Below are 144,179 nucleotides of genomic sequence, written 5' to 3' on the forward strand. Positions count from 1 at the left end.
AAAATTAATTTAATAATTTGAATTAGAATTATCCAAATCAAAATTTGATAAAAAATAATCAGTATTTTACACCTTTAAATTAATCGAATTAAAATTGAAAGTATCAACTGATGCTTAAATATTGCTATTATTTTATCTCAAAGAGAGGAAAATAGTTTTCTTTTAAACGATTCTTCTCTTTTAAAAAGTATTAATAAATTTTCGTAGCAAACATGAATATAATAAAGTTTTAGATACGGAGCACAAACTACAATGTTATATTAATCGTATTTTGAACGCAGTGTGTGTGTGTGTGTGTGTGTATATATATATATATATATATATATATATATATATATATATATTATCACTATCTAAACACAACTACATATACATACATACACTATAATCCGAAGTATTGGGCCCGTGCACAGCACGGGCATAGGCCATCTAGTATATAATACAAACACGAGTTAACTTTCTTTTCCAATTTAGTTGGTTGTTACCTCCGGCTGTCAACCTTTGGTACTAATTGGCCAGAAATTTCGCTTAGGGCATTCAAGATTTTATATTTATGTGTAAAAAGTTTTGATCTATATATTAGTATAATATTTTATATACTTAGTATAATTGTCTAACAAAGGGTGTTTAACTAACCACCCTTCACTGTGTGTGGCTCGGCCACTATAGGGAGCATTTTACCCCCTTAATGGGCTATTCAATGCAAATTCGGATTAGTCAAGTAAGTGAACTCAATATTTTTGATTCCGGACATGAGAATATATATAAAATATTACTTAAGTTTAAAAATTATTATATTCTGAGTGCATTATTTAAAAAATAGTTAGGGTGTGTTTTTGACCCTTATCTCATTACAATAAGTCCAGTTCTAAAAATTTTAAATGTTGAACCAATCAAGTTTAAATTATGGTTGCATTTATGATCTATCTCTAATGATGTTTTTTTAAAATAATTCTTGCTCCGTGTCTGGTTTCTACTATGTAGCATGATTAACCAGGGTTCTCGTTAGAAAGTCCCACTTTGGAGTAAAGTACTCCCTATCAATTGCCAAAGACGACTCCATTCTCAAAGTTCCAATTTAAAACCTTGAAGAGTACTTACCACCCTACCATAACCTTTAATGAAATCAATAATGATGTTTGGATATATAAGATAACAGACATTTTCAAGAAAGTTAAAATCTGGATCTAATAGCTGTGATTTTGATATTCCTGCTGTGAGACTATTACACCCTTATGATATTTTTCTAACGACTATGATATTTTCGTAGATACATTTGATTTTGTCTCTGTACCAACCATATTGGCCCCATGCTTTGTGTTTTTGGATTTTTCAGTCCTTCAAAAGGATTTTGTAAGTTGCACTTTATAAGGCAATATATCTTAAAGGGAAATTCTATCATCCGCTAGATCTGACGTGCAAACTGCTAAATCCAGTTAAATTAACATGTTTCCAGTAAAAAAACAAAACCCATAGGGGAAAAATATTTTAATTTGGTTTGTTTCGTCTTATTTTAAGACAGAAGGGAAAATTTTACTTTCTTTTTTCTCCCCAATATTTGGTATTCGTTTCGAAGCCCAACTTCTTTGGATTTGCGCCGGATATCTTATGTAGTTTTTTTTTTTTAATCTTATGTTAGGTTATTGGAGAAAATAGTTAAATGAAAGGTTAAGCAGCCACCTCAATTTTAACATGAGAATTCAATAAGTACAAACTCGCACAACGAGTAAACACTTAGCTGTCAAAGGATTTTAGACAATTCACATATATATGAAAAGTTTATTTAACTCTATTTGTACAGTATAATTTTCCGACGAAGAGAATTCAATTGAACTCCCTTCAACACACTTAATCTCCCCTTCAGTTCTTAAATTTACATAGGTTTCGCTCAACATTAGTTTTAAGTATCCAAACTTCTTTTTACCTAGCAAACATGTCAGTTGAATATATAGTAATGCTACTTTAAAACCAAGAAAATCAAAACAACAAATATTCTTTTATTTTATCTCCTGAAAATTACCATGATATAACATAGAAGGAAAATTTGAAAATGTCTTTTTTTTTTAAAAAAAACATAACATAACTTGAGTGATGAAAGAATTCTGATGAATCTTTATCTAAAATTTGTTATTATTAGTCAAATGAGGAATTGTTCGTTCATGTAAAAAGTAAGGCTAATTAATCAAAATTCATACGAAAAAGCCGAAAGATGTCTAAATCTACAAGTGAGGTGAGTATTATTATATAAAGAGACCTATTCGAATGGTCTCTATCATAAACTCTTACTTGAAAGTCTTTTTTAAGTAACTCTCACTTCAAAAAGTGGTTACTGTGATTTGAGAGGGGTGTATGTCCCTTAATAAGGAGCAAAAAAGCTGGTATAGTGTTGAAGGCAAGTCAGTTGCTTTAACCCTTAGTTCATCTTTTTGTCCATATTACCTCCGAGAATTTTGATGGGATAAATAAGATTTTTTCATCGTTAGTTAAAGGTTTCTAGGGATGGCAAAATTAGCCCAAACTTATTTGACCCGCCCAACCCGCCCAAGCTTTAATGAATTTGGGCTAGAATGATTTTGAAGATGGCTGATTTGGGCTTAGCCCAAGTTGACCCATCACAAATTATCAGTCCAAACTGGCCCATCAAATGAGTCCAAACTGACCCATCAATTGTCCTCCATTCATAAGAATAAAAGCTACAAACATGATTAACTTCTTTTTTAATTATTATTTAAATTTATTTTTGTAATTATTTTTATTTTTTAAAATGTTTATTTTTAATTTTTTTTAGAAAAGATTTTTTTTAATTTTTAATTTTTTATTTCCTTATTTAAAATTTTTTATTGATTTATTTTCGGAATAATTTCAAATATAATTTATGTATTGGGATAACTTATGAGGAAATACTTACAGTGAATATCTTTATTAGTTTGAGTAAAAGCGTACGTTTGAGTATTTTATACCTAAAATGTATTTAAATTTGATTTTCAAAAAACTGTTTATTTAGAAAACATGAGCGATAGAATATTTACAATCAAAGAATATCAATATTTTTAGTTTCTCAAAATGTTGAAAAGGTGAGTTAAGTTGGGCAGGTTGAGTTATGATCCTTCATTTAGCCCATCTTGACCCAGCCCATCTTAGCCCAAACAAACTTTGGGCAGGGTTGGGCTTTGACCCATCTATAGGTTCAGCCCATTTTGACCCACCCAACTTTAGCCCAAATGGCCCATTTGCCACCCCTAAAGGTTTCGAGTTCAAATTTTAAGAATGAAAAAAAATCCTAAAAAGAAGTATTTTCTCCTTTTGATCTTATGCTACACAAATTCGAATTAATTGAGGCCTCAAAATAAATATTGAAAATCTAGTGGAAATTTTTTTTTTTTTTAAATGATCTTTTTGTTTATTATTCTGGGAAAAGCTAAGGAAAAGTTCCATATATAGCTGGGCGGCAAAAAATAATTACATTCGCTATTCAAATATAATGTGTGTGTGTGTGTGTGTATTTTAAATATAAAAGCATATATTTATCGGCTACTCCCTCCGGATCAAAAAGAGTGTGCACTTAGCCTTTTTTATTGAGTCAAAAAGAGTGTCCACTTATCAAATCAAGAAAGAATCAACCTTATCTTTCCAGATTTACTCCTATTAAGTACTATGCGATCAAATCCCAATACCTATTTAATTAGGGGCAGTTTAATCAAATTATTTATTTTTGTCTAGGAGTTAGTATTTTCTTCAGGGGTATGCAAATGGCTAAGTGTACACTCTTTTTGATCCAGAGGGAGTATTATTTTAATAGGCGACTATACAATGTAAAAATCTCAAAAACTAATGTGCGCAAGTGCATTAGGGATGTTTTTGGGGATCGGAAGTCCCAGGACATTTTTTTGCGCGGATTTCCCTTCTTTTGGGGTGGTCTTTAATTTTTGTCCTTCGCTAAAAATTCCTTGATTTCGGGTTTGCATCATAAAAGTGTTAAAACGAAGCCAACTTATATTTTTAAAAAGTGTTAAAGGACCCAAGATTTGGTTGGAAAAAAATAGTTTGTTTATATTTGGATATGAAAAAAAAAAGTTGAAATTTTGTAAGTAAAAGCTTTAAATATTTCTAAAATTCATTTTCAAACTTCAAATTTTTTTTTCCAACCTTAGGTAAACTCTTAAATGTGGAGGGGACAGGAATATTATGGTGGGTGATTTAGAACACTCCGAGAATCGTTGAAATTTTGAATATTGTAGGTGTATAAAGTTTGAGGAGGCCAAGGGGGCAATTTGTAAGATAAGAGAGGGAAGAGAGATCAGGCTAGACGAGATACCTGCGGATTTTTGAAAAAGCGCAGGAAAGGTAGGTATTGAGTGGCCAACTGGCTTGTTTAATGTCATTTTTAGGAAGACTAAAATGTCCGAAGAATAGAGGTGGAGTGTTATGTTCTTGTTGTACAAGACCAAGGTTGATATTCAACATTGCAACAACTATTGGTCATTAAACTACTAAACCACACTATGAAATTTTGGGAGAGGGTGGTAAAGATGAGAATAAGGAGAGATATGTTTATTCTCGAGAACCAATTCAACTTCATGTTGGCTGATCAACTACGGAAGTCATTCATCTTCTAAGGAGATTGTTGTAGTATAGAGATAGAAAGAGAGACTTACATATGTTGTTCAGTTACATAAAAAAAGGCATACGACAAGCGAGATTTTACAGAAGATGCTTGGATTCTGGAAGTGTACTTGTGGCATACGTTAAAGCGATTAAGGATATGTACGATGGAGCCAAGACTTGAGTGAAAACAATGAGAGAAGACTAGGAACACTTCTCATTAGAGATGTGGTTGGACCAAGGATAAGTTATTAGCCCGTTTTTATTAATCTTGTTGATGGATGAATTAACATGACATATTCAAGGGGAGGTACCATGGTGTATGTTATTTGCAGATGACATAGTATTAATTGATGAGACATTCAGCGAATAGTATTGATTGACGGGACATTACTGCGAAGTTAACAATAGACTAGAGGTTTGCAAGCAGACCTTAGAGTATAAAGATTTCAGATTGAGTAGGACTAAGACAGAGCACATGGGGTGCAAGTTCAGTGACACATAATATGAGGTGGATGTAGAAGTGAGGCTTGATACACATGCCATCCCCAAGAAAGGATGCTTTAAGTATCATGGGTCAATAATCCAAGAAAATTGGGAGATCGATGAGAATGTCACTGATCGTATTGGAGCGGGTGAATGAAATGGTAGTTCGCATCTAATGTACTATGTGATAGGAAGGTTCCACCGAGATTTAAAAGTAAGTTTCATAGAGTGGTTGTTAAACCAAGTATGTTTTATGGGGCAAAGTGTTAACCAGTTAAGAATTCACAAGTTCAGAAGATAAATGCAGCGATGAGGATGCTTACATGGATGTGTGGGCACACTAAGGGAGATAAGATTAAGAACAAAGATATACATGGTAAGGTGGGAGCAGCCTCAGTGGTGGACAAGATGTAGGAGCGAGATTGAGATAATTTGGGCATGTAAAAAGGAGGAGCACAAACGCCCTAGTGAGAAGGTGCGAGAGGTTAACAATGATAGGTCAAATGAGAGGTAGAGGTAGACCGAGGAAGAATTGAGGAGAGGTAATTAGACATGACATGCCTCATCTTCAGCTTACCAAGGACATGACCCTAGATAGGAAAGCATGGAGGTCGAGGATTAGAGTTGAGGGTTAGTAGATAGGCGAACAATTTCCTTCTTTATTGCGGGAGAGCATGGTTCTAGCTTAGAGCACCTTTGTCTGCTTCCTCTTTTACTTATCATTACCATTATTAGTATTTTAGTAATATCTTATGCTTCAAATTGTATTACTACTGTTGTTTTTTCACTTGGATTTTTTACTTCTTTTTTTTTCGGTACTTTTTGTTTTCACCGTGTTTTCACCATAGCTTTTGCTTTTGTATTTGTCAAACATGTTTTTGAAAACGCTTTTCTTGAGCCGAGGTCTAATCGAAAATGTAACCCAGGGAGAATCACACCCCAAAAGCTAGTTATTGAGGTGTGAGAGCTCAAGGCTATATACGCCCACACCAAACACATACCACTACCGATGTGGGACATAACAAACCACCACGCTCCGCTTCCGTTGTCCTCGACAGCTGTGCGCCAGACATTAGTAGCCCCGGGCGAACACTGTCATATTGCGTCACCATCCAAGGCACGACGACATGAAAGGGCTGGCTTTGATACCAATTATTATAACCTCACTCCAAAAGCTAGCTCTTAAGGTGGCAGGGCCCAAGGCTACATAAGCCCACACCAAACACATACTAGTACCGGTGGAGACATAATAGAAAACAACCTCTATAGGTAAGATCTGTGTACATCTCACCCTCCTTAGACCCCATTTGTAGGATCATACTAATATGTTGTTGTAAATTTTCTGCTTTTAAGTTTAAAGTTGGAAAAATGGACCAAATTAGTAAACAAACACTAATTTAAAATAATTTTTAAATATTATTTCAAATATAAGTAGAATCTACGGCCAAAGGTAAGCCCCACTGCCAGTGGCGGAGCCACATAGAGCTGAGGGTGTTCATCCGAACCCCCTCGGCGGAAAAAAACACTATTTTTCATGTTTATATAGTAGATGTTGAACCCCTTAGGCTTCTTCGTTACTTTTTAATATTTTGAACCCTCTTAGCGAAAATCCTGGCTCCGCCACTGCCCACTGCTATTCATAGCATCAACTTCCATTACTTATTTCCTCGAATCAACATGTAAACCTAACAAGAGAATTAATCACTTTAGTTAATTAATTTCCATGAGTTCAGATATTTTATATTCATAATAAATGTTAGTTTAAAATTATTTAAATTTCAATTAATTGCGTGTAAATGTGTGGCAATGATTTAGAGGGGTCTATGGTAAACTAGTTAAGAAAAATACATATACTTTCATATGATGGCATTTCTGAACAGATGATTTAAATTGCAATTCGTTCTATTTGTTTTCCTTTAAGGTTATTTAAGCAAAACTGAGAATCCTCTAATTGCAGTATAGTTTTAATTTTAATCATATATTACATTTTCTGAGCTCTAACCTTTTAAAATAGTAAATCACAGAATCTCGCTGAAAAAAATGACACAATACCTGATTATTTAGTTGGTGGATTGATTTAATTAAAAATAATTTTGGTGAATTAAGATGTAGAGATTCTTCGTTTTCTTTTCTTTCAAAGATTCATTCATATGATGAAGAAAAAGGAGTTAGGCGCGACTCCACTCTCTATACATATTAAAAATTATAATTATACGGAGTAGGGATTTTACTATTGTATTTGCACTTTGTATAATGCATTGCAGGGTCAATAGTAATTAATTGATTAAAGTTTGGTAAGGATTCAATCATTATGGATTAAAGTTAGATAGTGATGCTTGACACTTGTAGGTTAAAGAAATAATCATCCTCCTAGATTAATATTACTCCATATGATACTTTGTAATCTAATCGTTATCTCTGCTTTTCAATGGTAAGTCAACGACGTTTATCTAAGATAATCTTATTGGTATAAATTAATTAAAATGTCATTAGCTGGATTGATTATCCAGTAGTTGAGTTACAACCTCTACCAAAATATGACATGTTGCTCTATTATTGGAGTAACTTACCTTCTCTATTTTCAAACATTAGTCGCTTCGATAATTTAAATTTATTCAGAATGTTTAACATTTTTTCAAAAAATAAGCATTTATTACCTCTTTTCAAAATTCAGCCTTATTTCCAATTAGTGGAATATCAAGTAAGTCATTATGAATTTGAAATTAGAGATACTGGGTAATTTATATAAAGACTTAAATACTTAAGATTATTGAATGTTTATGTTCAAGTGTGCAAAAATCTTATAAGACAGATTATGAGCCCGTTTGGATTGGCTTATAAGTTGCTTATAAGTTGTTTTCAATTTTTTTGAGTGTTTAGCTGACCAGCTTATAAGTAATTTTGTGCTAAAATAAGTCCAAAAAAATAATTTGGCTCGTTTGGCTTAGCTTATCTAAAGCAGCTTACAAGCTGAAAACGGCTTATAAGCTAAAAAAAATAAGTTGGGCTACACCAACTTATTTTTTTCTGACTTATAAGCTATTTTCAGCTTATAAACAGTTTTTTTAAGCCCATCCAAACAGGCTCTATATAGACAAGATTTAATATATATAACGAAGTGGTTTTTGAACACATATTATGTCTTCAAGAAGTTCCAAAACATATTATTGTAGACATACTTTCAAACATTTGTCTAAAAGTCACTAATTATTTTCAAAGAACTTTTTATTATTATTATTGGTTTACTAAAACAATAGATTGCATATGGTACGAAAATGCCTGAAAATGCTCTTTCTGATCCTCCTACTTCCAAGAAGGGAAAAGGGGGGACCATATCACATTCCCAAAATGACCAAACAGTCCCAAAAAATTACATAGTCCTTTCATTTAATTTGGATATGGAATGTAATGATCAGATCAATTAATTACCGTACTCAGCAATACTAACATAATAAATGCAATCCATAGAAGGTACATATTCCATGATGCTTTTGTTGTAATCTTAGTACAATATATTTCTTGTTTATCTAGACATGGAAAAAAAAATAGGAGTATACTATAATATACTGATAGTATTTACATCATCCACATAAGAAATTGTAAAACTTGAAATTATTTAAAAAGTTTTCTAAATAATAAAATTAAGAAACATATAACTTTTAATTTATCTCACAATTTAACTTGTTTTTCTACTATTTTTGCAAATAAGAAACAGAGGATGAGATTGATATTTAGCTGTTTAATAACTAAAAAAGAACAGAGGAAAAAAAAATGTAGGATGGAGGGGTAAAACATAGTAAATAAAAGGAAAGGCTGAGGGCAAAGAAAAAAGTGGGTGATCGGTAGCCATCATAAGTGCGTGGAGGGAAAGCAACCGAAAGGTAGAGGGAAAGGCGGCACATAAAACAAAACAAATATAAAGAGACGCGGAAAATGGGCAAGGGAATCTTTAACATTTTTAGTTAGGCACCTAAAAACCTTTTTTTTTTTTTTTTTTTTTGGGGGTTTTCACTCGGTATTTGATATCTGCATTAGGCTTCAATTAAATTTCGATTCACGTTGAAAAGTTTCACATTAAGGGATAAAACGCTCTCTAATAAAGGTGATTCCATACTTAGGAGGACTCGAACTTGGGACCTCTCTGATTAAGGACGAAGAAATACTTATACTCCAACACAACTTATTAGTTGCACCTAAAAACTTTCACTCGCCTTGTCGTAATAATTTGAAATTATAATTTGTATATATTTAACGTATATAAGTATAATAAATTTGTACATAATAAAAATTATAGTTATCTTTTATTATTGATTTTATTACAGGGCGGAGTTAGAGTGTCGACTATGAATTTGATTGAGCTCAATAACTTTAGTTCGAATATTATATTTGTCTAAAGAACATTTAAGTTATATATATATTATTTATTTAGAATCCAATAACTTTAACAAATTAAAACTCAAAACCCATAAGAGTCAAATTTGGCTTTTGCCTTTGATTCAACTCAATTGTTTTGACCTGAACTCGAATTGGCTACCACAATCAAAAGGATTTCGCAAGGGATTTTGAGTTGGTGAGCCAATTCGAGTTTCCCAAAGAAGGAGGAGTACTTGGTTACCTTTCGTGGTTCGGTGGCTACGACGCAGATAGACTTTTGCTCCTTAGGAAAGATGATAAACGTCTGTGTAAGGACTGCAAGGCTATTCCGAGTGAGAACCTTACGACGCAACATTGGCTCTTGGTGATGGATTTGGATATCAAAAGAAAGAGGAAGACGAGGGTCGTGAATGATCAACCAAGGATCAAATAAGGTAATTTGACTATGATCAGTGCCCAGGAGATAGAGAAGAAGTTGGTAGCTATGGGGGCTTGGAAGAGTAGCGGATGCGTGGGGTAGGGGGATAGCTGCATTAGATAAGCAACTAGGGCGGTGCGGGAGGAGAGTAGCCGTGGTAGGGAAATATATAAGATGGCGAGGAAAGAGGCAAAGCTAGCGGTTACGGCGGCGAAAACGGTAGCGTTAAATGCTTGTATGCAGAACTAGAGGACAAAGGCGGGGATAAGAAGTTGTAAAGGATAGCCAAGGCAAGAGAGAGGAGGGCACATAATCTAGATCAAGTAAAGTTCATCACGAACGAGGACGACAAATTATTGGTGGAGAATGCTCTCATTAGAAGAGGATGGCAATCGTACTTCCATAAACTCTTGAACGAAGAAGGGGACAGAGACATTGTGTTGGGAGATTTGGAGCACTTCGATAGGTGTTGTGACGTTGGGTATTGTAAGAGGATAAAGGTTGAGGAGATTAAGGGTGCTATTTACAGAATGCGCAGGGGAAAAGCGATTGGGCCAGACGAGATCTAGGTGGAATTTTGGAAGACCGCAGGCAGAGCAGGTTTGGAGTGGCTATCAACGTTGTTTAATGACGGCAAAAATGCCCGAAGAATGGTAGTGGAGCACAATAATTTCTTTGTACAAGAACAAGGAGGATATTTAGAGTTGTAACAACTATTTGGGTATCAAGTTGCTAAGCCACATTATGAAAGTTTGGGAGAGGGTGGTGGAGATGAGGATGAGGAGAGGTGTGTCTATCTCCGAGAATCAATTTGGATTCTTGCTGGAGCGCTCGATGACAAACGTTATTCATCTTGTAAGGAGACTTGTGTATTAGTCTAGTGAGAGGAATAATGACCTACATATGGTATTTATCGACTTAGAAAAGGCATACGACAAAGCCCCAAGAAATGTTCTATGGAGGTGTTTGGAGGCTAGAGGTATACTTATGGCGTACACTAGGGCGATTAAGGACATGTACAAGGGAACCAAGACTAGGGTAAGGACGGCGGGAGGAGACTCGGAGCACTTTCCAGTGACAATGGGGTGGGTTGCACCAAGGATTAACTCTTAGCCTATTTTGTTTGCCTTAATGATGGATGGACTGACATGGCAAATCCAAGGTGAGTTTCCATAGTGTATGCTATTCGTGATGACATGGTTTTGATTGAAGAGTCTCGCAGCGGAGTTAACGATAAGTTGGAGGTTTGGAGACAGACCATGGAGTCTAATGGGTTCAGGTTGAGTAAGACCAAGACAGAATACTTAAAGTGCAAGTTCAGTAGCGTAACACATAAAGTTGACATGAAAGTGAGGCTTGGTACTCAGGCCATTCAAAAGAAAGAAAGTTTCAAGTATCTTGGGTCTATTATTCAAGGAAATGGAGAGTTAACAATGATGTCAGGCATTGTATTGGTACGGGGTGGAAGAAATGGAGGATTGCATCCGGAGTTTTGTGTGATAAGAAGGTATCACCAAAACTTAAAGGCAAATTCTACAGAGTAGTGGTTAGACCAACTATGTTGTATGGGGCGGAGTGTTGGCCAGTCAAGAACTCTCACGTCGAGAAGATGAAATTTACGGAGATGGGGATGCTGCGATGGCTGTGTGGGCATACTAGAAGAGATATGATAAGAAATGAAGATATCCGGGGTAAGGTGGGAGTGGCCTCTGTGGAGGATAAGATGTAGAAAGCAAGATTGAGATGTTTCAGGCATGTACAGAGGAGATGTGCGGATGCCCCAGTAAGGAGGTGTGAGAGGCTAGCTATGGACTGTTTTAGGAGAGGTAGAGATATGTCGAAGAAGTGTTGGGGGGAGGTGATTAGACAAAACATGGCGCATGTCCGACTTACCAAGGGCAAGGACCTTAGATAGGAGATTATAGAGGACACAAATTAGGGTAGAGGGTTAGTACGTATTTGAGTATTGTCTTACTTATCCTTGCATACTAGTAGTCGTAGTATTACTCTTGTAGGTCCTTTGTCTTTTGATAGTATTTTGCCATGCCTTTTTATACTGCTTTAAATTGCTTGTTCTTACCTGTAGCACTTTCTGATTGTTTCTTTTACTACGTCGTGCTATTATCTTGCTGCTATTACTGCTTATTATTACTGTTTATTATTACTGATGCTATTTCATCTCTCGTTGAGCGAGAGGTCTATCGCAAAAAGCCTCCCTAGCCGTCAAAAGGTAGGGGTAAGGTCTGAGCACAGTCTACCCTTTCAGCTACACCTGGTGAGATTATACTGAGTATGTTATTGTTGTTGTCTATATATGTTATAAAAAATCACTAAATAAGTATAAATATAAGTATTCAAACAAACTAAATCAAATCGATTGTGATAGATTTTCAAATTTAAACCCATAAAAATGTTCAAATGCTAGATTCGCCACGATTATTGAATTGTTATGTAATATAAATTTTTTAAAAAGAATGAAAAAGCGAGAGAGAAAGCGTTACTTTAATAAGAGACTCAAACTCCGTATGTACACATCTATTAATTTACTAGACAACTGGCCAATTCATAAGCGTGAGTTAACATTGCAATCTCATTTATCAACTTTTAAAGCTATAGTTACACCAATTGTTGCATCTAAAATTTGAATTTGAAATCTCTAAACCGTCATTAGTCTTATACCTCAATAATACGCTTACATTGGCGATGATCTAATAAACATCAATTCAGGTGTATGTTAATCAATTATCACCCTTGATATAAAAATTATACGACCATTTTGAATAAACTAAAATCAATTATATTTGTTCGATATCTCAGATTTCATAATAGTAGTTAGATTATTTTATTTCTACTAATAATTAGCACGACTTTTAAAACTTACGAAAGCCATTCAAGCCAAATCTTCTTCTACTAAAAGAAAAGTTTGAAATTAAGCACAAAGTACTTTTTAGCTTTTGATAAAAGAAATTAGGCATATCCAATCTCTTTGTTTGTGGCACCATATCTTGTTTACACCTAAAAGTGGGGTTTTAAAGCATATCACTTCAATATAGCAAATTCTTATCGAATTTTAAAGCGTGATTATCCTTTTGAAAATTCGAAAGTGCATATTTTTTTTTAAAAAAATTCCTTATGTTATAGAGTTAAAGTGGTTGAAAAAAATTAAGAATAAATAAATAAATTTTGAATAGTAGAAGAAACTATTTTAAGGACCTCCAAACATTGAAAAAACCAATTTTCAAATTGATAAGTCTAATACAAGATACGACATTCCAAAATTACTATTTCGAAAAGCACTTCTGGCAAAATATATTTTTCGAAATAAACGAATTTTGAAAGATTGGCCAAACATGATATCACCCTTCGTCCCAAAATAACTGTTTTTTTAGCTCTTTTCACATCTATTAAAAAATAATAAATACAAGGTATATTTTACAAAATTAAAAATTACCCCTATTTATTATATGTTTTTTTTAGAATTGTGCAATATTAAATATGATTACTTCTTTAATGTTAACGACATAGTTGAAAAGACTTATCAGGTTTTGAATTCTTAAAGTGACACTTATTTTAAGACAATTTTTTTAAAATAAAACAACACTTAATTTGGGACTGAGCGAGTAATTAGTATCAAACATTTTTATATATACTATAAATATAAATTTAAAATCCATGAGGTTTATAAATTCAATTCCCATTTTACCCTGAAAACATTGTTCTAAATTACTTCTCAATCCATTCGTCATTCGTGTGTATCATAAATAAGTTCTACACTACACCACGTGTCCCATTGATAACAACAACTCCTCCCATTTTCTTTTTCTCCCTTCCATATTAAAGTACACAAAAACATAGAACTCTTACAGCAAAGTTCATCACTCATCATAAATTTGAAAAGAAAAAAAAAAACTCTCAAGATTTTCTTTATCAGTAATAGTGATGATGATTGTTTGGTTCTGAAAAATAAAAGTTATTTTGGGCTGTTTGGTGTTTGAAGGGGAAAATTGAGGGGGTAGATATGTATACTGCAGGATTAGGAGGACCAATGCGAAAATCATTTAAAGATTCTCTTAAAGTTCTTGAAGCTGATATTCAACATGCCAATACACTGTAAGTCCACTTTTTTTTTTTTTTTTTTTTTTGGCGTATTGTTTTTCTTCAAAAAAAAGTGAAATAGTATGATATTTTAGAATTTACTATGATTTTTTTAAATTTTTTTACTAATATGGGTGTTTGTTTTATCAATTTTTGAAGTTCTAATCTTGTTATTGATATTTTTACCCTTTGGTCTGTTGCTAATGATAAAGTCAGGATCTTTAAAAAAAAAAAAAGTGGTTTATTTCTTCTTTTGATATTTTGGTTCAGATTTTTTTTTTTTTTTTGGGTTTTTGTTTCTATAAATAATTTGAAGCTTTGATCCTTTTTTTTTATTTGGTTATTCTACTTTTTGATATTTTTACACTTTGGTCTGTTAATTTATTACTCCTCGGTCGCATTTTATGTGATATAGTTTGAATGGACACGGAGGTTGAGAAAGAATGGGACACTTTTGAAAATTATGGTCTAAAACAAACCATAAGTTAAATTATTTCTAAATATAGAAATTTATCATTTTTTTCGGGACGGACTAAAAAAGAAAGGGTAGGAGTTAGGACGGAGCGACTAGTGAGTAGTAATAACGCTTGAGAAACTGTTTTTCTTTACCAAAATGGAATATTTGCAGTACAGTCACTAAGTAATTGGTGGCAGAGAGTAGATATTTTGTCCCTTTCCTTTTCACATTTTCACTGTGTTTGTAAGTGGCACATTTGATTAAGGGAGGTAGTTATCAGTGTTAGTTTGAAGTTCACTTTTTTTGGATTGCTTCAACTAGAGATAAAGGTATCATTTTCAATGCTAATTGATGCTTAGCTTGTAAAGTGTCTTGCACTGCTAATATTCTTATTATGGAACTTTTTTTTCTTTCTGATTGGTCTTATTACAACAACAACATACCCAGTGAAATCCCACAATGTGGGGTCTGGGGAGGGTAAAGTGTACGTAGAGCATACCCCTATCTCGGAAGATAGGGAAGCTGTTTCCGAAAGACCCTCGACTCAAGAGAAATCACAACGAGAAAGGTTAGATAAGCACAAGTAGTTCAAAGCAAAATGCAAATGAAACTAAAGAAAGCGAATGAGTCAAAATAGAGCAGTCTGAAAAAAGGGAGCAGTAGCTACCACAGATAAGTAAGATAATCGAAGTACAAGAAACCACATATAGTAGCAAGAAACAAAGGATAATAGACTATAGATCGAAACAGCGACTACCTACTAGCTTTCTATCCTAATTTGAGTCTTCCAAAACCTCCTATCTAAGGTCATGTCCTCGGTAAGCTGAACCTGCGTCATGTCCTGTCTTAGCACCTCTCCCCAATACTTTTTCGGCCTACCCCTACCTCTTCTAAAACCATCCATAGCTAACCTCTCACACCTCCACACTGGGGCATCTGTGCCTCTCCTCCTCACATGCCCAAACCATCTCAGCCTCGCTTTCCTCATCTTGTCCTCCACTGATGCTACTCCAACCTTATCCCGGATATCTTCATTCCTAATCCTATCTCGCCTGGTGTGCCCACACATCCATCGCAACATTCTCATTTCCGCAACTTTCATCTTTTGGACGTGAGAGCTCTTGACTGCCCAACACTCTGCCCCGTACAACAAGGTCGGTCTCACAACCACTTTGTAGAACCTGCCTTTAAGTTTTGGTGACACCTTCTTATCACACAACACTCCTGAAGCAAGCCTCCATTTCATCCACCCTGCGCCAATACGATGTGAGACATCATCGTCAATATTCCCATTTTCGTGTATAATAGACCCGAGATATTTGAAACTTTTTTCTTTGGGATGGCCTGGGTACCAATCCTCACTTCCACGCCAGACTCATGTGTCACGTCACTAAACTTGCACTCCATGTACTCTGTCTTGATCCTACTCAACTTGAACCCTTTAGACTCCAGAGTTTGTCTCCAAACCTCCAACTTAGCGTTTACACCGCTGTGTGTCTCGTCGATCAAGACTATGTCATCCGCAAATAACATATACCATGGCACCTCACCTTGAATTAGCCGCGACAGACAATCCATCACTAGAGCAAATAAAAATGGGCTAAAAGCTGATCCCTGGTGCAACCCCATATCCACTGGGAAGTGCTCCGAGTCTCCTCCCACTGTCTTTACCCTGGTCTTGGCTCCCTCATACATGTCCTTGATCGCCCTAATGTACGCTACAGGTACACCTCTGGCCTCCAAGCATCTCCATAAAACCCCTCTTGGCACTTTGTTGTAAGCTTTTTCTAGGTCGCTGAAAACCATGTGCAGGTCCTTCCTCGTCTCCCTATACTGCTCCACCAGTCTCCTCACAAGATGGATGGCTTCTGTAGTCGAGCGCCCCGACATGAATCCGAACTGGTTCTTTGAAATGGACATGCCTCTTCTTACCCTCATCTCCACCACCCTTTCCCACACCTTCATAGTGTGGCTTAGCAGCTTGATCCCTCTATAGTTATTGTAACTTTGAATATCACCTTTGTTCTTATACAAAGGGACCATCATACTCCACCTCCATTCCTCAGGCATCTTCGCCGTCTTAAAAATAACATTAAACAATCCAGTCAACCACTCCAAATCTGCCCTGCCCGCACTCTTCCAAAACTCCCCAGGGATCTCGTCAGGACCGGTAGCTCTTCCCCTGCGCATCCTGCGAACAGCACCCTTAACTTCCTCCACCTTTATACTCCTACAATACCCAAAGTCGCGACGTCTCTCAGAGTCTTATTATGGAACTTTATTTGTGAGATCTCAAGTCTTACCCTTTTTTTTCCCTTCTATAATTGGATATTTGATTGTTGCAATGTGGTATTAGAACTGATAATTTGCACCAAGAAAGTAAATTGTTGGTTATTTTATAGGTCATTTTTTTCTCCACTTGTGCTCTTTTGATTTTCCTTTGGTTTTTTCTTTTATCCCTTTTTAAGTATAGAAGTGGTGTCTTGAGCCAGCTTGCATACTCCTTGACTAATCCACCAGGCTATCCAGCTGGCAAACACAGGTTTCTAAATTCTTCCCTCCAAGATCCCCCACAACAACGCATACCCTTGGGACCCCTTTGCTTTCTTTTATAAGGGTATTTTTTTCTTTTGTCTAGGGGGAATGGTGGGGCGTTGGGTGGATAAACCAGCAACCCAGTGCCGGCGTCTGCTTTTGCCAAGGCTGGTTTAGTAGAAGCAAGGGGCTTGGAGGCAACACTGGAATGAAATACTTCTCCACTAGTGCTCTTTCCTTTTTAATCAGTCCCAAAAAGAATGTCACCTTTCTATATTTAGTAACAATTTAATTTTAAACGTCCTATTTTATCCTTAATGAGATGATATATAGCCACACAAGAATCTTATGGCTTATTTTAGACCACAAGTTTCAAAAATCTTCCTTTCGTTCGTAAACACCGTGCCCAGTCTAACACTTCATAATTTAGAGGCAGTATTAGTTAACCATCGAACATGGTATACCTTTTGGTATCCGAATAGACCAAGTACCCACCTTCCATTGATGACATAACTATAATAAAGATCTTTGCAAAATTGCTCCGTCTTTAAAATGATTTGATTGGTGACTATCATTCACCGTTTGCAGTGAATGTTTCTCCAAACCTGGTAATGTAGTGTTTACTTCTTCCTTCTTGGTTGGTCTTTTTTCTGTCTGATGGGTGTAATTTGGAATGCAGTGCATCAGACTTCTCCAGGGAGTATGATGGTGCTTGCTTACAGATGCGAATGTCCTACAGTCCTGCAGCACACATCTTCCTTTTCTTAGTGCAATGGACTGATTGCCACCTTGCTGGTGCCCTTGGCTTGTTGAGAATTCTTATTTACAAGGTCTGGATTTGTTCTAATTCATGCATCACCACATTCCTTTTTGGGATAATTACATTTTTGGACCTCTCAAAGAATAGTAGCCAGCAAATGTATAGGTTTTATATTTTAAGTATAAATATACATGTTGTATACACAAAATATACATATAATATTGTATAGGTTTTGTATATTTTGGCTAACGGCTATAATTAATTTCGGCCGACGGGCCAAAAATGAAAAAAAAAAAAAAAAATCTACCCCCCCCCCCCCCCCCCTCCTTTTTTTTTTTTCCCTTCAAGCACCAAATTCTTCTCTTCAAGGTGTTTCTCATTTTTTGCAATATCGAGGGTATTCAATTGAGTATTACCTTTCTACAGGTATATGTCGATGGCACCACAACCATGTCAACTCATGAAAGGAAAGCAAGCATTAGGGAGTTCTATGGCGAGTTTTTACATTTCTCTTCTGTTGATCTAATGACATAAATACTTCTGATAACTCATGTATAGTTAGATATTTGTTGCTTATAGACATCAATCTTCCTTGTCCAGCTGTTATTTATCCCTCTTTAGTTCAACTTGAAAGAGGTATTACGGACTCAGAAGACAAAAAACAAAGCGCAGTTTGCCAGGAAAGATACAGGAGACGAGATGATGAGGATTACAGACAAGCTTATGATTTGGACATTGAAAGGGAAGATGAAGAATGTGGAATTTGCATGGAGGTGAACAGCAAAATTGTCCTTCCTAACTGCAATCATGCAATGTGCTTGAAATGCTATCGCGAATGGTATGTTTCATATGCACGTTTTGTACATAATTGAATAAGCTCTAGTTAAGTAGAAACAATAGATATTATCATATTCAGTTCATGAATCCAGTAACAAGCTCCTTAGCGATCTTCCCATTCCCTCAACAAAAAGAAAAAAATAGAGTTCTCCTGGAGAAAGAGGAAATGTTGTTGGTGTTGGAGAGACCTGATAATCATAAAAGAATTGAGTCAATTTTAGAGGGAAATGCTTATGCTTAGTTTTTTGGTGAGATTTTTTCTTGATTGCTTCGGTTGTCTTTTTTTCCCGACAGTCAAATTGGAAACATCTGATGGGTAAAAAATGCAAGTGCCACAAGCGTGTTCCACGGATATGACCTTTTTCCTCTCTCTCTCTCTCTCTCTCGGTTTAAAGGGAAATTAGCATTTAGCCAGAACATGTATGATAGTAGAGTTCTGTTCTTTTAACCTGGTTTTCATAATACCCTATACATTATAAAGGTCATGTAGGTGTAAAAAAAGGTTATGGCATTCTGTGACAAGGAAATTACTTGGGGGAATTTAGTAAATTTAAGAAAATTCTCCAGTAGTGATTAGTTTCTTCTATGAGGCATCGACTGTTTTGCTCTCTTTGCATAAGCAAGCAAGAGACATGGAGACAGAACGATTGTAATGTTCTTGCTGTAAGCTTAGAGCTTTATGCTGTTCTACATGAAATTAGAGCTTTTATGAACCTTGAGTGGCATATAAGAAAAATCTTTCCTCTGCATGATCCAATACTGCAGTTGGGATGTTTTATATTCTGCTTGCTGAGTAGCAATGATACATGAGTTTGAAGCTGAAGCACATCTCTGCTCTCTCTCTCTCACTGGTTTTAGATTAGGACTGACTTCGGGTAGGCTGCTTTGGACATGTTGCTCAAATCCGTTCATTGGAGTCCTAACACAGCTATCCATACCATGGCCGTCGTTTCTTCTCTCCTTTGGCCTGGGAAAAGAGCCACTTAATGAACTGCTAGGGGAGTTACGAAGGAACACTACTGCTGTAAGTCCAAGAGGGAGAAAACCCCTCTATTCAATCACATCAAAGAAGGCAAATCTCCTAAACTGGTGTTCCAATTGCAATAGCAGAATTTTCCGAGGTTCTTCCCATCGAAGGGAGTCCTTGCAGTCGTATGTAGCACATCTTTTTTTTCCTGCATTGAAATTTTTTGGTACAAATTAGAATGCTAAGAACCTAGGTACTCTACTATTCCTCTGACACCAGGTTCATAGTGTTGAAACTGGACTAATTTGTTCGTCCATGTAACTACACTTGCTCACTTAATATAATTTCCATTATGTGAAGAGTTGTCTTCTGCCACCTTCTCTGCGATTCCTACATAAATTCCAAGATGATTCACAATTAAAAGATATAATATATGAAGGTCAACTTCTCTATATAGAAGTATAAAACAATTCAGATGGAAACTTGATTGCATAAAATAACATTTTTCTATCCTAGTCTCAATGGCTATCTCTATTAGTGGTCCTAATTGGTAGAGGTAAGAGTTATAGATTGGTTGCCTCTTCATGAGAGCCCCCTTCTTAGGGAAAAAAAAAATGAGAATCCAGTCTCCCATGATTCTCAGAATGCACAAGAGTGGCATAATGTTACTGCCGGCAAATAAGTTGTTCCACCTCTGAAATATATTCTGGGTATAGTAACTGTGATCTGGAAATGTCTCGTTTACTCTTAGCTTGAGTAAACTGTTCTTTCCTTTCTCTTCTCTCTTTTTTGTTGCATAAAGAGGGCTAAGGTTTCCTATCTCTAATTTTGTGTACAAACATGAGAATGAATCTCTTAGCACTGCCCTAGTTATCTGCAGCGAATATTCCTTGTTCATTAAGGAGATATACCCTCAACCTTACCTCATTAATCTCTTTTTATGTGCTCAGCTCCAAGGCTAAAATATCCTATGCTTGATAGTCGGGAATTGTTTTCTCTTTTCTTCTTTTTGGTGGATATTGAATTTCTGTGTGGAGACTTATGAGTCGGTCTATTAAAATTGTTATCGCGTTCAGAAAGAACAATTGCTTAAGCATCAAATCTGTGGAACTTTGAGTTACAATCTAATGGGAAATGATAGCTAGGGAAAGAAGTGAAACTAGCATTTCTTTCCTTTGCATATGTTCTTTTTGGGACACAGCCGGATCTGCTTCTTGCAACTGTTTTCTACCTTTCTAAGTAGGTGTTTGGCCGTAGATTCCAAATATTTTTCACTTGATTTGGAATTTATGGAGTTGGAGCAGTTTTTTTTTTTTTTTTTTGGGTAACTAACAATATGGAGTAGTTGTTTGGTTATACTTTTTGCAAAAAATATTTGGAATAATTGTCATGTTTGAATGTACTTAAATCCAACTTTAAAAGTGAAAAGTGAGTTCGAAAACAGGTTATAAACTGTTTTCCAAATTTGAAATACAACTTTAAGTTGGATTTTAAATTCATGGACAAACACTGCGTTTCAAATAGAGTGAAAAATTATTCCAGAAAAAAGTGAATAATTTTAATGGCCAAACGGGTCCTAAGAAAACTAGATCTATAGCTCTATATCTTCTCTCTTTAGTGAACATTTTTGCTTTGTTCATCTGCCTATGATTGCACACTAACAAGGATCTTCATTGATGAATTGCAGGCGTTCGAGGTCACAGTCGTGCCCCTTTTGCCGCGATAGCCTAAAAAGGGTGAGCTCAGGGGATCTGTGGGTATATATGGACAGCAAAGATGCGATGGACATGACAACAATTACAAGAGAGAATCTAAGGAGGTTGTTCATGTATATAGAGAAGTTACCTTTGATCGTGCCGGATAATGTTTTTGACACATATGATGATACTCATCTAAGGTAGAAGGAGCAATGGCCTATTGGTTATCTTGTTGACATTGGTCATATGCTAGATTTAGAAAATGGAGGTTATGGCGTTGGATTTGGTGATAGTGGATTAGATATGAAGGTGTTTCCTTTTCCACTACCTTGTATTTAGAAGAAACCCAACCTGCGGAGGCGGAGCCAGGATTTGAATTTCATGGGTTCTAAATTCTAGGATAGCAACATCAGGTGTTAAGTAATTGGGTTCTAAATATAATATTTGTACATATTTAGTGATTTTTTTAATACAAATACAAGGTTTGAACTAAAGTTGTTGGGTTCGTATGTGGGCTTCTAGCTCCGGCCCTGGGCGCAGGGGTTGAGAAGCTTGAGTTGGATTAGCTAAAAAGAGCTTTATAGTTCTTTATCTCCTCATTTGTATATGCCTGTACAGTTGCACAGCTTGCTTCTTGACATTAGCTATTTCTCTATGGTGGTTTGGTTTCTCAGTTTCAAGTTTTGCATAGAAGCCTGTCTCTTTGGCTGCATTTTTTGTTTGCTGGTCTGAAAGAGCTTCCTTTGAACATAACTTAAGGACATACAAACATATTACAATTACTACTAACATAACTACATTGTTAACGTCCTATTCCACATTTGTCAGTAATACCTTTCTTAGCACCATCAACGTTTGGCTGCTTGGGTCTTTGGGGTTATTTATCTCCTTGCCTTACAAGAGATGATATTATGATAATTTATATATGTGTAATGTCGGTGTAAATAACTTTACACTTTCTTTTAAGTAAATATTATTTATGCTATTAATTGTGATTTAATTAGTAGCAGCAGGTTATTTGTCATAGTTTTAGGTAATTGGTTTTACTTGTAGGCTGTAGCTATGAGTGTATAATAATTTTAACTCAATTAGTAATTTTGTCAATAACCCCTTTCACCCTTAAAAAAGGGGATAAATGTTGTCTCTCGTGTTAGTTATTATATTAGTTTAATCGATACGGAGTTCAATAAGGAAATAAATTCTTTTGCAACTTACACAACAACAACAACATACCCAGTTGGATCCCACAAAGTGAGGTCTGAGGAGCGTAAAGTGTATGCAGACCTTACCTCACCTTGGAAGATAGGGAATTTTATGGAGATTTTTATGGTTATAAAGATATGAACAAATTTGAATGAAAATTTAAAATTAAATTGCTTCAAAGATATCATCAAATTGGTTATAAAGATATGAACAAATTTGAATGAAAATTTAAAATTAAATTGCTTCAAAGATATCATCAAATTGGTTATAAAGATATGATCAAAGTAGAATAAAAATTTAAAATTAAATTGCTTTCAAAGATATCATCGAAGTTGAATGATATTTTAATTAGATGGCTTTCAAATGTAGAAAGACAACTTCACTTTCGAGCGAATTAATAAGCAACAATGTTATGTAAGCTGAAATTGATGAGAATTTAAAATTAAAATCTCTTTCAATGATATCATCAAAGTTGAATGAATATTTTTAATTAAATCGATTTAATGGTAGAAAGACAGCTTCCCTTGTGAGCGAATTAATAAGCAATAATGCTAATGTAAAACGAAACGGAAGAAGTGTCAAATAAACATAGAGAGAAGAGAGCCAAAGGGAAAAAAAAGAAGAAAAAAAAAGAAGAAGATGGGTTTAAGTTCAGTAAATATCATTCCAGTATGACTCAGTTTCGATATGTTATTTGAATTTCAAAATCAAATACTTATACACTCTATTTAAAAAAGAATGTTACCAAATTAAAGGACATTTTAATATATTTTATATATCTTAAATTTAACACCACAAGATCTAAAAATTATTTTTACTTTTTTAAATTTCGTGTTAAGTTAAAATTAGATAAATAAATTGAAAGAGATGGAGTATATTTTCCTAAAGTTTTCAACTTCCTTAAAAGTGAAAATAGTTGTCCTAAAAAATGACAAATGGGTAAAATTTTCTTACTGACATGGATAGATTCAAATAGTGGGCTAGTGGCCTATAAAAGTGCTGGGTTGCCATCAACAGAATCAACATGGTCCATGTGTACGTTTCTTTCGTGGGTCCTTTTCCAAATGGCCATTATTTAATACATCTCTTATTATTAAATTCTTAAGTATTTAAATTTAAATCTAAAACAATCCGCTAATTTAGCAGTTTAAGCTGTCCTAGAACAGAAACCAAGAAAATATCATACACACACACACACAAAAAAAAAAGGACTATATGCACCCTATATCCTGTTTACACTTATATAAACGATATTTCTATTCGCTCAATTGACCTTTTTTTGGTTAACTAATCATCCAACTCGATTGAGAGTGGCTGTTATTTTTATAAATAACAAAAGGATTACAAATAGAGAAATTGAATTTCCATGTACCTACTAAAGATTGGAACAAACTCAAATCTATATACCTAGCAGGATTCAGTTTAAAAGTAATTGGACGAATAGTCCTAATTTCACTTTTAAAGATAATTGGATGAATTTGTTTTACCAGACAAACTTAACTTATTGACTAAACATGGATATATTCAAATACTAGTGGTCTAAAAAAGTACAGTTGTGCAAATGTCCCCAAACAGAATCAACATGGTCCATATGTACGTTAAACAAATATCCTTTAATTCATCTCTTATTATTATATTCCTAAATATTTAAATTTAAATCTAAAACAACCCGCTAATTTAGCTGTTCAAATATATACTGAAGCATACATATGGTGATTCTGATTTAAAAAAAGATATTATATTAGTTTGATCGATACGGAATTCAATAAGGAAATAAATTCTTTTGCAACTTATAATCTTAAATTTGTTATGGAGATTTTTATGGTTATAAAGATATGAACAAATTTGAATGAAATTTTAAAATTAAATTGCTTTCAAAGATATCATCAAATTGGTTATAAAGATATGAACAAATTTGAATGAAAATTTAAAATTAAATTGCTTTCAAAGATATCATCAAATTGGTTATAAAGATATGATCAAAGTAGAATAAAAATTTAAAATTAAATTGCTTTCAAAGATATCATCGAAGTTGAATGATATTTTAATTAGATGGCTTTCAAATGTAGAAAGACAGCTTCACTTTCGAGCGAATTAATAAGCAACAATGTTATGTAAGCTGAAATTGATGAGAATTTAAAATTAAAATCTCTTTCAATGATATCATCAAAGTTGAATGAATATTTTTAATTAAATCGATTTAATGGTAGAAAGACACCTTCCCTTGTGAGCGAATTAATAAGCAATAATGCTAATGCAAAACGAAATGGAGGAAGTGTCAAATAAACATCAGTGTTTAAAAAGGCAGGGGCGTAAGGCGGCGCGTTTTACATATGCCTCGGTGATGCGTAAGCTCCGAGGCACGGGGCGTAAGCCCCATGGGTATTTAATTTTTTGTATTTCATAAAATAATATAATTATAATAAATATTTTTAAATAGGTAAAATTACATAAAAAAAAAGAAAAGAAAAGTGTATATATATATATATAACCTTACAAGTATAAACAATACAATGAAATAAAAGCTATTATGAAATGCAAATCAACTCTAACATCTTAACTTTCAAACAATGAAAAATCACAATTTGTTAAAACAATATTACTATCATTCTATTCATTGTATCTCCCTATAAATAACTTTATTAGTATTATAATTGAAACGTAACTCCTTCATGAATAAAAATAAAATTACTTTCAAATAGAGAAATAATAAAATATGATAATTTGATACATAGGACAAAAGATCAATGACAAGTGAAAATTCACAATTCGGTTATGTATTCTTAAAAGAAATATTAAGTGATATTCACCCTCACGATGTTTTCATATAGTAAATATGCAATACTACGACTTGTTATTTGAGTTATACCCAATCTTCTTATTTCGGTAAATGAAAAATTATTAAGTATCAATCATTTGTTAAAGAATTATGAAGGTCAGCTGTTTTAATTAAGGAATTTAACATATAATTGTGTAAGAACTGTTAGGCGAGCCCCGAGCGTTAGGCGTTAGGCGTGTTTAGGGCGTACAATCGGACGCTTAGGGCGTAAGCCTCGCAGGAATTAAGCCCCGCACGTGAGCCTTGGGGCATTTTGCTAGTGTCCCGCTCCGGGGCAAGCCCCGAGGCGAGTCCCAGAACTGCCTTTTTAAACACTGATAAACATAGAGACAAGAGAGCCAAAGGGAAAAAAAAAAAGAAAAAAAAAGATGGGTTTAAGTTCAGTAAATATCATTCCAGTATGACTCAGTTTCGATATGTTATTTGAATTTCAAAATCAAATACTTATACATTCTATTTAAAAAAGAATGTTACCAAATTAAAGGACATTTTAATATATTTTATATATCTTAAATTTAACACCACAAGATCTAAAAATTATTTTTACTTTTTTAAATTTGTGTTATGTTAAAATTAGACAAATAAATTGAAAGAGATGGAGTATATTTTCCTAAAGTTTTCAACTTCCTTAAAAGTGAAAATAGTTGTCCTAAAAAATGACAAATGGGTAAAATTTTCTTATTGACATGGATAGATTCAAATAGTGGGCTAGTGGCCTATAAAAGTGCTGGGTTGCCATCAACAGAATCAACATGGTCCATGTGTACGTTTCTTTCGCGGGTCCTTTTCCAAATCGCCATTATTTAATACATCTCTTATTATTAAATTCTTAAGTATTTAAATTTAAATCTAAAACAATCCGCTAATTTAGCAGTTTAAGCTGTCCTAGAACAGAAACCAAGAAAATATCAAAAAATAAAAAATAAAAAAATAAAGGACTATATGCACCCTATATCCTGTTTACACTTACATAAACGATATTCCTATTCGCTCAATCGACCTTTTTTTTGGTTAACTAATCATCCAACTCGATTGAGAGTGGATGTTATTTTTATAAATAACAAAAGGATTACAGACAGAGAAATTGAATTTCCATGTACCTACTAAAGATTGGAACAAACTCAAATTTATATACCTAGCAGGATTTAGTTTAAAAGTAATTGGACGAATAGTCCTAGTTTCACTTTTAAAGATAATTGGATGAATTTATTTTACCAGACAAACTTAACTTATTGACTAAACATGGATATATTCAAATACTAGTGGTCTAAAAAAGTACAGTTGTGCAAATGTCCCCAAACAGAATCAACATGGTCCATATGTACGTTAAACAAATATCCTTTAATTCATCTCTTATTATTATATTCCTAAATATTTAAATTTAAATCTAAAACAACCCGCTAATTTAGCTGTTCAAGTATATACTGAAGCATACATATGGTGATTCTGATTTAAAAAAAAGAAGAAAAAAAAAACATACATATGGTTATTTGTGTATGCTTCATTGTGTTTTTATAAAATTTTGGACAGTGATTTAATGCTTTTTCTCTTAAGATTTTCAATTTGTTTAAAATATTTTCTATATAACTGCAATTAAAAAGGTTAATATATTGTAAGAAAATAATGATTTACCAATCAATTATCCATGGACAATCGGTGAATTTTGTTATGATCATGGGTAGATTCAAATAGTGGTCTAAAAAGGTAAATTTGTGCAAATGTCCCCAGACAGAATCAACATGGTCCATATGTGCGTTTTTTCACGTGTCCTTTCCCACTTGCCATTATTATTATACTAGTGTACTTGTTCGCGCTTCGCGTGGCAGTAGAAAAAATTCTCTTACAAATTATAAATGTAACATGTTACTCTGAGTAATAACACTCTCTTAAAAAAAAAGTTCCACATTGTTGATGGTATGAGTAATATCTTGTACTTCCTTTTTAAAAAGTTCTGATTAAAAGAAAAAAAAAAAGGGAAGTAACCAAAATTGCAAAAATAGAATCGCTGCAATAAAAATTTTCAAACTCAAAATATCAGTAATTAAAACAGAATGACGTCATTTAATAAGAACAGTATCAACCACAGAAAAATAAATTAAAAATAAATATTTATAATCTTTCAATCAAATCAGCATTTCAATAGGGTGATGTGATGAGATAATTCTACCTATATATTACAGCCAAACCACACACAAGTCTCACGAAGATCACCCTCATGAATCAACTCTCGATCTCCAGAGACTAATGAACATAGGAAAAAAAAAATGCATAAGTGATCTTTCAACTCTTATACCACGTCAAGATTTATTCATAAATGATAAAATTTACATTAGAGAAGGTAAGTGAGAGAGGAAGCATCAGGAACTTTGTCCTATGTATGAAACTCCTTTGAAAACCATCTGTTTCAACCAAAAGCATCTATTAAATTATGCACTAATTTTGTGAAAAGAGTACTGTTTTCTAAGTAACAGGAAGTAAATATCAACAGATCCTTCTTTTCCAAATGAACAAATTTGTTGTTCACGCTTCTCACATGCATTATTATTACTATTTTTTTTTAAAATATTTTTTCTATTAATCAACTGTAACACTATCTGTTGTTCCATTTATATTTTCAAGATTGATACCAAATTAAGAAAAAAAGAAACACAACTTTACAAATTCAATATTGAACAAATGACCTTCTTAGTTTTTCTCCCATCTCATATGTCGCAAGTACCATATGCCACTGATGTGACAAAGACGCACAGATTTAACTCTTCCATCTTATTATTATTTTTAAGATTTCTAGGAAATATTATTAAGTTAAAATCAGCTTCACAATTTTAGGAGTTTATTTAAATATTTCAATAAGAAAAGGAAAAGATTTTTGCTTGATCATATATATTCTCATTACCGCAATTTACTATGTGGGTGAGATGTTTATGAGAAATATGTACACCGATATAAAGGAATAAATAAGAAATTTTGCCAATTATATTATTCAATACTTACTTTAAACGGTGTTTACACACATATGAAATATGATACTACATATGCATAAATAAATCTACTATCTGCCTTTTTTTCTTTTTCTTTTCCTGATTATTATATTACCTTTCTTATCTCTCCTCCTCACTCCCATTTCAGCAAAAATTGAAATCAAATACATTTGGAAATACTCACAACGTCAGATAATTTGATCTTTGCCGATTACAATATTTTATCACTTTCTTTTATACAAAATCCAACAAGGGGGGAAAATATAGTCAGCATATTCCAAAAGTTCAACTGGAAAGAAAAAAAAAGCAGGATATCAAAATATAGAGAGAAACTCTTTAAAAGTTCAGCCATGTATAAAGAAGGATAATTTGAAAAAGATCTAATTTCTCTAAAAACACATGCAACAATTATGACACAAAGAAATAGGCCATGTAAAGCCTAAATTATAAGCCAAAAAGAGATGCCTTTGCATAGTACCAAAAGGAGTATCTTCCAGATGACACCAACATGTTTTGCTACTCAATTTAATAATGTATTTTTTGAGTCCCATGAGAATAGCCATATCAAACGGTTAGAAGAAGAGGAGAAGGTGCATGTGATTAAGAAGATTTGAACGTGGATGAAAGGTTGGTCCTTCTCATCTTCATTTACTTGAATGTGCTTTAAATTCTAACAAATGTTCCAAAAGGACGTGTCTCCTTACTAAATGGGTAGTGCATTTAGACACTTTCAGTTTTGCTTTATCATTAATTGGGTAATGTATTTAGAGATTTTTTGCTTTTTAAAAATAAGATAATAGAAAATTAAGGAAAAAAGGAGAAAAAAGATAAATAGGAATGGTGGTCATAGAGAAGTACCAGATCACCTTGTCTATGCCTAACTTTATATTATATATAGATTTTTAAATAATTAAATATAAATCTAAAACAACCCGCTTTTGCCATGTCAAATAACACGTGTAATGTCATTTGCCATTATTGAAGTTTTTTTTTTTTTGTTTTTGGAAAAGTGAACACACTTACATAAAATATAATGAGCAGGGAGTTTAACACCTGAAGTTATAGTTTCAAGGAGTAATTTAAACTAGACATAGGTTAAGTATGAAATGAATAAAAATGTGATAGCTTAGTGTGGTTTAGCACATGAAAGTTATAGTTTAGAGGTTACCAAAAACTAGATATAATTTAAGAATGAAACGAATAAAAACGTGATAACTAGGGTGCTTAATCCATTATTTCTTGATTTAATATGCATAGATTCAAAATAGTGGCCTATAGCGGTGTTAATGGGACAATTCAGTTAGTTATTTAAAAAAAAATTATACCATCCCAATTCTTCAATTATATTATTTTATATAGCCAAAATTAGACTTTTCAGAACCATCCCATTGTCTCGATTTTTCTTCGGTATTGGTACGGTTCAGTTAATTTTCTATTATTTTAATTTTAAAGTGTCACCTAAAATACACCATTATTAAAATGTAACAACACAGACCTCTACAAACCTATTTATAGTACACCATCAAATAGAGCTTCTAGGAGTATTTGTTTCTTCTGAAATATTTAATATAAAAGCTATTAAAAAAACTATACAAAGTAATTAAAATGAAATGTGTTATATCAAGTAGCAAGACAACAATGATGACATTATCACGACGTGAATCGCTCACTGATTGACCAGGGAGACAGTAACTTGCCAAAGACAACAATGTTGAATTGAGCTAAAACAAACATTAGCTTATAGACCACAGAAATCACAGGTTGAATTTGATACATATATGTCCAGTGGCCATTTTTTTTTGCCAAAGGTGCAAATATACCCCTCAACTTTGCGATTTAGAGCAGATATACCTCTCGTTACAAAAGTGGTGTATATATACCCCTGCCGTTACAAAATGGTGCAAATATATCCTTTTCGCTGACGGATTTTTTTTTTTTTAAAAAAAGTATTTATGTTATTTTTTAATTAAAAAATGCCATGTGACTTTAAAAAAAAAGTCTACCCATTTTTTTAGTAGACATAGTTTTCTATAGCCACGTGGGTCGGGTCTGGTTCGTTTAAAAAATGGGTAGATTTTTTTTTTAAAGTTACGGAGAAATTTTTTTTAAACGAACCAGACAGGAGACACCAGAAAAAATTACTATGTGACTTTAAAAAAATATATCTACTAAAAAAAAGACTTTTTCTTAAAGTCACGTGACATTAATTAAAAAATAGCCAAAATGTTTTTTTTAATCCTTCAACGAAAAGGGTATAATTGCACCATTTTGTAACGGCATAAATATATTTGCACTATTTTGTAACGGCCGGGGTATATACACCACTTTTGTAACGAATAATATATCTGCTCTAAATTGTAAAGTTGAAGGGTATATTTGCACCTTTGTTCTTTTTTTTTTATATATATTTGAAACATAACTTATAAAATATATTTTAAATATTCTATTTAATATATTTGTAATATATAAAATATATTTCATACATGAAAGTTGTTCAGTTCGATTCGATTCGATTCGCTATAGTTAGGTTCGGTCGCTTTTTCCGATTGTTTTGATGCCCCTAGACTGGCCTAAAAAGTCCATTTGTGAAAATGCTTCCAAACAGAATCAACATGGTCCTCCATGTGTACGTTCCTTTTCGTGGGTCCTTCTCCAAATCAGTCATCATTATAATCCTGGACTAGATAATTATTAAATTTAAATGTAAAACAACCCGCTAATTTAGCTGTTCAAGCAAGACACTAAAACAGAAACCAAGAAAATATCACACACAAACAACAAAAGGCCAGACACACACAAAACAACAAAGAAAAACAGGGAAAAGGGTGAGAGAAAAAGGAAGCAGAAATGGGATTTGAAGGGGAAAAGAGAGAAATGGAAGAAGAAGGAGTAGTTATGGCAAATGATTTCTTTTGGTCATATACAGATGAACCACATGCTTCACGTAGAAGACAGATCCTCTCTCAGTACCCTCAAATCAAACACCTTTTTGGACCTGACCCTTTTGCTTTTCTTAAGGTATAATAAAGTTTTAATCTTTATGTATTGTTTAGTCTTATTTTGGTTTGAATTTTGATGCATTGTTGGTTTTGCTTTGTGGGGTTGTCTTAGATCTGGGATAATGTTGGTTAAAGATTGAATCTTTTATAATATTATTGGTTTTGTCCCTTTTTGGAATATATTTGTGTATGCTACATTGTGTTTTCAAGGATTTTTGTTGAATAGAATTGTGGGTTTTGGCTATTTGTGTATACATGTTTAAAGTTGAAATCTTTATGTATTGGTTGGTCTTATACTATGTTGTTCAGACTCTTTAAAAAAGTTAGACAGGTGCGTGTGGAATCCTCCAAAAGTAGTGTATTTTTTTGGAGGATCTGACATGGGTGTCATAATATTTTTGAAAAGTCTGAGCAACATAAGTCTCATATTGGTAATGAATCTGCTGCATTATTGGTTGCTTCATGGGTTGTCTTAGATCTGGGATAATGTTGGGGTGGGGGGTGGGGGTTTAAAAATTGAATCTTTATAGTATCTTTTGCTTAAATTCTAATAACCGAGGTATCTCAGCCAGTTTGCACCCACCCCGACTAATTCCACATATACCTGCTACCTCCCCGCAGCACATATATTGGTTAATTCGGTCCACCAAGACTTTGACAGATAGGAAGAAATCACCTAGTGTGGTTTTGCTGCATTGTTGGTTTTCCTTCATTGGTTGTCTTAGAACTGGGATAATGTGGGGTTGGGTGGGGGTTAAAAATTGAATCTTTATAGTGTTTATTGGTATTGGGTTTTCATTGAATGTTCTTTTATTTTGATTTTGAAATTTATTTGTGTATGCTTCATTGTGTTTTCAAGGTTATTTGTCACATAGAATTGTGGGTTTTGGCTATTTGCTTCCTCAATCTGATAATCCAATTGTTAAACATATAATAGTGTTTCACAATTTAAAGTTTTCTGTAAAAGTGATTTTGGTGTCCTCCATTTTACTGAAAAGAGCCTGGGATAATGTTGTTGTTGTTGGGGTGTGAGGGGAGGGGTTAAAAATTGAATCTTATTGTTTGGTTACCGAGATGAGATAGACAAAGGATATGCTATGGGATTAGCTAATCCCACCATCTTAGTACAAAATGGTTCCTGGGATTAGTTAATACACATAACCAAAAGCGGAATAAGATAATCCCCGCATTGTTATCCCTTATCCCACCAACCAAACATCCTGTATTATTGGTTTTGGGTTTTTGAATGTTCTTTTTATTTACTTTTGAGATGTATTCGTGTATGCTTCATTGTGCTTTCAAGGATATTTTTTAAATAGAATTGTGGGTTTTGGCTTTTTCCTTGGGTTAGACATTATTTTTAGAATTTGCTTCCTGAATGATTGTGAGAAACATAGTAGTGTTTGAGCCAAAGGTGTCAGGTTCAACCCCTGGCTATGGAGTTGCCTTTGTTAAGGAGTACTTTCTCCTAATGTGAGACTTCCCAGTGCGAATCGGACCCTAATGCATCGGACACCAGGTGGGAAACCAAAAAAAACACACAATAGTGTTTCAAACTTTTAACTTTTCTGTAAAGGTGATTTAGTGTCCTCTCTTTTCTCTCTTCTCCTGAAAAAGAAAAAGAATATAGCCTTTGCCAGAATCGATTTCTCTTGCTTATGCTCTTCTATGGACTGCTCATATGTGGAATTTTTTCTACAGATGATTGCCATTCTTCTAAGAAGAAAATGCTTGCATTTAGATTCACGTGATTTGGCACCCTACCTATCTCGTTTTCCTTGGTTTTCTTGTGTCATTTTCATAGTTTTGCAAGAGATTAGTTGCTTTTCAATTTTATGTGTTTTGACTGTAGATGAAATGGATGTTGAAAGACTTGACCTTAACAATATAAAACATGAGACTAGTCATATACTTGGTTGAAATCTATTCCAAGAGTGGACTTAGAAATTGAACATAAAATCAAATCAGGATATGCTCTTCGATTTATGACCCTATTCCCTCTCCTGTCATTCTTTTATCCCCTGGTTTCCCCTAAAACCAAAGTGGAGAAAGAGAAAGCACGACTGTATCATCAACATATGACTGTTAATGCATTCAGATCAGCATCTATATGTTTGATATAAGCACCTTTTCTTGCTTTAGATACTTTAGCTTACTTATGAAATGGTATGATCACAATCCTTGTCTACAATGTCCAATATTCTGGTTGGTAATGAAATAATGTTATATGATTATATTATGTTCTATTCCAGATGTATTTCTTAGACAGCTTAAATGACAGTGACAACCGAAAATTCCTATGACTGTGGCTTGGTCATGTCATATCCATTTACTCATTCATATGTATGCAAGTTATTGATTTTTTTTTTAAAATTATGAGGAACTGGTCACAGAAAGTGGTTGGTGTTACTAGTTTCATTTACTTACCAATAGATATTTTAATCTGTTAGATGGACTTTAACGCCACAGAAAAGTTATTTGTTATTCAATGCTTTAAGAACATATAACTATTTGAGATAACTATTTTTGGCAGCGATATTTTCAAATGAGCACTCAATATCATTTATTTATCTATTTTGGCAGCAGAATTGTCAAGTGATTGCTCACTGTGTATTCTTTTTAAATATCAACTATGCATGAAGTTGAATGTAATTTTGAAGACTTATGAAGTTTCTCCGTCTCTCAAATGTTCGTTTTACTGATCACAAACTTCTGCTCCTGCAGATATCAGGAGTTGTTTTGCTTCAGCTTTGGACTGCTACCTTCCTCCATGATGCAACTTGGCTGAAAATATTAATAGTCGCCTACTTTTTTGGCTCTTTCCTAAACCACAATCTCTTTCTCGCCATTCATGAACTAAGTCACAACCTCGCTTTCTCTACTCCAGTCTACAACCGTTGGCTTGGAATTTTTGCCAACCTTCCCGTTGGTGTGCCCATGTCCGTTACTTTCCAAAAATATCACCTCGAGCACCATCGGTTCCAAGGAGTTGATGGAATTGATATGGACATCCCGAGCCTTGCTGAGGCCCATGTTGTGAAAAATGTTCTTGCAAAATCTATATGGGTCATTCTCCAACTTTTCTTTTATGCTTTCAGGCCTCTTTTTCTCAAACCTAAACCACCTGGTGTGTGGGAGTTCATTAATTTCACTGTCCAGCTGTGCCTCGATGGAGCTATGGTTTACTTCTGGGGCTGGAAATCGCTCGCTTATCTGATCCTATCTACTTTTGTTGGGGGTGGGATGCATCCAATGGCTGGTCACTTCATCTCTGAGCATTATGTCTTCAAACCCGAGCAAGAGACATACTCCTATTACGGACCCCTTAACCTGATGACTTGGAGCGTAGGTTACCACAACGAGCACCATGATTTTCCCAGGATTCCGGGAAGCAAGCTTTACAAGGTGAAGGAGATTGCACCAGAATATTATGAAAACTTAGATTCTTACAAATCTTGGAGCCAAGTCATCTACATGTATATAATGGATCGAACCGTTGGACCTTTCAGCAGAATGAAGAGAAAGTTGTCGACAAAGGCAAACAAGTCCGAATAGGTGCAGTGATAGTCCTCTCTTCATTGCTGATTCTTTCAGTATTACTATGTGATGTTTCTTATTTCATTGACTCTTGTTTTCTTTGTAACAATGTAATAGAGTTCCGGCATCATGTGCAATAGAGTTGATGTAGCAGTGACTAAAGTTCATCTATTCATCTTGTATAAAATCCTTAGTTATGGGATTTACCATTTTTATTTTAGGGATTTTTACACAAATAGCTGGCTGAATTCGTTGTTACTTTCCTTAGCTGGTATACATAGATTATACTCAATTTTATCAGCAGATGCGAGGTTTAAGAATAATATACACGTATCCTTAAAAATTTAAACCAGCAATTCAGGAGTATTTTATTGATTATAATGTGGAACCCACCCTTCTTCTCGGTCTCCTCCATTTCTTATTCAGTGTCTTTTTCTTCCTCTTCAATCTTCTCTCTCCTCTTTCCTCTTTTTTCTCATTTTCTATTTTTATTAAATTTTAAAAGCAATTTAATTATAGGCACATCAAAATTGTTTAAGTTATTCTTCCATTTCATTATTCAATTTTTCAATTCAAAGTTACTACATTTTACACCCGAAAAATTTAAAATTCTAAGTGTCATCAAAGTAGACCGTTAATTTAGGGCTCTGCAAAAATTGATTTGACCAATAAATTGAATCAACAAAGTATCAAACATAGCCGGTTTGGCCTTCCACATTTACTTAAAAAGGTAATTTTAATAAGACCTTATGTTCTTATTGAGTTATCAGTTTAACCGTTAATAAAAGCTTAAAAATTGAAAATCGGACTGGTAGTCCATTGAAAAAGTTACAAACTTGTATAAAAATCATTAAGCAATAATTCGATATCGGTAAATCACTAACAATTTTTTCGGCTCAATTTATCGGTTAAACCGATTTTTGCACAACCCTAAATTCAGGGTCTACTTTCATGACACATAAAATTTTGGATTTCTTGAGTGCAGATATATACCAAAAGAAAAAGGAAAAAAAAGGAAGTCCAATTTTCCAAGGTGTTTTTATTTTCGGGAGTATCCTAAATTCATATTTAGTTATCAATTTTTGAATTAAAAACTTTTTTTACGTGCCAATTATTTTCTTTTAAGCTTGTTAGGAGTTTAATTGAATTATCAAGACAAAATTGAAAAATTGGATAATGAATATCTTAAAAAGTTTTGATCTGCTTGCAATAGAATTAGTTTTAAATGCAAAACAGAAAATGAGAGAAAAGAGGGAAAGAGGAGGGAGGATTGAAGAGGAAGAAATGGAGGAGAATGGCGAGGAAAAAGCACTGGGTCCCACATTGTAATCAATAACATACTCCATCACACACCACGTCATATCTATGTCTCTACCATTGTAAAAAATTTCATAATAATGACACAAACTTAACATTAACATATGGATAATTAAATGATATAATTTGTGAAAATTCACATGTACAAGGATCAAATGCGCACATTTTTACTAATTGAAAGTTATAACCAAATATCGAAAGGATCAAAATCATATCTTTAAATATTTCAGGAACTAAGAAGTGCAAATTTCTCAAAACTTTTCAAGAGCAAGTGCAGTACTATTATCTTTGGCAAAATTGCGGGGGAAAAAATGATGCTTATTGATTAGTGGGAGTTCCACAACTAGATGGAGCTTACAATTCTTTAATTTTACTTTATATATACCCCTAAATTGCATAAGAGTTTCTCCTAATGGAATGTCATCTGCAAATGTGTGGAAACAGTTTACCGTAACTCTGAAGTAATGTAATGTAGACAACCAACAGCAATCTCAGAGTTCAGGTAGTAAAAATAATGTCCATTAAGCACTTACACATTAGAATCTTACATGCTTAGGTGCATGGTGTAATGAGACTACAATTTTAGCTAAGTTGTACACAAAATTCTTCTCATGCTAATATGAAAAACTTGTCTATGATTGCTTGTTAGTTTTAAGAAGCTTACCCAACTTTCCAATGAGCTCTCAAAATGCTTCCAAAAGACCCTAAGTTACTACTGCCTCTGACATGTTGCGATAAAACTTAAAAGAGTTATGCTAGTAATCCTAGCAGAATAAATGCATTCCAAGTTGTCTAAACGGTCAGATTCGCAGTTGTCTAAACTGTTAGATCCATTGCTGCTACGCGGATGTCCCAGGTACATCTTCAATGGTTTGGCTGGATTCAAGGGGTGGTATTCTTTTCACAGCAGGCTTGGCCGGCTTCTCTTTGGGAGGAAGCGCGGGAGGCTTGCTTGGATGGATTTGATCAACTTTTTGGGAAGGAACATCAAACTGTACAACCAACAATAAAGTCATCTAACAAGAAACTAGAAATGTATATGGCAAGCATAGCATTGTAGAGGAACACAAATATTTGATTCACACGGTCCGCACGCTGGTTCATGCATAGCATTGTAGAGGAACACAATAAGATGCGATGCAGCATAATATACCAGCACGGTTGCAGATGAAATGAACAAGCGTTCATTCAAAATGAGTGGATCAAATAGGTGGCGAACTAGTTACATGGATTCTTCTTCACTCACCTAGATGTAACCATAACATCGGTATGGATATTTGATATGCACTCTTCAAGTACTAAAATAGAAGGTACCCTTGTCAAATGATATTCATATCCGACACTCGTACTTATCTCCACATAAAGTTGCTTTACGAATTTATCCTAAGTGAGTGTGAGGTGCTACTTTCACTTAGATCCTCTTGCCATAACCACACTAACTCCGCCATATCCATGCTTTTAATATCTTGAATTTTTCACTCATTACCTGCTAGCTTTCTTAGGAGAAAAGCAAGATCAGCACTCAATGACTTTTCAAGCAGCAACCTTTTGAAAGCATGTCCAACGAAGCCTATAATAAGGAAAAAAACAACACAGAGTAGCAGAATGCTAGCTTTTCAGTGTTTTGATTTCAGAAATTACAGCTATTTTCTCGCTGACACAAGGGTCTCATGATCACTGGTTATGATAGCAGATTATTCCTTGCCACCAAAAGAGTTACAAGAACGTATTATACACACATGATTATCTCCATCCAGTTTAATTACTTTGATAGTTCACTTAGTGTGACCACTTAGAAAATAAACTCCCAAACTTATGTCAATAATAACACAAACTGACCTTGTATCCACAGCCAGCTACACAAGCATGAAAGCATTCCTGCATGCAATAAAGAAGATTAAACGTCACTTATGTGCCAAAAGGAAAGAAGTTTATGGAATTCATATTTTTATTTGAAAATTATACTCCAGAAACAAACAGATAATACGGAATTCCACTAATGATGGAAGAAATCCTTTCCTCTTTGACCATTTCCATTACATGTTGCAGAAAAGAGCAAACGGGTTCCTAATTTAGCATAGAGTTTTCCAAAGTCACTCAGTTGGATATCCCAATCACACCGAATGGACCTTGGTATACCATGAAGGTGCACCACTTCTTCAAAGAACAAATTGGTCGTAACACCACCTCAGTAAACAGAGCTTACAGAAAAGAGGACATAGGGCAGAATGAGGAGCACCAAAGATTTTGGATAAAAATTTGGAAGTGTCCAGCACCAACCAAGGTGATTGGTTGGTGGCAAAGAGGGCTTGTTTGACTCATGAAGTGTTGAAGAAAAAAGGAAACATCATAATCTCCAGATGTTTTCTATGCAATGAAACTGATGAAACCAACAACCACCTCTTTCTTCACTGCAAATTCACAGCAGAACTATGGTCCCTATTTTTCAACCTGACAGAGACATCATGGACTATGCCAGAGCACACTGCAGATCTACTAAGTTGTTGGATGAGAAGAGGAGGAAGCAAGAGTCAAAAGAAGTGGTGGAGGATGATCCCACATTGTATCTGGTGGACCATCTGGAGAGAAAGGAATGGGAGGTGCTTTAAAGATAGATCCAACTCCATTCAGAAAGTAAAATGGAATTGTATAGTATCCTTCTACTTTTGGTGTGGAGAAATAGGATTAGAGGATATAGATCATTTTGTGGACTTATTAAAATCCCTATAAGTATCTCTTTTCTATTTCTGTTTTTAGACTAACACTTTGAAGATCTTCAGCATATCCTTAATGCTGAGGAATACAAATTTACCAGTTTCAAAAAAAAAAAAAAAAAAATGGTAGGACCACCACTTTTCTTACATGGATCCATTTTCGAGAAGCAATCCACAACAACAAGCATACTATCTTTCTCACTCTTGGTTGTGGGCACACCAAGCACAAAATTCATATTCAAACCCACCCCAAGGCCCATTTGGCATGGGTAAAAGGACGTACAACCTTTGGGATAAGACTGAGGATTTCGCTTGCTTACATGATATGCAACAAGCACAAATCTTAGCCACATCCTTCTTCATAGTGGCCAAAAAAAGTGTTCCTCAAGGATCAACATGATCTTAATTTCCCGGAAGTGACCATAAGTCCACCGCAATGTGTTTCAAGCACCAACAACTCACAGATGGAACAATTAGGCACACACAAACAACCTTCACAAAACAAATAATCATCAAGCTTATACAACTTGTCATGTGCACCATTTTCACACAATTTAAATTCAGGGCTAAAATCCACATCATCCAAATACAACTCTTGAATGTGCTCAAAACCAAATATAAGAGGAGAAAGTAAAGCATATCTTCATAAAATGCATCTAGTACCACGTTTTCTTGGCCCCTTTTGTATGTAAAAGTATCAATGTGTTCAACCACCTAGCATGTCTAGGAGTTAAATTAGTTTGGCCTTTAAGATGCTTCAAGGATTCATGATCTATACGAAACAAATTCCTTGGATCACAAGTAATGATGTGAAGTCTCTAGTGCACGCACTAAGGCAGTTGCAATATACGGGTAGGACACAAATATTCCTTTCAAGTCTTTAAAGGCCTTTTCTTGCACCTCATCCAAATTTATCTCTCTATCATAAATGGCATAATTCAACCTATGGGCCCCAATTTTCTACTAAAGTAGGCTATGGCCTTGCCTTCTCGCTTTAGAATGGTCACTACCCCAACTCCTGAAGTATCACACTTAATCTCTAATGCCTTGGCAAAGTCGGGCAATTGCAAGTGCTCATAAATATATGCACAGTCATTATTCCCTAAGTCCCCCTCTACAAGTCAAGTCCCATAACAAAAATGATGATTGATCATACTAGATATAGGTATCTAAACTTTCATTACATGAAAAACTTACTTTTAAGCTGACGTCAATGAGGAATGCACTCGTTACCATTTCAAAAAGAGCACTTACTTTTAAGTTGGCTCAAGAGCTAGTGCTTACTGCCACTTTTTTAGGGATCCTAAACTTTCATTACATGAAAAACTTACTTTTAAGCTGACGTCAATGAGGAATGCACTCGTTACCATTTCAAAAAGAGCACTTACTATTAAGTTGGCTCAAGAGCTAGTGCTTACTGCCACTTTTTTAGGGATCTCTACATGTATAGATGATTGAGTGTTATTTGTAGAAATTTATTACTTTATCAGAAAACAAGGGATATCTAAGCCGTCCTTTTTTAAACCTCATAATGAAATATTCAAGATACTGGTCCAGGGATACATGACCACTTGTATCAATTTGGTGAAGTCATGACCATTTCTCTTAACATATGAAGCAAAGGCACCCATAACTGCTCTAGAAGCTCCCTTGATATTTAGCAGCTCAAAGAACACAACCTTCTCATTTTGTCTGTGCTAATATAGAAACTTTCTCTTTTACTATGTACAATTTGGAAACTGAGCATCATCAAGCTGTAGAAGGGTACCAAGAAATAGTTCAATGTGGAATATCCATCATTTGTAACTGGAAGAGGATAAAGACCTCAACTTTCAAAGGACAAATCAGTGTTGTAATGTGAAAACTTCATATATGACTTTGTAAGATTATGAAGAATAGTGCAAGCTGTCGCGAACACCACCATTATAAAAGAAAAGATTATGAAGAATACTATTGAGAGTGTTGACTTTCAATCCGGACCTTGAACAGATGGAAAAATTGAATTTGAACTACAATTGACAAAATTCTCGTGAAGCAAATGACCTTGTAAGAACTAAGAAACATTACATTTTGAGAAATGTAGAATAACAACCAATTGAAGATAATAAGAAAGTTAGGAGACCTCAGAGCAGCTGGCGGCACCAGGGGATCGATCAATGTAAGCACTCCACTGTTGATCCTTCAGAACTGGATTTTTATAGCATATCTCCTCACATTCTGACAAACCTGCATATAGCTATTTATTCCTCTATTCTTGTAGCTTAGATCAATAGATAAGCCTCATAGAGGTTTCAAGTTTCCAAGTAAGACATTTCCTAAGCATACTTATATATGTGTGTAATGTCTCAACAACACCAACAACATACCCAGTATAATCCCACAAAGTAAGGTCTGGGGAGGATAGAGTGTACACAGGCCTTACCCCTACCTTGGGAGGTAGAGAGGCTGTTTCCGGTAGACCCTCGGCTCAAGATAAGTGCAATGTCTCAACATTATGGGCATTCCCAAATCATCCAATGCCATCCTTCTCAAGGTTAAATAACTTAAGCTGAGATATAATAGAACAACTATACAGGCATTCTACAAAGTTAAGGCGTGGTTTTTTCCTGTTCATAAACAAGATAGTCCTAGGCTATCACCCATAGTAACGTATTATCGTGGGGAATGTAATAAAATTTCTATTCACCAGTGTAGGATCTCTTCCATATGAAAGTATTTCTACAAGAGAGCAGGCAACTGAAATATTCACCAGGGATATTTACAAACCAACAAATATGGAAGCTTGGAACTTACATTCATCCCATGTCTCTCCATCAGCATCACATCCTTTTTTGCAAAAGACTCTCCCTTCAAAAGTTCAGACATCACAAAATTGAGATATATCCGAGCTAAATTCATGCCAAGAAACAAACTACAACAAGAAGATATCAAAACTAAAACAAAACAAAAAAAATTAAAGTGGTCTATATCTTGTCAAAGAAAATATATTTTACTCAATTGTTTCAAAACTAAATTTTAAAAAGAGTGAACAAAATTATAGCAGGCAGAAAAGGTGGGAGAGTGATGCTGTTATTCTACTGGGTCTATATTAGCTGCGCTGCTTTTGTATCTACTCCATAGTCTGCCCTCCCTTTTTATCTACTCTATGGTACCATTATCACATTTCTGACAACACACTTACCATCGGCCGGCAGAATTGTCAAGCTATTAATTTCATATCTAATGACGTCTATGACGTGTCATACTTCCAGAGAAGAGAAATTTCCAAGTAGGTTTATCTTTTGTACAACTAGCATTGTTTCATAACTTTCAACCATTGTTTTAAAGGTCACACGAGGATCGAAAATCTGACAGGCCCACTCAAGGTAATAAAAAGAGAGAGATTTGGATACTTAAATAAGGACCTGCTGATGCATCTCATCCATTCACTCTCATAAAGTCACATATAGAAATAAAATCAATTAATATTTGAGTAAGGTTGTTATATAGGGGCAATTTTACAAAGAGTGTATTGTTATATTGTAAGGTTGTTATATAGGGGCAATTTTACAAAGAGTGTATCGTTATATTGATGCATGTTGTTGTTATAGGCAAAAAACTGTTATAGAGAAGCAAAATATACGATAAAAAATCGGTTCCAAAGAAAACTTGGTTGTTATAGTGGGTGGTTGTTATAGAGAGGTCTGATTGTAGTTGATGAAATAGATGATCCTTAGGAAAATAAAAGGAATTTCCTTCTTAGTTTCCATAGTCTTAGGAACTAGACATTTTTTAAGACCTCATCGACCTTGCCTGTCGGCAATTATCGTAAAAGGTCGTAGTTTACCAACTTATCCTTTTCCAGAGGACAGATGTAGCTGATCAAAATTCTCAATGCAGAGGATTTTCTTTCCTTTTTCCGTTTAACTACCATATTTCTTCATGTTCAACCAACACACCCTTTGTCATTCTTTTAATCCAATCACACACCTTAGGGCTCCTCTAAATTAACATGATAACATCACCAAGTTTAACACCGAACAGTTCGATTCAAATGCGACTTCCATATCTCCTAGAAAACTGAAATATTAGAAACTACTGGAAGAAGTTTCTATAATTTTAACAAACTACAAAGGAAAAGCGATGTAGATCTATGCACAAAATCTTATCATTTGAAAATTCAGTAAGCTAACCATAAATTGTGCAAAAGCGAATGCTTGCAATTCACTTCATTGTAAATTTGCAGGTAATGAATTACACCAAACAAGCAAATGGACTATGATGGTAAACCGACCAGCAGTAGTCTGAGTTTCCCGGTCTATAAAGGTAGAAAAGGTTTGGTAAGAGTCGGAAGGAACACAAATCAGAAGGATTCAAATTAAACAGGCACGCCATACAAATCCGACCAAACACACTTGGAATTCATTTCATAGTAAGTAATGAGTTACACCAAAGAAGGAAATGGATTATGATGTTAAACGGATGCGTAATTGAACAGTTACTCAACATAGTAACCTGAGCAATTCCTCGCAGCCTACATGGCTTAGATGAATTTTGGTAAAAAAACGTATTAACTTGGTACCACTCGCTAATAAACGATGTAAACAATTTGAAAGACTACTATACGCTCTAAAGATACCGACTTCATCTGTTGTTTTATTATTTCTTGTCCTATTAATCGTACCCACTTGGAAAATTAACATAAAAATACTACCTTTACATAAAATTCCGAAATTCCAATAACCAATAGCCTTCTCCCATCATACCAAACAAAAGGGAGATTATTCTTTTTTTTGCTGTGAAGCTTTTAACAGCATAGACTAACAACAACAACAACAACATCATACCCAGTGTGATCCCACAAGTGGGGTCTGGGGAGGGTGGGGTGTATACAGACCTTACCCCTACCTTTGTGGGGAAGCATAGATTAACACAGTCAAAAATTCAGACACAGAGTAATGCATTTAGAATTTACTGAAAAATATCTTCACATAAAGACAGCGCGCGCGCACACACACATACAATGAGTATTTTACATCAGCGCGCGCGCACACACACAGACACAGAGTAGTTGTAGTTTGCTCATTCATTTATTTCCATCTGATTTCTGCTTATATTGTTGGGTCTTGTACTTCAAGTATCTTATTTATTTATGGTAGCTACTGTTTATCATGATTCTCTCGCTTTTGTTGCTTCTCGTTTTCATATTGTTTTGTTATGCTTGTCCTTAACTGACCTTTTGTCTTGTTCTCTCTTGAGCCGAGGGTCTTTCGGAAACAGCCTCCTTACCTTGAAAGGTGAGGGTAAGGTCTGCGTACACTCTACCCTCCCCAGACCCCACATTGTGGGAATTTACTGGGTATGTTGTTGTTGTTGCGCAGAATATCACTGCACGCAACTAATTACTTCTATGTATTAATGTGTCCGAACTTAGCATAAATATATATTTTTCAAGAATGTTTCGTTATAGGACTGGAGCTAGAGCTTCGGTTGCGTGTCAGCCCAACCAATAGCTTTCGTTCAAACCCAAAATTATTATTATTCATTGAATATGTACAAACTATTAATTATAAGGATATTATTATTCATTGAATACAACAACATACCCAGTTAAATCCCACAATGTGGGGTCTGGGGAAGGTAAACTGTACGCATACCTATCCCTTCCTCAGTAGGTACGGAGGCTGTTTCCGAACGACCCTCAATTCAAGAGAAACATGATGAAAAAGGTCAGATAAGGACAAACTGTTCAAAGCAGTATGAAAATGAAACTATCAGAAGTGAAAAAGCGATGATAAAGCAGTCTGAAAGAAATTTATTATTCATTAAATATGGACAACTTATTAATTTAGAATGACTACAATCCCGAACACATAAGCTTCAAATCCTAGCTCCACCTCGTTAAAGGACAGCCCCCGGTGCACTAAGCTCCCGCTATGCGCAGGGTCCAGGAAAGGATCGGACCACAAGGGTCTATTGTACTACGCAGCCTTACCTTACATTTCTAAATGTAAGAGACTGTTTACACGACTTGAACCCGTGATCTCCTAGCTACACGTCATTAATAATAAATTTTACATATATAGTCAGAGCAAAACCTTGTATCTGATACTATGAAATGTGAAAAGAAAATAAATGTAATGGAGATTTCAAGAAAGGGAAAAATAAGAGGGAAAAGAGTAATTACAAGGGATTTGCATGAGAGCAGAGTATTTATGTGTGCACTGATTGTTACATGGCGGTGCCCATTGATTAGGAATCATCTCTTTTTGATCCCTTTTTTCAGAGCTAAAATTATAACCCTTGCCTTTTTTTGCTTTATTGGGTCTCTGTCGAAGAATATATAGGGGGACCGGTACAACAACGGTTACTTCTACCTGTCTTTAATCTTCTCCTACCAATAAAGGGGGTTTGGTTCATACTTCATAATTTCTTCTTTTTCAAAAAAAAAAAATAATAATAAATTATTACACAGGGGCAGTGAAAGGGGATTACAAGTGGGATTCGAACCCTCACCGTCAAGATAAAAGTTCAGGTAGCTAATCTATTGAGCTGCTAGATTCCTACTCATACTTCATAATTTCACTCCTTCCGTCCCATTTTTATGTGGAAAATAACACTCTATTTCTCTTGGAAGAAAATATTTACTTGTCATGGCCCATATTTCTAATATTATCCGAAATGGCTTTTTTATATATTAATATACACTTTTATAAAAGGTTGATATACTATCTACAATAATGTTGTATAATATTGTATACCATGTGTATAAACAAGGTTGCAAAAAAAAAAAAGTTTAAATTAAAAATATGACTATATGGATGTACTATTTTATGCTGGATTGTATATTATTGAGATCATCCCTTTATTTATTTTAGGGAAAAGAAGAGGTCCTATAATTATGATAAAAATAGAACGATTTTACCTTCTATTTGAATTTGATTCCAAATATGCGCTTATTAAAATTAATGGACTGACTTGAATTTGCCCTTCAATTATAAGAAATAGAACAAATTTGGCCACCATTTAAATGTGGTCCCAAATATATCTTTATTATTGAAGAACTTGCTCAAATTCAGTGATCCTTTCGGTTATGCACTTCAGATTAAGCATGAAGTATTGTTCTTCCCTGGATGACATGAAGCAAGTTCCTTATACTTCAGTCATTGGAACTTTGATGTATGCAACGATTTTTACAAGACTAAATATTGTTCTTGTTATTGTTAGTTGCTTTTTTTCTAATCTAGGAAGAGTGCATTGGTATGTGGTGAGTAATTATGAGATATCTTTGTGGCACTTCTAATTTGAGTTTGTGTTTTGGGATAGAAACCCTATTCTTTGTGGTTACGTTCTAATATGGCCAGTGATATTGATACTTGCAAGTCTACTTCAGACTACTTGATTATTTTTACACGGGGAGTTGTGTCTTGACAATCTAGGTTGTAAAAATATGTTGCTCTGCTATTAAAGAAGTTGAGCTCATTGCTGCAGATGAAGCTTGTAAAGAGTTGGTCTACATGAAGAGATTTTCGGGGAAGTTGAATTTGCTCAAAAGAGGTATGTAATTTATTGCGACAATCCCAGTGTTATTTATTGTGGCTAAACTTCTACTTCTCACGGTAAGTCTAAACATATTAATGTGATTGGATTCGAAATGTATTGAATTTGAAGTTACTTAAACTTGAGCAAATTCACAATAGTTTCGACATGTTGACTAAATCTTTGCACAATAGGAAAGTTTGAAGAATGTTGCTTGATTGTCGGGATGATGATCCCTTCCATAAAGGGAAATGGTAGAACTGTTGAGATTTTTTGGGTCTTTTTCCGTCATATATATTTTTTATGACTGAAATAACATAAGATAAAAAAATTTGAGAGAGCAATAGTTTTTCAGGGTTTTGCTCCAGAATTTTTTTGAGCAACTAGTGGCTTCAAATCACGTTTTATGATTCCTTAACCATTGGATCAAGCTGAAATGTGAGGTGGGGATTCTCAACATTTAGTTTTTAAATTTGAATGGTGGAGATTAAATTTTGTGATATGTAGCTTCACCGTGAGTAGTAGCTCGTTGTGTGGGTGATTTCTCTCATTTCTTCAATTATTTTGGTGCAATCTTGTTTGCATTGTTGCTCTTGGTTTGACACCTTTTTATGACCAATTTAGAGATCTTTTTGTATCTCGTTTTGAGATGATTTCTCTCCTTTCACATTGAAGAGGTTTTTCACGTAAATAATGATGTCTCTTGTGTTTGATTACTTTTCTCTTTGCCATATTTCTACTGGTTGAGATACTTGTTATTCAGCTATCATTTGTAGTTTGTTTATCTTCTTTTGTTATGAACAATTTGAGAATTTTAGATTCGGGTATCTCTTATGTTGTTACCTGTGTTGTGCAATTGTATATACTTTGTTTTCCAACATGAAGTTCAATCATTGTATATGACCTCCCAACTTTTACTGATATTTATAACTTTAAACACGATTTTTTACAACTTTAATCTGTATGCCTGAAGTAATTTCCGAAATGATTAGTTTACAAAACTTTACAAACTTTGACCATGAAGTAAATAGGGGTCCAAAATGGATCAAGGTCAAGGTCACGCTTGAACCCTTCTCAGAAGATCAAGGTCGGTTGGCGGTGCACCCCTCAGGGGATCCCACCAATCAGCTTCCTTACGGGTTTACTCGCCCGTTGACTCGCACACATGGCTGACTCCTTGGTCTGTGTTTAAAGAGGGGTTGAATAGGGAGCCCACAGGCCAGCGTCCGAAGCGCGCAGATGCCGAAGCACGCCAGAGGCTCGCGCTGCCTACCACAACAAGGAGACGGCGTTCCACGAGCGTATCAAAAGCCTGGGCTTTGCCCCCTCCCCCCCCCCCCCCCCCCAATCCACGCTAGTCCACGTTCGAGTTGATCGGCTGATCGGCTCATTGCCGTTCCACATCCGATCGGGGTGTGTCGCCGACCCCTATTCGCTTCCCTCCCGATAATTTCAAGCACTCTTTGACTCTCTTTTCAAAGTCCTTTTCATCTTTGCCTCGCGTTACTTGTTCGCTATTGGTCTCTCGCCCGTATTTAGCCTTGGACGGAAGTCACCACCCGATTTGGGCTGCATTCCCAAACAATCCGACTCGTAGACAGCGCCTCGTTGTGCGACAGGGTCCGGGCACACCGGGAACTATCTGTGCACATCATTTTCCTCATAGATTTGGATCATTGGCACTTATGCCCCTATTTTGTGTTGGTTTTTTATTTTTGGAAAAGGGTCAAAAATGCCCTTAAACTATGAGAAATTGAATAAAAATGTCCTCCTCTCATAGTTTGGTCCAAAAATGCCCTTAAACTATATGAAATTGAACAAAAATGCCCCTATTGATACTTAAATTAGGTTAAAAATGTCCTTTTCCTAATAAACATATTGTTTCTTTTAAACACATTTATTTTATAAAAATATTATTTTTAAATAAACCTTTTCTTGCTATTTTTTTTTCTTTTAAAAATCCCTTTAACTAATAAAAAAGTGAGTAATTTCTTTTCTTCTTAATCTCGTTTCATCAATTACCCCATCTACACTTTTAACCGATAATGTAGGTCATATATATAAGATCATAGTAACCCATCATTCATTTAGAGAACCAAAAAAAAATCTAATAAAATAGAAAATATTTTTATTTCTTAGTCTTTTTCGAGTTGAAGTAGGTTAGGCATTTGCTGACCCATTTTATTTTTGCCTTCACAGCATAAGTTTTTTTTTGCGGGATGTAAATTTTTATTTTCGAATCATAATATGTCACGGGTTATTCCACTCGTCCTTAAAAGAACTTATGCCAAAAATTAAAAAAACAGCCCATTTGAAGGCCAAATGGTGCAATTTGTTCCCATAGTTCTACCCCAAAACCCTTAAACCCCAACACCATTTCTGCTTCACTTTCCCTAAAACTCAAACATAAACCCAAATGAAGCTTTTATTCTCTATCTTAAGAAACGCAAACTCAATATCTTCTCACAGAAATGTGTTTAACCGTTTCTATATTTCAACTTCAAGTAATTATCATCTTTATAGATCCACCAATAAAGACTCACTGTACAGAAGAATTTCACCCATAGGTGACCCAAATGAGTCTATAGTACCAGTTCTTGATCAATGGGTTGAAGAAGGGAAACATGTGGATAAAGAAGATCTTCAAAGAATTATTAAAGAATTAAAAGATTACAGAAGATACAAACATGCCCTTGAGGTAACATTACTTTTAACCTGTTTGGCCAAACTTCTAAAATCTTTTGTTTTTTGTCCGGAGTGCTTTTCGAAACGAATTAATGTTAAAAATACACCTGAACTATTATTTTTTTCGCGAGTTTCACACCCTAGGGGCTCTTTTGGTTGGGGAACAAGTTATTCCGGGATTAGTGATCCCAGGATTATTATCCCACCCTCTGTGTATGATAAAAAAACTACAATACTTATCCCGAGATTAGTTATCCCGCAATTTTATCCCAACCAAATGTGAGATAAGGCGGTATTAAATTTTTATCGCAGGACTATTTTTGCTTATCCATCATACCAAACGACCCCTAACCATTCCCTTTTCCTACTTGAACTATCAACTCGTACACTCTACCGTACCCAGACCCCACTTGTGAATTACACTGGGTATGTTGTTGTTGTAATACTTGAACTATGTATTAAAACACACCCCAACTATCAGTTGTTCGGGGCAGACCTACCCCATTAGGAGAGGGTGCAGGTGCACCCATTAACTTCGGTAAAAACCGTGGTATATATGTGTATATATTAAAAATAGACGTCCATTTTTGCTTATTTTACCCCTAGTATTAATTATTGGGTTGGAAACTTTGAGGAATTGTTAGTGGCGGCACAACTTTTAAAGTATGTTTTGATGGATTTCAATTATCTAGATGATTTATAATAATTAGGGGTGATATAGAAAAATTGTCATTTTATTTATTGCTCCTTAAGGGGTGTGCCAAGTCAAACATGGACAAGCAAAATTGGGCGGAGGGAGTACTTCTTTTAGCTTCTAAAAACCAGGTTTTGGTACTACTCAAAAGCACTTAGGGGTTATTTGGTAGCTGGCTAGAGTTATGCAGTTGTTAGTCATTAGGGATTAGTTATGAGTGAATCTATGTATTTTTTTATGCTGGGTTTAGTTATGCATATACTAGTTATTTCATCTTCTATAGATAATACATAGTTTCCCTCATAACTATTACATTAGGTGTGTTGAATTTTATACATAGCAAAAGAATGCTACTAAACATGGTACTATTACTTATGTAGGATTTAATACACGAACAACTTAGCTCCTATCTAGCTACTAAACGACCCCTTAGTTTTTCCTAAAAATTTGGCCAAACACCTCAACTTTCCAAAATGAGCTCTTTTTTGAAGACAAAATAAACACTTTTGACTTCCAAAAGCTTGGCCAACTTGTCTATTAGACAGGATATTGTAATTTAGGTTGTTCTTTGTGTTATGAAAATTATCAGACCCCACTTTGTGGGATTTCACTGGGTATGTTGTTGTTGGTGTTGTTGTTTGTTTTATGAATTTGAGCCATGTGTTGTGAATTAGACCATTCCTTGTTTTTTTTTTTTTCAAAAACAAAATGGGTAAAGGGTAAATCCTGTCATTTCTGTTAATTAGATCCAATGTGAATTAGCTGATGCTTAACAATTTTCTTATGGAACAAGTTTAGGTCGTTTAACTCTGCTAAGCGTATTGGATTCCAAGTACCGATAGCATAAGAATAGTTTAACTGTGATGAATCCTCTCAACAGAGTGAAATGGAGATACGGAGGATTTATATTGTTAACTTAACTATTTGGAAGTCGAAAAGTGTTGTTAATTATTTATTTTATAATTTTTGTACTTTTTGGTAAGCTCTTTTTACTTTTTTTTAAAGTTGTTTTCTATCTATGTTGTCCCGAAGAAAAACTATGGTAGGGATTGTGATTATATAAGTGCATGTTAGGATCTTCCAGGTGGTGCTTGTGGTTGTTTCAGGATTTTCCAATGAAAGCCTCCATTGTATACATCATCAGTAGACTGTTTATGCATGCTGATACTGTGATTAAATGTTTTTCTATTTATTCCTAGGGTCCTGCCCAGGGTAGCTTTGATATTTAGGTTCCTTTTTATCCTGCTGGTACGACAATAATAGCCTGGAAATATAAATGTTTCTTCAAAAAGAAAAAAAAAATGTTATATCTTGATAGATATCAAAGTTGTGCATGATTTTGTGCTCTAATCGTGTTATGGCCTTATGTTTTCAATGCCGATGGTTTACTTAACCACCAAATATTAAGTTTGCGTTTTCATATGAATATTTATGAATAATAAGTGATATAGTTCCTCATCCTTGCAAGATGTAGAAAGAATAAATTTTGCATACTTGTCAAATGTTTGCATGTTGAGTGATCTTCTAAATTTTGTCGACAGATATCTTATTGGATGACTGACAAAAGATTTTTCACCCCCCAACCTTCTGATATTGGAGTGCGAGTTCATTTGATTTATAAACTTAAAGGTCTAGAAGAAGTTGAAAAGTATCTCGATAGCGTCCCACAGCAATTTAAAGGCTTTCACATTTATTCAACTCTTCTCAACTGCTATACCATTGAGAAGTCTGTCGAGAAAGCTGAGGCCATAATGCAAAAAATAAGGGATATGGGGTTTGCTCGTACACCATTGTGCTACAATTTCATGATGAAAATGTATCATCAAACAGGAAATCGGGAGAAAATGGATGACATGATGAATGAAATGGAAGGGAAGGGTATAATATTCGACCAGTTCACTCTCATGATCCGGTCAAGTGCATATGCTGCTGCTGGAGATTCTGATGGAATAGATAAAATAGTAAAAATAATGGAATCTGATAAACGGATCGCGTTGGATTGGAATACTTATACTATCATCGCAGAGAAGTATCTTAATGTTGGGCAAGTGGAAAAAGCTTTAGCAATGCTGAATAAAGTGGAGGGCACGCTTGCCACTATCAAGAGAAATAATACTACATATGATTTATTATTAAGACTCTATGCACTAGCTGGAAAGAAGGAAGAGGTACATCGAGTTTGGGATCTGTACAAGAAGAATCAACAAATTTATAACAAGGGTTACATTTGCATGATGAATTCATTAATGAAATTTGATGACACAGAAGGAGTTCAACGAATATTTGAAGAATGGGAGTCGCGGGGGTTATCCTATGACTTCCGAATTCCAAACTTTTTGATTGGCGCTTATTGTAGAAAAGGTCTTCTACACAAGGCTGAGGCCCTCATCGACCGAGGATTATCAAAAGGAGGTGTTCCTTCTGTCATCACATGGTGTCATTTGGCAAGTGGGTATATCCATGAAGATCAAGTCGAAAAAGCCATAGAAGCATTGAACAAGGCAATCTCGATATGTCCGCCTAAATTTATCCCTAGCAAGGACACTTTATATACCTGTGTAGAATATTGGGAAAATCAGGGAAATGTGGAGAAGTCTGAGGAGTTTGTGAGGTCTTTAGAGGTGGAGGGTATATTTTCAGCAGTTTTTTGTGATAAGTTGCGGTGCTTCATCAACCAAGGGAAACTCCAAACAGGACCAGCATCTAGGGTTGGAACAACTGAAGGTGAGTTATGATTACGTGGGGCCTGTATACTGCGAACTGAAGCTTATTAGGAGGCTCAAGAGCATGTAGTTTAGTGAGTATATAGATTCGGTTTTCACCTTACAAACAGGAGGATTACAGAGTGTTTTATCGGATCCCTCTGTTTCAATTTATTTGTGATAGTTTCTTATTTAGTCTGTTTCATAAAGAATGCCTCTTTCCTAATTTGACAACTTTTTAATTTCAACATCCCTCATAGCATGTTTTAGAGCACAAGATTAAACTGCATTTTGTTACATTATGCATATCGCTAATTTATGATCACAAGATTTAAAAGTTTTCTTTACTTCCTCAATTAAACAAATTGAAACGGTAGGAGTATCTGTTATTTGTGTTCAGAATAGAATATCTGTCATTTATCTCACTGAAACTTGTTGATTGTTAGCTTCTAGTGATCTTAGGCTGCATGTTCATTCTTGATTTCTTGCATATCACCTAATGTTAGTCGTCAATACTGTCAAGGTGCTGTATTCTCAACACATCCTGTGTCAATGAGCTCTTAGAGTACTGACTTGTATAATCAGCTCCGAATGGATAGTCAATTCCTATAGTGCAACATTGAATAGAACATATTTCTTTCCTGTTTCGGTGCACCAATGGCTGCTGCTGGGATAGGACGCATCTTCTTTGTTTTGGTGCCAATGGCTGCTGGATCGCCATCTTCTTTTTTCTGAGCTTGTTTATGTTTGTTTGTGAAGAAATGACTAGTAAACGAGTTGGTTTCTCGCCATATGGTATTAGCTTTATGAGAATTTGGTTCATTAAGAAGTGCAATACGTGCTTTGTGAAAATTTAGTTCACTGAGAAGTGCAAATTGAGCGAAACATGAACATCTTAGTTGAGAAGCCATCTCACAATTTGAACAGACATAATACTGGACTTGAGAAGCTTCCGTCAAAGTATATACTACAACAACAACATACGCAGTGTAAACCACAAGTGTGGTCTGTGGAGAGGGTAGGATGTACGCAAATCTTACCCTTACTTTTATGGGGTAGTGAGCTTGTTTCCGATAATCTTTGGCTCTAAAGAAGTGTAATTAAAGCAGGATAGAAAGGAAAATAGCAACAGCAAAACATCATAAACAAAGCAAATGAAGTAACAAATAGTAGTAAACATAGCATTTGTCAAAGTATATGTTGGAAAAATAAATTAGATTCATTCCAAGTAACTGAATTTACTTGGTTTACGCTTAAGAAATTGATATAAGAATGCATGCACGATTTTATACATGTATTTCTAAAGGCAAAAGGTCTAGAAATAAATAATGATACATGTAATAGACTAGGCACTTGTCAGAAGAATTGAAATATATACTTAAGTCGTTTGGTGCACGACTGCATGGTATAAGGTGGGATATCCCATCACAAATTTTGGGATTAATTTTGTACCATATTTGACAGAAAGTATAAATTTATCCTGAGATTAATTTATACCTTCTAGCAAACAGAATATAAAATGAAATCAAAACTTCATGGTGGGATATCTCACCTTGTTCCACTAACCTTGGAATTATTTTATCCCACCTCCCAGATGGGATAAATTAGTCCCAGGATTATAATATAATCCTGGGATAATTCAGTCCGTGTACCAAACGACCTCAGTTCTGTAGCCGTTAGCCGTTTGATTTAAGCTCACCAACAGCCAAGTAAAGTATTAGTTGTGTCATGATTAAATTCTTCCAGAAAAAAATACTAGGTGATTTCTTTCGATGCCTAAACCTTAGGGGACAGTCATATGATACCCCTGTTGGTGAGAGGTGGTTGAAGTCCGCAAAAGCTAACCTGAACACCACCATCACTATATTGCTTTCCTCCACTGGTTGAGTCAAAGTACTATTGTACTAACGGCTTTGAATACTTCTTCTTCAGAAACAAGAGTTACACAGGATAGTAAGTACATGAGATAGCTCCAGTATGATATTGCTATGATATGGAAAAGAATTGTTTAAGACTTCAAAAAAAAAAAAAAAAAAAAAAAGAAACTCCGCCTGTGTGAGCTTGCTCACATTGCCGGTCCCAAGCCCGGATAAAGGAGGAGGGTTGCCGAGGGTCAATCGGAAACGGCCTCCCTACCCAGGTAGGGGTAAGGCTGCGTACATCTTACCCTCCCCAGACCCCACTATTGTGGGATTACACTGGGTAGTGACCATATATATATAAAAAGAAGAAGATAAATTTGACGCCTAAACTTGATACCTTCCTTGTGTTAAAAGCTTTGATGTTCATCTAGCAAAGCTCCTCGCCCCAAAATTGATAACAGGGAAGGAAAAAGAAGAAATTGCTTAAGCAAAATTTCTAACTTAAGTTAGGATCCTAACTTCCGATAACTTTTCTGTGACACTTGGATTTCCTCTCTCTTCCGCGCCTTGAAGGTACCTTCTTTAATGATTCAGTAATGGACCTTGACGCTGTAACATTGCCCGAGGTCTGTATGGTTTCATTAGCTACAGGCGGTGGAGGATGAACAATTTCAGTGGCACCAGGGGGAGGTGGGGGAGCCCAGTGCTCAAGAATGTCTCGGTGATACCCCTGCAGATAATAAAAAAAGTAACAGATAGCTAATCTATTATATCTATCGTATGACGGAGATGAACCGATGTCTATGTGAATGACATAAGTATTGCACAGTTCCTATTCAAGCATGGACGAACTGAAATTGTCACTTTTGAAAGAAAGACGAAATAAAAAAGAGCATTTCAAGGATGGTATGTCATCTTGAGAGGTAGTTATTAACTAATTATCATGTATCATGCAACTGCACATTGCATTTTTCCTCCCAGGACCATAAGAAATTAAGAATCTTCAATGTATAACACCAAGCAGAAACTCCCCGCAGCATATGAGCCTTTTGCGTGAACTCTCAAGAAATTTGGTGCAGGGCGGCACATCTCCTTTTTTCTTTATCTTTTTCCATTCCATTATCAGAGCATAAATCTTTGAAAATCCAAAAAGCGTAAAATAAAAAAATAACCTGAATCACAAAGTTGCGCCTTTCACAGTCCAAGAACATATTCACTGTCCAATTTGTCTTAGACATGATCTTGTCCCTCACAATGGCGAAGCTAATTTGGTCTCTTGGAGTAAAACGGTCCACTTCGTTAAACCAAAGACAAGCAAAGAGATTGGAGATTGGAATGTGCTCCCTTACTACTACACATCCCTCAGGGACATCTGCATGTAAAGTAGAATGCTAAAGCGTTCATCGAAGAGAAAATGTCTATATATGAGAGGTGAAGAAAGACTAGAGAAAAGAGGTTTTACGTCATTACCACTTGTAATAGGAAGTTTAGCTGTGGAATAAGGAGTTAGACCTTCCTTTTTATAGAATTGAACTTGATAGTCAATGGAAGCATTGTCAAACTTTGCAGCTGCCTTATTAGCTTCTGCTTCTACAAACACATCAAAGCGCCTATAATGCCTTGATATTGCAAAGCTGGCATTTTTTCTCCACAAGAACCTGATAGTGAAATACGAGTAAAAAAAGGTTTCAACTTTGCAGTTTTAAAGAACAACAAAAGCTCTGCATCACTATCTCAGCATTCAATTTAATAACCTTTTTATCAGAAGGGCAATCCCTTGATCAGTAAGATAGTTTCCTGTAATAAATACGGCTATTTAGCACTTCCTCACTTTTGCTTTAATATAAGTCACACTACAATAGCAATTTTCATGAATCACTTACTCATCTTTTTTGAAAATAAAAATTATGTATGACTTCGTTAGTTTTTAAGGTGTCAAAAAATAGCCAAAGCATTGTTGAAGGCATCCACAAAGCGTTAGAGGAGATCATAACACAATCGTCACAATATCTACAATTTGGCAATACTGACATGCAACAGAAAGATCAATTTTTTTTTTTTTTGATATTGTGGTGTTCAGGCCAGCTTGCGTGCACTTCGACTAATTCCATGGGATACCTACCACCTCCCACCAAATAACAGGTACTACCAGGTAACTCTGTCCACCTAGGCTAGGACAAACGGGAAGAAATCACCTAGTGTTTTACTCTCTGCTAGGATTTGAACCTGAGACCTCATGGTTCTCAACCCACTTCGTTGACCACTAGGCCACACCCTTGGGTGCTAGCAGAAAGATCATTTTTATATGAAAAAGATGATGGAAGAGCCCAGGCTAACAAATCTAGAGGTGACTAAATTTTTGGCAACAAACATTTAGCATTTCCAAAAACTTATTCTTTTTTATTACCTTTTCTACTGACCTTCACAAGGTAGGGCCGTAGGGGTAAGGTCTGCATTGACACCACTCTCCCCAAACACCACTTGTGGGATTACACTGGATTTGTTGCTGTTACCTTTTCTACTGCAGGCTGATTAAGCATGTGCAGACAACTATGTTTAAGAGCCGCCAGCGCCGAAATGTTTTTATGGTTTATTATAGTTGATTCTAGCTAGAAAACTCTTGGCGAGAGTCTGTCTAGTGACAAATCAGGGAAATCAATGTCTATACCTTTTAGAAGGTCACATGGGAGGCTCTACAGAAACCCCTACTGTCATTAGTCAAGAAAGAATTCAACCCAGAGAAAGCAATATCATGGTTATTGCTTTGAGTATCTGAAATGTGTATCAAGTCTGATGTACCTTTCAAGTATTTGATATGGATCGACAACCAGCTCAAGTTTTGCATCAATCCATAGAGAATAACGAGCGTTGGGAAAAAGCCTGTGAAGCAGAAGCTTTGGAACCTGAAATGTCAACAAATACAAATTAGTCGGAGAATTTTACATATGATACCAGTCTGGGTAGGTGAAGCACTCAGCTAATCATGCCAATGAATGGTTCTCAGGTACTGAAAATCTTCTCAATTATCAGGTAATAATTTCATGAGCGCAGAAGAATAATGATTGATCAAAAAAGTTAAATTGGATACTGAAACAACAAATGACGTCAAGCAAAACAAAGTTAGAAAACAATATAGCCTTATCGCACCCAAGGGTGAGGGTTGGCCGTCAATGAAGTGGGTAAAAAGCCATGGGAGGCTAGGATTTAAATCCCAACTGAAATAAAACACGCTATGGGTTCAATTCTTCCCATCTGCCTATGCTTTGGTAGGAAGAGTTACCCGATACCTGTGTTGCGGGAGGTAGCAAGCACCCGGTGGAATAGTCAAGGTGCGCCTAAGCTAGGGTGGACACCACCATTATCAAAAAAGAAATACAACATAGCCTCGTCACTTCAATCCAAGTAGAAAATGCAAAGCTGTCCTACTAAAAGGCAACTGTGCAGATGAAAATAGAGGAGAAGTTTGAGCGAGAATTCACATAAAGCACTCACGGAAATCCTGAAATCAGAATCAAGCTCAATCACCAATCTGATTCAGTAAAAATCTCCGTGTCCGTGCTGTATTTCCATCAAAAGGGTCAATTTCCTAATACCAACCTAAACAAAATTATTTAAAGGCTCTCTATTCTTGAAAATTCCAGGAGGCAGCGAATAAGAGAATACAAGTACTGAATAGAACTTATAGAGTGCTAGATGAGAACTGTGAAAAAGAAAGACTAGTTTGCATTTAAATTGCTACAGGAAGTAACCACATAAAGCATTGCCTACTCTTTTTCTAAAAAGGAGTAAGTAAAACGGAAGAACTTAACATTAACAAGTAGTCATATTTGACATCACATAAAGTATCATTGCCAAAAGCAAAAGGATAATTGCCTTCTGCAGCAAGATTATCAGTAAGAAATCCATGAAACACGCTAATTTTGTAAAATCTCATAAGTTATCACGCATTGCATTTTTATACTAGCTCATATGGCAACAAAAAAACAAAAAGAAGAACAGGACTATAGGCCAGGGTTTGAAAGGAAAACCTCAATCCGCATGTAGATGGGGACTGAGAAACAGTGGCCGAGCCAGGATTTTCACTAAGGGGGTTCAAAATATAAAAAAGTAACATACGAAGAAGCCTAAGGGGGTTCAACATCTACTATATATACATAAAAAAAAAAAATTAACCATGTAAACACAGTGTTTTTTTTTCCGCCGAAGGGGGTTCGGATGAACACCCTCGGCCCTATGTGGCTCCGCCACTGCTGAGAAAGGGATTCAAACTTCAGAGATGAATAGAAAAAATAATTGTGTACACAAAGCAGACAAAAGGATAAGGAGGTAGATGAAATGCACTTGTCAGAAGTTTAAGGGACAGAATTTTCCATTCATATACAACTTGCATATGGTATTCATCGACCTAGAAAAGGCTTACGATAAAGTTCCAAGAGAAATCCTATGGAGATGTTTGGAGGCTAAAGGTGTACCTGTAGCATGCATTAGGGTGATCAAGGACATGTATGAGGAAGCCAAAACTAGAGTAAGGACAGTAGGAGGGGACTCAGAGCACTTTCCAGTTGTGATGGGGTTGCATTAAGGATCAGCTCTTAGTTCGTTTTTATTTGCCTTGGTGATGGATAGATTGACGCGACAAATTCAAGGTGAGGTGCCATGGTGTATGCTTTTCGCGGACGACATAGTCCTGATCGATGAGACTCGTAGCGGAGTTAACGCTAAGCTGGAGGATTGGAGACATACCTTGGAGTCTAAAGGATTTAAGCTGAGTAGGACCAAGACAGAGTACTTAGAGTGTAAGTTCAGTGAGACACCCCAGGAAGTTGGCGTGGAAGTTAGGCTTGGTGCTCAGGCCATCCAAAAGAAAAGTAGTTTCAAGTACCTTGGGTCTATCATGCAAGGCAGCGGGGAGATTGACGATGATGTCACACATCGTATTGGGGTAGGGTGGATGAAATGGAGGCTAGCTTCAGGAGTGCTATGTGACAAGAAGGTGCCACCACAACTGAAGGGCAAGTTCTACAGAGTGGTGGTTAGACCGGCTATGTTGTATGGGGCGGAGTGTTGGCCAGTTAAGATCTCTCACGTTCAAAAGATGAAAGTTGCCGAGATGAGAATGTTGAGATGGATGTGTGGGCACACTAGGAGCGACAGGATTAGAAATGAGGCTATTCGGGATAAGGTGGGAGTGGCCTCGGTGGAAGACAAGATGCGGGAAATGCGACTGAGATGGTTTGGGCATGTGAAGAGGAGAGACATAGATGCCCCAGTGCGGAGGTGTGAGAGGTTAGCCATGGATGGTTTCAGAAGAGGTAGGGGTAGGCCAAAGAAATATTGGGGAGAGGTGATTAGACAGGACATGACGCAGTTACAGCTTACCGAGGATATGACCTTAGATAGGAAGGTGTGGAGGACCCACATTAGGGTAGAAGGCTAGTATATAAGTCTCGTTATCTTTCCTTATTAGTAGGCGCATTAGCGCATTATAATTTCTTGTGCTTTGATTTATGTTATTATTTGCTACTTTCTGTACTTTGATTACTCTATTTTATCTGTGCCGCTTTCGTGATTTGCATTTCCATATCGCTTTGAATTCCTTGATTATCCTGTTTTACTGTGTCGCTTGCATTATTTCATTGCAATATCGTTTTAAATCTTTTAACCTTATCTGACCCCCTTTTTATGCTTCTATTGAGCCGAGGGTCTCTCGGAAACAGTCATCCTACCTTGGTAGGAGTAAGGTCTGCGTACATTATACCCTCCCCAGACCCCAAGATGTGGGATTTCACTGGGCTGTTGTTGTTGTTGTTGTATACAATCTGTTAAGTATATTTTGATCAAGTAAGAAAAACTGTACAGTGGTTGAATCTAATGTGAACAAAGTCTGTTGAGTAATACAGAGAATCAAAGGCCTTTCACCAACTAATAATTCTTGAAAATTTCAACTACTAATATAGGTGATGTATCATTGAGAATACCAACCTTTCCATTTCGCCTCGGATCATCATAAGGTAGGTTATGAACAATGACAATTCTCCATAAGCCAATTCTCATGGTACCATCTAGCTCACTAGAGTTTCTTAAGAAAACTTCTGTTTCTTCATCCACAAGCATGTGGAAGCAGACATTTTTTGTGGCATATTCGCTGATATTTTTTGGTTGCCTTATCAAATCAAAAGCTCCTGTCCAAGAATGTACTTGTTACAAATTATAGCCAGCAGATTCAACAAGAACTGCGACAGCACGTGAACTGAAAGATCAAATACCAAATATTGCTGATGCCACAACGACACCTCGACAAGATTCCATTGCATGAAGGTCAGAATCATCAATGTCAAAACCTGTTTGATGTCCAGGCCTGATTCCTCTAACAAATCTATCGCATGGATTTGCAGCAGAAATAAACACAAATGATACAAAGTGAGAGATATTGTGAAACATGCAATTATTTACAAAACTATCCATCACACTCTCGGGTTCTTGAATTAAAAGCGTCTTTCGAGTCTTTTGTTTATGAATGAGGAACTCAAGTTTTTTTTTAATAGGTAGGGGTGCTTTTGAGATTAGTGTTAATGACAGTAATTTTAAAAGCCCCAAGTTTAGTTATTTACACAAAGCCTCTACCTCTCCCACCCTTCCCCCTCCCCTTTCCCGGGGGAGCAGGAGGAGGAGGAGGAGGAGTCTTTTTATAAAAAAACTCAAAATTTTAATCTTCACCCCCTAAGTTTTTAGTAGTTATAATCAGGCCCATTTTCACTAAATCTCAGTTAACCTGGTCAAAGTCATTTTTTTATTTTTTTTTAAATTCAAGAGTTGAGAGGTCCCTTGAGTTAAATTGTCTCCAGTATCTTATAGATGAAGCCAAAAGGCAAAATTCTTAAAAAAAAAATTAAAAAAAAAAAAAAAATATATATATATATATATAGAAGCGGTGGATGACGCTTAATATTATAAAAGAATTGCCCAGGTGGAAAAAATATCATACCCACAGTGCACACTCATGGACTCTCTTACATCATATGAATCATTCCTCTGCATCAGTGATGGATATCCTCCAAACTCGGGTTTCCCTGAATTTTCTTCATGAATGTAAGTCAAATTGCTAACCCCAGGAGAAAAGGATGGTGCATCAGGCATTAATGCAATAGCTTGTTCAACAGGAAGATAGCATACTGGACATGCTGAAAGAATGTAAACATACAGTTCAGAATCAGACAGTACGTCAGAGAGAAATTTTGACAGCACGATGACATACTTAAAATCTTATTGTTGGTAAGTGTACGACAGATTTAAACTTACGCCTTGGTCCCGTCCTCTTTTTATCTGCTGGCGGGGGTGGCAACGTGAAGCCTTCACATGGATTCCCAGGAGGAAGAGTGTATCCTTTAAAGTATACAGGACGAGGAGGAGGAAGAGGTTGGACAGTTACTGCCCTTTGTCCAACATTAGTTCTTGTGGAGGCATTAAGTTCTTGTGCATCTTCACCTATGAAAGAGTTGAAATTGGAGAGGTTGTCAGAAGCCAAAAACGAAGATAACAGAAGGGCACTGTCATATACTATAACCCACATATGGAACAGCAAAATCAAAGCAATTATTTAGCCATGACCAAGAGGAAGATTAAAAAATGTGCTATGTTAGTTGATAATCTTCCAGTGTAAACTAGACATAATCAGGAAATTTCCTAATGATGAAAAGCCTAATCAGAGCTAAAGCTAAATTCCATCAAGCCAAGGTAATCATTTCAGCGTTTAGGCAGGCTCAAAGCTACTACCTCCATTTGAATTTATTTGTCTTAGTTTGACTGAGCGTGGAGTTTAAGAAAGTAAAAAAAAAGATTTTTGAATTTTGTGGTCTTAAACTAAAGATAAGTATAATGTACCAAAATGCCCGTCATTCTTGTGGTCTTAAAATGCCATGTGAGATGTTGAAATTAAAGAGTTGTCAAACTAAGAAAGAGGCATTCCTTTTGAAACAGACTAAAACGAAAAATAAGACAAACAAATTGAAACAGAGGGAGTATAACTATCAGAGACAACATAAGAGCTACTCATGTTTAAAATAGCAAAGTGATTGTGGTAATAGTAAGAATAGAGCTATATAAGATTGTTAATTTCGTAATACCATGTTTAATAAAAAAAAAAAAAAAAAAGCTACATCCCAGAGTGTTAGAACGACAAACTGTAGCTCAAGCTCCAATCAGCATAAATTGAAACAGAATCTTATCATATGTATTTAAAATTCAAATAATCAATCTATCAACAACGCTTCAATCCCTAAACTAGTTGGGTTCAGCTAATGAGAAATTCAGAAAGCAGCAATGCCAAAAGATTAGAGATCAAACCTTTGTCAACAAACAAGACCCACAAGAAAACTGCTAATGAAACAGCACACAATAGCAGCATCCCCACCTTCTTTCTAGGTGCAAATTTGTGAATCCCGGGGAATAGTCCTTCTTTCTCCTTAAACATTTTAGGTTGCTTTCAGGGTGTTGTAGTTTAGAATGCAGCAAAGAACTATAACTTTCAGAAGAACAAAGAGCAAATGACTCTATAGTCATTGTTGTCCCCTCACCCTCAGTCCTCCTAATTTACCTCTCATTATCCTATTTCCTCTCATACACATGCAATTGTTATCTTCCTAGAGTTCAAATCGTGGTATAAAATTCACCTGCTAATATGGACTACTTCAACCAAATCTCCCACTCAAGTGAAAAAAATCACTAAATTCACCAAGAAAAACGAGAGACAACTCGCCAAATGATCACAGAATCGATTATTAACCAGAAATCCAACTGTTTTCTTTCTAAAGTTCAAATCTTGGTATACAATCCACCTCCTAATGTGGACTACTTCAACAAAATCCTCCACACTGAGGAAAAAAACCACTAAATTCACCAATTAAAACGAGACCCAACTCGCCAAATGATCATGGAATCGAAATTTAACCAGAAAATCCAACTGTTTTCTTCCTAAAGTTCAAATCTTGGTACAAAATTCACCTACTGATGTGGACTACTTCAACAAAATCCCCCACACTAAGAAAAAAACCACTAAGTTCGCCAAGAAAAACGCGACCCAACTCACCAAATGATCACAGAATCCAAAATCAACCACAAATTCCAACTGATTTCTTCCTAAAGTTCAAATCTTTGCACTAAATTCAACCAGAAAAAAGAGACCCAATTCACCAAATGATCTCAAAATAAAAAACCAACCACAAAATCCAACTGTTTTCTTTCTAAAGTTCAAATCCTTACACTAAATTCAACCAGAAAAAAGAGACCCAACTCACCAAAATGATCTCAGAATCCAAAACTAACCAGAAAATCCCCTTTTTCTTTCTAAAGTTCAAATCTTTGCACTAAATGCAACCAGAAAAAGAGACCCAATTCACCAAATGATCTCAAAATAAAAAACCAACCACAAAATCCAACTGTTTTCTTGCTAAAGTTCAAATCTTTACACTAAATTCAACCATAAAAAGACACCCAACTCACCAAATGATCTCAAAATAAAAAAATCAACCACAAAATCCCCCTTTTTTTTTTTCTAAAGTTCAAATCTTTACACTAAATCAACCAGAAAAAAAGACCCAATTCACCAAAATAACTCCACAAATAAAAAAATCAATCCTTTAATTCCTCTATGTGGATCCAATAACAACAATCCAATATACCAAGAACATTACTTCAGGTCTTTAAAAAAAATTGAATTTTTTCCAGCTAGTGAAGATGCAGAGTTCAATTATACTACAAAAACACTCACATTATGGATCAGCATTAAAAAAACAATAAGCTGGTCCTTGGGTATACAAGATCTTTTTTCTTTAGAATCAAAAGATAATAATTTTAAAATGAGTATAATTAATGTTAGTGATGAAATTAAGATGGGGGTGGAAATTAATTATTTCTAGGTATTTGTGTAAAGTTATCAAATCTCAGATCACAGTACAAGGTACTTCTTATTAGGTACCTATAATTTAGGAACTTAATTTTCCATTTTTATGGTCATATTGTCACGTCCTTAGTCTTCAACTAAGCGCACGTGAGACACTTGACAACTCGCTCATGTTCTTGCATAACTTGCTCACAACTTGCTCACGATCTTGCTATGCCAAGTCAGCCGAGCTTACTACACTCAAGATATAGTAATTGAGAAAGACGAGAAATTTACTAGAAGGAAGTTTTTTATTATAGAAGACTTAATTAATTTTGCTTGATGGTTTACAAATGAATGATCCTCCTATTTATACTACTCACCTAGGGATTAGTATGTAAATAATAATTATTATACAAGTCCCTACATATTTACAAATAAACCCTTATTCTAGAAATCTCTACACAACTAGATTATTCTAAGGACTTTTCATGCAATTCCATAAGGTTCTAAGGTCTTCCATGAGAAATCTTCATATTTCTCTAGAACTTTCTCACATAAGCTAGCCTTTTTTCCATGTAAGCATCCACATAAGCTTCCTACATGGCAAAAATAGTTCCACGTGGCGCCTAGGTGGCATGATGATGTGGTGGGTCATCACACTCTCCCCCACCCGATGTTGCGATGACCGCGGCGCAATGCTGCTGTATAAACTCTCGAACCTTGTCTTTAAATTGCCACAAGTCTTCGTACCGCCCCCATGCGGCCTCCTCCGGTGATTTTCCCTTCCAATATATGTGTAACATGGCAGTGTCCTTTTGCCCTTGTTTCCGCCTGGCCTAGTAGTCAATGATAGCCTCAATCTCGCTATAGTGTGAGGCGGTGACGGTAATCGGTGCATGACTTGACCCTTTTCCGGTTCATGCTCCAACTCAATCTTGTGATCCTGCTCATGCCTAAGAGGAAAGCTCTTAGGTAGCTCTTCGGAAATACCATCTTTGTTTTCTTTGAGCAAATTTCTATCCAAGGCGGCGGTGTCTCTTGGGTACCATTATCTTCCTTCAAACTTGTAATGGTTGCCATGAATGTTGGCTCCTCTTTCTTGAGCCCCTCGACAAGCTGCATAGCTGAAAGTTGTGCATGGCCCTATTCATGCGACATAGTCACTGTAGGCACCATGCAAGCGCCTTCTCGCTCCATGACCAAGAGACGTTGGGGGTAGGGATCGATCATCGCGTGGCAATGTCTAAAGAATTCTTGCCCCAAAACAATGTCAAAGATATCCATAGTAGTGGCGGTAAAATTTGTCGTACCTTTCCAATCAGCCAATTTGACACTAACGCCATTAGCTACACCACGAGCATTTTCTGGCTTAGCATTCACGGTCTTAACGAGGGTGTTAATTGGAGCGAGCTTCAACTCTAGTCTCTTCGCTGCAGCCTCGGTCACAAAATTGTGAGTCGCTCCAGTGTTCACCAATGCACGAGCGGGCTTGTTATTGATGGTGAGAACCACATACTGGTTTTTATTATTGTTGGTTTGACTATCTTGCTTTGTGACAGCGCCACATAGTCTAATCGTCCCCAACTGTGCGATTCCCGTACTCTGTGTTTGCGTCTGCTCGTGACTTGCACGTACCATAGTGCTAATGCTCTTCAGGTTAGGGCAATTTTTGAAGCTGTGCGGGCCTCCACATAAGTAGCATCCCTTCTTCTCGTTCTGCGCCTTCTTTTCAGCATAGCCCTGACGACCACTTGACTTCTTGCTGTCGAACTTATTTACATTTTGAGTCTTGGAGTATTGTTGTTGCGACACCTTACTCTAGCCACAGTCTCCCCCATCTTTGGCATCGCTACCCCTTGACTCATTGCCTTGGCCTTTGCCGTGCTTGTCATGCCTGAAGTCCATCAAAGACTCGGCCTCCACTATGGCTTGGTCTATGTTTGCGATTTGACGGCGTTGCAACTCCTGCTTAGCCCAATTTTGCAACCCGTCTATAAAGTGAAACAACAAGTCATCGCTAGTGAGGTTGGGAATTTGAAGCATAAGGGTGGTGAACTCCTTGACATAGTCGCGGATGCTCCCTGTCTGCTTCAACTCTCTAAGTTTGCGCCTTGCCTCGTACAAGACATTATTTGGGTAGAACTGTCGCTTGAACTCATTCTTGAACTGATCCCACGTGTTGATTGTGCATAGACCTCTGTCAGTATCAGCGACCTTTCTTCTCCACCATAGCATGGCAGTCTCTGTTAGGTACAACACAATGGTATTGATCTTGGCCTCATCGTCCCTTACTTTGCCATGCTTGAAATAGTTCTCCAAGTGCCAAAGAAAGTTCTTCACCTCTTGTGCATCACGAACCTCTTTGAACACTGGTGGCTTAGGAGCCTCGATCTTAGCCTCCCTCATCACGACAACATTGTTGGCTGCCTCGGTCACACCAACGTTGACCTGCTCTTCGAGTGCCACTATCTTTGCCTTCATGGCATCGATAGTACTCAACGCCTCCATGAGTTTTCACTCTAAGGCAGTAATGGTTTGTTTTACCTCAATCTCAGCCTGCATATGCCCCTCCAAGTCACTTCGGATGCTTTCAATTTCTTCAAGAGTATGCCCCTCAAGAACGCTAACAGTGCCCTCCACCTTGCCCAAACGTTGGCCAAATATGTCGATGGCGTCCATCCTCACGTTAACCTTCATAACCCACTCTTTACCGAGCGAGACGTCCTCGGACAGGACCTCCACGTCATCCTCGCTCGCCTCAGTGGTAGATGGTTCTTGGGATGTAAGCCCTTCATTTGGCACAACCTCTGGCGGCACCTCCTGACTCTTGTTGGCGACATTCCTCTTTTTGTTATGGCCTTTCTTGCCAGCAGCATCCTGGATGACGTGGGCTTGGGTTTTAGCAGCGTTGATTTCTCCGTCGTTTGCCATTCCCTCAGTCGTAACCTTCGCTCTGATACCACGTTGTCACGTCCTTAGTCTTCAACTAAGCGCACGTGCGACACTTGACAACTCGCTCACGTTCTTGCACAACTTGCTCACGATCTTGCTATGCCAAGTCAGCCTAGCTGACTACACTCAAGATCGCTAAGGGAATAGTAATTGAGAAAGACAAGAAAAAATTGCTAGAAGGAAGTTTTTTATTATAGAAGACTTAATTGATTTTGCTTGATGGTTTACAAATGAATGACCCTCCTATTTATACTACTCACCTAGGGACTAGTATGTAAATAATAATTATTATACAAGTCCCTACATATTTACAAATAAACTCCTATTCTAGAAATCTCTACACAACTAGATTATTCTAAGGACTTTCCATGCAATTCCATAAGGTTCTAAGGTCTTCCATGAGAAATCTCCATATTTCTCTAGAACTTTCTCACATAAGCTAGTCTCATTCTCATGTAAGCATCCACATAAGCTTCCTACATGGCAAAAATAGTTTCGCGTGGCGCCTAGATGGCATGATGATGTGGAGGGTCATCACAATATGTTTGTATAGTTTCTCCATAAAGTTCTGCATGTATAAAAATATTAAATTAAAATACAATGTTGACAAAAAAGCATACATAGTAGATATATTTGATTGAAGAAAATGCACCAAATAACAAAAAAGTATACATAGTAGACATTAGACATATTCTATTTATTTTTATTTTTAGCACCCAATAAACTAGTCATCTATTCATAAAGATATATTCAGTTATTCACTAAATAATTTTATTTTAATTTCATAGTATAATTTTCACATTATAATCTTAGTATAATTTGTTAGCAAATTAAACGATCTCTGGCATGTTATGTGCTGATCGATTACCAAATTTTCCATGCCAGACCAATCATGAGACGTATAATGAAATTATATTAAGGGAAGAATGATGTAGACAAATCTAAAAATGATACCTAATATTATGTTATCCAAGCTAAGTACATATATGGATGTTCAAGCGGAAAAATTTAACCGCATCGAGTGTTTACACCAAGTCAATATATACGTACCATGTGTGTGAATATAAAGTTTTTTAAGTTAACTATAATTAATTAACATATATATTTTTACTTCACCAAATCGTAATAAATTATAGTATTAATTTGGGTGTAAACATTCGATACTTTTTTATTTGTTTAAGCTATGGCTCACACTCATGAACACTTGAAGAGATAGAGAGGAGATTTATCTTCTTTCAATGTCTATTTTGTAGGACAATTTCTCTCATTGAAGGTACGTTGTGCATTTACCTTGTGTGTTATTAAATGGTGTTGTTCATGACGGTTAATTCTATAAATTCATTTGCTCTAATTTTATGGTATGTGCCCTATTTTTTTTTTTTAGTTTGTTCCAAAAAAATGTTACCTTTAAAATTCTCACTTTGTCCTCAAGTAAATGAGTTATGGTCCTACAAATTTTAAAACCATAATTTAAACTAGTTTCTTTTTTTATTTTTTTTCATAAACTCTATGACTACTCAAATTGTGCAATATAAATTGGGACAAATGAGCTTGTTGTACATAATTTCATAAAAGCAGCAAGCTAGGCATCAAGCACCAGTGGTCTAGTGGTAGAATAGTACCCTGCCACGGTACAGACCCGGGTTCGATTCCCGGCTGGTGCATTCACATTCTTTTAGCTCAGTTGGGAGAGCGTCAGACTGAAGATCTGAAGGGTCACGTGTTCGATCCACGTTCACCGCATTAATCCTTTTTTTTTTTTTTTTTTTTTTTTTTGTGTGTGTCATTTCCATTGTCAAAATTTGAGGCAAGTCCTTTGCATCAACAGTGAGTGTAACAGTGCTCCAGACTCAGCAATACAACATACCCACTCCAGACTCATTATCTTAAAATTTTAGATTCTTTACCGACCAAGATCGATAGCATAAACATGGCAAGTCCTTGAAATAATAGTAAATGCAATGGGACTCCACACCCATTATCTATAGAATCCTAGTCGATCATATAAGTATGGCAAGCCTTTTAAATTAATGGAAAAGGGTCTAATATACCACTGTACTATCGGAAAAGGGCCAAATATACCCCTCGTTATATTTTGGATCCAAACATACCCCTGACGTTATACTAGTAGTCCAAATATACACCTCTTCCGTTAAGTTGTCCAAAGTGGACACGGATACACACGTGGCACTAACAATTTATTGAGGTGAACGCCAAGTGACATACCACCTCACACACCCAATCCATTTTACTTCCTCCCCTCACCTTCTTATTCCACCGCCATTGCAACATATTTGCTTAAAAAAAAAAATCACTTTTATAACTGTGAGGTTTCAATCTAATAAACGGGGACAAATCTGATTTCCCAAAGTTCAGGGAAATTTGGATCTTTTCCTAATATTAAATATAGATGATTGTTAACCGATTCTGAGTCTCTGATTTTCAACTAAAACATAGCTCTCCGATGACTCTGTCGTATGTCCATAACCGAACTCCGCCATTTAAGTGGAACTGATGTTCAGCAGCATCCATAAATATTGTTCCTTAAATGGGTTGGTGGAATCATTGCCAGTTTACACTTCAGCTTTCGCATTTTACTCCTATTCCACTACCAACATATTTGCAATGGTAGCGGGTAGAAGGTGAGGGGAGGAAGTATAATGGGTTGGGGGTGTGAAGTGGCATGACACATGACGTTCACCTCAGTAAAATATCAGTGCCATGTGCGTGTACATGTCCATTTTGTGCAACTTAAACGGAGGAGGAATATATTTAGACCAATAGTATAACGTCAGGAGTACATTTGATTCCAAAGTACAACAAAGGACTTATTTGGCCCTTATCCGATAGTACAGGGTATATTTAACCCTTTTCTGTTAAATTTAATAGACTATATTTTGCTTTATTAGGAAAAAAACGGATAACTGTAAGGAGCAGTGTTGTTATCAGTTATGTTTTGGTCCCCAACTTTACAACTGAAAATGACTCTACACACTGAAATCTCATGTTCTACTTTTGCTGATATGTATTTTACCTTCTTGTGGTGGTGCTACCAATGAATATGGAGATGCTTCTGAATATTTTTTCAAGGCTTGACATTCCAGTATTCTACCATAGAAATTTTGTGGCAATCGATTCAATTGCCATTAAAACATCCTTGTTTGTTTGCCATAATAACTAATGTTGTAAACAAGTTTGGTAGACCAAAACCAGACACGAAGGTTATCATGAAAATCAGTACAATATTACTACAGCAAAGTATGAAACTTTGATGTCGATGATTCCATTAAGCCTTAAAGCAAGAGATATTCTCGCAAAGCTGTTTCAGCATGCTTGAATTCACTTACAAAATGATCCTAAAACAAAATATGCCTCTGACAAAAGGTTCATAACCAATAAAACAGTTTGTGGTAAAAATATGCTGAACTAGTCTGTTTAGAAAAGCTCTCAAAAAGTTTGCAGCCTGCTACACCCGGTCTGGACACATTACAGTATAAGCTCACCTCATAAAGCTGTTGAGTACATGGAAAGCTCACGATCTATAAGATGATTAACCAGCACCGGATATTTTTCAGGCAACCTGGAGAACCAAAATAAACGAATTAACATCATCGAAACCAGAATCCAGCAGCAGAACTGTGCAATTTCTACTAGTTCAAACAAATATTATTTTTTTGTTGCAAACGTTACTTATACCATATTATATCAAAAGCTGCATACAAGTAGAGGTGTTGTGGAAGTACCAAGGGGTCAGTGTATTTTATACAATTTGATTAATTACTAGGAATAGATCCACACTGCCATGGCTTCTAAACTAACACACATAAAAAGTCGTAAATTAAGCAACATTATACCGCTAAATGAAATATCAAATGGATAGTCAATCCACGGGTTAGAGGTGCATTGGACCTTGATGTCCACCAACAAGCAAACACAATCTTAATAAAGCAAATAACGGAATGAGTCATGGATTAACTTGATTCATGAAAAATTTGGTACAATCCAAGTATCCAACTTCAATGATGCTTATATTTTTAATTTAAGATAAAGCTAGCCAAAGCGGCTAACATAAACAAATTATAGAACAATAAAAGTCAAATCTATCCCCCAATAAACTAACAAAAAACGAGGAAAACAATTGAGTGATGAATTATAGTAGAGATAAAACCAAGCTGCATGGCATGCTTAAATGCAGCCAAACGAAAACACAAGTATGCAGAACCACTTGTGTTGTTTTGTGTAGTGGAGATAGAACCGTGCAGCCTACTTGGATGTAGCCAAACTATGAGACGACTAGTGTTTTTTCATTGAGGAGAAACTATAAGTGGTGTTGCATACTTGTCTTGCCCATATGGAACCACCCAAATTTTCCCCAAGGCACATGGACATAGCGATAGCCCAGGTGAAGAAGAGTTGTAGCCATCTAGTTAGAGGAAAACCCACAAAATTAAAAAATTAAAAAAAAAAAAAAAAAAAAAACACTAGCAAAGAGAATTTTGAGGTGATGCACAAGGGCCATAAATGAAGCAACTGAGCAGGAGGCAGCCAAAAGTTTGGGGATTGGGGGATGGGTGGGCAGTTGGGATTGGATTATCAAAATTTCAGTTCGGGAAATCTCAAGAGCAGAATTAAGCACCTTTAACTTTGAGATTGACGTTTTCCTAGAAAAAAACAAGTCCAAGGTATACAAATTTCTTTTTACAGGTAAGGGAAAAATGAAAAACAAACTTACTACATCCACCTACTGCGATAGCCCAGGTGAAGAAGAGTTGTAGCCATCTAGTTAGAGGAAAACCCACAAAATTAAAAAATTAAAAAAAAAAAAAACACTAGCAAAGAGAATTTTGAGGTGATGCACAAGGGCCATAAATGAAGCAACTGAGCAGGAGGCAGCCAAAAGTTTGGGGATTGGGGGATGGGTGGGCAGTTGGGATTGGATTATCAAAATTTCAGTTCGGGAAATCTCAAGAGCAGAATTAAGCACCTTTAACTTTGAGATTGACGTTTTCCTAGAAAAAAACAAGTCCAAGGTATACAAATTTCTTTTTACAGGTAAGGGAAAAATGAAAAACAAACTTACTACATCCACCTACTGCTTGCTGGCTTGACAAAATTACAATTAGTCAATTTACTTTCCCTCATTATTCTCCAACGTTATCAACACTTTCTACATCTATTTCAAATTCTCGATAACTCAAATTCCTCTCTCATGACCAAGACAAAAAGTGGTGGTTGAGCTTCTACTTCATACGGCATAGCCATACATCAAAAATTTATTTATATTTGTTGACATACATCACATACTCAATACGAGGGCCCTGGAGAATGTTTCTGCTTCATGCTTGCATCTTTCAACACAACTAAAGATATTTTTCAGAATGAATACAACAAAAAGAAAAAGGCAGATTACACCAAGTTCCAAGAGCACTTCCTAAGCAACAGAGTCGCATCAGCTTAAGAGCCCTCTTGTAAGAGAACTTTATGGAAATTAATGCTGACCAATGAAATAGATAATGCCATCTTGGTTTACCAATAAATCTAAGCCTATTACACCACATAAAATTATTAACAAAAAGAAATTTTCACCACTAAACCATGGATTTGCCAAAGAAAAATGATTGAAAAAACTAAAGTTACTTAAGAATATCCATATTTCAAGAATAAATCGTTCATTGGACATCAAACAAATGCAATTTCAGCCAAGGTTATCGGATTTTTTCCCCTTGCTTAAATAAGAAATAGGCTTGTCCACATTATACAAGATAAGAAAAAATGTAATTAAGCGACCCAAAAAAAAAATCTGATGTGATCAAAATTAATTATTTTAAGCTCTACAAGGCCATAAAAAACTGTATTGATGCTAAGGAACATAAGACTGAAACATTTGCTTGCTGATATAACTTAAATGAAATTATTACCCTTAAGCAGCTTCAGCGCTTGCCGGTTTTTCCTCCACTTCATTCACAGCTCCATCTACCTCTCCTCCTTCTACATTCTCCGCAGGAGGCTGAACCTGTTCATCTTCTGGCAAAGGCTCCTCCACATAATCATTTTCAAAAGCATCAGGAGGAACCTCATAAATTCTCACCTGTGGCTTGGTTGGGTCCTTAACGAGCACGTACTTCCCTTCGTTCAACTTCATACACAAGTCCACGATACTTTTCACAATGCCCCACATATTTGATGTATTCAAATTAATCTGTGATGCAAAGTCTTTCGGCTTGTATCCTACAACAGCTAATATAACATGGTTAAAGTGATCCCTCGGATGAACCCTCGAGACATAACCTAACTTCATCATATCTGCGTTAGCTAACAAAGCTTGAGTAGTCCATTTTGCTAGTTTATTCGCATTGTTCTTCAACTCGGTAGCTAAAACTGCACCCCTTTGGGTTTCCAACTTTTGTCTCCAATCGACCCCGGAGTACTTTGGATCAAACTCATTTAATGCATTCAATGTCAAAAAGGATTTTTGATTGTTCAGTTCCACCACACTCTGCACTTCACATCGCGCGACTAAGTACGTATCGTTATCCAATTTCCACCTTCTATATCTATAGGCTGCTGATGCCACTTCCTCCCCTTCAGTTGCAAATGGGTTAGGCTCATCATAAGTAAGTTTATTCCCATCCCTTTTTAGCACTTGCTGGGAGAAATTCTGGTTTATATAAGCGGCTTCAACGCTCAACGAATATGCTGAATTTATATCCTCTTTGGCATCAGGCAAAGGTTCCTGTGATGTCTCGTGCACGGAGAGCAAATCCAACTGTGATCCATCACGTTTATCGAAGAACAACTTATTTCCAACACGCTGAACTACAATATCCCAAGAGTAAACTGATCTCGAAGCACACATTAATGTGGATAAGATAGTATCAGTTGCGAAAACAGTAGCTTTATCCTCATTAGCTAAACGACGAATAACGGGGTCATCAGTGGTGGTAACTTTGAAGAAATTCCGGTTTTTGAAACGCTCAAGACGGCGTTCGTTCTTCGGAGAGATACGATCGCATGAACGGTCGTAAAATTCGATTCCCCCACAGATGAGCAAGTCTTCAGCCTCCGGAACAGAGAAGGAAAGTTTTGAGAAGGTTGAAAAGGGGATTTGATCAAGCATGTTCCATTCGGGTTGGATATCGACTGAGGATTTGAATACGGAGGATTCCCGGCGAGCCCCGGCGTTTGTACCGGAGCGGTTAAGGTTGTAAAGCCGGTCACGTCGTGCTCGTTCTTTCTCCGCATCACGCTTTTTGGCTTCAACCTGTTGGGAAACAAGGTAAAAAACACAACATTTAGCAAAATAATAGCACTGGAAAATTAAATATTACTAGGATAATAAATTAAGTGAATACACAAAGTCGTGTCCTAAGAATCTATTTCAGTAATGCGAAATGTCTACCCAGGATTAAATAAGCCTACAGGAAACAGCAAAATTAAATAATACCAGCAAGTTAGACAAGAGGAACAATATTGCCTAAGATTTATGGACAAAGAAAGAAGAGAAAGTAAGCAATGATTATTAATGATAATTCTTGAAGAAGAGCCAATGTTACTATTTATAGGTTTCAATATCATTAGCACAAGACAAACACTTTAATAAAAATGCCTCTACATGACACTTGGTCTTCTTTTGCCAAGTGTAAAAATCCTTAAAATACTATTCCCTTCCTTTCAATTGTTTGTCTTACTTTCCTATTTAGTCGATTTCAAAAGAATCTATCTTTCCTTTTTTGGCAACTCTTTAGTTTCAAGTTTTCACATGGCATATTTAAGACCACAAGATTAAAGAGCATTTTGGTACATTGTACATATCTTTAGTTAATAACCACTTGATTCAAAAGTATTTTACTTTTTTAAACTCCGTGCCAATTCAAAAACGGACAAACATTTTGAAACAGCAGGAGTAGGAGCCTGTTTGGATAGGCTTATAGCTTATGGCTTATAAGCCAAAAGCCATAAGTTACAAATCCTAACTTATGACTTTTGGCTTATACACAAAGTACTTAAAAGCACTTCTTAATCTTACCCCCAAACACTACAAAACTGCTTAAAACTTATTCCGGCTTAAAAACACCTAAAATAAGTCAATCCAAACAGGTTCTAGTACTTTTCACGTAGTTTTCAAATATACAAATTTTAATTTTAAAATATCTGAGTTAATCTAATCCAATTTAACTTTCAAAGTTTACAACACCCAAAAAAGAGAAAAGCATCACATATATACAACACAAACCTCCTCGTCGCGGCTTTGCGGTAACTGAGACCGGTTATTATTAAACCTCCACCTAGGATTAAACTTCAGTAACATTTTAAGATACTTTTCATGTAGTTTTCAAATATATAAGTTTTAACCTTCAAATATTTAATCTAATCAATTTAGCTTCAAAGTTTACTCAAATCTACACCCAAAAAAAAAATGCGAAAAGCATCACATAAATTGAAGCAGAGTGAGTATACTACACAAACCTCCTCATCGCGGCGCCAAAGTCACAATAATTAACAATTTAAAACATTTACAAGGCATACTAATAAATCGCGGTCAAATATCTCAAAAAAACAAAAAGTATCACATAAATTGAAGCAGAGTGAGTATACTACACAAACCTCCTCATCGCGGCGCCAAAGTCACAATAATTAACAATTTAAAACATTTACAAGGCATACTAATAAATCGCGGTCAAATATCTCAAAAAAGCAAAAAGTATCACATAAATTGAAACAGAGTGAGTATACTACACAAACCTCCTCATCGCGGCGCCAAAGTCACAATAATTAACAATTTAAAACATTTAAAAGACATACTAATCAATCGCGGTCAAATATCTCAAAAAAGCAAAAAGTATCACATAAATTGAAACAGAGCTTCATAGTTTAGTCAAATCAAAACTCTAAAAAGCAAAAAGCATCACATAAATCGAGACACAGAGCGAGTACACAACACAAACCTCTTCATCACGACGTTGCGGTAACTGAGACCGGTTATTATTAAACCTCCACCTAGGATTAAACTTAGGCCTAGGTTGTCCTTGCCCATAATGATGCGATTTATTCGTCGCATTATCGACAAGTCGAAACGACGAATCCTCATCAGCAGCTAGTACCGAATCATCACCTGAGAAATCGAAAGCGGAATCATTAGGGTTTTGTTTGGATCCGGGTCCGGGTCGGTATGGGTTACGGGTCCAATCTGCGATCCGACCAAGCTTATCGGATCGAGAGAAAGGAGCAAATGGAGCTGAAGATGATGACGACGTCGTATTGGTGGTATCTGGTGGACCCCATCCGTCAGGGTTGTACGGTACAGCGTTGATTTCAAAGAGCACCATATTCTCAATTTGGGTTAAGTTTTACTGAGTAGAAAAAGAGTGTGGGGAGAAAGATGATAAAAACCCTAGCTTAAAAGAGATATATATAGTTGAGAATTGCCCCTTGTTTATGGTAAGTAGGTCTAGTTTTGTCCCTTAGATATGATTTTGGGCATATTTAGTCCCTTAAATTTGTTAAAATTCAGCGTATTTGGTCTAACTAACAGAATGGAGATAAAAAATAACGATTACTATAAAAAAAAAAAACACAGCAAAAATTAGGAGTGTCAATTGGGCTGAAATTGGCCCAATCAAAATGGGCTGAGGTAGTAAATGGGTTGGGCTAACATTGGCCCAAAAGTTACTTGGGCTGAAACGGGTTGGGCTAAAAATGGGTTGGGTCATGACTTGCCCAATTTAACCCAGTTTTTTTGAAGGGTCTATTTTAAAAACATTTTTCGCAAAAAATATTTTTCATGAAAATTATTTTGGTGAAAAATATTTTTGAGGAAAATATTTTCCGTGGTAAATATTGTCGAGAAAAAAAAATCATGAAAAAAATTTCCCTTCATATTAAACATATTTTCGTGAAAAATATTTCCCTTCATATTAAACATACTACAAACTTATAAGATACATGATATAAGAAAAGTGTATATATAAAAAAAATAAAGTAAATCTTAAGCAATAAACTCAAATTTAAGTAAATCTTAAAAAAATGGTTTAGAATTGGGCTAATATTGGGCTAAGTTGGAGATCACTTTAAAATGAGCTATGTTGGGTTGAGCTAAACTCAACCCAATATGAAAATATCTTGAGCCCTACCCATAAAATTTTGGGCGGGCCATCACCTTTTGGGCCAAATTTGACACCCCTAGCAAAAATCAACCAAAAAATCGAACTCGGTTGATTTTTTTTTTGGTAGTTTTTGGCGCAAAAAATGGCTTAGCTTGGTCGATTATTTAGAAAAGAATGCGATCGAACACTCTTGATTTGTTGAAGTTGAGCGCATTTGGTCCAACTAATGGAATAGACTTAAAACTAACTGTGACTATAAAAAAAAAACTCTATAAAAAATACGATAAAATGGATCCAAAAATCGAGCTCGGTGGATTTATTAGTTCCCCAATTTATGGGGCAAAGAAAATCGGCCGGGTTTGGTCGATTTTATTTAGGAAAAAAAATGTTAAAATTTTTGGAATAGATCGGTTTTTCGGTCGGTTCAAAAGCTTGGTTGATATTTGCCGAGTTGTTTGGTAGTCACCATTAGTTTTTAAGTTCATTTGTTAGTTGGACTAAAGGTGCTCCACTTTAGCAAAGGGGATTAAAAATGCTCAAGGTTATATTTAAAACACAACAATGGACATATATAGTTCTCACGAGTAGAAAAAACTGAGTTGAGAAAGATGATAAACCCTACCTTAAAGAGAAAAATTGTAAACCTAGCTTAAAGAGACATAATATAGATTGAGTAAGTTTCTTAGTTAAAATGTAATTTTAAGAATCTTTAACCCTTAAATTTATTAAAGTAGAGCACTTTGATTCAACTAACAGAATGAACTTAAAAACTAACGATTACTATCAAAAAAACACAGCAAAAACCAAGCTGGGGTCAATTTTTTTTTTGAGTAAATTGAGATCGGTCAGTTTTTCGATCGATTCAAAAGTCAATCGATTTTTACCGTTTTCGGTAGTGTTGTTTGATAGTTACTGTTATTTTTTAAGTCTATTGTGTTAGTTGGACCAAAAGTGCTTCATTTTAGCAAACTTATGGAACTAAAATGCTCAAGGTTATATTTAAAACACAACAATGGACCTACTCTCATAAACAAGGAGCAATTTTGACTAGAAGCTCTAAATTTGAGCAATAGGTCCATGAGGAATCTGCAAAATGAAAAATAGCCTGTTGGTTTTTTATGTATTAGGTCAATCAAGTTTTATCATGCAAGTATAAACTATAAACTCCTCACTTTAATACCAAGCATCTTTTTTTTTTTCTTCTTTTTGGTCACTTTGTATCCATATCCTCTTCAAATTCGATTAATTCAGCTTGTGGCAAAATATTTCACTTTAGGGATAAAACACTTATCGGTTTGTAGATATATTAAACCGTTAAAGAACCGTTAAAATATCGGTTAATGGGTTATCAGTTAATCGGTTGTTGTATGTTATCGGTTCGGCTATCGGTTTAACCGTTAAGATTTCACACAACAAAAAAATGTCTTGACCACAATATGAACGGTGACTGGTTAAAATTGAGGTAATTGACAGGTTTATCCCGCTTAATCATGATTTATAATTGACAATGGGTTTCAACCCACAAAAATATCAAGAAATGGATGTAGTTCCATATATGACTTTTCTTCATTTGAAAACTAATACTGTTAAAAGAAGGTTATTTTGCCACCATCTTTCAAAAGGTTAAATTAAAATCACTCCTAACCCATAAATACAAACACAACCTGAGACTTATATATATACAGAACATAAACAAGGCAGCAGAGCATCTTAAGTGTATAACCAACAAAACACAATACTATGTTTCAGCCTTAATACTATCAAGAAGGCAGGTTGTTAATCATCTTTACATTTCTCCATCATTCTACGGTCTGCATCTTTACGGGGGTTAGTAAACTACCTATGAACACCAACCCTATTGACAGGACCATAATTAAGCTATAGATTAGAACTTAGAAAACAGCCCATAGAACAACTTCTAGTGGGCACTGGGCAGCAGCGACAAAGGCAAAACAGTGCACAACAACTTAGTTAAAGGGTACAAGTGTAATTAATTAAATTGTTATCGGGTTATCAGGTAACCCGTTAACAAAAATGGTCAACCCGCGACCCGACCCAATAAGCCATTAAGTCAAAAACACCACCCGGTACCCGAACCGGTAATCCATTAACCCGAACCATTAACCCAATAACCCAATAATCGGTTCGGGTTATTGGTTTAACCGTTAACATGCACAGCCCTATAGTGACCTGAAATTTCTTATTCCATTTTTAGCCAAATTCTAGAGGAGAATGAAATCAACACGAAAATAGCATAAAATATAAATTTCACAAAGGGGATAGAGCTCAGATTACACAAATCATAGAGCAGGAAGCAAATCTGGGTAAACACTGCATTAATCTTTTGGTTGCCTTGACAACTAGTAAATACTCACATACAACTTTCCAGAAAAAGTAATTGTAGAGTTTCGCCATTTCACCTCTATATAAAGCTTAGAACCATTTGTCAGAGAGAAGCCTGAAGTTTCATAAATACGGTCTATAGGCAGTCTATGCTCCGACCTGACAATTATAAAATTGTCCGCCGATGCATACCAAGCTACACAAGTATACAGTGGAAGTTGAAACTTATTCCACTGATTATAAGGAACAAAACTTGTCCTCGCGTAAGAATGACAACTCAACTCCCGCGAAAGAACATCCCAAGTGCTTTTCTTGATTTGCATGTGTAAGCTTGAAAAAAAGAGATCCTCATGAGCAAATGAATCGATAAAGCTGCAATCAACCGTGTCTTCCCTTTCCCTTTCCATTGCCCCTTCCCTTATCATTTCCCCTTCCCTTTTCATTTCCCTTACCCTTTTTGCCACCTTTGTAAGTCTTTTTCCCCTTCTTAGTCTTCAAATAAGATGCTCTCTGGGCCTTCTTCTCTCTTTCCTTCCGAACTTGATCAACATCTTTAATTTCTGATCGCAAATGAGCGTTAGGTACTGATTTGTTGTTTCTCCCACCTCCGAAATTTCTGTGACCACCTTGACCTCTAGGACCACCTATTCAAACAGCACAGGTCACAACCATCAACCATGATTTTATTCATTGAACGTAAGCAGATACTATGTCAAAACACAGGCCTTCATTAGATTGAAACCACATAAGCTCACAGGATATATGATACAAAATGAATTTGCACTTTCATCACCAAGGAAACAACATGCAGAAGCATACTAGCACATGTTTCCTAGAAGAAAATGTAACCGTAATATAAAAAAAAATCAAAACCACAAATCCAATCAAGGTTAAGATGCATTGATAAGCAGCAGAATATGAAGAAATACACTCTGATTGCAGTGAGAGGGCCATCAAATGTACCAAGAAATAAGTAGAATTCACCACTAAACATTACTAATGTCAAAATTCTCTTAGGAGAGGGTTTCCAATCATTACCAGCTAAACTAGTTGATGCTGCAGCAGAGTTGCCATCATTAGTTCCATTAAGAGATACTCTCTTGTGTGACTGGTCTTTCCACTTCTTGTATATCCCAATTTTGTTGGATTTCGTCTTAGAACCACCCTCTGTCTTTATCTGCACACCATTAACAAAAAGATGTAAAAAGCATTGGACAGCCTTGAGACCTGAAAAGTTGCAAGCTTTGCCCAGTATAAATCAAGAAAAACTCAATGTTATAAGGCAACAAGAAGGTCAAGTCAAATAGGAGCACATCTATAGGAACATATAATAGCGGTCAAATACTGCCTATATGTTGCTTTTATAAAATCACTAGGCTTACATCCTTATCATAGTAAGCAGAATTGTCTGCTGCCCTTAGTGTTTGGATTTAAGCCCTTTCCTTTTCATTGTTTAGTCCAAATAACAGATAAACTTCAGAAAAGGATTAAGGTATATAGCGGAATGAATGTATTCTATGTTTTAATAGACAAAATCAAAGCACACACAGTCCAGCTTACATGAAGTATCTCAAAGAATGTCTGAAAAGTGGCAAAAGAAATTTGACATCCTTCCTATGTTGGGCAAGCATGATTTAAAATCACTTCCCCACCTTATACAGAAATCATGATGCATCAAATATCATACACAGTTCAAAGATGAACCTGACAGGAAATAATCAAAACAGACTCAATCTTTCAAGTTATTCTATTAGTTATGCTCTTTAGAGGCTACATAAGAAGATTTAGCTTTAGAAAAAATACAATCTGAATCTCCAACATGTCCAAGAGAAAGGAAATGCCAAAGAGAGATTCATTACTAGGCAAAGACCGCTCTTACTCCACACTCCGCATTCCTTTGAGCTACTTAGATTATGATGAAAATTTAATGCAGTTATTATATTTCAGTTAGATAAAGTGTTCAACATAATATTAGGAGTAAAGGAGGGAAAAAATCAAAACAACATGTTGCATTGTTTTTTTAAAAAAAAAAAAAAAAAAATTGGAAATGACAAGTTATATTGTTTTCTTTCCATTTCCTTGGCAATAGCAGATATTTCCATTATGAGGAGAATATTTTTTAACCTATCAAATACACAGTTATTATGGGAAGGGAGCACATCATTTCAGTGCTCACAACAAGAAAAGAAGTAGGCTTCTTTAAACTCTCCCGCCAAACTTCAACGTAAATAAGATACTCTATTCAGCAAGTTGCTGGTTCACACAAAAAAGGGCACGCAAGGGCTAAAAAAAGGTACCTTCCCACTAGCTGTAACACGATCTCCATTGTTAAGCTTGATGTATTTCTTACTCCTCTGTGTTCAGAACATGCCATTAGCTTTCCAGAGAAAAACTACATGAAAAAGGCAGCTTTCTTCATTAACTATAGGTACCTTATCCCAATGATATGAAACCTTTTGTTTCTGCAACCCATTCTTGTCATCAGCTACCAAATCTAGAACAGCAGCATCCAACCTAATTTATGCAAAATGTCAAGAAGAAATAATGTCAATAAATGTTAGTACTGTGGTTCTCAAGTGCGGATAAAGGAGAAGTGTTGCACTAGGTTGACCACCAGCGTAAAACTAGTCAGTTTAGGATGAATCTTCAATTCTCCGCAATACTGAATATGCATGTTGGTAGTTCGAAGAAAACAAACTGCTGTATAAAGAATGTCTCCCATTTCATTCATAGTCACATACAGAAGAAACTATATCAAGATGTGTAACATGAAATGCGAAAAAAATTTAACATCTTATACTGTATTAGCATGCTTATGATCGTCATCCATACACACATGAGAAAGCAGAAGAAACTACTTCAAGATGTGTAACATTAAACCTCCATCTTCCATGCTAATATGTGAAACGATAGTGAAGCTTTACCTATTTGATTGAAAACCATGGTTTCCCCTTACAGAAAGTCCAGCCTCAAAATGCTGCCAGCAGTGGAATACAAATTAGATTAGTCACAAGATGCCGATAAAAGAACAAACATGAAAAGTGTACGACTCCCAAGCAGGAAGATAAAAATCCGCAGAACAATAAGGGTCAGATGATTACTGACAATGTCCTAGCTCAGGGCTAATTATTTACCTGATTTGTTGGTACCGAACTTATGAAGTACTCCTCATCTTTAAAAATCTTTGCTTTCCTTTTAGAACCAGAAACTGTCCAAGTCCAAAAGAACAAATCAAACAGAAGATCAAAATTAAAATGAATATTATATCTGCAAAAGAAACAAATAAGCACCAATACTGTTTTTCCTCATCTAGACCTAACAGTCTTTTTTTGTCCTCCTTCATTCTGATACGATAAGCAAGTCCTATCTACAGATTTGAGAGTCTCAAGATAACTGAGAACAGACTTTCAAGTAAACCCTTCAGAATAACAAGTGTCTGCTAATGAAATGGTTATGGAAGTATGCTACTACTGACTCAAGCCTTTAGAAAGAGGTCACCAAGGCCAAACATGGGGTGTTCGATAACTAGAGCTCCAAAATTGCTAATGCACCCTATGGGGTAGGACCATGGAAATTCATCAGCAAGCTGGGGCAGGAATTCTCTCAAAATGTTCACTTTAAAGCTGGTAATGGTGCACATAGTAGATTTTGGAAAGACAAATGGTTGAACAACTCACCACTCATGGTGGAGTTCCCCAGAATTTTCCAGATTGCTCATGCCAACGACTCCTCCATTGCTGACAACAGAATAGGCAACAGTTGGGACATCTACCTCCGAAGAGCTGTACAAGATTGGGAATTGGGAAGTCTACTGAACCTACTAGCTAGGATTGAGGAATATACCATTGTGGGGAATCTTCTTAACACTCTGAGATGGGGGAACCAAAATATCTTCACGGTTAAAGAGTGCTACAAGCAGCTTAGCATGCAGAATAATGATTCTGATATCTTGGTCATGAAAGTTGATTTGGAAGGAAGGGGAGCCTTGGCGTAACTGGTAAAGTTGCTGCCATGTGACCAGGAGGTCACGAGTTCGAGCCGTGGAAACAGCCTCTTGCAGAAATGCAAGGTAAGGATGCGTACAATAGACCCTTGTGGTCCGGGCCTTCCCCAGACCCCGCGCATAGCGGGAGCTTAGTGCACCGGGCTGCCCCCTTAAAGTTGATTTGGAAGACTAAGCTCCCAACGAAGGTGTTGTGCTTCAACTGGACTGTTTTGAAGGGAGCTTGCCTAACAGTAGATAATCTTAATAGAAGAAGACTTCAATTGGTAAACAGATGCTACATGTGCAAAGAAACCTTAGAAAATATGACCATCTGTTTCTGCACTGCCCAGTAGCTACTGATCTTTGGAACATGTTTTTTGCCTCCTCGGGCTGAACTGGGTAATGCCTATGCATGTGAGGGAAGCTTACACAAGCTGGTGCCACTGGAGAGTTGACAAGACCATCAAGAAGATCTGGGTAATGATTCCTGGAGCAATTTTTTGGTGTTTATGGAATGAAAGGAACAGTAGCTGTTTTGATTGTATTTCAACTCCAAACTCTTCCCTCAGAGCAAAGTGTTTGCTTAGTTTCTTTAGCTGGACTGAATTGACACCTGTAATTAGCACTGACCATTTTTGGCAGTTTGTAAGCTCCCTAGACTTAGCCTAGCACTTTGTATAGGGTCTTGCAACTTTACTTTACTTGTAACTCTTCTGTAAGTCGCATCTACTTGATGCTTTTTGGTTATGAAACACATTATGTCATCAAAAAAAGATGGTCACAAAGTCATTCAGTGGAACAGTATAGTAGCTCGACCGAAAAGTCTTGTCTGTCATAATAATAACACGCATAACGCACAAAAGAAATAATTATTATTATTGACACTACCCAACTGGTGGGACTATACTGGGTATGTAGTTGTTGTTGTTGTACACTACCCAACTGTGAGGAGGCAGCTACACGTTTGTAAGATGTCTCAAGTACTAGCAAAGGACCTTCTTGACATAAGACTTTTTTTCTTTTGAATCTCAACTCTAAAAAGAAGTTGAAAACCAAAACTTGTACTTTGGGTAACACTCGAGATTTACACTCAGAATCCAGAATATGAGAATATCAATAAGGTCATGTATTGAGAATATAAACCGTTTTATCTTTCTTCATCTAAATGGTGCTCTGTCCTTTCCATTTGATGAATGGGGCGCAATATGTTCAAAATCAAATTACAACAGGGCTCATAGCTACACATCTTCCTATTCAAAGATGATAGGACATCTTGTGTCAGTATGTCTGAACAGATGATTTATCGAGTAGTACATATTCCTGAAAGAGGTAAAGCGGGACAGATCCACAAAAAGGAAGAGTGAACAAGGACAAACCTTGTTTCTCCTTCCTTTTTGAAGGTGTGGGATCAATATCATCTTCCTGCAATAGGATAGAAACAAAATTCAAATGAACACATTTAATCACCATGCAAATTATAAAACAAAATCATATTCTGAGAAGGGTTCTTATAACATCATATCAAGTAGCTAGAAGGTGACCTCTCCAGACCAAATAGCTGAAGGCAGAACTTCGAACAGCTAAATAGTGGGAGCTGCACCATGCGCCATGTCACTTCCCCAAAATATAAACATGCTTGTTCAGGTCAAACAAAAAATACTGTCTTACGGAACTAATCTTCTACTCAGGATACTTCTCAACGTATCATCAATTTTATAGTCTAAACATCAGTATTTACAACTCACTCATAGTGACTTTCAGTCAGCAACAGATTTTCCCTGTCCTTGGTTTCTGTGTTGGACCATTTGCAAATCCATGTCTGCCACATCCGTATATTCAGTTCTTACCAAAGATTCTTATTTGAAAACCAAAAAGAATTGCAACAACAACAACAACAAAAAAAAAAAAAAAAAAAACTATAGTGGCCTCCAGGATGGTTTTACTCGCCTGAAGGGTATCTTTCCGAAGTTAATAGACAGAGACCACACAAGGACTCCGACACACTCCAGCTCATTTTGGAAATTTATACCAAAGAAAAACAGCATAAAATGAAGCCACACCCATGAGGTAAAGAATAAGAGACTACAGATATTAAATCACTTTTACACTAAATATGTGACAAGTAACACCCAAGTGTTCTTCACCGGATTGAGGTTTGAGGTTTAACTGGAAATGAAACAATGTCGATTGCATATGTCTATGTTCCAGCATTTTGAAAGTTGTACTGCACCTAAAATTGGTAAACAAAGGGCACCTCACTCTGTAACGCAGGAATTTCAAGGGAGTATCTAGGCACTAAAGTCAATAATTTCAAAATTACCAGCATCTGAACATATCGTATTACAGATCCATATAATACCCTATCCTTTAAGGTTCCTGTTTGCACTATGAAAGCAACTCGAGAGCCCACTCCTAGAACATCTGAACAAAAGATCATACATAGAAAAGAGCTTCACCTTTGGTGCAGCAACACTGGAGCGCTGTTGACGAACTTTATTGATGACCTCCTCATGAATAGCTCTTTTCATCTTCATCACATCGACCCACTGATTCAGCATGGATTATTCAAAATATTTATTAAGAATCACCTCTGAAACATACTTGGGAATGGGGAGAGCAACGTGCAAGTTGACTCAGAATTCCAGCACACTTAAGTTCCGAAGACATGATGGTAAATATAAACCTAAACGGAACACATTACTTTTGGGACTAAATATACTCCAAATTAAGCTTTAAAATCTTTTCGACATAATGCACCGCCAAGTAAGAAGAGCACACAATCTTTAGTAGCTCAACAGTTAAGAAGTTCAGCTGTATGGATAAAAAAGATGAAAGGGAAAATCATTGATTAGAGGGGGCTGCTGAAATATTCAAATGTGAATTATCCCCAACAGAATTCTTGCTCTGATCAACAGTAGATGACTCATTGATACCCAGCTAATTCAAAAGTGACCATATATAATATATTATACCAGGAATTTGAAGTTCTCTGTTTTCTAGTGGAAGAAATAGCAGCTAACATAAAAGATAAAAAGATTACTTGTTTTTTCGACTTGGCAGCTTCACCTTCAGCTTCCAGGATTGTCTGCTTAGGTCTTAAGACAAAATATAATGTTAACGAACAGAATAATATCCTTCCACCATGACAATAGAAAAAGCAAAAATATGAAAGGACTCGTGGGGTAACCTGAAGGCCTTCAAGCGTTCAGAAAAGGCCATAGCTGATAATTCATTACCACGGAGGATATTTTTGAACATAGGATGCAACCCTTCGCGGGGTAGGTCTTTTACTCTTCTAATGGACTCTTTAGAAGGCTTTGCTTTTGTCTTTGAGTACAAACCAAATGCTTTAACACATGGCCTATGCAGAGTTTCTAGTTCAGTTGATGTATCAATGATTTCCCGAACTCTATCAGAGAGGAGATCTAGAACAGTTTGAGGAAAACGTCCATAGACAGTTTCTCCACTGGCAACTGCTTGATCTATTTTGGATAGGACTCCATCCATATCTTGTAAAACCTCTTCCTCAGTTGGCGCAGCCCTGAGTGGTTTAGATAGAAAGAGATGAAGATCTAACAAATAAGCCATGTCTTCGGATGTGACAAAAGAATATGCAGTGCCAATACGACCAGCCCTTGCAGCTCGCCCAACTCGATGAACAAAAAGTTTAGGTTTGGTAGGAAAATCAAAGTTGATAACATTATCAAGCAGTGGAATATCAATTCCTCTAGCAGCCACATCGGTCACAATTAGCACCATTGTCTTTCTTGCTCTAAATCTAGAAATATGCATTTTGCGAGCATCGTGATCCATATCACCATAACAAACCGAAGGTTCAATACCCTCTTCTCTTAAAAGAATGTTGAGGAACTCAACATGATACTTGGTGGAAACAAAAATTATAGTCTGCTGATCAGAAGTTATTTGTTCACGAATCAGATACAGAAGTGCAGCATGCTTCTCCTCCTGTCTTACAGTGAAAAACGCAACCTTCAAGTCTGGACTTATCTTTGTATCCAAATCAAGCCGCACAAGCTGAGGGTCTCGAAGCCCAGCCTTAGCAAATTCAGCAAGGGCACTGGGTAAAGTTGCACTGAAAAGCAGAGTCTGGCGATTCTCAGCTAGATGGGTGAGAATTCTATGCAATTGCTCAGCAAAACCCATGCTAAATAAACAATCGGCCTCGTCAAAAACCACATACTCCACAGTGCGCAGCGACATATCATCAACCTCAGATAAATGGTGCATGAGCCGACCAGGAGTTGCAATTATAATATCAGGACTTTGTGCCAATTCTTCAAATTGGCTTTCCATACTATCACCACCAACCAACAAACTAACACGAATATCTGCATCAAGGAGAAAAGTTCGGCTTTTAACCATCTGAGGCTACTGGTAAGCTCTGCCTAAAACTAATAGCACCAACGGGAAAAGAGGCAATTCAAACAATCTCTCCTCCTTTCTTTTGTTACAAAATAAGGAAACAGACGTCAATGAGGAATGTCAGTTTCAAAAAATTAAGGAAACAAAGCTACATGAGTTCGATATTTTACTAGACTGTAAATAGCTTTTCCCGGGGCATTACAAGGTTAGAATGTATTTTTAGAGATGTAAATATGTTTTTTTTTCCCTTATATTCAGCAATGATAACATATATATTAATCAATAGAAACAGTCACAAGGTCTTGTAAAGTAGCCTTGCTTGAATCAATATGACCCAAAATGCTTGGCCATAATATGGTAAGTGAGAAAAGGCCATAATTTAGCGATAGAAAGACCACCACCCCATTTGAACCAAAATTTCACAAATTAAGAACCCATCTATTGGAACCTGAAAATGATTCTGATTACTTAAATAAGTAATTAAGTAATAAGTTAAACGAATGAAGTTTTACACAGGATAACCAAACAGTAGATAAAACAGTAATTAAAATATGTTCGAGAAAACAAACCAAACACGATAGAGAAAGGGTCAAATATACCCTTGTACTATCAGAAATAGTTTAAACATACCCCTCATTATACTTTCAGTCTAAATGAACTCATATGTTATACTTTTGGTCTAAATATACCCCTCGTTATACTTTCGGTCCAAATATACCTTACCATTATACTTTCGGTCCAAACTATACCCCTTCCATTATACTTTCGGTCCAAATATATCCCTCACATCATATATTGGTACAAATTTACCCTTGATGGAAGGACACGTGTCAAGCTCAGAATCAAATAACTCACCCCCAATTTTAAATACCCGGTTTCTTTAGAAACCCATCACTTTAACCCGACCCACTTTATATAAGTTCGTTATTACCAAACAGGAATTAACATGACTGAAGTTTAGTAAATAAAACAGTACGTAATAAAATCATGTCAAACAAACCAAATACCATAGAAAAAACCAAAATACTTGTGAATCGACCAAATTCTTTAGTAACCAAATTGTTTCTGCTTATCTACCTAATAATTGATGTCGAATTAAGCTACAAATTAGATAACCTACGGAATTAATCATTATTGCATTTGTTTTGTTCTCTTCTTCTAGAATTAACTTCGGTCCAAATATACCCCTTCCGTTATACTTTCTGTCCAAATATACCCTTTCCGTTATACTATCGGTCCAAATATACCCCTTTCATCATATTTTGGCGCAAATTTACCCTTAATTTTGATGGAAGGACACGTGTCAAGCTCAGAACCAAATAACCCACTCCCAATTTTAAATACCTGGTTTCTCAACAGTACCAAATTCAAAAATAAAATAAAAAATACACGGTTTCTTTAGAAAAACACCCGTTTAACCCGACCCGACCCATTTTATATAAGCTCGCATGATAACCAAACTGGAATTACCATGACTGAAGTTTACAAAATAGCACAGTAATAAAACTAGAGAAAACAAGACAAATACCTGTAAATCTCCCAAGTTCTTTAGTAAATTTAAGCGTTTGAAGAGCCAAATCTCTAGTTGGAGAAAGTATAAGTGCTCTAACACCAGCTTGAGGCACATGTTGCTTCAATTTCTCAAGCATAGGCACAAGAAACACTGCCGTTTTATCTAAATAAGTAACTAAGAGTCCGTTTGGCCATAGATATTTTTTAATTTTATTCCTGAATCATATTTGGACATAGAATTGTTACAATTTTCCGGAACTTGAAAAACTCCAAAAAGTTGTTTTCACAATTTTTCACTCCAAATTAACTCGCAAAAATTCAAAAAACAACTCCAATTTGTATTCATGTCCAACCACTACTCCAATATGTATTTATGTCCAAACGCCCACTAAGTAAGTATATAAGTTCACTTCACAAGATCAAACTGTACCAACCAGGGTGGTGACATAGAGCCTGTTTGGATGGGCTTATGTCTATAAGCTGCAAACAGCTTATAAGCTAAAAAAAAATAAGTTGGGTAGTCTAACTTTTTTTTTTTTGGCTTATAAGCTGTTTTCCGCTTATAAGCTGCTTTAGATAAGCTAAGTCAAATGGAACCAATTATTTTTTTGAACTTATTTTAAGCACAAAATAACTTTAAGTTGGTCAGTCAAACACTCAAAACAGCTTATAAGCAACTTATAAGCCAATCCAAACGGGCTCATAGTGGCTAGTACTACTCCATCCTTAACGTCTCGAGTTCGAGCCGAGTATGCTTTGCCCCCAATGTGGGACTACCCGGCACCAATCCAGATTTCGTCGGGCCCCAATGTGGGTACCGGAAATCAGATGGGAAACCCAAAAAAAAAAAAAAAGATAAGACCAAACTGTAAATTAATTGAAGTTTACTAAATAAAACCAAATACCTGTAAATCTCCCAAGTTCTTTAGTAAATTTTAGTGTTTGAAGAGCCAAATCTCTAGTAGGAGAAAGTATAAGTGCTCTAACACCAGCTTGAGGAACATGTTGCTTCAATTTCTCAAGCATAGGTACAAGAAACGCTGCCGTTTTACCGGAACCAGTACGAGCCATAGCAACAACATCGAAACCGGATAATATAAGTGGCATAGTTTTACGCTGAATAGGTGTTGGAACTCTGTAACCTTTACGTTTAATTCCTCTGAAAACATTGGGACTTAATCCTAATGATTCAAATCCACCTGATTTTGCTTTCTTCTTTTGTTTTTCTCTGCGTTTTAACTCTGCTTTTGAGCTTACTAAAATCGCCATTAGACTTCTTTTGGTGGCTGGCTGAAGAAAGAAAGGGTTTTGGGATTTACGATTTTCTCTTTTATATTTTTTCTAGAGAAGGTACAAATTAGTCCCACTATGTTTGGGCTTTGGCTTAAAATGGTCCTATATACTTTGATTAATTGGAAAAGGGCCAAATATACCCCGGTACTAATAAAAATTAGTAGTTTAAATATGCTTCTCCTCGTACTTTCGGTCTAAATATATCCTCGTTATACTTTCGGTCCATGATTTTTATGATTTTAACTTTTTCTTTTTTCTCTTTTATATTTTCTTTTTCTTGATTTATTTTTTAAGAAAAAGATCAGATTTGCCCTTGTAATTTCACAAATAAGTTATATTTGCCAGTTTCTTTATACTTTTTTTAATATATTGGTCTTTTGATTCAACTTTCGGGCCATATTTATCCTTCTACCTTCAGAACAATTATATTTACCTATTCCGTTAAATCCTCATGTTCCACCTGAATTTCTTTTTCTGTGTTAACTCTATGGGGCTTCTTTTTTTTCAATTAAATCCAACCTTTTTTCATTTGCTTCTACAAGCTCATTTTGATATTGTTACTGTATTCATGCTGCCCAATAACTGAGATACCAAGCACCAACTAAACTAATTTTATCATTTTAGGTGCCTTTTCTAATCCTTTGATATTACTGTTGTTGGCATATATTAGTTTTAAATATTTCAGTTTTCAGTTTTTTCCTATTTCATTTGCTGGGCACAAGAAAAGCCGTTGTTTTACTAGAACCAGTACGTGCCATAGCAACAACATCAAATCCAGAAAGTATAAGCGGACGCTGAATAGGTGTTGGAACTCTATAACCTTTGCGTTTAATTCCTCGAAATACATTGAAACTTAACCCTAATAACTCAAATCCACCTGATTTTGCTTTCTTCTTTTGTTTTTCTTTGCGTTTTAACTCTGCTTTGGAGCTTACTAAAATTGCCATTAGAGAGGGAAGAACGAGAGTTTTTTTGGTGGCTGAAGGAAAAGAATGAAGAAAGGGTTTTGGGACCTAATTTGCTGGGTTTTGTGCAGGGCTGGCAAAAATGGGCCCAACCCGCCCAACCCACTTAGATTTGAATGGGCTAGGTTAATAATAAAATAAAATATGGGTTATATTGGGTTAAACCCAAAAAGACCCACTGGAGATTGGGCCAAAAATGAGCTTAATAAGTGTAACCCAGCGGGTTGACATTCAATAGAGCCCAACGGGTTAATCAATTTAGCCCTCAGCTACTATAAATCTCTCTTCACCTCTTCACTTTTTTTTTCTCAATTTCAACTTAGGTTAAATCACTTTTTTTTCTCAATTTCAATGGATTCTCTGGTTTTTAATTCTCTCTCTGCTTGGAACCTGTTGCTTCTTATAGGTATAGCAATTAATCATAACAATATAGTTGCTTCTTATAGGTATAGCAACTATATTCTATTTTCATTCAACTTAATAATCATGTATATGAATGATTTTTCTAATATGGGTTTTTGTTTCTTGCTAAAATAATCTGAAAATTTAAACTTTATCTCTTATTTTTCTGCTTTTTTGATTTTCATTTCGAATATACTTTGAGTTTTTCTTTTTTTTTTCTTTGCTTCCAGTATGTTCTTTGTAGCAGTGAGTCAGTGACCCTTTCCTTTTCCCGCTTTTCATGATTATATATATTTTTAGTTTTTGATTTCTGGTTCTGATTATGAATTGCTATTTCTCTTTTTATTCTCTTGGAATTGTCCTTTGCTCATATTTGTTTTGATTGTCTTGTATATCAGCAATCCTCAGAATTGATGGAACATATAGATGAAGTCGAAGAGTCGATTGAAGTCGCTCTACAAGTGTATGTAGGAAGACTTCTAAGGTATGGGATCACTTTTGGAAGTTACCACTTGACACTAATTCGGATAGTAGGTTGAGGGCAAAATGTAAAGAATGCGGTCAGGTATATTTGGCTGATTCTACGGCTGGAACTAAATGGGGATTATTCCAGGCTTACTGCTACCGTTCAAAGCTTGATGGCATAGTCTGTGAATTGTTTGTCGATTTGCAAATGTAGAAGAACTGAGAAAGTGTTGTAGGAGACATGGAAAGAGGCACTTGAACTAAAGAAATTTTCAAGACATTGAAGAAATAGCAGTTATGTAATTCTATTTTATGTTTTGGAGGAAAAACCTTTGATTTTTAATGTACTGAAAATGTATGAAATGAGTTGAATTTGTTGAGGTATTCTGTGAGTTATGTTGACAACCAACCTTAACTTGCAAAGGTTCTTCTGATAAACATATGATGAATTACGTACTAGATCTTAAACCGATCACGATATCACGTACACATATAATTTGATATATTGTTATGTTGATAGGGTGTGAATTCAAAGTTGAAGAGAAAGAAACCAAGGAGGAAAAAAGGATCAAGTTGGGCGGGTTAGGTTATGACCCTTTATTTGATCCATTTTGACCCAACTCATATTGATCCAAATAAATTTTGGGCGAGTTGGGTCTTGACCCGTATGTTGTTTTGACCCGTTTTGACCCGCCCAAATTTGACCCAACTCACCCAATTACCACCCCTAGTTTTGTGATTTATCGATTTTCCCTTTTTCTTTTTCTATTTTATATTTTCTTTTTCTTGATTTTGTCCCCGTACTTTCACAAATAACCTGTATTTACCTTTCGTTACACTTTTTGGATAAATATGTCATTGTCATGCAACTTTCAAATCATATGTGCCTTTGTACTCTAGAAACCATTAGAGTTACCCTTAGAGGGTATTTAAATTGGCTTATTTTAAGTGTTTATTGGCTTTTAAGCTCTTTTCTATTTTTTAAAGTATTTGAGAAAGAGTAAAAAAATGCTTTTAAGCACTTACTTTTAGGCAATAACAAGTCAAAAACCAAAAATTGGATATTTACAACTTATGGATTATGGCTTTTAGCTTATAAACTTCTTGTAAAAAGTCAATCCAAACACCAAACTACTCTGTTAAATCTTAATGTACCCCTTAATTTTTCTATGTGACGCCGAAGTGATTTTTATTTTGTGAAAATAACCCTCTATGACTATTTAGAAGAAAATAATAACCCGAAATAGCCCATGTTTGTAATATTACCCGAAATGGCCCAATTTGTACCCTCACTTCAAAAGTCTGTAAATGTGATTCCATCAGGCTGGGGGTACCTTGCATATAATAGAAGTGATGATACAATTGAAAAAATATTGTATATTGTTGTATACAATTGAATTTTCTTGGATACAAACACCTCTTATACATTATTATACACTCTATATATTATTATACACTTTTATACAAGGTTGATACATTATCTACTCCAGATGTATAAAGTTATATATTGTTGTATAATGTTGTATATTGTGAAAAAATGGTTATGCGGGGTGTAATTTAAAAATATGGCTACGCAAATGTAATTTTATATGCTAGATCGTACATTATTGAAATTTCCCCCCTTTTTCCCCCAAATAAACCTACTCACCTATTTAAACTATTTTAACCCAGCTGTCCGATCCAACCACTAACCCACTAAAAAATTAAAACCCAACCCATTTTTCATTTCTCATTTTAGTTGCCTTTTCTAGTCCTTCGATATTACTGTTGTTGGCATATAGTAGTAGTTTTAAATATTTCATTTTTCAACTCTTTCCTTTTTCATTTGCTGGGCACAAGAAAAGCCGCCTTTATACCCGAACCAGTACGAGCCGTAGCAATAACATCGAAACCGGAGAGTATAAGTGGCGTAGTTTTACGTTGAATAGGTGTTGGAACTCTGTACCCTTTACGCTTAATTCCTCGGAATACATTGGAACTTAATCCTAATGATTCAAATCCCCTGATTTTGCTTTCTTTTCTTGTTTTTCTCTGCGTTTTAGCTCTGCTTTTGAGCTTACTAATATCGCCATTAGAGAGTGAAAAAACGGAGCAATTTTGGTGGCTGAAGAAAGGGTTTTAGGGTTTACGGTTTTCTCTTTTATATATTTTTAAGAAAAGGTACAAATTAGTCCCACTATGTTTGGGTTTTGGCTTAAAATAGTCCTACTTCTTTTACATAAAGCATTAATAGTTCTTATATTTGTATAAATTGGAAAAGGGACAAAAAGGGCCAAATATGCCCCTGTACTATCAAAAATAGTTTAAACATTCCTCTTCTTGTACTTTCGGTCCAAATATTTCCTTTCCGTCCCCTCCCGTTATATTTTTATTTTCGGTCCAAATATATCCCTTCCCTTATATTTTTATTTTCGGTCCAAATATACCTCTCTCGTTATATTTTTATTCGGTCCAAATATACTCTCCCCTTATATTTGGCACAAATTTACCATTAATTTTGACGGAGGCACACGCGTCAAGCTCAGAATAAAATGACCCGCCCCAATTTAAAAATATCCTGTTCTTTTAGAAACCCACCTATTTAACCTGACCCGACCCAATTTATATAAATTATGTTCAAATGATTACCAAACCGGAATTGCCATGACTAAAATTTACTAAATATATACTAAATAAAACAGTTGGAGTAATAAATTCATGTTAGAGAAAACAAACCAAAAGACTTGAGAAAAAGCAAAACAGCTACCTGTAAATCTCCCAAGTTCCTTAGTAAATTTAAGTGTTTGAAGTGCCAAATCTCTAGTAGGCGAAAGTATAAGTGCTCTAACACCAGCTTGAGGCACATGTTGTTTTTCTGGGGGTTTTGAAGGTGAAAATTTTTGGTGATTTCGTACGTTGCACTTGTTGAAAAAGGTAAGTTTTGCTTTAGCCTTTATTATTGTCGAAAAATATAGTGGTATTATTGTTATTGCGGGCAGAGTTAGGGTTTTTTTTTTTTTTTTTTTTTTGTAACCGATTGGGAATCTTAAAAAGAAGATATGTCAAAAATTATTGAGGTTCATTTTATCATGGTGGTAACTTTACAATGGACCTTAACCCGAAATACGTAGATGAGAAGGATGTGGAGATAGCTGATATTGATAAGGACCATTTCTCTCTGTTTGAACTACTGTATTTTACTAAAAGGTTTAGATATAAAATAGTGGGTGATTTCTTTTACCAAGACTTGATTAGTAAACAATTTATCCAAGTGAATACTAATTTTGAATTGTTAACTATTGTGAGTGACTTGAAAAATGGTGATTTAGTCCATTTTTATATTCAACATGTGTGTGAAAACCCTGAGGTTGTGGAAGAGATGGGCCCTGTTGGTCTTATTTGTGGGTTAGAGTTAGGTGAAAATGAAGTAAATGTTGCATCTAGGGCAACAAATGGGGATATAAATATCGGGGTTGGAGAAAACGTAGAAAACCCTAAAGAGAGAGAATAGGCTACTAGTGTTGAAGAGGTTCAAGAGAGAGGATCAACTGTTGAAGATCCTGTCAATTGTAAAGAGGGAAGAGGCTATTGAAGTGGATGTTGAAGATATTGCTATTAGTGGAGATGAAGTGAATGTTGAGGATATTGCTACTGGTGGAGATGAAGTGAATATTGAAGATGTTGATGGTGAAGAGAGCGATACTGATGATGGAGACTCATTTCTGGATAGTGGTGAGTTAGATCTAGATAAAATATCAGATGGAGATGATAGTGAAGCTGATGAAGAGTTAATTTCTTTGAGGAATGAAAGGAGAACTAAGTTGAAAAAGCCAATAGCAAGAAGAGTAGAATCAATTGTTACTGCAGAGGTACCTGTAGCTGAGGGAAAAATAGATAGGGGATTTGAAAACATTGGAAAGAACAAGTCTTTGAAATATGTCGGATGCTTAGCAGGGGATGAGCAATATATTGATAGTTCTGCTGAAGTGTACAATGAAGATTCAGATGATGATTTGGATGTGGATGCTGAATCTGGTGTTGATTTGCCAAGTAGAAGGAAGAGCAACAAATTAATGTATGATCCAAATTTTTTTGTAAGTATTTTTGAGCTAGGCATGGTATTTGAGAATGTTGAAGCATTTAGGCAGGCAGTAGCTAATTATGTTGTTGAATACCATGTTCAGTTGAAACTTAAACCAAATAAGAGGAGGGAGGTGAGGTGTACGTGTAAGTCTAAGAATTGTAATTTTAGGTTGTATGCTAGTGTTGATAAAAATTCTAGGGATTTTATAGTAAAAACTTATCATCCAATTCACAAGTGCGCTCCACGTAACAAGAATAAGATGTGCAATTCTAAGTTCGCCAACAAATTTTAGAGATAGGATCACTTCTCATTTCTCAACCTTATATTAGAATTTGAGAAATTCAGGGCTTGGTTAGAGATAAGTTAAGGTTGTATGTTGGTAGAACTCTATGTTATAAGGCAAAGCAAATAATGCTTAATAAGTTTATGGGGGATTGGAAGGAGGAGTTTGCAAGACTTTGCGATTATGCAGAACAAATAATTTTGAGTAATCCTGGAAACACTTGTATAGTGAAAACAGACAGATAAAATCATCCTGGTCTGAATTTGTTTAAGTACTTTTATGTGTGCTTTGATGCAATGAAAAGGGGTTGATTGGAGGGATGCAGGAAAATCATTAGGTTTGATGGGTGTTTCCTAAAAGGTGCATGGAAAGGTGAAATTCTGGTGGTTGTGGGAAAAAATGGGAATCCGCAGATGTTTCCCATTGCTTGGGTTGTCGTTGACAATGAGTCAAAGGAGTCATGGACATGGTTTATTCAGAACCTAATCAATGATTTGGGGCTGGGACTTGGAGATAGATTGACAGTAATGTCAGACATGAAAAAAGGTAATATTACTTTATGTTTTTGCATCGTTTACCTTGTTTTTTCCATCTATATTAACTGTAATTTCTATGTTGTACTTTAGGGATTGTTGAGCACTCTTCTTGATCTTTTACCAAATGTTGAGCATAGCAAGTGTGCTAGGCACATATGGGTTAATTGGCAAAAAAAAAAATGGAGAGGTGAAGAAAGAAGAAAATAGTTCTGGAGGGTCTCTAAAGCTTCCTTTGAGGTAAAGTCGAGGGAAGAACTTGAAAAATTAGATAAACTTAGAAAAGACATCTGTTAAGATTTATTTCAATGTAACAAAGAGCATTGGTGTAGAGCCTATTTTAGGGAACTCTCTAAGTGTGATGTAGTTGAAAACAATATGTGTGATATTAGGCATAAGTCTATCATTACCATGCTAGAAGAGATTAGGCATAAAGTAATGACTAGGCATGTTGAAATGAGAAGATTTGTTAAGACATGGATCACTGATATTTCACCAGTTGACACCCAATTTTGTCCCGCCTCTCCTCCGAAATACCTGTTTACGCTTCTAATATTTTTGGAAAATTATAAAATATATATTGGTAGTTTTTACTATAATTATTAGCCTCTTATCAATACAGGCGTTTCATTATTCTATTGCAGTTACTAGCCATCATCATTATTATTATTATTATTATTATTATTATTATTATTATTATTATTATTATTATTATTATTATTATTATAATTCACAATTCTATCATTCCGGCATTTTACCAGCTTACGCACACGCATCACATTTATCTTTGCATAATTAAATAATAACGTTTATTTCCTGTGGATTTTCGAAATATTATTGCACGGCTATTACAACGCCATTTTTTATCTGAGCACTAATAATTGCATATTTTATATTAAGTAATATTTTAACACAAGTTATTTAAATAGGTCTTTTATTTAGATGTAGTAGCCCAATCAATCATACTATTTTCGAACCAATTCAGAACCAATCCACATTTTATTTTTACCAGTCCATTTTAATGCCCAATCCATATTTTAATTGCCCAGCCCATTATTTTAACCCAATATTCAGCCCACTACCCGAATTTACTCGACCCGACCCGGATTTTCATTTAACAAAGGAAACCCTTTTAGGGTTTCCCTCATATTTTCCCCATCCCTTCCGCCGCGCCTCCCTTTTCCCCTTTCCTCTTTCTTTCCCTTCGCCCCCATCGCCACCCCACTGTTTCTCTCTCCCACGCCTCCACCATACCACTGCTATCCCCCATCCTTTCCTGCCCCCCCCCCCCCCCCCCCCCACGCCGCTGTCATCTCCACCATGTCCTGTCCCCCACGTTGCCACTGCCACCACACTTCTCCTCTCTGACACCCCCACTCCCCTCTGCCGCCTCCACTCCACCATGTCTTGTCCCCCGTTCCTCTCTCTCTCTTCTCCAAAACACAAAAAACCTAAAGAACCCTATAAATAGTGGTGGAGTGGAATCGTTAAAGAAAAAGAGGATTTTCGGGTTCAGGAAATTCCCCAAGAATCAAAGTCCTCGAATCATCAAAATTTCCCTTGAAAATACGAGTCTTTGATTGTTCCAGTTCTTCTTTAAAACATCGATTTTCAATTTTCTCGATATCGGCACAAAATATCAAATCTGGTTCTGTTCTTGCTTCGAGTGTTCGTTCAAATTTGAGCACACACGATTTCGAATTTCGAAGTGTTTCGAGGTATATCGGAAGCTCGAATCCCACTTCGCTGCACCCGAAGAAGGTAAATCTCCTTCATTTAAGTTATTTTAGTATTTGTCCGAGTGTTTGAAACCGTTTTTGTTGATTTGTTCGCTTAGTTGTATTTTAGTTTCGTTTTAGTTTCGTTTGGAATTATTTTGGTTGAATTAAGCATAAGCAGTCCTGTTTAGTTTAATTCTGTGAGTATGTTAGCTTTATAGGCAAGTTTAGATTCACCCGGTGCTTGAAGTTTACATTGTTGATGGGTATGCCATTGCACTAATCAGGTGTTGATTCAGATTGGATGACCTGTTAATCGCGTTTGCATGCATTAATCTTTTTCCATCTCATTTGATTAAGCTCATTTAAACATGCTTGTTTTAGCACTGAATTTGTAATTTATTAGATAAGCTCAGCTAGTTGTTGGTTGCTTAATCGTGTATATGCCTAACCTTAGTCACACCTAATGCAAAATGTGCATGTTCATCTCAAGTTAGCTACTGTTCATTTATCTATGTCAAGCCTGATATTATTTGGTAAATTTTCGTACAGATTTGGTTTCCCTGTGATTAGTTGAATTTAGATTAATCCTTGAAGATGATATGCTATCTGCCTATGTCAGCTTCAAGGATCATATTTGCCTACTTGAATGGCTTAATCTTGCATGTTTGAGGCTTACAAATTGCAGAACTATGTCCATATCATTAGCTGTGTAGGAGTCATTAAGTTATACAACTAATGAACTAATTAATATCACTAGCAAGAGTTTATATGCTTTTTCCCACTATCACAAAAGGATGTCAGATGTTTACCAAGAATCTAAGAGTTAGTGTATGTTTCAGCATAAGGTTCAATTGGCTTACAGATTTGTTGTTTCTTCTTCTTTCTTGACAAATGTGCTATTTTGTTTGCTTAAGATGAGTTTTGAAAGTAATGACTTATTAAACTGGTGATAACATGTTCAAGTACACTTGAAAGATTTGCTTTAAAAAATAAGGATTGGCTTACCAAGGTCAAGTTGAAACCCAGATTCAGAAGCAAAAGTTTGTTTCAAGTGCAAAAATAGAAACTGTTAACTTAAAGAAACATAGTGTGTATGTGAATTGTGGCAAATTCAGGGAATCATTTTAGAATTGAAGTTGACTAGTTAAACAAACCTATGTGATGTTGTGTATAGTTTAACAGGTTTGCTTTGATAAGGAATAAGTATCCAGATTTCTTACTTTAGGAATTGATTCTCACTCTGTTTGGTTTATATTACCCTGGGAGGTTTTTCTGGTTATGATGTGGACTGTGCTAACAGAACCAGGATCTTAAATATAATCAAGATTTGAGATGGTTTGTGTGACTAGATGCTGTCTAGGCTTTAATGAATGTTGGAATGATCACTCTCTGTTATGAATAGTCCTGTCTTCATTCATTAATATCCCTTAAGAATATTATGTGGATCAGTTAAGTTCATATCTCTATGTACTACTTGTTGAAATCTAAAAATTGATATTGTCATATTCCATTGAATTATCTGTTGGGATTATTTGGGCTGCTGTTTTAATATTCAGACAATGGTGAGTGGACCATCTTGAATCATAATATGTCATCTGTTCAGCCTTCGTATAGAATAAATACTGATGCTACTGTGGTTGATTAAATGTGGCTATCCGATATTGTTGAGTGTAGTTTAACATATACTTGTTCTGGTTTGACATTTCTCCTTCTGATAACACATTTTATTATAACAATTCAATATGTTAATAAACTCTAGGATGGCATTCTACCTAGTCGCTAGCCTGCTTATGATTCGTTTGAATGTTGACACTGTCCAAGGCCATATATTTATCGAAGCATCACTTACAACCCATTTGCCATCAATCATGTGCTATTAAGACTCCTATGCATCTGTTGGCGCCTAAGTCTCTGCCTGATTTGCTTGATTAAGTCTACAACAGTCCCTGTATATGCTTAGTTGCATGTTTTATGTTGCTTTCTACTAAATCTGAACCTATTCTTCATTCTTACATATAGTCGCTATAGTGTCACATGAACATGCCTAATGCGTATTTTCCTCCCGACGTCCTATCTGAAACTAAAATTTGAGTACTTTTTAGTTTGTTATTTGAAATCACCTTTCTTTACTTCTGTGTGAAAAAAATACTATCTTCTATTTTGTTTGATTTCCAGTAGTATAAAGAAGTAGAACTGGTGATGTATCTTTCCCAGTCAAAGGATGCTGTTACTCTTGCTATTGATTAGACATGCACGAGATTAGGATATACATAATCTGCGGATTTGTTTTGAGATTATATTTCATACATTTAACATTATTCGTTGATTGCATACTAATCCTTCTTATCTTTCTTTATGCATGAACCTCGCGTACGAGTCCGAGGACTCGTTCCTCTTCCGCATTCGGTGTTGGGCTAAAAGCCCAACGTAATCTCCTCAGGTCATTTCCCATCAGGCCTATTCGCAGCCAAAGAAATAAAAGTGGAATTCTGGGTCAAAGCCCAAATAAAAAATAGCAGCAACAGTCTCAAAATGGGCTGGCCCATCTGATATTGTTGGCCTCTTTTATTTTATTTTTGTGCATTTAACTTGTATTTATGCAACTAACCCTTTATCTTGTTTTATTCTCTTAACTTAGATGAGCTTTAGTATATTAGTGGGGTTTAGTTTAGTAATGGGTAATTTAGTTTAAGAAAGACTAACAATTCATTCCATAAGTTTATTTCTCTTCTTTTTCATGTTAAATGTCTAATATTTATTTATTTGGGAATGATTAATTTGCAAAATGGTATGACTATATACTTCAAGTAAAGGGAATCATATTTTTATCACAAACGTTTCAAAACGTTGCTAATATGCAAGTATAAACTAAAGTATATTTTATAGATAACTCTTTAAGTTTGAATCAATCATGCATATTTTTAGCTAAGCATAATTAATAAGAAATAATAAAAGGAGAAAGAAAACTCACTTCCTTTTGAATTCTATTTATAAGCCTAGATTTCTTCCACATTGCTACATTCACATAACATAATTTATCCAAAGTTCAAAATTGCTAAATCTTTTCTCAAAAGCTATTATTTATGGGCAAAGTATCATATTTTCATCAAGTCTCGTCTACGAATAGCATTTACTATATTTTCATTTAAAATCTAAGCGACATTCATAAGTCCTATTCTAAAAATGGCATTTAAAGTTTTCTTTTATATTATATTTTCTGTAAACCTTATTTTCACTAATATTATTTTCCTTTTAAAACTTTAGCAACATTTGTGAACCATTTTAAAATTTAAGCATTATATTTACTCTAAATTAATTAACCTAAGTTTGGTCGGATAACCGTAAGTTAACGGATTCTAAAGGATGCCTAACCCCTTCCCTTTAGGATAATATAGAGCCCTTACCTAGAATCACATTGGTTAAGCAGACTATTAACGGAGGTTTAGTTTTAACTTTACCTTAGTTAACCTCTAGGTGTCCTAATTCACCGTTAAATTAATTAGGTGGCGACTCCTTAAAACAAAATAAACAAGAATCACCAAAATGTTGTACTCCGCTTCAACCCGGTTAAAATGGGGTGTGACATCACCTATGGCAAGGGTGATGTTGGAAGAAAACAAGAAGTTGTCAAACAAATGCCAAGTTTTGTGGAATGGGCTAGAAGGGTTTGAGGTTAAGTAATATAAATATAGGTTCATTGTACACTTAAGAAACAAAACATGCACTTGTAGACGATGGCAGTTAAGAGGAATCCCCTGCCAAGATGAAATATGTGCATGCTATCATCTAGAGGATGAACCATATAATTATGTAGATCATTGGTATAGAAAGGAGACATTTATAAAGGCATATTCATACTTTTTTGACCCACTCCCCAATATGAAGATGTGGCCTAAGACTGGTAACGTGAAGATTGAGGCCTAAGACTGATAACATGAAGATTGAGCCTTCAGCACCAAAAGTAATGAAGGCAGACCCAAGAAAAAAAAAAGGACAGAGATGAACCAAAAAAAGAAGTATGGCAAGCTGTCCAGAAAAGGAGTGAAGATGAGATGTTCAACATGTCACCAACTAGGCTATAACAAAAAGTCTTGTCCAGTAACAAGGGTATGATTAGCCTTTCAGTTTTAATAGTTTATTCATGTTGTATTTTTTCCTAACATTTGATATTATTTCTAGGGTGGAAGGGGAGAATCTTCAAGTCAAGCCAATGCACCAACTCAATGTAGTCAAACAGGTCAAGAAGCTGGTCCATCAAATGCAAACAGGGGCAGGGGGAGAGGAACAGGAACTGCTGTTAGAGTTGGCAATGGAGCATTTCCAAATGCACCTCCTCCAACTGCTGTTAGAGGAGGATCTGCTGGGTTGAAAAGGGGTAGAGGAATTGGTGAATCAAGTTCTGCAACAGAAAAGGCCTAAAAATGCAGGACTTGGATTCTACATAAACCCAACAACTGGAAGGACTGTCATTAATGTAAGGATTCATGGTTTACAATTTAGCATTTAGCACTTTGTTAAGTTAATCTAATATATTCTTATGTCAATTGTAGCCTGATAGTTCAAGTGAGAGAGTTGTGAGTCATGGAAGGCCTATGAAAGACACAAGTGCAGTCAATATTAATCTTAGATTTAAACCTCCTGGTCTAAAGTTTAGAGGCAAAGGTGTTATCACAGCTACACAACTACAACAACAGGCAAGAAACAGGAGAAACACCATCAATAACAAGCCTTTTACCCAGCCAACTCCATTAGTAGCAGGCAGCAGTTGAACTACAGGTCCAACCCCCAAGAAAGAAGATGTAGTTGTGTTAAGTTTAGTTTAGTTCCATTGTGGGATCATGTTTTGAATTTGGTTGTTTTCGCAAGGTTGATGTGTCCAAACTTGATTTTTTATGTCTTTTGAAAAATTTTGGCAGTTGTGTGTAAGTCAAGTACTTTTATGTTAGCTTTTGGGAACTTTTGCACCAGTTAATGAATGAATATGAATGTTGTCTTTGCACTGTTAATGAGCTTCTTTCTACAAGTGTAGTTTATTAATTTGTACTTTGCACACAATATGAATCAAAAGAATACAAGAACACCACAATGTCTAGCCAAAACACAATATATATACATTCCGTTCATAGAAGTGTGGCCATATACAATTACACAAAACCACAAAATTTGGCCAACTTTGTGAGATTAACCTAAACCTTAATATACTACATAAAACAGTCAAATACAGTGCAATTTAGCCTAGTAGAACTAAACTTCATCAAGTAAAATACGCAAAATGGAACCAAATGGCAAACACCAACACTAGACCAAACACCAACATCTTCCTACTTTGCCTTGCACGAGCCTTTTCTTCCTCCAAAGCTTTAACCCTCTTCAACAACCCATAAATGACTTTATTTGCTTGCTCGAGATGCCTTGGTTCGTACCAATTGAAGTACTTACATCCACCTCTAGTCTTCAAAGAGCAAAAACAAGAAGCTTTTTGAATCAATTACGAGGAAGAATTAAGTATAAAACAAAGTAATGAAATAACCCATAATAGTATACACGTACCTCATCAGTTGAGCATGAAAAAAACCTCCTTCTTGGATTATTTGGACTCCATGAAACTTTCAATTCGCAAATATGCCCACATTGGCAGAACTCGATTCTTGAAGTGTTAGCCATTGTTGAAGCAAGATTCAAAGCAAACGAGAGTTAGAGAGTAGAAAAAATTAGTGAAAAAACGCTTAATTTGACTGAAAATTAAGGATTTTGGAGCAAAAATGATTGTTGGAGTAATTAGGGTTCAAAGTGGAGAACTGGGGAAAAAGATGATATGGGTCGAAATAAAGTGGGTGAGGATCCAAATTAGTACTGTTGGGCAGTGTTTTAAAAGGCGTTTTTGGGGCCAGCCTCGGGGCGAGGCGGACCAAAAACGCCCCCGAGGCATACGTGCGGGGCGTATGCCCCAACTTTCCGGGCATTCGCTTAGGCGTAAGCCCCAACATTCTGGGCATTCATTTGGGGCGTAAGCCCCGAGAACTTTTTCAAATTTGAGCCAAAATTGCTTAATAAATCTTTTTTTGTAAAGTTAAATATCCAAAAGTTAACTCATAGGAATCCCTCAAACTAAAAATCTCAAAAAGTCAAAATTAATTGTCTATCCTAATTTTATAACCTTTTCTCTTTGTTGTTTACGGAGTAACAAATACATATAGACCTTTGTATGCAAAGTGCAAACTACAAAGCAAAGAATTTTGTCCTCCAATTCTTACTATGCTTCATGCTTGCATTTTCCTTCTTTATTTTCTTCAAAATATTTTTAGCATTCTTCAATTTATTTTTTTCAAAAAATTTTTTAGTTTTAGAATTTCTTTTGGTGTCGTTCTAGTTTAGATAATGTTTTAAAGACTCTATTCTGGCTATTTGTATTATAATGAGTATTAATTTGACATCTAGTTTTAGGTTTTAAAACAATAACTTTATATTATTGTCATTTTTATCTTTGAATTATTAGGATAGAGTATCCTTTTTACAACTCTAATTATGTTTCATCATAGTCATGTTATTGGTGCAATGCATTTTTACGTCATTCACTTTTTCAAGATTTTTTAATGGTTTGTGCATATGTTAGCATGTTAATAATAGATGTATACATTTTTCTATTAATTTTATAATTTTTTTTAAAAATAATTTAATGTATTTTTTATTTATATGTTTATTTTATTACTTTATAAAATAATAAAAATAAAATACTCATGCGGCTTACGCCTCGTGCCTCGGGGCTTACGCCCTACCGAGGCATATGTAAAACGTCTCGCCTTACGCCCACAGGGGACTAGTTGACCGTTAAAATTAGTCCAACTCAGCATTTTTCAGGAGCTCACGCGTCCAGTGGCGGAGCCACACTATGTCGAAGGTGTTCATCCGAACCCCCTTGGCGGAAAAAAACACTATTTTTATAAGATTAAAATTATTTTTATGTATATAGTAGACGTTGATCTCCTTAGGCTTCTTCGTATGTTTACTTTTTTATATCTTGAACCCTCTCGGTGAAAATTCTGGCTGCGCCACTGCACACTTCTATTTATCGTGACGTTCATGTGATGTGCCAAGCTGGCCAGACGTGTCCAAGTGTCACATTAAAAGTGGTCTTGGAGGGTTCAGATGGTACGAGGCTCAGTTGGGTGGTCTAAATGGAATATGCGGACAAGTTTGAGGGTCTGTCGATGGCTTAAGCCTTACTTCATATGCCCTTGATTTTTTTTATTTTTTTTTTGTATATTTAGTAAATTTTTTAGGACCTTTAAAATGTTCTAAAAATATCAAAGGCCTATTGTGATTTTAAATAGTACGTAACAACTTTTCTTCATACTATGTGTCAATGATTGTCTCAACCTTTAGTTTGTTTAGTTCTCCTTCTCTTTGCTTTACTGATACATCATTAACCCGTGTAATATGTTATATTTCAATATATATGCTAGGTTTTCAAACTCAACTTTATGTTTTTTTATTTTAGAGGATATTTTTTTTTTTGGTTAAAGAGGATAAAATTTTAAATGATAAATTGAGATATTATTAGATTTTAAAAAAGGTTATTTAAAATTTTAGATTTTATTCAACCAAATTGAGTGTTTCCTTGGTCGAATAGATCAAGTATTACTACTATATATAAGGGACAACCCAAGGGCTTTTGTAGTCCTCACAAAAGTTTTCAATAAAATGTTAAACTTTTCAATTAATTACTTTTAGGTTCTAAATTTATTTTTTAATGTTAAAATTTATTTTTTGTTTTTATGGTTTACTTTTCAAAAGCTATCGAATCTCCTATTTTATTTCCCATGTTTTTGAGTTTTCAATCCGGTGTTCTCTACCCGCATAAGAGCCCGACTAATATGGATTCGTGTCGCGTATGGCTCATTCAGGGGAAGTGCTCTCTTCCAAGAATTTTTTCATACCCAGGCTCAAACCCGAGAACCCTGATTAAGGGAGGAGCAGCCCCATCCACTGCACTTTATTTTTCCTGTTGCTTCCTTCTCTCGATCTTATCTACTAACCTAAGAAATAGTAATTTATTCGCTAGATATTCTTGCTTCTTGTTGCTCTCTCATTTTGTCCTTTTTAATTTGTTACTTATTATAAATTTTTACACGTAAGCATTTCTTTTATTTTATATTTGTATTATGAAATTAGAGCATTTATGATTTTTTTTTACTCACATGTAGGCATTTCTTTTACGTTATATTTATATTTTAATGAACTTATAGGTGTTTAAAAAAATCTGTACTAAAATAATTTTTAGATAGGTTTAAAAATTATTAAATGATACCGGATAGTGTTGAAATGAAAACAGTGTTATCAGTCAAGATCCTGCTATCTTTAAAATTGCTTGTTTGCTTAACTAAAATTAATCTTTTAAATACAAAATAAGTTTGAAGTAGGGCAGAATTAGAGTGTCAGCTATAGATTTGGTCGGATTCGGTTGCGCTTTGGTTCAAATTTTGTATTTGTCTTAAAAGTTTATTAAATATGTATAGATTATTAATTTTGAACTAAATATCTTAAAAAATTAGGATTCAGAACTCATAAACCTAATTCTTCGCATCTGATTTGAGATAAATAATTTCATCAAAATGAAAGTTAAGATATTAAAGGAGTGAAATGAAAGCTTTGCTTTTATATATTGAAAATATATTTATTTGAAATTTAATTATTACTAACATAAATTATATTTTTTTAATTAAAATATCTACTTTTATATCGTGAGTTTGAGCTCGGGCTTAGCACGGGCTTTATGAAACTAGTTTATTAATATGTCGACATTTTGGGTTAGGATTTCTAACGTTTACAGTAATCCATTTTATGCATAGCACATGTTCTGTGTATATTTCTTTTCCAAAGAGTAATTGCTAAGTTTTGAAATTAATACATGTAATGTGTAATATCCGGTAGGATCATATTTAATATTTAATAGGCTTTGAACAAGAAAACTGTATTTAAAGATCATATAGAATAATAATATTTGAAAATTCAAGTTATATTTGGACATAAATTTCACTCGAAAAAAATTTAAAATTTATTTTGTTTGAGGTACTTCTCAAAGCATTTCAAATAAAGTTTTTAATATTTCACCAGTATTTCAGGTACTGAAGTTTAATAGCTAGAAATACTAATGGCTAGATCAATATTTGTAAATACTTAAATCCAGTATTTACACATATATTAAAATAAATGATATTTTTATTTAGATAGATTAAACAACATATAGTACATAAATTAGGGTAGAAAGCATGTTATTTAACATGCCTTACATACGAGAGAGTAAAAGCAAAAAATAATAGTAATTAAGAAACAATAATATAAATCATTTCTTTTGGTTGTGATCACTAGTTACCTATAAAAGTTGAGATTAGGTGATATAGACCTAAAGATGTAAATATTTCATAATTAGGATGTAAGATTGAATTGTTTTCCAATAATCTTTAATTTATCAAAATCATCTGAGGAAATGCGACTTCTACAATATGTGCAATATTTATTTAATATTTTAATCAATTGGTTTCCACCAAAGGAAATCAAAGCACAGGATTTTTGTAACGTTTCTCACAAACAATAACATATTTGACTATAGCTATCAAAAATAAATAAATAAATAGCATATTTGGCTATTAGATAATTTTATTCAAATTAAAGGTAATTTTTTCTAATCACATCTAAGAACTTAATATCGTTTACTAACAATTACATGTGTAAATATTCTTATAAGATATTTGATACCACAAAATTTGAGCTTTTAAGTTATGAAGTCTTCTGCACCTATTACGAATATAAGTATTAGAGTACGGAGAGGAAAGATCAAGCTACTCGCCTTTATCTTAATTTCTATACTATATGCTCCAATCTCCATGACTCAAATGTACATTTTCTTGAATTGTGCATTGATCCCTTTGTATTATTTTTCACGGTGTCATATGATTTTTTTGTTTGGTCAAAATTGATAATACAACAACAACAATAACATATCCAGTGTAATTACACAAGTGGGGTCTGGTTGGGGGGGGGGGGGGAGTACAATGTACGCGGACCTTACCTCTATCTTGGGAGGTAGAGAGACTGTTTCCGAAAGACTCTCGGCTCAAAAAAACTTGACAAAAAGGGTTAGATAAGAATTGACGAAAATAAAGAAGCCATGATCAAAATTGATGTTAGTACTCTTTCATATGTGAGAAGACTACTCTCCTTCACAATTGAATAGTAAAATTTTATAATATTACTATAAAGATTGTTACATTTATACACTCGGTAAAAACTTGTCTGCACCGGGTGTTTACACCCAATTTAGTTAAATTAACCATAGTAGACTAACTAAAATCTATTAGGAATTCTACTTTTAATAAATAGAAAATTTAAAAAGAAACTAAAATCATAATACCGTAATGTTAGAAAGCTTAGGGTGACCATCAACATTGTCTCTCTTTTATTTCTTGCCGTTCTTCTTCTCTGGCGTAATTCCGAAATTTTTCGTCATTCTTTCATTTGCCCATTGGATATCAAAATGCATAATTTCAAAATTACCACGTCATTGAGAGTTCTTATTAAGAGCTTTAATAAATAACCTAAGTACAAATAATTTTATAAAGTTAGCGCATAAAATTTAAATTCTTGACATAAGAAAATATACAAAGGACACCACCTTAATGTGTTTGTCATGATGCAGCTTCAAAAAATCAATTTGGAATCCAATTTAAAAGAATATTTCGATATGGCCACTAGCTTACACAGCGGTCCTTGGAATCATTTTAATACTTAGATTCCTATGTGATGTATGACAGAGGCGTAGGACAAGAACGAATAAATAAGAAATCTTTGAGCAAACGCCAAAACGAAAAATAGACGGATATTCTCTCCGTCTTTTAACTTATCGAACTTATAGCCTATTTGGCCAAGCTTTTGGGATGTCAAAAACCTTTTTTTTTTTTTCAAAAAAAAGTGCTTATTTTAAAAAATAATAATAATGTGTTTGACCAACCTTTCAAGAGAAAATAAGTGTTTCAAAGGAATAGCAGAAGTTACTATTCAAAAGCTAAAAAAAGTAGGTTTTCTCCGAAAGCACTTTTGAAAAAATACATTTAGAAGCTCTTTTAAAAGCTTGGTCAAGCACTAATTGCTGCTCAAAAGTGTTTTCTAAAATAATTGGTCAAACACAAATAATTTCTCACCAAAAATACTTTTTTAAAAAGTAATTTTCAAAATAAACCTATTTTAAAAGTTTGAGCAGACAGATTATTAGATTGAAACTCTAAGTTCAATCACAAAACCAAAAAAAAAAAAAAAAAGAAGAAGAAGAAGAAGCAAAGGAGAGGGTATCTGCCTATTTTTATGAAAAGTTATCTATGGTGGCGTAATAAGTACAAATTTATCCTTGATTAGAGATTTTTTGGTTCGAATTCTGAGAATGAAATCGCCTTTGGTAGGATGCTCTTTATCCACAAAATGCTTGTGGTGAGGTGGTAAATACTCCGACATCCTTAACAAGAGGTTTTGGATTTTATCTTTTTGAATGAAGTCACCTTTGATAAGAAGCGCCACCACCTAATGACTTTCCGGCGCGAATTCAAATTAATTCGGCCCAAAGTTGATACCAGAATCGCGTGGGAAACCAAAAAAAATTATCATTATTACTATTTGGAGAATTGAAGAGAGTCTTGCTTTTACTATCATCTTTTTCCAAATATTTTGAGTTATTTGATATTATTATACTTAAATTAATTACTGTAATAATTTAATTCTCGTACTCCAGATCCCGTCCTATAAATAGAAGAAAGGAAGTAAATGGCAAAGCTAAATAGGACTACTCATTAAAGTCAGTGGGCCGTGCTAGCCATTGCTATGGCTTTCCTCATAGGCTTTACACAGGAATCGTCCTTGCTTGAAATTACACCAAATATTATCTACAACAATGACGTGATAAATTAAGGTGACAGCACATGTTAATTAACCATGATCAACTCATAGAAGTATATATTAAAAAGGCCTATCAAAAATAAGTCATATAATTTTTGTATGGTGCATATATAAGTGAATTTTTCTAGATGTACATATTGATTGTTGAATCTTAACAAGGAAAGCCTTTATAATGTATTGGAGAATTAAATAAGCCTAACCCTTATTTTGATCGGAGAATCTAACAGATAGTCTAACTAAAAAATTAGACATTTCATGCCCTCGGAGAGTGCTTTATCGTGCTAGTTACTAACATATCCTTTTCTGTCTCTATTTAATCCCAAGAATGTATTAGATTGAAACAAGTTAAAGGTTTCACTTTCAAATGTGACATTTAGCGTTTGCTAAATTCCGTTGTCTCCAATCCAGCTTGCGCCCCTAGGTTCCGCCCCGAGTTTTGCAACAAATTACCACCTTGAGGAAAAAGTATTTTAGAGTATTTGAGGTAAACAAGGAGTAAAATCAATAGGAGATATAAAAAACAAAAGGAAGCAAAGTCATCATAAATGAATCTTCATATCCTTATGTACTATGTTAATGTTATGGATTGGTCACGTTCTTCTCTCTCATGCAATAATGCCTAGGTCACGTTAAAGTTGTAGTCCTTGATGCAAGTTGAGGCCAGTAAGAGTAGGCTTCATCTGTCAACATAAACTTTCCCCATCCTGTACTAGAAACCTATCAAATTATAGTATCTTTAGCTCATCTTTAATCAAACTCCTGTTCTCCACTTACCATACTTCACATAGAAGAAGAAAAGTATGGAACTTTTTGTGGTCCTCACATATTCTTTTTTCTTATTTATAACCGCAGTATCCAGGACAATTTAGGCGCATCTCGACTGATTACAAAGGGTATTTGCTACCTCCCACCAGTATCGATACTGGGTAACTCGACCGGTCCACTAAAACTTAAATGGAAAGAAATCAACAAATGCTTTTGTCTCCACTGAAATTTGAACCTAATACCTCATGTTTCTCAACCCGTTTCATTAATCAGTAGGTCACACCCTTGGGTGCATGGTCCTCACATATTCTCTCCCTTCTCTTTCACCTTTATTGCTAAATTTCACTTTATTCATCATCTCATATTCTTGTGCTCCTCACTCTAATTTTCCTCAACTTGTTCTTTTCCCCACCTCAAAGAGATGGAAACTGGCAAATTGGATGGGAAAAGAAACATGAAGGAAGTGGAAATGGAAGAAGATGACGAGGAAGACGAAAATTTTGTAGAGGATACCAAAAGGAAGAGGGCCTTGACTCGCTCCGGAAGGAAGGTATCCACGGGAGAGGGGTCAAGGCAGCCTTCCTGTCAAGTCGAGGACTGCATAGCAGATATGGCAAATGCCAAGGCTTACCATCGCCGCCACAAGGTCTGTGAATTTCATGCAAAGGCTCTGGCGGTACTTATTGGCGGACTCCAACAACGTTTCTGTCAGCAATGCAGCAGGTTCACAAACTCTTATCTTTCAATATGCATTAAAGTTCTGATTAGATCACCTCAAAGATAACAACGACAAGTAGGTCCATTCTAGTTACTTGGAAAAAAAAAAGACAGGCAATGTGGTATAACATGTTAAATTACATTGTGCTAGTGTATAAAACTTAAATTCTATACATTCCTAGTTCGTATGTTTGTATTGTCTTATGATAATAGTAGGTAAAATCCAGTTATATGCATAATTCAGAGCACATACAGACAGCCACTAGGCATACACATATGCATTTCAATTAACCAATGACCCCAAAACACCAAAATTTTTGCTAGAGGTCAATTATATCTGCATCAAAGATCATTACCTTCAACTAGAGCAAAAACCAAAGTGGCACAAAGTTGCAAGGCTGATAATCTTTCACCCACATTTAAGCAAACATGGTTTCCGGGTGAAAAACAAATCTGTTGATATTCTTGTATTATGCTGGTTAAAATTATGTAATACGCTTCATCAAAATCTCAATGAGTCTATGGTTGGGAGGGTAAATTACCTCCAGATTCGCATCACATGGAGCCAAAGCCAAATGACACAATTCTTTTAACTGTTATTTCTTTTGTATGAATTTCGTCGTGTGCTGCTCTAAATTTAAGGCAAAGGGAATGTAATTGAATAATACTAGCACGGAGAACAATCTGTTTGTAGAGTCTCAAATGGGGATTCTTTGTCGTCCCCTGCTTTTGTTCAGCAAGCAGAGATACTGATAGAATAAATATCTGAACCTCCTTGAGTCCCTGGTAAGATTGATCACATTTGATACTGGAGTTTTCTCAGAATGTACCGTCATTTCCTGTAAAGACGGACAAAATTAGCCCATGAAAACATAACCCGCCCATTTATTAGCTCAGCCCATCTAAAATTGGGTTGCTCAGCCCAAAATTGACTCATTAAAATCATGCCAAAATATTTTCAAAAAGTCAATTTCTTTATTGATATGTTGTTTATAGCCATTATGAAGAAAAAAAAATTAGTTTTATTAGGTACTTTAAAAATTATAAAACAATAAATAAAGAAACTAAAACTTAGTAAGAATTGAGCGGATTGGATTATGACGCGCTCTTTAGCTTATTTTAGTCCAATCCATTTCAGCCCAAGTAACTTTTGAGCGGTTCAATGACCCACTCATGTATTAACTCAGCTCATTTCCCTTAGTGACTAGAAAGGAATCAACTAGAAATCCAGAATTTACTTAAGTTTTTTTTTTTCTTGCTCTATTTTTTTCCATGAATGTGGTTCTCGGTTCTCTATCATCCTCTCAATTACTTACGAGAAATTTTATTTGTTTTATATTATAAATTTATGATAAGCAGATTTCATCAGTTGGCGGAGTTTGACGAAGCAAAAAGGAGTTGCAGGAGACGTTTGGCAGGCCACAATGAACGCCGCCGTAAATCACATGATTCTCCAGGAGAAGGGTGAATTTGAAGGGGTATCAGTACAATGCAGAGAAATCACCTACTTGTGGACTGATGGGAACAGAAACTTCCTATGAAACATATGGAGTTTTACCATGCTCGCTCTCTTCTGTCATTTGCCAAATTTCCTTTTTAACAAAACTAGTTATCTTCAGCTATGCATTGAGTAGTAATCTCATTTAGCTTGAAATGAAAATAGTGTGAAAGAATTTGTCTTTAACTTTGTCTCTTAGTATTTCGATAGTTTGTAACTGAGTATATAATTATCCTGCGTTTCATATGGACGCTGGTTGAAAACTTAGCGATTGACATGCCATCTCACACTGCATAGTTTTTTTTTTTCTAATTACCACCACGCTCTAGTTTTAAAAACGCTTTCCAGTTCATGCAACAAACAACAGTCAATGAGCATCATAAACATAAACTGTGTGAGAGAAACAGGTAGAATTGAACTGTTCAATTTAGGCATCAGTTAGTACTGGACTGAACCGAAGCATATTGGAGTATGCAAAACCATTTCATAGAATTTATCACCAATGTATGAAGCTAATAGTGATCCTCAGTAAAGCCTAAGAAGAACACTCCACTTAAATTAACTTGTTTGACTACTAGCAAACAAAAGTAATCAAGCTAAGATACTACTAATCTTTGGTCTTTTGAAGGGTTAAAAAGGAAAAACAAAATGAGAGAACCACAAAGCTCAAATTAAAGATACTCTGATTATCTCATGAAAAAATAAAACTTGCTTGTCTGTTACCTTCTCAAAAAAACAAAAAAAAAAAAAAAAAAAAAAAATTGCTTGTGCCAAATTAGTAGCACGACAGTGAGGGCACCTTAACAGAAACACGCAGACCATGCTACGAGCCTCTAAAGCTTTAAGCCAGCAGGCAACCAGAATAATATTGGCAGCAACAAAGAATTCTTACTAGTTCAAATCGCGCTTGATTCCCAACAATTTGGCCGACAGCTCCCATGTAACAATTGCAGCTGCATTAGCAGGAAACGCTCTCACAATTGTAGGACCTAGACCCATATAGCATCCTCTAAGACCAGATCTCCCGTAAATCTACCATAATAAACTGAATCAGGCATTTCATCTAGTATTTCAAGTTCCAAAATACAAGCGATTATGGTAATTACCGATTTCAAAATGCGAAACGGATTTCTTGTATGGTTTTTCTCTGGGGTGGTCTGAATTATAGTTTTTGCTACATCCAACGGCAGAACTGCTGACCAGCACTGAAAAGAGAAGATGCACAAAAAATTATAAGAGATAATTACAGGCCTATGCCTTACAGTAATTTAATATACAAAATAGCCAGCAAATGTATATGTTTTGTATATTAAGTATAAATATACATGTAATATACATACAATATACATAATCAGTATATAGGTTTTGAATATTTCGGCTAGCGCCCGTAATTAATTTTGGCGGACGGGCCAAAAATGAAAAAATCACTTAATAATTAATTGTGTATAAAACTCCACATGGTAAGTTTACAAACAGTACAGAACCGAGCAAGGAAAAGAGGCAGGCTAATCAAATAAGATAACAAGGAGAAGTCGTAAATAATATGGTAATTCCAACCAAGAATACTCACTGCTATACCGCCAAGACCACCACTCATTATTCCAACTCCAATATCCATCAATTGATTAGACTCGGAGGAAGCACCTTTCCGTTTTAGATGACAGTAATAACGCACATATTCATACGTACTAAAGAAGACAGCGTTGCTGATAGATTCTCTTAATAAGGTCGTGAAGCCTCCTCGAAATATGCCTGTGAGCTGGAGAGTTTCTTTGTCAGCTTAAATGCACACCAGAAGCCAAATTTTGCGTCGATCAATAAATTTCTCACCCCTTCACATTTTACAGTTTTAAGTGCACATTCAAGAGGACCACCATATCTACTGGAGCTTGGTACCACAGAATCAGCACCCTGAACTTGCATCCTACACTGGAAATCATGAATAAAACAAGGGTGATACTTCCAAGTAATTCTACAGCAGGATTTCATGAACTCTCACATCATTTACCTTCACCAGTTCTGATGGGCATAGAATGAAGCTGATAATAGCTCCTCCGAAAGCAGCTGAAGGAATTATTGCTCGAGGCTGGGGCTTACCTCCATCTGGTCCACCCTATAAACACAAAAAAGGGGTCGTTTGGTTGCCGGTTAAAGTTATGCAGGTATTAGTAATGCACGGATTAGTTATGCAGGGTTTAGTTATTCATTTATTAATTATTCCATCTTCTACCCTACAGAAAATAACGCATAGATTCCCTCATAACTTATACATGTATTAGTTATACGGGATTGTAAACTGGTAACCAAACACCGTACTTGGTTTGTTGAATTTTATGCATAGCAACTAAAATGCTACCAAACATGGTACTAGTTATACTGGTTTTAATCCATGAATAACTCTCTTCCTAACTAGCAGCTACCAAACAAACCCAAAATGTTTGTCATTGATAACAAATTATGGAGATGTCACAAAAGCGTCAAAGTTCCAAGATACTTGTTCACGGTTGTAAAAGTAGTTGACTTTCAACATATAATAGTCACATACAATCTTTGAACTGAATCACACAGCAAATCATCGCCGGATGAACATTGAACAAACCTGAAGCAATAGTTTTGTTTGGGAGTAAATGCCAAATACAAGTGAGCTCTCAAAGGCCATGCCAATGAACGAAGATGTAGCTCCTCGATAGAGCCCCTTAACCTGCCACAGAAAATCTATATCAGTCCACGTCCTTCAAAGCCTCCTTTTTTTTCAAAAAAAAAAAAAAAAAAAAATTGTATCAAGATGATATTGTGAAAGTATAAAGAAATTGCAGCCTAGATTACATTTAAGTCTCAAAAAAAGATTACATTTAGACAACAAAATCGACTTCTTCTGGTGTGCTCATTGCTCAATGAAAAAGGGTATAAGATAAGGCTAACATGCAGAAGTATTATCTCAATTTCTTTGAAGAAACAAAAACTAGGTTTTGTTATGACAAAGAAACAGGATTTCGTGGGCAAAACATTTTACTTGACAAACAGTCAAGGCAGAACAATTTGGCATTTATGTAGAAAGAGCCTCAAGTGAGCTCTGTTTCCTCAGATCTATTTACTGCATACTACTTCAGTAACCAGAAACTTAAGATAGATTTTAAGGGAATAAGAAAACACGATCATACACCCATGAAACTGTTCATGAATATAACTATGTGCAAGTAAAGATGTATCACATTTAGTAAAGGAAAAACAAGGCTTATCGAAAAAACGGGGATCGATTGGATATAATGAAATCATTTAACCTAATGTTTGACATCGAATTTCAATATAAGCAAAGCAGTCAAGTAAAGAGATTACATGTTCCACCAACTAAACAACATTTCAACAAACAGAATGGAAAAAACTCAAAATTGGATCTTGGAAGAAGTTGAGAGGCGTACTCCTTCGGTTTTTAATATTCTAGCAGCACAATGCAATCCATTCTTGTACTTTATTCCACGAGCTTCTGTATTGTGTTTCTGGAGCTTCACCTGACATATACATCTCACTTTATTCAATAGGTAGACCTTGAGAAAGATACAAGAACCTCTAACGCCCAAACAAGCATACAGTACACGTCACATCATTAATATCTTATCAAACATAAAATTCTACCATCTAACTTCTACCATCTAACACATTACTTATGATCAGCTTCAGACAATACCTTACCCTATACCCTATAATAGTTAGACTTTTCAATAGCGAGGATGAACAATTAATACATGGAAATAAAAAACCTATAACAATCAACTTTCGGCTACGGAACATGTTTTGAGTAGTAGCCTAAAGTACTTTCTCAATAAATCTTGAGTCCACCTATGTCGAAGATAAAGGGTAAGTAAAATTCTCGCCAGTAGCTAATTCGATTGTGCCAAGTAATCTCATGGGAAACGTGTTCTTTTTTGTGTTAATTGCATTCAACGGCCAAACATAAAACTATAGAAATGTCAAACTTGTGCTGCATCGAACCATATTTATTCAGAACACTGGTGCATTACTTGTCCAAAATTCTACAACAATGAAATCTCAATGATTTAAAAAAAAATAAAAAAATCAATTACATGAATCAATACAGTAATGCATTCATGCAAATGGGTATTTATCTAACGCCCAAACAAGTATACCGTATATTTCATATTATTAATAACTTCTCAAGACATAAAATACTACCATTTAATACAGATGACCTTATAATCTGCTTCAGACAATACCTTATCCTACTTTGTATCTTGCTATTGTGCTGACATTTTTTTTTCCTTGTAAACATGTTTCGATTTCTATTCTTTTGAGCCGAGGGTCAATCGAAAACAACCTCTCTACCCCATAAAAGTAGGGGTAAGGTCTGGGTACATCCTACCCTCCCCAGACCCCAGTTATGGGATTACACTGGGTATGTTGTTGTTGTTTGAAGTTTGAACAAATTAAGGTATGGAACGAGAGCAACTATAACAATCAATTACAGGGCATGTGAAAGGGTGTTCAATTGAACCCCTAACTTCCGACGCGGAGCATAAATTTATGTGAAAAAATTATAAAATATTATAATAAATAATAGATATGAACACATAGCTTTAAAAAAAGAATGAATTCAATACTAAAAAATATTGAACCCATAGAATTTAAATCCTGGATCCGCCTCTGTGTGAAAGATGTTTTGAGTATTAGCCTAAAGGAGTTTTTCAACAAATCTTGAGTCCACCTATGCCCAAGGTAAAGCGTAAAGTAAATTTCTTGCCAGTAGCTTATTCAACTGAGTCAGGTAATCCTAGGGAAAACATGTAGTTTTTTGGTGTTAATTACATCTAAAGAAATCTCAAAATTGTGCTGCAAAATCCAGATGCATAATTTGTTCAACTATACAAATATGAAAGCTGAATGATAATTCTAATTGCATTAATTCGTAGGATAATGCAAGTGGGTATTGCTATATAAGCTTGGAGTAGACTAACCTTGACGGTATCAAAAGGGTGACCAGTAATAACCATAGCAATACCGGCCATTAAACCAGCTACATAATCCTTGTACCCTGAATTTCCTTCCATCTTCTCTAGTATTTTCTGTTCTATAGTTCTGTTGGGGTTTTCAAGGGGTTTTAGCTCAGTAAAATTCAAGATTTTGCTGGCTCTGAAACTACAGGGACACCCACTAAAAATGTGGAGTATTTATATAAGTCACTTTAATGTAATTCAAAACATATTAGTTATTACTTAGAGGCTGGTTTGGTACCAGGGATAATTAATTTTGGGATTAAATTTGAAATTAGTTTATCCCATATTTAGTTAGAATAAAAATCGCAGAGTAACTAATTCCAAGATTTGTTATTTCGAGATTATAGTGTTATTTTTATCTTCGTGGGAGGATGGGATAACAATCCTGAAATAATGAATCCTGAGATAACTTGTTTTCTCTCAACCAAACAAGTCCTAGGTATATTGAATAAAAACAAACACTTCTAGTTCCATAAAATATTTAAATTTTAAAGGCCAGATTTAGTGATATTTTTTGTTTTAAAAAAAATTAATGGGAATAGTCATGGTTATGGAATGTTTGGGTTGATGTATTGGGTTAAATAGTCATTGTATAAAAATTTGTATAATTTTATATATAGTATTTGGTTACCCTTTTCACTTCCAGCAGAGTTAATACTTGTCTAATTTACATGATACTTACGTATTATTCACTCTTTCTAAAAGAAAGTGTCACTTTTAGCTTCTCGAGATTCAAATGGATGATGGTTCGATTTATCTCCTTTAACTTGGATCCCATAAGGCGAATCTTTGAAAGTTTTAACATCAAGATTCAATTTATCTCTTTTAACTTGGATCTTATGAGACGAATCTTTGAAAGTTTTAACATAAGGAGTGATTCACAAATCTTCCAGCAAGGGCAGAACTAGGGTTAGGGGTAAGGGTTCCCGAGAACCCTATAACTTTTGCGCACACGCTACATTTATATTGAAAAAATCATTAAATATATAAGAAATATTTGTTGGGAACCCAGTAACAAAATAGGTTCTTGGTTCAGCGGCAACAATGGAACATCCTGAATCTGCCTGTCTTCTAGATCTCTTCATATTTTTCTTGCATTTAGCTTATGTTTCACTCTTTTTATTAGTTTTTGCCTTACTCTTTCGACTTTTAAATCAAATTCTACATCTTTTTAATTCACCAAAAATAAATTGGCTATATAAGGTGAGAGCACAAATAACCGATTCTAGGGTCTCCATTTAAGCCATAGCCGCAGTGAATAAAATTTTATAAGTTTTAAGAACAACTTTAGACATTCCTGACTGAAGTTGCAAAAATTCGTGTATGAAATTCAGCAATAAATTTCAGACTTTAATTTTTCAATGATACATAAGAGATATCTTAAATTCCCTAGTCTTGTTGAAAGGTGTAGAAAACTGAGTATAATGACGAAAAGCTAAATCATTCGGAGAACAACATTTTAGACTTGCCCAACACATCAAAGAGTCTCTCCACACTGATCAACACATTTAAGTTGGTTGGACAACATTGAGTATCAGAATAGTATACAAGAAACACCATCTCTAAGAGGGCCAACACAGTCTCATATCTATGCCTCTCCAGCTTGTTAAGGCTTCGTCGACTGTTGTAAAAATGACCCAATGTAAACCAAAAGGTGATATAAAAGCAGCCTCACATTTGCACAATGCTGAAATGAATTATTAGTATCAATAATATATTCATATAGATATAGAATTGCTGAAGATTTCTCTGGAAGTTGTGGGCGCGTCCTTTTTTAGGAATTTCAATATTGGTTCCACAATGATGGTGGACTAGGATATGAATCGTCCAATGTAATTCAACCTTCCCAAGAAACTCATGACCTCTTTCTTAGTCTTTGGAGGTGGAAATTCGAGAATGCTTTTGATCTTGGATGAGTCCAATTCTATGCCCTTTCGGCTGACTATGAATCCCAACAGTTTTTTGGCAGGTACTCCAAATGCACATTTGATCGGGTTCAATTTTAAGTTGAATTTGCGGAGTCTATCGAAGAACTTTCGTAAATGCGTAGTGTACTCTGAGCTTTCTCTTGATTTGATGATGACATCGTCCACGTATACTTTAATTTCCTTGTGGATCATGTCGGGGAAGATGGTGGTCATAGCCCTCGTGTAAGTAGCGCCGATGTTCTTGAGACTAAACAACATTACTTTGTAGTGATACACTCCCCATGGAATGATGAAGGCTGTCTTCTCTGCATCCTCTTCACTCATCAGAATCTGATGATATAAACAATCCACGAATGATTGTAACTCGTGTTTTGCGCAGTTATCGATGAGTATGTGGATGTTCGAGAGTGGGAAATTGTCATTGGGACTGGGCCGATTGAGATCTCGGTAGTCCACGCATATTCTGATCTTCCCATCTTTTTTGGGTACCGGCACTATGTTGGCCAACCATGCGGGGTATGAGGTCACTTCCATTACTCCCGACTTAATCTGTTTTTCTTCTTCATCTTTGAAAGATCCGGCTTAAACTGCCTGGTTTTCTGTTTGATAGGTGTGAACCCTGCATTGATAGATAGTTTATGGGCCGCCATGCTGGTGCTTAATCCTAGCATGTCAGCTCCACCTTCTGAGGTGCTTCCAGATATGCACTTATCCTAGTTTCTTTAATATTTTCCTCATCTCCTAAGTTGATGGTTTCCTTTTCATCCAAGTTCGGCTTTTGCTCATTTTCAAACTGCTCTATCTCTTCTACAAGACCCTCAGGTTGCATCATTTCCTCGTCGTACTCCTCGTACTCTTCCTCTCCTACATCACTTGACTCATTCATTTTGCAACATGTCATGACATTGAGTGTTGTTTTATTGTTTTTATTACTAAAAAGTCAAAGCAAAGTAAAATTAGTGTGAAACATATACGCAAGTTAAAGTAAAAGAGAAGCTATTTTGCATAACTTGAGGCTTTCATTAATTGCTTGTAAAGAAAATACAGACTATGGTCCTGACTCGGATCAACATCGAGTCATTTCCATTTTTTTGAAAACATCACGAGGTAATAAAAAGTGCAAATGGTAAGTAAACGGGCCTCGACCGATTCTCGTCGATTTTAAATTCATCATTTCTCTACCGAAGAGACAAGAGCATGGTAGAGGTCCAGTTGGATAGTTGCTCGCCCGGATCAACACCTCTGATTGTGGGTGCCTCAGTGAATTCTTCCAACACCACCGGGCAGTCTTCTTCTTGAAATAGAATTCCTAACCTTTCTTCAGTATTTCATTAACTGGCATGGGCATTGTTACTGGAAATGACAGGTACATATTCGAAATTGGCTTACGTAGCTTGCAGAGCCCTTCTTTTTCTAGCAGATTATAAAACTTCGTCATCATTTGGGACGTATCCCAACCCGAAGTGATAATTGTCTTGAGGAATGCGGATCGACTCTATGATTCCATGAAAATCCTTTCCCAGACCTCACCGGGGTTCAAACCCATTTTGGAGCATAGTTGAAGTAATCATTTTACAGACTGCGGGGATGGGAAATTCTATAGAATCTTCTCTGTGGGCAGCCCCCACTAGTTCCACCAAGTGGAAATCTGTTCCCTTAAGAACTGCTTCGATGACTGGCACCGAGTTGTCTGGTAGTATGGATGCTACCATTACAACTTTGTGGTCGTCCCACACAATTTTACTACTTGGTGAACTGAAGATAGCATAGCTCCTACCATGTGGATCCATAGCCTACCTAGCAAAAAAATTTAATTAGCGGGCCCCATTTGGACACGAATGTCAACTTCTTCGATGGGGTCACATTGAGTCCTATCGAATGCTCTTATGTTCGTACGGATTTGACGAACCTTCCCGAGATCATAGCCCAATTGGCCGAGAGTGGTTCCGGGCAAATGTTGAGGCCGGCCCCGTTGTCGACCAGCACTCGAGTTACCATTTTGTTTCGGCACATGACAATGATGTGTAGTGCCTTATTATGCGTTGTACCTTCTTTGGGAAACTCTTTGTCGGTGAAGGCGATTTGATGCTCTTCCATAAGATTGGTGACCATCTCCGCTAAGTTTTCGCTGCCTGTCCTTGCAGGGACATGGGATTCTTCTAGTACTTTCATCAAGGCTAGACGGTGTTAAGGTGAACTTAATAATAGCGCCAACACAGATATTTGGGTCGGGGTTTTCTTCAAGTGCTCCACAATGGAGTATTCTTTTGGCTGCATCCGGCTCCAGAAATCTTCAGCTTCGCCCTTAGTAATGGGCCTCTTTTGGTTTCCTTCTCTTCGGGATGTCCCTTGGGCCAGATCTTCGGGAATGTAACACCTCCCAGACCGTGTCATCCCCATTGGCCGCTAGTACTTGCACAACGAATTTCTTTCTGGGTGCCACTATCATCTCTTGAGATATTTGCGCGACAACTAGGGCGTGGATCAACACTTTAAATTGTGGGCGTTCTTGTATTGTGAGTGACGCCACTGTATGCTCAAGTGCTTGAATTGGATCTCGAATCACAGGTTTGCCTACACCTCAATCCTCTTCTCTCTCGATCATATGAATCATGTTATTGCCATGATTAGGCAAGGGATTGGTGTTTACATTTGGCGCAGCGGTCTGGAGAACAATCTTCTTTCTGTCAATCAAATCTTGTATTTTATACTTCAGATTGATGCAATCCTCAGTACTGTGTCTGTTCCCACCAAAATGGTAGACACATGTTTGATTTGCTCAAAAAAACCTATTTTTGGGATTGACGACCTTTGGTGGAACCGTTTGAATCATTCCTGCAATGCTTAACCTCTTGAACAGTTCAGTTCGGGTTTCCATCAGTGGGGTAAATGCACGGGCAGGCTTCTTTTCGAAGTTATTACGTGACGAATTATAGGCATTTGGTGGCGGTTGATTTTGATAATTTGCTGGTGGGTTATTTTGTGGAGGTCTGTGAGCAGGTGCGGAAGTTTGTGTTACGCCTCTCGTTTTCACCGGAGGCGAACTTATGGTTTCCTAGTCTGGTATGCCTTTGGGATTGAGACTCGTGCCCGAGTTTTGGAGATAGAAAGTGTCTTACCCCGTGTGCAAAGGTACAAAGAGGTTTTTCCTGGTAATTTACAGGATTAGAAGTCGAACGAATCGAATCGACGCAACTTGAACTGATTCAGGAAAATCTGCAGACGACAGTCATCGTCGACGGACAATCGTTGTGTGGCGTTGTTGTGTTTCAGCAGCCTTGAATCTGCAGGCGCAGGATGATGGAGCAAGTCGACTGACCGTCGACACGTCGACGAGTCGTCGACCCGCTCGTCGAACCGCATCGCTGGAACTTTCTGGTTCCAAGTATAAATATATGATCCCCCGACTTTATTTCTCATTTTCTCTCTTCCAAGTCAGAGAAAACGCTAGTATATTTACTCCCAACATTTTCTATCATAATAGTGGAGATTTAGTATGATCCGAACCTCGTGAGACCCGAGCTTGTGAAGAAGAAGGTTGCTACTAGGGTTTTATAAAAGTTGTGAGGCTTGGGAAGTTGAAGTTGAAGCTAATCCTTGGAATCTTAGACCCTTCAAGGTATGTAAATGATTTCTACCTTTGTACTTAAGTTAATTACTAAGAGTGTTAGTGGTTTTAAGTAAAGAGAAGGTAGCTATGAAAGTAGTAAGTTGTTGAAGGGTAAAATAGTGATTATGGGGTTGTTTTAAGAAGATGATTGGGGATGGATTTGAGTGTATTTTGGTATGTAAGTGTTGTCATGGTTGTTGCGGATATTGAGGTTGATGTTGTATTGAATGGAAAGTCGAAGGGTTGTTGAGCTTACAAGGGAAATGTTGTCCATAATGCGTTAAGCTCTTTTTATATTTAAAAATGGTTAGTAAACGAGGTAAATAGTCTAATTGAGGCCTACGTTATCTTGATTGTAGACTTACAAGTTCGAGGAGTAGAAGTTGGACGATTTGATATATTTCAAGGTATGTTAAGGTTATCCTTTCTTTCTTTTGGCATGATCTTATGATATGAATCTACAAGTGAGTAAACGAGCTTCCATATTACTCTATTCTTAGAAGCACTAGGAGTACTTCAGTCTTTGATGTTCCTATACCCCGTATGATTATTCCTTTTGTTCATGGGTTTTGAGATTTCTTATGATGATGATGTTAGCTCAAAGGTTGTCCATCGGAGGTAATATGGTCTTATGTCACTCCGAGCGTTCTATGTACATATTTCAGTTATGCGTTGCATTCATATACACATGCTTATTCACCCATGACCAGAAGGTGTTATATACGCGTGTATTATATGTATCTGGGGTATGGGGGAAAGGGATAGGCGTTATATACGCATCACCACCTGATCAGCTGGTGCACCTTGATGATGATATATGGATCGGGCCGTACGTTCCTCGGCATTATTATATGATATATGGATCAGGCTGTACGTTCCTCGGCATTATTATATGATATATGGATCGGGCCGTACGTTCCTCGGCATCATTATATGATATATGGATCGGGCCGTACGTTCCTCGAAACTATTATATGGGATATGGATCGGGCTGAACGTTTCTCAGCACTATGACCTATATATATACATGAGCACGATTATTATTGAGAGCATGCATATTATACGCCCAAAGAGGCATTGTCAGTTATATAGATTTATGCAGATACATACATATACTAGTTCATACAAATACATGCAGATAGTCATTTCAGCTTATGAGTTCAGATTTTATTCGTGATTCTTATATATATACATGTTGTTCTTGTGCCTTACATACTCAGTACATTATCCGTACTGACTCCCCATTACTCGGGGGGCTGCGTTCATGCCCGCAGGTTCAGGTAGACTGACATGCGGTGCAGCTGAGTAGGACTTCTATATCCAGCAGTGGTCAGTGCGCTCCATTTGATCCGGAGCTGCAGTCAGTTTTGGTATGCCACCCTTTTTAGATGTATATGCATATGGGTATGACGGGGTCCTGTCCCGTCCTTTCTATAGCTTTATTCCAGTAGAGGCCCGTCCTTTCTATAGCTTTATTCCAGTTGTATGTATATGTCAGATGATGTAGCCTTGTCGGCTTCCATTCTTTTGTGTACAGTATATGTAGCATCCTAGCCAGCTTGCACTGTTCCTTCAGCATGTATATGTATATATAGGTTGTACAGAGTTTACGATATCACCCCATTTATGAGATCAGTTCAAGTCACTTATGGGCCCTTGATGTTCAGTATGGTTCAGATATGTGTATAGGGGTGTTTGGTCACTAGCGGTCAGACACTCATCACGACTCATCGGTTTGGGTCGTGACAGTTTGATAATTTGGTTGTGGAGCTTGATAATTCGGTGGTGGTGATTGGAAGGTAGTTTGTGGAGCTTAGTAGTTTTGTGGTGGTGATTGAAAACTGGGTTGAGCGTAATACACAGGCACTGGATTGTATGGTGTGGATAGATAAGCATTTAGGGGTGGTGATTGGTAGATTTCCATAGTAGATTAGAATTCTTCTTTTCTTTTGAATTTTGGGCTAGGGGTATGGGAAACATTTGCCACGCCCTATTTTTTCTTCCTAGTGAGTCCCGTGTACTCTGTCTGGTAGCTTTGCCGACCATGCTTATGATTCTTCCCGATTTGAGGCCATTTTCTATGGCTTTTCCTATCTTTACTAGTTGAGAGAATGGTCTCCCGGCCATTGACCACGTTCGATCATAGAAATCCATTTCTTGGGAACGGATGAAAATGACGACTAGTTCCTCCTCGCTCATTGGCAGTTGTACTCGAGCGGCTTTAGCTCTCCAACTACTCGCATACTCGCGGTGTCTCGGTGGATTTCTATTTCACTTTTTCCAAGTACTACCAGTCTGGTCCTGTTTCCACATTGAAGCAGAATCTTTCCATGAAAGCTCTCGCCATGTCTTCCCATGCGGTCCATCAGCGTATGTCTTGCGCCGTGAATCATTCAGAGGTCTCTCTGGTCAAACTTCGGCTAAATAGCCTCATGATGAGCGACAGATTGTCTCTGACTCCGACCAGTTGGTCGCAGTAAGCACTTAGATGGGCCTTGGGGTTGCCCGTTCCATTGAACATCTCAAACTTGGGCACTTTGAAACCCTCGAGTAAATCCAAACCTAGATGCATACATATATCATCATAGCTCAGTCTCGTGGCTTTACGGGTGGGCCTGATGGACTGTTCCAACATTTCAACTATTTTGCTGTCTATTTCTTATCGCGCCTTTCTTGTTCGATTCTCTAAGCCTTTTCCATCCCCTCGTAGTGATCTGGAGAGAAAGTGTTTGGTGTGACAAAGGTGTGGAAGGAAACAGTTGGGTGTGAATGGTGGCTTTTGGGTGTGAGTAACTTTCGTGGTTGGTAGGAAAATGGTGCTTAGGCGTATAGTGGAGCTGGGGTGAGTGTGTTGTGGTGCTTGATATGACGGTACTGAATGGGTGGTCAAGGGATTTGCATAGTGTTGAGAGGCGGTAGGGTGTGGTAAGAGGTGCTAGGATTAGCAGGGTGTGGCATTGTTCCAGCGGGGTAGGCGGGAAAATGATCGGGCAATGGTAAGCTTAGAGATGGAAAAGGTGGTAGAGGCCTCTTTTCCTCAGTAGGTGTTTCTTTGGCAGTACTGGCCATTTCAGCTTTCGTAAACTTCTCTTGAAGGTCTGCAACTTTTTCAAACAACATTTTGATGACATCCTCAGAGTGCGGGAATTCTTGCAGGTTTGGTGGGGGGTGAGTCCCTGATGATGAATTCATTCCGATTTTGTTCGTTTTCCGAAGTACCAGTCATTTTTGTTTTGCCGTTGTCTTGTTGGGAAAGGGATGCTATTGTAGCTTTGGATCTGGTGAAGTATGCCAGTATGGAACGAACACAAATCACCTTTTTTTATAAAAAAAAAAAAGAAAACTCAAAGGCAGATGACGTTAGTACGTTAGATAATATGAAATAATGCAAAATATCGCACATATTTGGCATTTAAGCACGTAGCACATAAAAATCATATATTTGATTCAAATGTTTGATTGATCATGTGTACCGAGATTTTGGGTATTTTGGCTCCTTAAGTCATTTTGGATCTTGGTTTTATAGTCTATGGTCGACTTGTTTGGATGGTCTTCTTGACGCCTGCTTGTACCTAATCCATGGGAAAATATATATTTTATGTAATATAGGGACCGAGTCTTACATAGACTACCTAAGTATCTCTCCGGGGGAAATTAGGCCCCTCCGTAGTTTGGTTTACACAGAAAATATTTTTTTAAACCTATACTACCCAAAAGTTTTTCCAGACTAGGCCCGATAAGGGCTTCCTACACATCCCTCCTTAGGATATCAGGTCGGATGTAGTTTCTTTTACAGATAAATAAAAAGGGAAGGAGGAGGACAAACTTTGAAAAAATACAAGAAAAGATCCTCCCTTAAGTCTGAGCAAAAGTAATCTCTTCTCGAGATTCAAAAACAGGTTGATGTCCTTACAACCGTTGGTTTGGCCTAAGGCCCTACTTCCTAATAACAAGGCGGGAGCACTACCCAAATTCCCCTGATATGGACCAAATGTTCCAACTTAAACTTGAATGTCTCGCAATCTTCGATATCATGCCCTGGCATTTCTGAGTGGAGCAAACAAATCCTTTGTTGACTTTATCCTCTTGATGATGGTTTCCAAGCGGCTGTGACTGGACGGACCTTTCCGGTACTTGTCAATTTCTGAAAATTACTGGCGTACGAATGCTTAAAGATGGTGAAGTCATAATGCCAAACATGGGTATCCAAAGTGATTCCTTCATTTGGAGTAACCGTGTCATGGACTAATAAATATTGTGGTCCCTATAGCTTGTGGATTGTCTTGTCGTCAATCATTCTTACAATCGTTCTTCTCAAAGCCAAACGCTCTTCCGTGGTGTGGCTGATGTGCCGGGATTTTGGCACATCTAATGCTTTTTAACTCTAAGTTTTTCTTGTTTTCAAGCAAGTTTGTGGTAGTTTGATGTGTTTTATGTGTTGTGCAGGTATTTTAAAGTTAGAATGCTCGGAAAGCGAAAAAATGAGGAAAATAGGCAATCTGTTCTGATAAGCATTAAGGACGGACCGTCAACATGCTCGTCGGCCTGTCAAATCGCCTCGTCAAAAAGTTCCTGCGAAGTAACAAAATCATCAGATCGTCGACTTGCACCGTCGACATGATCGACGGTCCGTCGAAGTGCTTCGACGATGGAGTTCCTGCAGTGTGATAAAGTGTACTCAGATCGTCGATCCGGTCGTCGAGCATGTCGACGACTGTCGAAGTACAAAGACGACCCGTCGAAGTGCAACCCGAGCTGGAACAGGACTGGGATTGATTATTCCGAGTTTGACTTGTATAAATACCTGTTTAGGTTTTATTTTTCAGACATCTGGAGTTTTAGACTTGTAGTAATTACTTTTGAGTTATTATTGCTTTTTAAGATTTCCAAACAATTACATTCATTACTTTCAAGTTTTATTCGTAAGTTCAATACAATAATTCAATTATGCAATCTTCAATATTTTATTGTTTTCTTATTGCCATGAGTAGCTAAACACCTGTACTAAGGTTGTGAACCCAAGGATGGGTGTGTTGTGATTGGGGATCGTGAAAGATATATGCATAATGTATTGTTAGGGTTTATTTGTTCTTCGTTTTCATCATATAGTTAGTGGTTGCAAACATTAGCTAACGCCATAAACTTTAGAGTATTTGGGAAAATAGCTAGGGTTAGGTAAGAACAAATAACAAGAACTCAGGGCTTTAAACCTTGTTTAATAAATTCACTTAGGAATAAGAGGAATTTACTTGGCATAATTAACCGTTCTTCATGCATACTTTCTTATCTTTGGAAAAAGCATAGAAACAAATAATCTTTTCTTATTGGGGAATAGTTGAGATTCACATAGAGGTTAAGTGCATCCATACAAACAGTCCATTAGAAGTATATCAGCATCGATACCCATGATCATACACTTTATCTGACGGGGACACAACCTTGGTTCCTTTTTACCCATATATTTACAACTTTAAATTTCCAGTCACTTTGAATTAGTCCACAACCCAAATCAACTATAAAACCCTTTTCTGGAATACACCAGGACTGCAAGAGTAGTATAATACTCGTTTAGTAAACTTTTCACGCCATATTCTCTGTGGGATTCGATCCCAACCTCGTTGGGTTACTGTATTTGACAACGTCCGCGTTATACCATTAATAGGTGTAATTTGAGCGTATCAGTGGCCGAGTTGATTTTTGTGAAATGGGCACCTCTTGTGCGCATAGATTGGAGTGCAAGGCGGCAACTTCTCATGGCTAATACATGTGGTGCCCGTAACTTTCATCTTCTTTAAGATCTCTTCGCCTCGTATATGCTTTGGCGTGACATAGTAAGGACAAGCAATAGCCTACCAAGTTGGTTACAGCGGGCGAATGAATTCTTGGGTGACGTCATTACCCTTCTCTTGAGCCGCGGAGGCTGTAGTAGTAGCCTCCTTGGATGGCCATGTTGGCTCTTACAGGTCGGAATCCTCCTTGGGATCCTCATCCTCTTCCTCGAGAGTTTCAGTTTTGATCGTTAAAGGTATGTAGCTTGGTGTTGTTCTTTTGACCTTATCCGACGGGCTTTCTTAGTAATGCCCCAACTCTGTGGTCTCTCTTGGTGGACCCTCAACTAGGTTTAAGATTTGGTTGACCTCTTTGATTTTAGTTCGGACCAATTCGATATTTTCTTCTAACTTGCGAATCTTCCTACTGTATAACCCTTCTTCCTCGCTAGCGATGTTGCTTCGGCTTCTTTGTCCGTCCATTGATAGCAAGTCGACCTTTTTGGAGGTGCAATGGTTAGTTTTTTCTAAGTTTATGGCTTAGGTATTTTTTGTGTTTTTCTTTGGGATAGTAATCGGAACACGAGATCAACCAATCATTCAAACGAAATGTATGAAACACATAAACATTTAATCATATAATCATGCAAATAAGTCATGCTAGTCGCATTTCTAAAGTAGTCTACCTAGTCGATTTGAAACATAAATGTGCCATTTGCATTAAACCATTGCCCCAGAAATCATAATTTCATTAATAATATTTTCCCCTAAGGGATTACAAAAGATCATAAAAACATAAAGCAATAAAATCAGCAAAAGTGTCCTCCAGTGGATGATGACGAAGCTCTCTCGGTCGTCACCCTCTTGGTCCTTCGAAGGGAGGTCTGAATGTGGAGATGAGTCGATGTCAGTACAACATCCATAAAAAACCCCTTGTCTGTGAAAGTCATCAATGCAGTGTCGTCCATTATTTTCTTCATCCGATCATCAAGCTCCAACAGGCAGTCACGTGTAAAATCAAACTCTTGTGTCAAGCTGTCTATGATGGTCTTATCATACTCAATCTTTTCCAAGTAATTGGCATCCCTATCATCGGCTCGCCTTTGGATCAAGCGTACCTTGATTTCAGCCTTGGAAGACTTGACTTGGACATAATGGAAAATGATAGGGTCGGGAGCAAGGGTGTCTTGTAGGTGGGCCCTCAACCAATCTTTGTAGTCCTCATCACACCCTTGGTTAAACCTATATTGAGCTAAAGTCTCCGGACCCCAAGTGATGCGACCATTCCATTCTCGGACTATGTCCCTACCCATTTGAATCTTGTCTTCCTTGTAGTCGACTATGAATTCTCCCATGTTCCTCACTTGGTTATGATTGGGGTCCTACCAAATTTTCTTAATACTCGAGCAGGCACATAAGGGAGAATCCCTCGAATTCCCATAAGTGGTATGAACAGACACTTTCGCCCCTTGACGACAACATAATCGGATATGAAATAGGCTAACATCCACTGTATGCTACTCTCTTTGAGTCTGAAAAAGATGAAGTACCAACTTTCCCTAGTTTGTTGCCCTACATTCGGGCAATGGTCGTGAACGCTATCCTTCCCGATTTGTTTGCTCAAATATTGAGTACTCCCAGCCTTTCTTAAATTCTTAATGATCTACTATTGTAGAAGCAAGTTGCCCCCTTGGAAGTAATGGTAATGGTATCGACACATGCTTAAGGCTCGATTTATATCAACAAGGATGGTAGGGATTAGGTCAAAGTATTTGGTTTCCCCATTTGTGGTTATGCCGTGACCGAAATGACTCAGGTGTCTATGATTTGGTTCCCATCTTTCGAGAATACCATGAGTTTAATAAGCAAATGGCAAAGGCCAAAGGTCGGGTGTCTTTCCACTCGGCAAAGGATTTAAATTCTCCAGGGTGTCCTACAAATCCTTGTTCGGTCCCAAATAGTTTGTGTAACTCTCAAAAGGCTGCGGTTGGGCCAAATATCCAGTTGTCATGGGACAAGGACAACATTTTTATGATTTGGTTAGGGGTAGGATTATATAGGATAAAAAGGTTTTTGTTGGGTTTTTTTTCGTTTTCTTAGACAGGTTCCAATGTTGTCTATCACATCCCGAAGTTCCTCTAAAGTTGGGGCCCTCTCTATGTCATCCCAACTAAGAATACCATCCTATATCGGTCCCAATAACCCTTGATGATCTCAATCAAGTCCTTACACCAGAGCATAACCAATAAAGAGGAAAGGTTCCCTAAACACTTAGTCACTTTCTTTTGTTCTTCGACGTTCATCCAACCCTACCATATTTTCAGCATCTCTGGTGCCTCGAGAACCATGTCAAATTTCAAGTTTGTGTTCATCTACAAAACAAAGCATGGTTAATTCCCCAACCCCCTTGGACAATGGTTTAACACATAGACACAAACATGTTTCCAGTTAGCATATAATGTGCATGCGGTATTTTTTGGGTCATAGACCGTTCTGACACAAGATAATTCTCCTAATGGGTTTTAGATACGTCTAAAATATTCAAAACCCGTCTAGGTCAATCATGCGCTAGTCCGGTAGGATTTGACTTGGCTCTATCCTAGTCAAATGCTAGAGTGTTTTTTTTTTTTTTAAATTGACAGGAACCTGAGCATACAACTCGGGGTGAACCATTGTCAGTCGTTGGACGACCGCGTACCAACTCCGCGTTTAACGTGTTCTAAAGAAAGTGTGTTTCAGGTTTTTTAGTGAAGGCTAGACTGCGATCTCGCGTGTCCCTTTTGAAACCATGCTTTTTGCCAGGAGTGGCAGAGTTTATGATATGAAATGCATGACGGTTATATTTTGCAAGGAAATAAACAAGTAAACAAATATTCACAGTTATATCACATTATATTGAAACCCTTAGGGGTCGTTTGGTTGGAAACAAGTTATCCCAGGACAACTTATCCTGGGATTAGTTATCCCAGGTTTAGTTATTCCACCCTCCCATAGGGATAAAATAACACTACAATCCCGAGATAACTATTTCGGGATTAGTTATACCGAGATTTTATCTCAATCAAACGTGGGATAAACTCATCTTAAATATAATCCCGGGACTATTTATCCTTATCCCTCGTACCAAACGAGCCTTTATGGTTAGAACCTAGAAATTGCCTAGCAGAATCGCCATCTATTTCGGTTCACTTTTACGAGGGTGCATAAAATCTACTTCGAACTTGTGGACTCTATTTGGATTTTATATTTTTAGAGTTGCCACCTAATTTTATGAAGGAAATTAGGAAAACCGAGTAAAAAGAGTTTATCAAACAAGAGAGAAATCATTTTAAATCAAAGTTCGGGGTAAGAGTTCTGGTGACTTCCTAGGGAAGGTTTTTAATTACCCTACTATTAAGGATCCGTAGAATACGATTGACTTACGAGCTTCATAACTCCACTTTCCGGGAAAAAATATCCTTTAAGGAAAAGATTTTGGTTTAAAAATGTTATAAGGGTTTAATGCATTTCATTTCCAAACCAAAACACACTTAAGATTTCTCTTAAGTAGAGTTACTACTAATTTGGTCCAAATGTAACGATTTTAGTCCTTATAGTTTTATATATGGAGAAATAAATGGAGTATATCTCCTTTATAAGAATAGTATAGGTTTTGATAAATATGAAAGAAAAAGAGTTTACTTATTTATTTTAATCCATTTGAAGCTCAATTGATCAACCATATTTTACAACCAAAGCCAACCTACCTGAAATAAAGGTCCAAGTATATTTATCTTTGTTTATGTGCCTTAAGATTTGGGCTTTTGGCCCAAAAGGTGTTTTGAAAATCCTTTTAAGTCCAAATAAGATAAAGGGTCCATTTATGTTTATTCAAATCTGTTTTTATGCTCCAAATTATACAAAAAAAAAAAAAAAGGTCCAACGATTCAAATCCCCTAGTTCATATTTTGGGGATACGAGCAAAACAGTTGAAGCAAAGCAATAAACAGGCCTATATGCATTGAGAGTAAAAACTAGGACCAGGACAGGCCCAAACAAAGAAGACACAGTCTTGAAGATAAGCCCAAAAACAAGATAAACATTAAGTAAATTTTCACAAACAGCTACCTTTTAGCTCCTTCTAACAACCTATAACTACATGTTCTACATTTACAATTCGTAGCTGGAGGACCTATATTTAGCTAGCAGACGCGTCAACTTAAATATAAGATAAATATAACGAAAATACACACGCTGAGAAAACTGAAAGTGCTATATTTATGGAAACAAAGTCTATTCCAATTTAAATTAAAATCAGTTTTTAATGTTCCCTGATTCACGTAAATATCCTCCCATTTCATATCTGATCTCATATCTCATTTATACAGCTAACAAATTCAAAAAAAAATTGAATTCAAAAAGTACATTCATATTTTTAACAAAAAAAAAAAGGTTCAAAAACTAGTTCATCAAAAAACTTTGAAAAATAACAATATCAAACCAGTGAACAGAGCTCGTTTTAAACGACGAATATATATATATTTGAATTCATCTGTTGAAATATCGAATTCAAGTTGAGTTCATAATTGAGGTAACAACGTTTTCACTGCAGCTTTTTTATTTTTTTAATTTTCCTAAAATTTTGAAAAATATAGTCAAAATATATGAAATATATATCTGAAATATAGTCAACAGAAACCAGAATAAGTAATATTGAACATAATAATCAAAATACAATTAAAATATAGCCAAAATATAGTCATAATTGAGTTCATAATTGAGGTAACAACGTTTTCACTGCAACCTTTTTATTTTTTTTATTTTTTTTGAATTTTTTCTAAATATAGTCAAAATATATGAAAAATATATCTGAAATATAGTCAACAGAAACCAGAATAAGTAATATTGAACATAATAATCAAAATACAATTAAAATATAGCCAATATATATGAAAAATAACTAATAAAATATCAATCCAAAATATTAGGAATTGAAAATTCGGGAAGTAACGAAAAAAAAAAAACGAAAATATAGGTTAAATACATGATGAAACGTAAAAATCAGTATAGAATCTTACCTTTTTTGGGAATTAGATTTGAATTATGAGTGAAATTAATGAGTAGTTAATTAGAGATACACAAGGAAGTTGAACTATTGTAAAACTGATTTGAAATTGGAGGAAATTAAGGGATATTGGGCATAATGGCGTGTATTTAGGGGGATAGGAGAGAGAGACCTTTTTTTGGGCTTAAATTTAGGGGTGTGGGAAGTTATCAGATGAGTGGTAAAAAAGTGATAGCTATAGGAAGTAAATATGTTATATTTTAGCTACTAAATATAATTATTGTAAAGTTTAGTTATGTTACATAAATAGGTAATAATGTAAGCTATGCCCAGTAAATTTTACAAATATTAATCCAAACCTAAAACCCAACCCGACAGACTTTTAGGGTGAAGCCCAATTCTAACGAACGACCTTTCTATTCTAAGATCCATAGTGAGATATACAAGGGATATACTTGATATACAAGGCCATGTATATACCAAAGGTTTATAGATGTTGTATATGTCTTATATATCTATGTATACACTCCATTCACAGCAATTACTCAAGATAGTAATGACAAAAGCAAGAGCATTATTTGAACAAAAAGAAACCAATTCAGAGAATGCTAAATCTTTTTCAACTTTAGAAATTATGTTGTTACTTAGGTATCCAACCAGTTAGGTCCAGATTTCATTTAAACACAACTGTCTAGGCTTGTTTTCATTATACATTTAACAGGGAAGATTGCACGTACAAGCTATAGTCTGTTTAAAAAGTTGTTGACTTGTATCATGTATTATTTAGATTCTAGTAGACAACACACAACATCAAAAGGGACAGAGGGAATGAGATATACAGGGATTCAGGCCTAAGGACAAGACACTATTCAACCAACACCCTCAATAAACCAACCTCCAGGTGACCATTGTTTCAAATAAAACTCAGCGGTCAATCATGCTTCACAAAGGTAGTGTCAATACATTTATGCTGGCAAGTATGAGGGAAAAAAACGGAAATGCTATAGCAGTTGAATCTATACATGGCCTTATGCAGGATCAAATTGAGACCAAATGAAGAGGTTCATCTCAAATCAAGCAAAACAAGCAAACATATTGAATAATATTACTAGGCAATCATTTGGAATACACATAGTCCTATTTGATGAGTAATCAGGCTCCAACAGGGGTATGGTCTTTTCACACTTTCATGCTACCCAAAGGCAAGGTAAATACACAATTATAGAGCATAAGCAGTAATAAAACACAAGAGTTGACATGCTTGAGGTTAGTTTTATGCAAATGAGACCTATTCAATTCATGCTTTAGCCCTTTCATTCACATTTAAGTAGTTTCAATATCAAATTGTATTCTCTCTCTCTCTCTCTCTCTCTCTCTATATATATATATATATATATATATATATATATATATATATATATATACACCTCGAAAACTTTTCTGTTAATGCGCAGTGAATAGACCAGCGAAAAGCACGAAGTATACGGTATTGCAATAAGTAAGGAATGACATTTGATGATCCTAATTGAGATTTCAAAGACGTTCGAGGTAAGAGAAGAAAGTTTGCCAAGAGGAGGCAAGGCATACGATAGGTATCGGAATGGATTTACGAGTAGCAAGTTAATGCAGACTTAATGATGTTTTGAAGGAGAGTTATAACGTCCCTTATATTGTTAGTGAGGTGCTAAGAAAGTGTCAAGAAGGTTCCATAAGGATTGGAGATCGAACGAAACGACGGAAACCATTTTAGAGAAGTGGAGTTATACGACCACTTATACGGTCCGTATAAGGGGTCCGTATAACTCCCAGCAGGGAGATGATTTTCTGGTTGGTGAACCACAACCACTTATACGGACCGTACAATACTACACGGACCGTATAAGTGTCCGTATAGTACCCGACGGGCTGATTGTTTTAGTTTTTGTATAAATAAATGCATTGGGTTCTTTTACTTCATTTTTCATCTTCTACAAGTATTGAGAGATCAAAACCCTTATCTAAGCACATTCCACTCAAGTTCAAGAGAACACAAAGATCAAAAGACTAGAATCAAGTGTTTATGTGTTAGAAAGCTTCCAAGGGTTAGAGGACCACAAAAGATTCCATTGGAGGTGAACTAGGGTTTTGTTTCAAGTGAAGTATTTTCACTCAAGGTTCAGTCCTACACCATCTAAGGTAAGTTTTATGGTATTTCCATGTTGTTTAAGGTATTGAGACATTGAAAGACTTGGATTGTAGAAGTATATAGAAAATGGGTCTTGAATGTGAGAATAGTGATGTTTGTGAGTAGTAGCTTGGGTTGAGTAATGATTCTTAATATGTTATGATTATAATCATGTTATAAATGATATTGAGAACATGGGATAAACATTGTATATGAACGAATGTAATAGTGTGCTATGACCATGGATATGGATGATTGGAAGTGAATTGAGAAGTAAGGATAATGTAGGTGAATAAAGACTACTGTTATGATGTTGTGAATGTTATTATTGATGTTTGGGAGTTGATATATGATATGGAGGAAGTCGTATAAATAAAGAGATGCTGTCCAATTTTTCCTAGCTTTAGTCATGTATGCTAAGCTATCGATTTTCTAATGATAGTATAACTATAATGAAGGTAGAAACGTGAGCATTGAAGGAGAACATGCAAGTGATAGAATAGTTGAACGGAAAGGTATGTAAGGCTAACCCTTCTTTCATAAGGCATGGTTCCTTGGCTAAATATATAATCTTCTATAAGCCTATGATGTCCTCCAAATGATGCTATCTTCGAAAGCTACTAAGCTCATGATTCTCGATATGTTACGATTGTACTAAATTCCTTATATGATGAGTAATCCTCTAAGGACAGATGTAATGAACGACGATAGTAATGATGCTAAAGATGCTTATGAGCTTTTATGTATATGTGTCTATGTATGACTATTATGAAACCCCGAGCTTATATGGCTGGGTAGAATATATATATATATATATATATATATTGCGCGCGCACCACTGTAGTTGGGTACGGATAACCCTGAGCCTTGGTAGGGCCAGGTATGTATACTCACCAAGCCTTGCCATGGCTGGGTATGCGAAACACCGAACCTTCATGGTCGGGTATGCTATGTACATGATATGGATATGTATACGATATAAATATGAGTATAAATACGAATATGCTATGAATACGAAAATGGATACGAAATGTAAATGAGTACGAATATGAATACGGATACGGATACAGATGTAAGTACACAATCACGCATTTGAAATGGAAAGTCCTTGAAAAGCAAGTAAGTGTTTGTGACGATGATACTACTATCTCCATCCTATGCTATTTCTTATGTTGTCTATTATGCTTTCATAATGATGTTGACCATGCTTTACATACTCAGTACATTCTTCGTACTGACTTCCTTTTGTTTGTGGACGTTGTGTCATGCCCGCAGGTGGCCAGGGAGACAGGCTTGATCCATAGCTTTATTACTCAGGGACTACATAGCGGAGCTCCATTTCATTCGGAGCTACAACTTTTGGTATTTATTCTTTTGTGTACATATTTATGGGCATAGCGGGGTCCTGTCCCGCCTATATGATATGACATACTCTCCTTAGAGGCTCGTAGACATGTGTATATGGTTAGATGTATTTAGCCTTGTCGGCTAGTCTTATGTATATCATTTTGTTAGCCTGGTCGGCTTATGTACATTGATATGGGCATTGTTATTGATGGTGATATATATATATATATGTATGTATGTATCGTTGCCCAGTGGGATTAGTATGAATAATGGATGGAAAGTATGGATTAGCTATGTGGCTCACCTAGATGTAAATGTGAAAGTATGATAAGAGGTGACCGGGTGCCCGTCGCAGCCCTCTGGATAGAACGCAAAATAGAAAAGAAAAAAAGTTGTTTCCTTAGCATGACAAGTTGTCTAGTAGATACAAAATATTAATGCAAACAATATTTAGATACTTAGACTTATCTACACACACCATTGTAGGATACATGGATTAGAAATTGTTTGATCCTAATGGAGATGAGTATTTGCAAACATTTAACTATCCCAGTGGATTAGAACCAATTAATCTCCTCACAAGTATATTAACATTGTAAGCATGTCAACTAGGTCAGACTCTGAACCAACTTGAGCATATTTGGACAACAAATGCACATGGTTAGAATAAGTTGTTTTACAGTTTAATCAAGATGGATAAGGCATAATTCTCTCCTAGCTTAAAATGCTTTCATATAAGTTTTTAACATGCTTGAAAATCAGTTGCCATACTCAAACCTCATACTCAAACACTTTTCAAATAGGTTATCAGTTGTTACATCCCATAGTTTTGTACATTGGATTTGTCGTAATTTAATCGACAAAAGTTCAAGAACAAGATTATTTTTGGAGGTTATAAGTAATTATGCTATGTTTAACAAGTGACAAGTAAGTGTTGTGAAGGTTAGAGGTTAAGCGAATTGCAGAATAGAAGTTTCATCGATGTAATACCCCGGACTTTCGAGCTATAATTTGAACCGCTCGGCTTATATGAGTAGACCCGAGCCCCAGAGAATATTGGTCATATTTAAGTATGCAAATAAAGAGATCGGTATATAAAATGATGAGATCCCAAAATAATTTAGGACTTAGCAAGTGTGACGACGGTGATTGGGAATAATATTTGGTGTATGTATAGAGAGGCTATGGACTAGAGTTCTACCACATGATTATGATAATGAGTATATGAAGTGTATTAGAAGTGACCAATATTGAGTGAACTGAGATCAAGAAATTAATTATGTGGATAATTGTTTAATTGTTGTATGGTAATAAAAAATGAAGGGATTAAATTCAAGTGGATAAGTTATACGAGGCACCTATCCACGTGGAGCTATGAGAATGTAAATGGCTAGTGACTAATACAATTAAGTGGTGTAGTGCTTATAATTGGGGATAACAACGTTTCACATTAAAGTCTTGAATTAGGTGGGACCTATGGCCATAGAATATTATTCATTTGAGAATTCACATTAAGGCTATAGCTATCTCTCTAACTGTAGCATAGAAACATTTTTTTCTTCAATAGCAAACCAACGTTTTCTTCATTAATATATAGCACCAACGTTTTTCTTCAATAACATAGCAATGTTCTCTTCTTAAAACATAGCAGCAACCTTCCTTTCAACAACATAGCAGCTGCGTTATTCCATGTAAGATCAAACCAAGTTCAATCATGATGATTCATCCGTTAATTTGGTGATTCTAACGTCGGTTTCCTGCGGGTGATAGCAAATCGGAGATTCTTCGAAAGGAGGTAAGGTGGAAGAAGAGTAGTTATTGCAATATAAGGTAAGAATTTCCCTCTCCTAGATATATTTAAGTTCATTCAGGTCATAGCTAAATTGTGAGATGAGAGCTACAAAATTAATGGAGGGAAATCATATAAGTTGTTGTGTGGACTGATTTGGAGTGTATTCTTGAGTTGTTGTGGCTGTAATTCTTGGAATATAGCTTGTGTATGTTGTGGCTCTTGATTTTGAGTTGAGGAAGTGATAAAAGTAGGGGAGATGATGCCCGATTCTTTATAGAAATGAGTTATCATTACTAGCGCTTTCTAAGTTGTATATGTATTCCTTTTTATAGGATTGACGCTTTAGTTGTGATAAGCTTGTTGTTAGGTTGTTTGACGACTTGAGATATGTTAAGGCTAATCCTTTTCTTCTGTTGGGATGTTTGTTGATGAATCGAGATATAAACGAACGTTATTCCCTAGTAACTCCATTCCTAGTAAGTAAGGGCATCTAAGTCATTCATGTCCTTATGATGTGGTTCATGTATGTTGTATAGTGAATTCTAAGCCTTGTTGATTCCCATGATAATAATGTTAGTATTCAAGATGTAATTGGAGGTGTAACAACCTTACGTCACTCCGAAGGAAGTTGTCAAGATTTGAAGAGGGTTCCCTAATCCTTTTGTACTTTCGTAAGAGTAGGATATGAGGTGATATGCAGATATAGATAGTATGTACACAGGCTTGACTAGAGTACCCTAGTTACCACCGAGCTACGGCCGGATGGGTAGGCATGTATCTCTAGTTACCACCGGATCATAGCCGGTTAGGCAGACGCACATTACTACCGGATTATAGCCGGATGGGCTGACACGTATTTACCTCCGAGCGACGGTCGGATGGGCAGCTATGCGTTCACCACCGAGCTACGGCTGGCCAAGCAGATATGTCACATGCATTCACCACCGAGCTACGGTTGGGTAGTTATTCAATTACCATTGACCTACGGCCGGATGTGCAGTTACCACTAATCAGTAGGTAGTAGGCGTCACGATAATTAGGTAGTCAGTACAGTAGCACAATGTATATATATAGACATACATACGAGGTTGTAGTAATTCATGTTATGGCCTTCAGTGCCAAGTCAGGTTACATATTGATTCTTAGGCCTCTTATTTACAGTATCTTATTGTTATGTTTCATTTCTGCCTTATATACTCGGTACATTATTTCATACTGACGTCCCTTTACCTGGGGACGCTGCGTTATCATGCCCGCAGGTTCAGACAGGTTGTCAAGAGGATTGCACCAATAGGATTTGCTGAGTACTAGCCAACATGGTAAGCTCCATGTCATTCGGAGCTACCAGGGTCAGAACGTTGCGTATATCCATTATGGGTAGGCCGGGGCCCTATCCCGATCATGTTACAATTACACTTCTATAGAGGCTTGTAGACTCGTGTTATCAGTTCAGTAAGTCAGTATGGAGGCCTTGTTGACCCTTTTATATGTCAATTATGGGTTATTACTGCTTACAGAGATGTATATTGGCCTAGTCGGCCAGGTAGCTATTCATGTATGCGTTGGGATAGTCCCATCTTGTTGGGTTAGTCTAAAGAACAAATGTTACAGCATAAGGCGTCGTCGGCTCAAAGACATAGAGGATACGAGTTGCAGTTTGGTTCGCTCGACCCTAGTAAGGTGACGGGTGCCAATCACGCCTCACCTAGGTTGGGGCGTGACATCTGTATACCAGTATATGTCAAAGATTTTTGGTTAACACAACATTTATGAATCATGTATCTGATCTAGATTCTTATGCTGAGAAGTTAAGTCAGATAGGTTCATAGACCAATCATATACTAGCTAAGATACAGTAAACCAAACAACAAGCATTTTCCAGGTCACTAGCCACTTATATCAACATATACACAATTTTAAAGAGTAACTGTGCTTAAGCAAGACAGAAGAATCATGTAAATATCATAACAAGCAGCATGCTAGACCAAACAGGGCATATAGAAGGGCATTTGAAACCACTAGTGATTTGGAAATGTTCTAATAGGCATACAATAGACAAGAACTGTTAACATAGCTCATCAACCTGTAACACATCACAAACTAAAAACCATCAAAGCCACACCATAGGTCAAGGACTAAACCAGACAGTGATCAAGTTAGACTCCAAACATGCTAATGCCTCTGTCACGACGCAATTTCACTAAGTCGTGCGGGCACCTACCTTTTCTACCTTGGTAGCTAACCCTCAACTCAACATTCACAAATAATAGAAAATAGCGGAAGAAGTAAAATAGCGAAAGTCTCACAATTATGATATAAATAGGAAAATACGAAAGTAAATGAAATCCGCCCCAATATCTGGTCTGGTCATACAAGAGCATCTAACTAAAATCTACAAGTTTGGAATATCAATAATACATCAAGTCCGAATATGTCTCGGAATAGGAAATAAGACATAAATAAGAAGAATCTTCTAGGCGACGGACGTCTCGTGCTCACCCTGTAGACTCTAAGCAAATCTCGGAGCGACTTTTAGCCACGAGAAACAGAAATAAATCCAACCTGGAATTCTACATTCATAAAAGAATGCAGCAAGTGCAGGTCAGTACAAAACCACAGTACTGGTAGGTATCATCGACCGACTAAGTATAACTAACATAATTCAGACAATAAAGTAAGATAAGCAGATAAATCAACAAGTATAAGTCAACCACAATCGAAGCCAAGTACACGTTATCGCCTAAGCAGAGCATCTAATCCCAAATGTGCCAAGTCTCAATATGTCCAATCCGAATCCAACATCACAAGTAAAAACAACAAACCATCTCAATGTAAGCCGTGATGCAATGCAATGCAATACAATAATGTATGAATGCAATGCAATGCAATGCCATGCAAATGATGTGTACACATGTACTCCAAATGGAAATATCGACATCTCGGTAGCACAACCCAAGGTGACTCGCGAATTCTAAGTGCCATTCGTCCCGAATCTTTGCCTAACAGACAGACGAGACCCCGGATCTTTGCCCATGGGGGGTTCTCACAGGCACAACCCTGGGGACCCGCGGAGTCCATGCATTCACTCAATCCATGATTCCGGGACTAATATCGGACTCTCACGTCACTCTCATTTAAATATCGAGCCCAAGTCATCACAGTGTTTCATCAAGTACCAACAATGGGTACGCCAACAATATATCAGTGTCACAAGTACCAACTTGGGTATGCCAACAATATCATGAAAGACTACACAAGTCATATAGAACTCTATCCTCGTATTAACGTCAACCCGTAAGATACTACAATATCACAATCATGATGGAACAACAAATTCCAATATCTACTAACAGCACGTGGCATCAAGCCAACACAATAGAACAATCAAGTCACAACACACCGGGGCGGCTAGCCCCAATCACGCAATAAGGC

At 36.0% G+C, this 144,179-nt stretch overlaps 9 protein-coding genes, 1 long non-coding RNA gene and 1 other non-coding gene across 14 annotated transcripts; 6 read left to right on the forward strand and 5 right to left on the reverse strand.

Annotated features, from left to right (window-relative positions):
- Positions 1 to 13,668: 13,668 nt before the first annotated feature.
- LOC132631304 (E3 ubiquitin-protein ligase AIRP2-like) lies at positions 13,669 to 21,901 on the forward strand. The gene is made up of 5 exons (XM_060346894.1): positions 13,669 to 13,990; positions 17,647 to 17,797; positions 18,154 to 18,220; positions 18,328 to 18,565; positions 21,219 to 21,901. The coding sequence occupies exons 1-5, from the start codon at positions 13,899 to 13,901 to the stop codon at positions 21,430 to 21,432; spliced, it is 762 nt and encodes a 253-aa protein (XP_060202877.1). The 5' UTR covers positions 13,669 to 13,898; the 3' UTR covers positions 21,433 to 21,901.
- Positions 21,902 to 30,957: 9,056 nt separating this feature from the next.
- Positions 30,958 to 35,002, forward strand: LOC132631310 (sphingolipid delta(4)-desaturase DES1-like). The gene is made up of 2 exons (XM_060346900.1): positions 30,958 to 31,269; positions 33,975 to 35,002. Exons 1-2 carry the CDS (start codon positions 31,099 to 31,101, stop codon positions 34,803 to 34,805), a joined length of 1,002 nt encoding a protein of 333 aa, XP_060202883.1. The 5' UTR covers positions 30,958 to 31,098; the 3' UTR covers positions 34,806 to 35,002.
- Positions 35,003 to 36,601: 1,599 nt separating this feature from the next.
- LOC132631317 (uncharacterized) lies at positions 36,602 to 45,285 on the reverse strand. Of its 2 annotated transcripts, XM_060346910.1 has the most exons (6): positions 44,985 to 45,285; positions 41,612 to 41,665; positions 40,941 to 41,044; positions 37,944 to 37,982; positions 37,591 to 37,674; positions 36,960 to 37,096 (listed from the first exon to the last, which is right to left on the reverse strand). In XM_060346910.1, exons 1-5 carry the CDS (start codon positions 45,058 to 45,060, stop codon positions 37,627 to 37,629), a joined length of 321 nt encoding a protein of 106 aa, XP_060202893.1. In that variant the 5' UTR covers positions 45,061 to 45,285; the 3' UTR covers positions 36,960 to 37,096; positions 37,591 to 37,626. The 2 variants fall into 2 exon arrangements, with proteins under 2 accessions (XP_060202889.1, XP_060202893.1); XM_060346906.1 differs by lacking the exon at positions 37,591 to 37,674 and having other exon boundaries at positions 36,602 to 37,096; positions 44,985 to 45,235.
- Positions 45,286 to 48,634: 3,349 nt separating this feature from the next.
- On the forward strand, positions 48,635 to 52,659 carry LOC132631336 (pentatricopeptide repeat-containing protein At2g20710, mitochondrial-like). Its single transcript, XM_060346924.1, has 2 exons — positions 48,635 to 49,034; positions 51,257 to 52,659. Exons 1-2 carry the CDS (start codon positions 48,753 to 48,755, stop codon positions 52,448 to 52,450), a joined length of 1,476 nt encoding a protein of 491 aa, XP_060202907.1. The 5' UTR covers positions 48,635 to 48,752; the 3' UTR covers positions 52,451 to 52,659.
- A 1,019-nt stretch (positions 52,660 to 53,678) lies between these two features.
- On the reverse strand, positions 53,679 to 64,296 carry LOC132631329 (probable hexosyltransferase MUCI70). Its single transcript, XM_060346917.1, has 9 exons — positions 62,623 to 64,296; positions 61,579 to 61,764; positions 61,265 to 61,460; positions 60,546 to 60,655; positions 60,262 to 60,461; positions 57,079 to 57,182; positions 55,750 to 55,937; positions 55,452 to 55,651; positions 53,679 to 55,009 (listed from the first exon to the last, which is right to left on the reverse strand). Exons 1-9 carry the CDS (start codon positions 62,747 to 62,749, stop codon positions 54,794 to 54,796), a joined length of 1,527 nt encoding a protein of 508 aa, XP_060202900.1. The 5' UTR covers positions 62,750 to 64,296; the 3' UTR covers positions 53,679 to 54,793.
- A 4,408-nt stretch (positions 64,297 to 68,704) lies between these two features.
- On the forward strand, positions 68,705 to 68,775 carry TRNAG-GCC (transfer RNA glycine (anticodon GCC)). Its single transcript has one exon. It is a non-coding gene; the product is annotated as a tRNA-Gly (tRNA).
- A 1,558-nt stretch (positions 68,776 to 70,333) lies between these two features.
- LOC132631345 (eukaryotic translation initiation factor 3 subunit D-like) lies at positions 70,334 to 76,498 on the reverse strand. 2 transcript variants are annotated; one of them, XM_060346929.1, is made up of 3 exons: positions 76,057 to 76,497; positions 73,030 to 74,372; positions 70,334 to 70,691 (listed from the first exon to the last, which is right to left on the reverse strand). In XM_060346929.1, exons 1-2 carry the CDS (start codon positions 76,435 to 76,437, stop codon positions 73,032 to 73,034), a joined length of 1,722 nt encoding a protein of 573 aa, XP_060202912.1. In that variant the 5' UTR covers positions 76,438 to 76,497; the 3' UTR covers positions 70,334 to 70,691; positions 73,030 to 73,031. The 2 variants fall into 2 exon arrangements, with proteins under 2 accessions (XP_060202912.1, XP_060202914.1); XM_060346931.1 differs by lacking the exon at positions 70,334 to 70,691 and having other exon boundaries at positions 73,028 to 74,372; positions 76,057 to 76,498.
- A 3,019-nt stretch (positions 76,499 to 79,517) lies between these two features.
- LOC132631353 (putative DEAD-box ATP-dependent RNA helicase 29) lies at positions 79,518 to 90,804 on the reverse strand. 2 transcript variants are annotated; one of them, XM_060346937.1, is made up of 11 exons: positions 90,343 to 90,804; positions 86,730 to 87,891; positions 86,583 to 86,637; positions 85,999 to 86,088; positions 84,919 to 84,964; positions 82,692 to 82,765; positions 82,482 to 82,534; positions 81,990 to 82,071; positions 81,855 to 81,911; positions 80,596 to 80,734; positions 79,518 to 80,201 (listed from the first exon to the last, which is right to left on the reverse strand). In XM_060346937.1, exons 1-11 carry the CDS (start codon positions 90,704 to 90,706, stop codon positions 79,936 to 79,938), a joined length of 2,388 nt encoding a protein of 795 aa, XP_060202920.1. In that variant the 5' UTR covers positions 90,707 to 90,804; the 3' UTR covers positions 79,518 to 79,935. The 2 variants fall into 2 exon arrangements, with proteins under 2 accessions (XP_060202920.1, XP_060202926.1); XM_060346943.1 differs by lacking the exon at positions 90,343 to 90,804 and adding an exon at positions 89,454 to 89,612.
- Positions 90,805 to 91,540: 736 nt separating this feature from the next.
- Positions 91,541 to 93,030, forward strand: LOC132631367 (uncharacterized). Its single transcript, XR_009578837.1, has 2 exons — positions 91,541 to 92,101; positions 92,496 to 93,030. It is a non-coding gene; the product is annotated as an uncharacterized LOC132631367 (long non-coding RNA).
- An 18,748-nt stretch (positions 93,031 to 111,778) lies between these two features.
- LOC132631380 (squamosa promoter-binding protein 1-like) lies at positions 111,779 to 114,271 on the forward strand. The gene is made up of 2 exons (XM_060346960.1): positions 111,779 to 112,593; positions 113,947 to 114,271. The coding sequence occupies exons 1-2, from the start codon at positions 112,292 to 112,294 to the stop codon at positions 114,053 to 114,055; spliced, it is 411 nt and encodes a 136-aa protein (XP_060202943.1). The 5' UTR covers positions 111,779 to 112,291; the 3' UTR covers positions 114,056 to 114,271.
- LOC132631372 (mitochondrial arginine transporter BAC1-like) lies at positions 112,951 to 119,246 on the reverse strand. The gene is made up of 9 exons (XM_060346954.1): positions 119,056 to 119,246; positions 117,505 to 117,594; positions 116,685 to 116,786; positions 116,094 to 116,198; positions 115,916 to 116,014; positions 115,656 to 115,844; positions 115,192 to 115,290; positions 114,978 to 115,117; positions 112,951 to 113,426 (listed from the first exon to the last, which is right to left on the reverse strand). Coding segments are annotated over exons 1-9 (918 nt in total). The 5' UTR covers positions 119,149 to 119,246; the 3' UTR covers positions 112,951 to 113,425.
- Between the last annotated feature and the right edge of the window lie 24,933 nt (positions 119,247 to 144,179).

Source organism: Lycium barbarum, chromosome 1, assembly GCF_019175385.1.
Source record: "Lycium barbarum isolate Lr01 chromosome 1, ASM1917538v2, whole genome shotgun sequence".
Taxonomy (NCBI): Eukaryota; Viridiplantae; Streptophyta; class Magnoliopsida; order Solanales; family Solanaceae; genus Lycium; species Lycium barbarum.

Bases quoted from the DNA above. Each gene is read 5' to 3' on its own strand.
- LOC132631304 (XM_060346894.1), top strand. From the start codon at position 13,899: ATGTATACTGCAGGATTAGGAGGACCAATGCGAAAATCATTTAAAGAT. The intron at 13,991-17,646 runs GTAAGTCCACTT...TTTGGAATGCAG, and splicing joins ATTCAACATGCCAATACACT to TGCATCAGACTTCTCCAGGG. The intron at 18,221-18,327 runs GCGAGTTTTTAC...TTCCTTGTCCAG, and splicing joins AAGCATTAGGGAGTTCTATG to CTGTTATTTATCCCTCTTTA.
- LOC132631353 (XM_060346937.1), bottom strand. From the start codon at position 90,706: ATGGCGATTTTAGTAAGCTCAAAAGCAGAGTTAAAACGCAGAGAAAAA. The intron at 87,892-90,342 runs GTATTTGGTTTT...TCCTTGATGCAG, and splicing joins AGAACTTGGGAGATTTACAG to ATATTCGTGTTAGTTTGTTG. The intron at 84,965-85,998 runs GTGAAGCTCTTT...ATCCTATTGCAG, and splicing joins CCAGTGTTGCTGCACCAAAG to GAAGATGATATTGATCCCAC.
- LOC132631380 (XM_060346960.1), top strand. From the start codon at position 112,292: ATGGAAACTGGCAAATTGGATGGGAAAAGAAACATGAAGGAAGTGGAA. The intron at 112,594-113,946 runs GTTCACAAACTC...TATGATAAGCAG, and splicing joins TTCTGTCAGCAATGCAGCAG to ATTTCATCAGTTGGCGGAGT.
- LOC132631345 (XM_060346929.1), bottom strand. From the start codon at position 76,437: ATGGTGCTCTTTGAAATCAACGCTGTACCGTACAACCCTGACGGATGG. The intron at 74,373-76,056 runs GTTTGTGTTGTG...GTTTCCCAACAG, and splicing joins CGCAACGTCGTGATGAAGAG to GTTGAAGCCAAAAAGCGTGA.
- LOC132631336 (XM_060346924.1), top strand. From the start codon at position 48,753: ATGAAGCTTTTATTCTCTATCTTAAGAAACGCAAACTCAATATCTTCT. The intron at 49,035-51,256 runs GTAACATTACTT...TTTTGTCGACAG, and splicing joins GATACAAACATGCCCTTGAG to ATATCTTATTGGATGACTGA.
- LOC132631372 (XM_060346954.1), bottom strand. From the start codon at position 119,148: ATGGAAGGAAATTCAGGGTACAAGGATTATGTAGCTGGTTTAATGGCC. The intron at 116,787-117,504 runs GTACGCCTCTCA...TTTCTGTGGCAG, and splicing joins GAATATTAAAAACCGAAGGA to GTTAAGGGGCTCTATCGAGG. The intron at 115,845-115,915 runs GTGAGAAATTTA...GAAACTCTCCAG, and splicing joins AAACTGTAAAATGTGAAGGG to CTCACAGGCATATTTCGAGG.
- LOC132631317 (XM_060346906.1), bottom strand. From the start codon at position 45,060: ATGATTCCTAATCAATGGGCACCGCCATGTAACAATCAGTGCACACAT. The intron at 41,045-41,611 runs GTAAGTTCCAAG...AGCTATATGCAG, and splicing joins TGGAGAGACATGGGATGAAT to GTTTGTCAGAATGTGAGGAG. The intron at 37,983-40,940 runs GTCTCCTAACTT...TATTGCATGCAG, and splicing joins GTGCCGCCAGCTGCTCTGAG to GAATGCTTTCATGCTTGTGT.
- LOC132631329 (XM_060346917.1), bottom strand. From the start codon at position 62,749: ATGTTTAAGGAGAAAGAAGGACTATTCCCCGGGATTCACAAATTTGCA. The intron at 61,461-61,578 runs GTAAGTTTAAAT...ACATTCTTTCAG, and splicing joins AAAGAGGACGGGACCAAGGC to CATGTCCAGTATGCTATCTT. The intron at 55,652-55,749 runs GTAATGACGTAA...CTTTACATGCAG, and splicing joins TAAACTTCCTATTACAAGTG to ATGTCCCTGAGGGATGTGTA.
- LOC132631310 (XM_060346900.1), top strand. From the start codon at position 31,099: ATGGGATTTGAAGGGGAAAAGAGAGAAATGGAAGAAGAAGGAGTAGTT. The intron at 31,270-33,974 runs GTATAATAAAGT...CTGCTCCTGCAG, and splicing joins ACCCTTTTGCTTTTCTTAAG to ATATCAGGAGTTGTTTTGCT.